General features: G+C 44.6%; 3 protein-coding genes across 5 annotated transcripts; 1 reads left to right on the forward strand and 2 right to left on the reverse strand.

Moving 5' to 3' along the window:
- Positions 1-34,076: 34,076 nt before the first annotated feature.
- slc5a2 (solute carrier family 5 member 2) lies at positions 34,077-55,432 on the reverse strand. Of its 2 annotated transcripts, XM_039764990.1 has the most exons (15): positions 55,269-55,432; positions 44,198-44,269; positions 44,020-44,124; positions 43,305-43,364; positions 43,096-43,200; positions 42,882-42,987; positions 40,148-40,228; positions 39,838-40,067; positions 39,621-39,756; positions 39,430-39,537; positions 38,815-38,965; positions 38,539-38,707; positions 38,227-38,442; positions 35,718-35,856; positions 34,077-34,540 (listed from the first exon to the last, which is right to left on the reverse strand). In XM_039764990.1, exons 1-15 carry the CDS (start codon positions 55,407-55,409, stop codon positions 34,323-34,325), a joined length of 2,037 nt encoding a protein of 678 aa, XP_039620924.1. In that variant the 5' UTR covers positions 55,410-55,432; the 3' UTR covers positions 34,077-34,322. The 2 variants fall into 2 exon arrangements, with proteins under 2 accessions (XP_039620924.1, XP_039620925.1); XM_039764991.1 differs by lacking the exon at positions 39,430-39,537.
- A 5,374-nt stretch (positions 55,433-60,806) lies between these two features.
- On the forward strand, positions 60,807-106,985 carry rnf25 (ring finger protein 25). The gene is made up of 10 exons (XM_039764992.1): positions 60,807-60,914; positions 61,160-61,231; positions 61,330-61,432; positions 61,552-61,619; positions 61,766-61,835; positions 63,696-63,767; positions 63,856-63,996; positions 87,073-87,162; positions 87,252-87,386; positions 105,989-106,985. Exons 1-10 carry the CDS (start codon positions 60,901-60,903, stop codon positions 106,922-106,924), a joined length of 1,701 nt encoding a protein of 566 aa, XP_039620926.1. The 5' UTR covers positions 60,807-60,900; the 3' UTR covers positions 106,925-106,985.
- Positions 106,986-128,566: 21,581 nt separating this feature from the next.
- On the reverse strand, positions 128,567-137,955 carry LOC120536594 (carbonic anhydrase 7-like). 2 transcript variants are annotated; one of them, XM_039764993.1, is made up of 9 exons: positions 137,870-137,955; positions 133,444-133,505; positions 132,276-132,302; positions 131,043-131,207; positions 130,666-130,811; positions 130,485-130,574; positions 130,342-130,405; positions 130,045-130,211; positions 128,567-129,181 (listed from the first exon to the last, which is right to left on the reverse strand). In XM_039764993.1, exons 1-9 carry the CDS (start codon positions 137,938-137,940, stop codon positions 128,933-128,935), a joined length of 1,041 nt encoding a protein of 346 aa, XP_039620927.1. In that variant the 5' UTR covers positions 137,941-137,955; the 3' UTR covers positions 128,567-128,932. The 2 variants fall into 2 exon arrangements, with proteins under 2 accessions (XP_039620927.1, XP_039620928.1); XM_039764994.1 differs by lacking the exon at positions 137,870-137,955 and adding an exon at positions 137,609-137,781.
- Between the last annotated feature and the right edge of the window lie 6,224 nt (positions 137,956-144,179).

The following is a 144,179-nucleotide window of genomic DNA, read 5'->3' on the forward strand; positions in this document are numbered from 1 at the left end:
CAGCGGTCACTCCTCATAATCAGGCCACTCTGGACAGCAGATGGACATCAGGTGAGACCTTAGGAGCTCACATGATAGACAGATAGAAAGATAGATGTGAAAGGCACTATATAATAGATAGATAGATAGATAGATAGATAGATAGATAGATAGATAGATAGATAGATAGATAGATAGATACCTTACAGTATATACAACATGCTCATTTTAGCGTAGTTGGCAGGATTAGATAGATTCATATATTGGCAGGTGTATATGATATATGATAGGTGAATAGACAGTAGGAGTGGCGCAGTATGACAGATAGGCAGAGTACCAATCAGATCCCAGGAAGATAAGCCGAGTCGTTGTTGTTGGCCAATAGCTGCTCAGATGGTGTGCCACAACTGTACAGTATATGGCTGACTGCTCCACAGCTCCCCCTTATGGTTTAGTTTGATCACACTGGACTGAGGCATCACATTTCCGGTGACTTCCATCAGCTGTGCTCACATTTTAAAGGCGTCTGGTTCACTCCTGACAGCCATCCTCAGAGTGTTTTAGGGTTGCCAGGGTTCAGCCACCCTAAACTGACACAGACAGGCAGGCCACACAGCACACGGTTTATTTGTATTTGTACGCCACAGCACAAGGTGAAACACGGCCCCTTCTTTCTCCAGCCAGCCCTTCCTCCTCCACTCCTTCTTCACGAGCTTCATCCACTTCCTCCCGACTCAGGCCCCTCTAAGCTCCAAACCTCTGGCCCCGCTGTGAGCCAAGAAGGTTGCCCTCTCCTATTCCGATGGAGGTACTACCCTGAATATGCCCTCTCCCTTGGGCCTTTCATCACAGGGGTGTCCTTGCCAGGCAAGGTCCTTGGCTGTGTGCCACGTGGGTCACTTCTGGCAAGGTATTCTTATATGAGGCTGACCATCTTATCAGAGAATGGTAGCCTGGCACTGGCAAACAACAAGCTGGACCATTTTTGAAGAGCAGAACTGCAGCCCGGTCGCAGTGGACAGAAAGTGGCTCCGCAGTACCATCTGAGCCGGTTTTCATCAGTCGTCCTCATACTGCAGTCTGCTGCCTACAGTGGACAGGAGCTGAGCTCAGCACCACGGTCTGGTCAGATGTCAGCAGACTGAGGGGTTTGGACATTTCTGCTTGGTTCTCAAGCTCCAGTTTGTCCAGAATGGACAGCAACACAGGTCAGATGTTGGTGAGCACCACGGCTTACAGATCTCGACGTGTCTTCCTGTGCAGCACTCCAGGGGTTAATCCGCTGCCTCCTGCCTTTTTAGTGGACAGGAAATAAAAGACCCCTTTGAGTTGCCCCATGCAGTTCGCTCTGATTGTGATCTGCTGGCTGCCTTCCTCCTTGGTCTGCGATCAGAGGCTGCCACATCAAAGTGGGGCCAACAACGAGCTGACCCACCGGACGTGGGGCCAAGTGACTCACAGCGCTTTCTGCTGGGGAAGGGGGGGCTCAAGGAGATGAGGATGGGAGGTTAGAGCTGGGGGTTATGGGGTGGAGATATGGATAATCATTAACTGGGAGTGTTGGGGGGCTTAAGCCGACAAAAGGTCCTGCACAGACTGGTGTGATGTAGTTCAAGCCTAGTGAAACAGCAGGAAATGCAGGTGTGAAAGAAAGAAAGAAAGAAAGAAAGAAAAAAAGAAAGAAAGACCATCCATTCATTAGCAGTTTACTTTAACCCAGCGATCAGAAAGTATTGAAATGGCATAAGAAGGAAAGACCAGCAGCCCTGAGCAGTTCCACCTGTCCCTTTGACGCGGACCCCCTTTAACAGTGAAGCCCCCTAAGCGCCCACCATTTCTTAGTTCCATTACAAAGCCTTTATATCTTGAAAGGCGCAGGGGCTGCCCTGCCGTCTCTTAGGTCCACAACGTGGGAATTGAACCCTGTGTGACGTTTACACTTCTTCCTTGTCTGAAAGAAAAAAAAGAAGAGAAAAGAAAAGAAAAGAAAAAGGCAGAACTGGTCACGGGACGTGGCGTCCGTTAATTTAATGGAGAAAATTGGGCTCAGGTTAGAGTTAGGGTTAGGGTTAGTTTTGTGTTCTTCCAACAGAAGCGTCCTAAGAAAATGTGAACGTCAGCATGACCGCAGCAACACCCAAAGTATACACTGTGATCAGTGCCCACCATATCAGAGAATTGGCTCGTGAGACCCCTCACACCTCAGGACAGCCAACTAAAAACGTCTGATGGGACAGAAATTCCTCCAATTGTATGACAGTCCAATTGTAAAATGCCACCTGACATCGTAACCCCACTCGTACTGAAAGGAAAATGTCAGACGATGAAAGTGAATTTGGGACTGATTTGGAAAAGCGGTCGGCGACTGTAAACTGTGCCAGCGTCACATAGGGTGTGCCTGACATTCAATGACATTTCCAGCAACTTTCACTCGTGGACTTCAGTTACATGATCTTTAGTGATGTGGAGGCAATCTGTGGAGTGTCAAGTCAAGTCAAGTTGGGGAGCTCGCACTGGTACAGCGCATTGCCGCACCCACTACACGATGAAACTACTCGGGATCCCGGTTGGCAGCCCCCCAGGCAGACACGCGGTCCAGTCCCACCCTCCGGAAATGACCCTCTGTCTGCCACAGCCAGGCGTTATGTGGGCGACCCCTTGGTCGTAGTCTTGTGTAGTCGTATAATCTGATATCTCTCACCACGACTCGCTCCAAAAAAATGAGTCATCGAGGGGGCTCTGTGTGCATGAGAGCTGACAACCAATGAATGCTCAGCGACAAGGAATGAGGAACACGGGGGACTTTGGGCCCCCAAACAGAAGAGAAGCCCGTCTGGTGGTGTCTCGTGACTCCATGTTTCACATACAATAGCAAAGATAAGAACAAAGGAGCCGAGATTGGGTGTGAAGTCTGGGTACCTGTTAACCCTTTGTTGCTCCATCCGTCACACTAAAAGCGGGCGTCTACGAATGTGCTGGACGTGACACGGCAGTTGACAAGTCTGACATACGTCACGTGACATCGGCTTCTGTCCATATCTGGTTTTATTTCGACTCGCCTCTCCTCGTCTCTCTTTCTCCGACTGTTGTGGTTCACTTTCTTCTGACCAGTTGTCTGATGCACGCCTGGTCCCATTGTTACATGCGCAGTTCTGTGTTGTCACGTCCTGTTAATGGAAGCCATCGTCAGCCGGCATTGGCCCCGTCGTAAGTCCATCCATCCATCCATTATCCAACCCGCTACATCCTAACTACAGGGTCACGGGGGTCTGGTGGAGCCAATCCCAGCCAACACAGGGTGCAAGGCAGGAAACAAACCCTGGGCAGGGCGCCAGCCCACCACAGGGCACACACACACCAAGCACACACTGGGGACAATGTAGGATCGTCAATGCACCTAACATGCATGTCTTTGGGCTGTGGGAGGAAACCCACGCGGACACGGGGAGAACATGCAAACTCCACTCAGGGAGGACCTGGGAAGTGAACCTGAGTCTCCTAACTGCGAGGCAGCAGCGCTACCCACCGTGCCACTGTGCCACCCCCCGTCATAAGTCTCTTCTGTAATTTCACATTGGTTTTTATGCTGATCTTTCTTTCTTTCTTTCTTTCTCTGTTCGTTTGTCTGATTGTATCCATTAGATTTTTGCCAATGCCTTTTGCCTTCTCAGATCAGACTGTTTCCTCCCAATGCCCATTTCTTGCCCACTGCAGCCCCTCTTTGCTCATCAGGACCCCTTGCCCCAGTTTTCTTTTTTCTTTTTTTGGTCTCAAACTTGTTTTTCTATGCGGCTTTTTGACTTTTTCATTATTTTTCTCCACACCTTCTGTTCTGGCAGGGCGTGGGCTACCTTGGTATCTCCAAACTGAGGTTAGAGCAGCCGCTTGTTTCTTATTACGACTTCCCTTGCTAGATTTTTTTTTCTTTATTTGTTTTGAAATGCATGACATGTAACAGTCAGTGGTATTCTATAATGGAGGTGAAAGGAAGGTGACAACGACATGGCGACCGCACCTGGGCTGCTCTGCTGCCAGTGATTGAGATTGCCACCAGCCACAGAGGTCTGCAGCCTGCATTCATTTGGAAGTGTTTGGCACTGCAAGGAAACCACAGAAACTGAAACATGCTGTGTCAGGGCAGTGACTCAGTGCAGGGTCTCGAGGACATATGTGGGGGCCCCTAGGGGAAGATGGAGAAGAGATCCAATAATGAGCCAAAACTGAGTCGCAGTGAGGAAATTATGACCCTCATCCAATCATAGGGCTTATGGTTTTTGTGCTTGAACCCCCAATAACTTTGACAGCATTGTGATTCTCTGTCTCGTAAATTTGTTCTTCATTCTTAGAAGTGTTCAGACCCTTTGCTGCAGAGTGTCCTCACTCAGCCGGGATACCTAACAGATGGAAGGGCTGGGGGAGAGAACGTCCACAGGGTATTATCCCCCTCAGCTCCCTAGATTCCCAAAGGGCAGCATGGGAAATGGAGGACAACTCAGCCCTGTTGGGTTCTGTGGGTGCTGCCAGGGGGTGTTGCAGGGACTGGGGAGCCCAATTTCATGGGGTTTCTGTCTCACCCAGAAGTGCTGTCAGACCACGTGTACGGAAGACCAGAACTACGCCTGGGTGGGAGATAAAAGGAGCTGCCTGCCTCACATTGACGAGTCAGGAGGAAGGTGGGGAGGAGTGGAGGAGGCAGTGATGGAGAGAGAGAAGGGAGAAAAGGGTAATCGTGTGTGACTGAGCTCATTGTACTTGAGGCTGTGGTGGGAAACGGTTGATTCAAAGAGCTTCCCACAATAAAAATAACTGTTTGTGCCATTTAACTTGAGGTCCGTGCCTGCTGAGGTTGGGTGTTTGGGGACCTGGAGCGCCCCCAGGGGTCCACAGGAGTCAGGTGTATCCTGTTTGCTGTAATCCTCCTTGAGGTGTGTCCAGATCTTGACTGGAGTCCACAGGTGGCAAACTAAACAGATTGGTGTTATGGTGTATAAAATCTGTTTCCATTATATTTTGTTCAAGACAAGACAACAGATGAACTAAGACAAATTAAAGCAGGTTTCCTTCCCTTACACCTTACTTTTAGTTCAGAGCTTAGTGCTAATTTGGTTTACAGCCTGGGAAAGAATGCTGAGCTGATACCTCAGGCTATTGATTACTTTATGGATGGACATCTGGAACAATAGTTTGGTTTACAGCCTGGGACAGGAAGAACTACTGATACCTCCGAGTACATCAAAGGTTTTGTTGTGTGGGAATGAATTCATCAATCATTTTGACAGCCAGCCAATCGAGTGCATGTGTTGTGAAACCAAGGCGTGACATTTCATAATAAATATGCCTTGGTTTGAAAAGCAATAGGGAGAAGCAAAGAAGAAGAAGAGAAGAAGAAGAGAAGAAGAAGAGGAGCGGACAAAGACGGCACTGGTCGTCAGAAAGGCATCATGAACATCGATTGCTAAATCAAACGCCTCCTGACCATCTGTAACTTTTTCGTAAGCTTTTTCTAAAGACTATATATATTTAGACTTTCCTATCAGTACCTATTTTCTAGTATTCTTTGTTCTTGTGGTATTATTATTATTCTTGTAATAAATACCATGCTGCTCTTGAGAAGACAGGTAAAGGGCAAGTAGAGGGAAATACCACGATAATACAGTTGGGCATCATTAGGAAAGGCCCACGTGTCTACCAGAAGGTCCTACAATCCAAAGTACACAGTCATAGGTTACAAAGGATGTTCTCTTTTTTTTAATTGGTTGTTAATGTTTAATAAAAGGTAAACTCAAAAAACTCTTTCTTTCTTTCTTTCTTTCTTTCTTTCTATATTTAATGCCTGGTTTTGCATATAATGCTATTTCAAGAGACTCCAGTCCTGATTAAAAGAGTTTACATGAGGATGTGTGAAAAAAATATGTGAATGATGAAAATGAAACATCTGTACATCTTTTAGGATGTGAAAGGATAAACAGCAAACCTGGAGGAACACACACACAAACACACAAACTCCACACAGACATGAATCAGATGTCAGATCCAAAGCCAACCGGCAATCCCTCCGACTACGCCACCATCACAAGAGGAGGATTGACAGGTGCTGAGCACCCTAGGATTAGGGTTGTGTTTTGGTTGCTCCATAATGTTCTCCCCTTTACTTACTTATTCAAGAAGCACACCTCAGATGTTCTAGAGTCCAAACGCTTATCCTCTAAGTCAATAAAGGTGTCCAACTCTGAAATCACCACCTGCCTGAAGGCAGTTTAAAGAAGAGGATCGACAGTCGTTGAGCATTCCAAGGTTAGGGCCGTGGTCTGGGTTACTCCATGATGTTATCGTCTTTTCTAACTTATCGAAGACACACAGCCTAGAATATTCTAGAGCTGTAACCCTTATCCTCTGAACAGATGAAGGTGTCACCCTCCTAAACTCATCACCTGGTTCATCGTTTTTACAAGAAGACCAACAGTTGGTAAATACCCTAATATTAGGGTTGTGGTTTGGTTGCTCCATGATGTTATCACATTTTCTTACTTATTCAGGAAGAATTTCTAGAACATTCCAGAGGACCATACTTAATCCTTTAAACAGATGAAGGTGTCATCACCTGCCTGAAGGCCACCAAAAGAAGAGGATCGACAGTCATTGAGTTTACTAAGGTTAAGGCCATGGTTGCAGTTACTCCATAATGTTCTGACCTTTCCTTACTATTTCCAGGACCACAGATCACCTCCCGGTGGGGTACACGCCAGCGTCTGAATTTCAGGGCTCCCCCTCCCTTTCCTGTTTGTTATCCCCGGCTAACTAGAGGGGCGGCTGGTGGTCATCTGTGTCCATGCTGATTCATAGTTTCTTAGAACTTCCTATTTGCTCCCTTCCCCCACTTACATTGTTTACACACAAGAAGGCTTTGTTTCCACATCGTGGCTATCAAAAGATGAAGTCTGAAAACCACAAATTGATGAGGCAACAAATGTTTTGCCGAAAGGCTGGTGAAAAGACGTGCTGGTAAGGAAAAGAAGAAGAAGAAGCTGAAATTAATTGAAGTCCAAGCTGGAGGCGCATGGGAGGTCGTGTGATCCACGACAGGATGTGGTTGGCCACATTTGCTTGCTTCAGATAAGGGAAAGCTGGACTTCCTCTGAAAAAATGGGGATCCGCACTCTGTTTACCGTGCCCACGTAGTACAGGATCTGTGCCAGGGAGAGAAGGGCTGGCATGTGAATTGTCCTGCTTAGTGTTTCATCTTTAGACTGGTGGTATGAAGCTCCATGTCTCCAAATGATGTATCCATAGCCATTAAACCCTTGGCTCCTTGTCCTCATCTGTGCTCTTTGCCAGTTCTCCATGCGTGTTTAGGTTGGTTTGGCCTGTGATGGTGGACGTTAATGTTCTGTTCCTTTTTGGGGGAAAATAACTGAAAGGCTGCGAGGTTTATTTCCCTCTTGTCTGTCCTTTCTTTGAGTTGCATCTTGGCTACCCATAATTGAACAAAATGGAGAACTGTGTGAGTCATCTTGTCAGCAGACAGGAGGTGGCACAACTAAATGGCCCAAGTCAGTCAGGTGATTTTGTTTCCTACACAAGAGCTCATTCAATGAAAATGAATTTTCAAGGCCTACCTTACATTAGACGAGGGCTAATGGGTAACGAGGTGCTGTAGGAGAAATGGAGGAGATGTGGAGGAGATGTAGGGAAAATATAATGAAAATGTAGAGAAGACGTGGTGGGTAATATAGGAGAAGTGTAGAGGAAATTTAGGAGGAGATGTAGGGAAGATGTCAGGGTGATATAGAAGATATGTCGTGGAGATGAATGTAGAGGGAAGATACAGGGATGATGTAAGGGAGGTGCAGAAGAGATTTAGGGGAGGTGTAGAAGAGATGTAGGGGTGATGTAGGGAAGACATAGGTGTTGTTGTGGGGTACAAAATCTGTACATTTTGGTTTAATTTTCCATTATATTTTGTTCAAGACAAGACAATAGATGAACTACATTTAGGAAAAATCAAAGCATGTCATCTTCTCTTACACCTCACTTTTAAAACAGCTGTTCCAACATTCAGTAGAAAGGAAGACATGCTGGTGGCTCAATTACTTTATAACCTGGGAAAGGAAGACTGAGCCATGCCTCAGGCTATTGATTACTTTATGGGTGGACATCTGGGACAACAATTTGGTTTACAGCCTGGGAAAGGAGGACATGAGGCAATATCAAAGAACTGTATTATCTGGGAAAAGATAGATTAAAGAGTTTGAGCAAAATCCATCAATCATATTGACAGCCAGCCAATCAGGTGCATGTGTTGTGAAACCACGGCATGACATTTCATAATAAATATGCCTCATTTTGAAAGCAACATCAGAACAAGAAAAAAGTAAAGAAGAAGAAGAAGAAAGTAACAACGTAAGGACATAAGAAAGGAGGGAGGAAGAAGGACGGACGAAGACATCACTGGTCGTCAGAAAAGCATCATGAACATGAATTGCTAAATCCAATGCCGTCCTGAGACATTAATCCTTGTCATCTTTAACTTTTCGTAAGCTTTTTCTAAAGACTATATACATTCAGACTTTTCTATCAGTCCTATTTTCTAGTATTCTTTGTTCCAGTGGTATTATTAGTATTCTTGTAATAAATACAATGCTGCTTTTAACTTTCTATGCTTTGTCTTAATGTCTAGAGTGATTGAAGTAATAAGTTAGATTTCTTTGGGCACCTAGTGCAGCCAGAGATTTGCCATTACCTCTGTGCTGCGAGGTTTATTAAGGCTGAGGGTGAGAGCTCCACTCAATAGTAGGGAACAGGACGAAAAGAAGGTAAATGGCCGATAGTCAAGAGTGCTGAGTCTTCGTATGTTTAAATGTATTCTTGTAGACCGAGAGTAATATTTAGGTCTGAGATATCATTAAAACATCATCTGTCATTCATGCTGATAATAAGTAAGTGTCTTGAAGAGCTGAGTGACAGGCTGCATTATTCCTAAAGCACTTGTGTGGTTTAAAGTGCTAAAGGTTAATCAGTATGTGTGTGTCGTTCATGGGGCTCAGTGTGTCTGCGTATAGCTATGTATGTGGGTGTTCATCTTAAAGTGCAACAGTAGACCAACCTGATAACGAACTTGACGAGTACACTTACCCTTGAGGGAAATATTGCAATAATACAGGGGTAATGATGAAGGTATGATGTAGGGGATATGTAGAAGAGATGTGGAAATGAAAGTAGAGGTGATGAAGGGAGGACATACTGTAGGTGTGATATAATGGAGATGCAGATGAGATTTAGAGGAGGTGACATGGGGTGATGTAGCAAAGATCAGCAGAGATGCATTAGAGATGTAAGGGTGATGTACGGGAGATAAAGCTATGATGTAGGGGAGGTGTAGAAGAGATGTAGTGGAGATGGATGTAGAGGTGATTATGGAAAGACCCAGGGATGATATTGCAGAGATGCTGAAGAGATGAATTGGAGATGTAGGGGTGAAGTAGAAGAGATGAGGTGAAGATGAATGTAGAGGCAATGTAAGGAAGACAAAGGGGGGGGTGTAGGGGAGATTTAAGGGAGGTAAGGGGGTGCAGGGGAGATGTAGGGGTGATGTAGAGCAGACTTAGGAGTGCAGAGGAGACATTAGAGAGATGAAGTAAAGATGAAGGGATGATGAAGGGCAGATGTAGGTGGGGCTGCAGTGGAAATGTAGGGGAGACTTAAGGAAGTCCTAATGGTGTGAAGAGGAGATTCAGTAGAGCAATGTAAGGGAGATGTAAGGGTAATGTAGGGGAGATGGAGGATTCGTATAGGGGTGTAGTGGAGATGTAGGGGGACATGGGGGAGGTAGGAGACGGGTAGAGGACATGGAGGAGCTTTGTAGTAGAAGTGCAGGGGGTGTAAAGGAGATGTAGTGATGATGTAGAGCAGACATAGCAGAGGTGGCTTATCGGGGGGAGCAGGACTGACTGACTGTCGTGGTGGAGTTCATTTTAATTTCTCTGAAACTCGTTTCTTAATCTTTGCGTGTACCTTTGCTGACTCTGGTTGTGAAACTCTTAGTTCCCATTTGACGTTCTTCTGTCCTGGCTGCTGTGGAGGAGGGGTGGTTGCTTTTGTTGTGATCAAACATGAATTGAAATACAAAGCAAACATGTCAAAGGGGAACATACGCCATTCGGAGAGGAATTACATAACTTGGCGCTCACCTCCCAACCTACAACCCCATAACCCAACCCAACCCAACCCTGCTATGTGAACAACAGAATTAAGGAGCCCGTGGGGACCTCAAGTGAGGGACCAGCACAGCAGCACTGACCCCAGTAAGAAGAAGAAGAGCTGAGGATTAGGGATGCAGCCAGGAATGGAGGACATCTGCGCTCGGACCACCTGAACCTCATCCATCCAGTTTTCTGTCTTTGGGCTCCATTGTTATGTGATCATCTCTCTGTTCATCAAGTGACCTAGGGGGTCTATGGGGGTCTTAATCTATTTACTTGGTTATCACACTGGGTAACATCAACCCTAGTGACGCCACTGATTTGTGACACAATAAGCTTCACTGAGAGCCTGAACACCACGGCGTGGTCCTCACTGCATGGCCAGGGGCCCCGAGTTTCGGCCCGCAGGTCCACTGCAGTTCCTTCTCTAAGCAGACGAGTCAAAGAGGAAAATCTACAAAACGTACACGTTGAGGTACGTCTGAATTCCTAGTTGAAGTCGTGCAGAATGTGGACACACAGACAGACGTGGCTACTGCAGTAGGTGCCCCTCATATTTGATGTGATTTGATGGGCACTGAAAGGCGACCATGAGGGCACCAATCTCAAAGGACTCCCACCAATCCCCCAACATCCATTTCATTCACAGGTCCGACCACGGATCTCAAAGATGGGCCCGGTTACTCGTGTCTCCTTTTGTACCCTTAAGCCAACCCTGCTAAGAAGTGACCCCATTAAAGTAAATTTAACGGCAACATTAGGACAAGAGAATGACAGACTCATGGGATAAGTGACCAAGGGGTGTGGTGGACAGCAGGACTTTAGGGACCCTCAGAGCACGACTTGAGGTTACTTTGGAGTGACTGAGTGGGTAGGACTGGCTGGTCTGTTCACATCTACATTTTTCTATTGTGTAAAAAAACAATCATTTTTTTTTCCAAACGTAAGACACTTAGGGTTGCCATATCAAATGAAAAGGGACCCTCACAGTGGGTTCAAATGTTAGTTAAGGTTTACCCCCATAAGAAAATACAGCACCACTTACAGGTTTTCTAATGGGAACAGAGGTGACAATTGTTTGGTTGTTTGGTGACATGAACTACAACTACTCAAGACAATACGGTGAAGAGACAAAGTTCAAATAATGTTTAAGGTCACCCCTCAATACCAAAAGGGACCCTCATGGGTGGTACAAATTCCATTCAAGGTTCACTAATAATAACAAAAGTGACCCCATCAGAGAAGCAAATGTAAGAGGATCATGAAGGTGACAATTGATTTGGTGACAATGGGTGCCATTTTAATGCAGACCCCTAATACCAAAGAGGGACCCCATAAGGGAATACAAAGGCCATTTACTGTGGACCACTAATTCCAAAAAGTGTCCCTATAAGGGTGTACAAGTGTCATTTCAGATTGTCCCATAACATTCCACAGGGGGTACACATGCTATCTAATACCAGAAATAGCCCCCTTAAGAAAATACAAACATTTCTGGCTAAAAGGGGGCTGTGGAGGTGATAACTGATTGATGACAAAAACTGCAGCTGTGCACCACAGTCACATAAAGACAAGGGGGCTGCGATGCTGAGCCCCTAATGCCAAAAATGGACCATGTCAGGGTGTACAAATGCCATTGAACAATGACCCCTAATTCCAATATTGCCCCCCCCCCATGAAGGTACAAATTGCATTTAACAATTACCCTTAATGACAAAAGAGGGTACAAATGCCATTTACCATTAACTCCAAATTCCAAAAGTGCCCCCCCACACCTCCAAAGAGGTACAAATGTCACTTAATGGTCACCCCCATACTAAAACTGACCCTCATGGGTAGTAAACATACCATTTAAAGTTCATCTCAATACGAAAGGGACCCCATAAGGGGCACAAAAGCCATTTTACAATGACCCCCACAGCCAAAAGGGACCCCCTTATGGGGAACAAATGACAATAAAAATGACAAATGTGACTCGAATGGGTTGTAAAAATGCTATGTAAGACTCGCTTCAGTACAAAAAGGACCCCATAAGGGGTACAGATACCCTCTGACAATGACCCTCATTAACAATACAGATGTCATTTAACAATGACCACTAATGCCAAAAGTGACCCTCAACGGGCAGTATAAATGCCATGTAAGGCTGACCCCCCCCCCTAATAATTGAAGAGCCCCCATAAGTGAATATCAACATTTCTGGCTAAAGGGAGTGTGGTGGTGATAACTGATTGGTGACAGAAAGTGCAACTGTGTGACAAAATAATGCAGACCCCTAATACCAAAAAAAAGGTACAAATGTCATTTAACATTAGCCCCTATTTCCAAAAGTGACCCCCTAAGTAGGGTAAAAATGCCATTAAACAGTGACCCCCAATGTAGAAAGTGACCCTTATAGGCAGTATAAACACCACTTTAGGGTCCATCCCTAGTGCCTAAAGTGCCATCATAAGGGTACAAGTGCCATTTGCGGAGGCTGGCAATTGAGTGGGCACAGAGCCTGTGGTCCCATCAGAGAATAAGATGACGGGGGGGCTAACAAATCAGCTGAAATTCACGATAATTTCAGATTTCCTTTTTATGCTCTTTTCTTGGTGACAGTTGTGAAACTTCTGGAATTTCCCAGTGGTCTCAATTCTCCTGTAAGCGGTGGGGCTTCAGCCTTTTTTTAGCTTGTTTGAGCAGAACACACACACACACACACACACACACACGGACCGCCGCTTACACATGCTTATGTTTATTGATCCTTAAAGCCGCTGGTGCCCGTGGTGTCCCCCGGGTGGCAGATCAGTTGCAGTAGCTGTTGTCGCAGCAGTGGCCCGTCATAATCGGGTTACTCAGCAAGTTGTCACACTCTGTTTCTGTGGCACAGCGCTTGATCTCGGCATCTGTGAAGAAAATCAGGTGTCATGAGAGAGGTGACACAGAGAGGGGCCCCCTGCACCCCAAATCTCAATATGATAGAAATGATAGGGAAATCTCTGGGGAGGTCTGGGTGTCTTCCAGCCCCTCGATCTAAAACCCTTAATATTAAGATACATCTGGCATGTTCAGTGTAATGAGCAAAGGCACTATATGGGGACATATTATGGCTGAAAGGCACCACACAGGAGAGGCGCCTGAGCAAAACTACCAACCCCAGAGGTGTGCACAGTTCAGAGACACACCTGGTCATTGACCACCTCCCACATATCACCAAAGGTTTGTCCTCTCAAGAAGGACCGAGTGCCGACCGTCACAGCATGAGGGTCACTTACTGGCTGGAGGCAGGAAGACTTGGTGCATGCAGCGCGTCTGCTCAGGCCGGCAAAGCTCCACCGTGTCGTTCTGACAGCTCATCTCACTGGACAGCCTCACACACTGCTTACACGTCAGCGAGCTTGACAGCGCTGGCACCATGAAGGGGGACAAAAGAAAGCTACAGTCAGTCCTGCGGGGGGCTGCAGACCATGTAACAGCAGCAAAATGCATGAGGAACTTAACGTGAATCGTATGAACACCCACCTCTGTACCTGCCGCAGATGAGGCCGAGAAGAATCAGCGACCAGGCCAGCGGGAAAGCCATCTGAAAGAAGGAGGACCTGCGGTGGGTCTGATCTGCTGGGCCTTCGAGAAATGGAATTGGGCTGGAGGGGTCGGCACACGAGCCAGCCAATGGCGTGGGAGGTCTAGAGAGGTGGACTGAGACAGAGGAGAGACGAGGTGACCACCACAGACAGCCTGGGAGAGTCTTAGTGACAGACAATCAGACAGATGGAAGGAAAGACACAACCAGTATGTACTAGGGAGACTGATGTGAAAGGCACTAGATAGATAGATAGATAGATAGATAGATAGATAGATAGATAGTGTAGTAGGCAGGATTAGATAGATAGTTAGATAGATAGATAGATAGATAGATAGATAGATAGATAGATAGATAGATAGATAGTGTAGTAGGCAGGATTAGATAGATAGTTAGATAGATAGATAGATAGATAGATAGATAGATAGATAGATAGATAGATAGATAGATAGATAGATAGTGTAGTAGGCAGGATTAGATAGATAGATAGATAGATAGATAGATAGATAGATAGATAGATAGATAGATAGTGTAGTAGGCAGGATTAGATAGATAGATAGATAGATAGATAGATAGATAGATAGATACAACAAACTAATATTACTGTAGTTGTTAGGATTAGATACTAATTTAAATTTTTATTTGATATGCTTTATTAATCCTTGAGGAGAAATTGTGCAGTCAGCCATTTTATTGCGCCCCTGGAGCAGTTTTCAGTTTAAGGGCCTTCCTCTAGGGCCCCACGGAGTAGGATCCTTTCTGGGTTATATATTAGTATGAAAAAATTACTGTAATGTGGAAACATACAAATTAAATGTTAGCATAGTTGGCAGGATAAGATGACTCTTTATATATACTGTAGATAGAAAATGTGCTATGTAATAAAATTATTGAACTTAATTTTTTTGTAGTTGGCAGGATTAGATTTATAACTCTCCATTACAGGGGTCCTCAAACACGGTCCTGGAGGGCCGCAGGGGCTGCAGGTTTTATTAAGAAGCCCTTATTGCTCAAGTAACACTTTTCCTTCACTTTAGTGGTCTCAGTCATTAAGATTTTGAACCCTTATTGCTTATTTTAGTCTTAAGCAGTCTTTAATGGTTCCTAATTAGCAATAAGATGCAAATGACAAAAGAGACCAGGATTTCTCCATTTCGCGTGTTTCCTTTGACACCCCTGTGTGTATTTATTGTGCACTGTTGGGTTTAATTAAATACTTGGAAGGAAAGTGAACAGAAAAAAGTGAAGGACTGAGAATTCCTCCTCCATTTTTGTCTTCAGATCATTCTGATGATCTCCTTAGAAAGGGGAAGTAAATCGAGGATATGAGACTGAGCTGACATGGCAGAGTTAAAGCACCAACAAGCCACAAAATTAAGTTATTGGCAAGAATTGTTTTCTAATTAAGCAACCTGCAGCCACTGCGGCCCACCAGGACTGTGACTGAGGACCCCTGCTCTATTATATTTAAAGTGTTTTCCGTCGTGTCTGCGTTGTTCAGCCTTGACCACGCCCCTACGCAGCACTCGCCCAATCATCACTCCCCGTGATTCTCTCAGTGCTGATTTACACTTCAATGCTGTCTGTTAAAATGTCAAAGCAGAGAAGCAAACGATCTGTTCAAGAACGTGGAATTTTAGATCACAATAGAGAAGGAGCTGCAAGAGCTAACAATGAAAGTTGAAAAAAAGAAAATGAACAGAAAAGAGCTGCCTATAATAAAAATCATCCAATAAACATCCATCCATTATACAACCCGCTATATCCTAGCACAGGGTCATGGGGGTCTGCCGGAGCCAATCCCAGCCAACACAGGGTGCAAGGCAGGAAACAAACCCCGGGCAGAACGCCAACCCACCGCAGGGCACACACACACACTAAGCACACAATGCACCTGACCTGCATGTCTTTGGACTGCGGGAGGAAACCCACACAGACACGGGGAGAACATGCAACCTCCACGCAGGGAGGACCCGGGAGGCGAACTCAGACGGGTGTCCTGACTGTGAGGCCTCCAATAAACAAGAAAGATAAAAATATTTCACACAATATGTGAACGGAAACGCAAAAAAATAACGTTTATAGAACGTAAGTTAAGAGCATAAAGTAATTCAAAGTTTTGTTTCTGATGAGGCATTAATGTAATTTATTTTTTTATTTGCTTTGCATGATGTTTTTACTACGTCTTATTATTCACTGGTATTTAAAACAGACGGCTGTAGTGAAATGCTCCAGTGACTGATTTTTCTCTCTATGATTACGAAGCACTAAACTGTCTCCCTCCTGCGCCCCACATGCTCTTCTCTATGCCATCTCTTTAAGTACAATCACTTTCTCTAATAGAGGAGCACCCTGATGCCCTTCGAGGTAGCGGGTGTCCAGTGCCAGCCCCAGGGGATTGGCAAGCGAAGTGAGCAGGGGGCAGAGCCCCCTCCCCCAGTATTTATGGTAAAAGTACTGCTTTGTGGAAACATGCCAATTAAATGTTAGTGTAGTTGGCAGGATTAGATAGCTCTCTATATCTACAGCAGATAGAAAATGCGCTATGTAATAGAATGAGAGAAACGAATTTTATTGGATTAGACAGATAATGTCATTCAGGCTATAAAATGTTGAAGGACAGATGGGCACTGCCCATAATTAACAGCAGATAAACTCATAACACGCACTCACTGATGGACACTGAGAGGAGGACAAAGATTCTGTGATCGTCCTGGACGTCTAGACACACGGATGCAGACAGACGACCATCAAATTCAGGTGACGCTATTCAGGCTGAACCATTTTATGCTAGCAGATCAACAGCTGGACAGAACCTTCGGTGGGCACTGCAGGTGTAGACTCACCACTGAGACGGATGGGCGCAGACTCAAACTCAGTGACAGAGAAGGACACGGAGACCCACAGCAACACTTCAGATGAGGCAGGTGGACACACAGACCCCTTGCCCTCGGCAGACTTAAATTCCTATCTAGTGGCAGACGGACAGGCAGACACACACATGCAGACAAACAGACAGACAGACCCCCAAACACCATGCCTTCTTAAAACGTTTGCCCACCTGGCCAATTTCTCTTCTCTTGTCTTCTGTCTCTCCCTCTGCTCCTTCTGCTTCTTCTCTCCACAAAGGTGCAGATTCCCTGCTTTTTGACTTGGTAATTGGAGACCCTCCTGTCCCACCCAGCCTCGCCCCCTGAACACCCCCAGGTGTTGCTCCTGCCCCTGCAGACTCCTGGATATCAGCTAACAGGAGAAGACCTGGCCAGCCATTGCATGCGTTGGGTGGAGTCGCTGAGGTTGGCTGCCACCCAGGCTGGAGTCACCTGAGTGAAGAAGGGACTGGCAGGACACAGAGGGCGAGACGTCCCAGAGGGATAAAGGATGTTCAGAATTCCCGAGGAAAGAAAAGGAAGCAGGAAGCGTAGAAAAGTAAGAGAGATATCATCTGCAATCAGAGAAGCGGGACGACAAAGGCAGCTTTGTGCCAGTGCTGACATCTGAGAGGCCGATGAATGTGGGCAAATCAGGTCATCCAATAGCCCGACGGCCATCTGCACGCTATGTGCACTTAACCAGTTACTGCCACCTTCACATTGGACGTCTCTGGGCAGATTTGATCCTCCTGACCACACCAGCCAGGCCACAGCCTACTGAAAACGGCACAAGACCAGAGCAGACACTGGGCACTAGAGAAATATTTGGTATGCTGACCATCCAGACCTTGATGACCACGCTGAGAGTTGTGTGACCCTGCTGACCACACCAGTATGGGCACAGTTTGCCAAAAACAGTCAGGGGGAGAAGCTACACTCTGCTGACCACCATGGCCATGATGACCAAACTGTGAGCTAAGTGACCTTAATGACTACAATGACCAGGGCAAGGCCTTCTGATAATGACCAGTGAACAGAAAAGAAACCACACATTCAAGCAAAAATCACCATCCAGACCTTGATGACCACACTGAGAGTTGTGTGACCCTGCTGACCACACCAGCATGGGCACAGTCCACCAAAAATAGCTGGCCATTATAGTTAGGAGGAGAAGCAACACTCTGCTGACCGCCATGGCCACGATGACCATATAGTGTGCTAAGTGACCCTCCTGACCACACTAACCAGTGCACAGTCTGATAACAATGATAGGCCATAACAGTGATGGACAGCTGGCCAAGGCAGAAGGGACACGCTAGAGCACCATTCAACCTGCTGACCATCCTGAGCAAAGAGACTCGTGTAACCATACTGACCACACAAACCAGTGCACAGCCCTGCTGACCGTACCACCCAGGACCACTGCCCAAAGCAGAAGCGTCACACTAGAGTCCTACCGAACCTGCCAGAGTAACGTGACCCTGCTGATTCTACCAAACAGGGATGGCAGCCCACCATAGTCAGGCGGTGCTGGCCGGAGCAGACACTCTGTAGCACCCAACTTGTCGACTGTCCCGACCTTAATGACCACACTGAGAGTTACGGGACTGAACTGACCGCGCCACATCTGGTCTGACCAAGTCACTAACCAGCGCCAGGCTGACCTCTTATCCTCCGGGAAAAGTAACCAGATTCCAATGATCGCTACAGACCTGGCCAGACCAGGATCTCTCCGCTTTATTTCAGTCCTTCATCCCATCCTGTCAGAGGCTTGTATTGAAGTCTACCGGACTGCTGACCTCCTCCAGTGCCACCACAACCCACTCTGTTGAGCTAACCACGCTCTGTCTTGAGTGGAAGCTGCCCGGTTCATTGAGATCTGAATACGCTGGCTACTACTGATGACCAGACAGATGAGAGTCCTAATGACCAACCTACAGAAGCGCATTAGGGCCACGGAGAAGAAAAAAATAAATAAAAAATACAAAAAAGTGTACGGCGAGAACTAAGTCAACATGTCGACTTTATTCTCGACGTTTCCGTAATCTCAAGAGCAGCAGGTGAGTTACGTCAGACTGCTCTTTGTGGACTTCAGCTCGGCATTTAACACCATCCTCCCACAACGGCTGGCATCCAAACTGGCAGATCTGGCACTTTCCATCACTCAGCTGCAGTTGGATACTGGACTTCCTGTCTGGTCGCTGTGTCCCCTCACTGCCACTGCTCTCAGCCTCAACACCGGGACCCCGCAGGGTTGTGTGCTCAGCCCGCTCCTTGACACCCTCTACACATTGGACTGTGTCCCCACCAAGGTTATTATAGCTAACGAAAACTAAAATCAAAACTAAAACTATTGTCAAAAATACATTTTCGGAAACTGAAATAAAATAATTAACAAAACTGAAATGAAAAACTAAAACTAAACGAAACTATCAAAGTAGCTGGAAAGACTAACTGAAATAAAATAATCTATATATATAAAATTCTTTTCGCGTTTTAAACGGGAATTACGGATGACCACGCGAAAAGGAAATTATGTATGACCACAGAACATGTTATAATACAGGAAGTAATGACTTCGTTTGTGGACGCCATTTTTATATCGTCTTTAGGAATTGTTATTATTTGTGTGAGAGTTATTTTATCGATATCGTAAAGAAGTAAACACAAACACGCCGATCTATCCCATAGAAGTGCGCCCCGCGTCGGCCTCTCCCAGCCCTCCTCTCTGCACTCAGGCGCGTCCTGACAGAGAAGTTTTATTTATTCGTCCACGTGACTGTCGCGGAAACTGCCACATTATAACTTTTTTTTAATTGGCAGTACTTGCTAGTAGAAGAGATGAAGAAAACAGCTTTGCGTCTTTCTACTTTTTAATGGCGCCGAGCTGTAAACAATGTGAAGACGAGACCACCTACAGCGGCGAGGGGTCGTGAGAACAAAGTGGACACTCAGAGGAGCGGAATGTCGGGCTGCTCCGCCGGGTCGAGAGCTTCGCAGTTTCGGGCGGCGTCCTCTCTTCTCGCGCTGTTTGTGAAACTTTGAGCGCCCCGTCGGCTCCTGGGAGAGTGGAAATCATTGCGAACGAGTGTAATCGGCGCCATCGAAGCAAAACTCTCTTTGTAAACTGTGCTGCACGACTACTCACTGTCCCTTAAGGTGAGTTCGGGTCACTAAAATCCCACAACATTCAAGGTTGCATTTGTGATGAATTCTTTTAGGAAGACGGAGGGTCTACATCTCAGAAGATGTACCGACCTCTTCATGTGAAGTTTTGGACTTGGGAATTGTTTGGACCTTCTGCCCGCTAAGCACGAAAGGCCAGCGTCCACATTTCTCAGAATAATTTTTCTCTTAAATCACAGGCACGTAGTGCAACATTGTCAGGCAGAAATTTTCAGGATTGCATAGAAATTGTCATTTCTATACCACAGCCGTCGTGTGGCGCCTTTCACAAGGGATCTGCTACCAAGAGATGATCCAAATACATTGAAGCTGCTGTTAGTGCTACTTACCTGTTGTGTTATAGCGCCTTTAAAATGTACTTTACCCGAAAGCACTCCAGTACTGATCAATGTATCTTTACTTCTCACATGTTAACGTTTTACTGTTTAATAATTTATATACAGTGGAACCTCGGTTTGCAAGCATAATTCGTTCTGGAAACGTGCTCGCAGTCCAAAGCACTCGTATATCAAAAGAATAAGAAATAATGGAAACTCAGATGATTCGTTCCACAACCCAAAACTATTCATATAAAAATGATTAATACAAAATCTAAAGTAAAAATACATAAAACAAATTAACCTACACTTTACCTTTGAAAAGAATCATGGCTGGTGTGAGCGAGTTTTTAAAGTCTTGTGGGATTCCACCCAACGGGACGACACGCGGAAGAGCATCCCAAAGCAATCGCAGTCTCCCAGCACTGCAGCAGAGACACACACACACACACGAGAGTGCGAGACACACACACACACACACACACGCACACAGAGAGACACACACACACACACAACAGTGCGAAGACACACACACACACACACACGAAAGCGCAAGACCCACACACACACACCTGCGCACGTGAGAGAACCATCAGCTCAGTTGTGATCACATGACGCTCAGCAGACAAAGCGTATCCATATCACTTGTATTGCAAGACCTCGCTTGTTTATCAAGTCAAAATTTATTAAAAATTTTAGCTCGTTGTTTTATGTTGGTAGACTAATATATAAATTGCTCTACTTTCCCCTATTGTATTATTAATATGTAGCCTTAGAATGCCTAATCTCACAGATTTACCACTGTATATAAATTCTCCCCATCTTCCCTTCTATATCTATAACCTCAGGCAATTAGATGTAGTAAAAAGACAAGCAGGAGTTAAGTTACACATAAAATAATGTATTACTGATAATATTCATAAATAATAACAAAATGCAAAGTACATTTGAATATTGGCAACCATACAACCTGATTAAATGGTGATGTGTAACTCAGGAGGCACACAGACTTGTAGTTACTTAAAATGTCTCTAGTTAAGGCATCGTTGGTGCTCAGCTTTCAGCCACATGTCTGTTCAATATGGCTACTGAGCTGTGCTCTTCATTGTGTTCTCTTCATCATCACAGGTTAGCAAGAGAGATGCTTCTTCATCATATGTTGGTCAGAGAGAGAGAATGTGGTTGAGCAAGCAAATGTATTGGTTTTCTGTCCAACCCCTACAGCCAATAGGACATCATGGTACTTGAAGGCCTCTGAGACAAGCCAATACCTCAAACCAATGGGTGAAATAGAACATCGTATCTCCTTGACCCAAAGACCATATATTACGCTAATCTGGCTTTGTGTGGGGGATGGGAGAAAAGAAATCCTCATCAAACTGGTTTAAGACACATCCCCCAAATCCTGTCGTAAAATTACAAAGAAAAGTCGTAAACCACGGGCAAACAAGAATGCCTCTCACCAAAGTACCACTAAATTACATTGGTTTGCCTAAATTATAAATAAAGACATACAAAACATTTATCAAGTTATATGCAAAATCTCACATCACAACACTCGTCTTGCAAAACACTCGTAAACCGAGCTTCCACTGTACTACATTTTATTTTTTTCCCTTGCACTCAGCGAAGCCACTGGGTAATCAGCTAGTAATTTACTAAAATATTTTTCGTTTTTGAATGAATATTCTTGCCATTAGTCTTTAACCCTTGTAAGTTTTAACTCTAACACAGAAGGTGGCATGTCATCCAGTGAATGGCGGCTGGTGACGGAGGGCGGCTGTTCATACGGCGTTTGCGGTGACAGAGCGAGCTGAGTGCGGGTGGGTAAAGCGTGAGAAATAGAAAGCGATTTGCGTGTCGCCTGTCTTTGTGCTTGTTGTATATCAAGTGTGGCGAGTGGCTAGGGGTGGTACCCAGCCGGGACGCCTGGAAGGATCTTGGGGATTCTTACCACTTTATTATTGTTCATAGTAAATTTTTCACCTTGAAAGTTAGTTGTACAGTAAAAACCGATGGCTATTTAAATGGTTATCTGTAAAGGTGAAACTAAAAGCCGGCCTGCAGGCCCGGCATGGATCTTTAGAATTTTAAAATAAAATCCTCGACAGGATTCTAGTCTATTATGAAATTTAAATCGTGGACAAATTTTTACCCTCAAGAGCCTAAACGGAGTCACTTTGACCAAATGTCTCTGCAAATTCATTTTTTCTTACTCTGTTTCGTAAGAGAATTGCAAAATTTTGTGTATTTCATTGTTAGGTTTTCTGCATTAAGTGCACTTTTCAGACAATGTTCCATAGTTTGAAGTTCATCTCGAGTTGTTACAATACTACGTCGTTCTTATTATTCATGTTCGATAAAGGCTGGCTGGTTGTGTCGCAAGCAATTAAGGCTCTGAGTGCGCGTGTACGGTGAGAGTTGAATGCGCCAATGCCGAGAAAAAACAGGCCTTTCATGTGCTGCAGCATCAGGCCCAATTTCGTCTTACATCCAAACCTGCATATTGCATACCAGGGGTTTTTTCTGCCTTACATCCAAACCTGCTGCAATGGGCTCCAGGCTTCCTGCAATCCTAGTCTGGATAAACAGGTTTAGATAATGTCGTACTGTGTATGTTGTTCTTAATCTCCGACGCTTATTAGCTGCTCTTTCTCTGCTCATTATGGGTTTACTGTCTTTTATGGTGGGCTATTCAAGACTCACCACCCTTAACCTTCACACTACCTGCTTGTTGTTCTTTGTTTCCCTCAGTACAGCAAGGTGGGGTCTGCACACTCATTCAAATCTAAGAGCTCTGTTCTTCCTAAGCCCCCGTGATTTTCATGAGAAAATATTTAAAAAATTATAAAATTGTGTAAAATTATTCATATTCAGTGTCTAGTTTTGATTACACTTGTTTTTATCAGACAAAAACAAAACCAGACAGTAAACCATGTGGTGTAGTAAGCGTCCACTAACATTAAACTCATATCCAAATCAGTTAAGTGTACAGTTCTGTCTGATTGTGACACAAAACTAAACTCCGTAGGCGCTCCATACCTTAATTACTACAACTAAAACTGAAACTAATATATATAAAAATAAAACAGAAATGTTTTTGTGAAATAAAAACTAAACTAAAACTAAAAATACACGATGAAGGAAAACTAAAACTAAACTGAATTTCCTAGTAAGGTCAGAAAAAATACAGAAATAAAAACTAATATAAAAAGGCAAAACTATAATCTGTACTAATAAAAGGCAAAGCCCTCACTCACTCACTCACTAATTCTCCAACTTCCCGTGTAGGTAGAAGGCTGAAATTTGTCAGGCTCATTCCTTACAGCTTACTTACAAAAGTAAGGCAGGTTTCATTTTGAAATTCTACGTGTAACGGTCATAACGGTCAAAAACGTCCGCCATGTTGAACTTTCTTCTTTATGGCCCGATCGTCACGAAATTTGGTAGGCGGCTTCCCTGCGCTAACCGAAACCGATGTACATACTTATTTCAGTGGTATGATGCCACTGTTGGCCGCCATATTGAACTTTTCAACGGTCTTTGTTACTTATGGGCCCATCTTCAAGAAATTTGGTACGCTGGTTCCCAGCGCTAACTGAATCCTACTTACGTACATATATACGTCCATAGCCTGCAGCTCGGTCACCGTGTGAGGCGGCATTGAGTCCCCCATCTTAACGCCTCCCATGTTGTTGGCTGCCTGCCTATATAAGACCGTCTGTCGCTCCAGTCTCTACATTCCCTTCCTTGCTTCGCCACAGGATTCACGTCTCCCTGCTGATAACTACAGCCTTTTTATTTAATCCACTGCGTCTCCTCTGTTTTATTGTTCATTTATTACGATTATAGTTATTGTGTAGGTATTTTAGACTTACTTTACATTGTTCAGGTACCCATTTCCTTTATCATTCCAACCGTACCCCTATTAACATGTCTATTGAGGTGATCACCATCGATCAAAGAACTGTCACTTACCGAGTGGTTTCCATGCCCGGAGATGGCGCCTGCCTTTTCCATTCTCTGTGTTACATATTGCACGGCCATATCAGGCTCACTCTTGATATCCGTTGTGTCTTATGTATTGAATGACTGGACAGGTTCAAGGTGTGGACTGATGACGGTACAGGAGATAATTAGACTACACAGGAGCACTAGAAGAGTGAAATGCTTAAGCCCTTCACCTATGGATCTGCATGTGAGTTGATGGCTGCCACTGAATTGTTCGGTTGTCTCTTTCAAGTGCACCGAAATGGCCAAATATTTTACACCTTTGGACAACCGCCAATGCCTCTTAAACATCTTAGATTGACAGGTGACGATTTGAGTAGTGGACACTTTGATGTTTATGAATGTTTAAACTCTCATAAGCTGGATGTGAAGTTATCGATGAAACCGGTTGTGTGCTTACAACGCTTGACAGATGGCGAATGTCACTTCAGCACAAGTCCTACAAATACTGTCGTAATTGACAATGTGGCATACAAATAGATCCTTAACAAATAATTATTGGTATATTTCCCTCAGTTTAAAAAGGTTTACTTTTTTTCTTAATAAACCCGCGAAGCGCGGGTATTTTGCTAGTAACCTATTAAAACCTATAATAGCCTATAATAACCACTCTCCACAGCAACAAGATCCTAAAGTTTGCGGATGACACGACGGTGGTTGGACTCGTCTCGGGCAAGGAGGGTGAGCTGGCATACAGGGCCGAGGTGAGCGGCTGTCGGAGTGGTGCAGAGTCAATAATCTGCTCCTCAACACCACAAAAAACAAAGAGGCTTGTTATTGACTTTAGAAAACGCAAAACTGACATCCAGCCACTCATCATTGGCGGGGGGTCGCGTGGAGAGGGTCCCGGTGTTCAGATTTCTGGGCATTGAGTTTAGATTTTGTTTTTACATTTTTAATAACTTAACTAAAACAGCAGCTTCACGGTCTTGATGCAGTGGCTTTGACATTCAATGCCTCGTTACCATCAACTCTGACCCCAATGGCTGACAATGAATCGTATGCTGCAGCCGATCTTCTCGTTGAACGCTATAGCGTCGACATTTCACCGACGTTTTGCACTCAGTTGTTGTCATTTTGTGTGTGTTTTCAATCGATCCTGTCAACCAAGTTGACTGTTTTTCGATGTCGATGAACCATTGCTGATAGGTCACCGTGCACCGTTGTCTACTTTCAGTGATGTTTGCACGGCTGACATGTTCCTGCCGACTACGCCAATGACCGTTGCTGCGTGTGGACGGTCCTTCTCCAAGTTAAAACCCATCGAACATGACCTCAGAAGCCTCACGTTGCAAGACAGACTCAGTGACTTGGCTGTGCGAGCGCGCCAGACAACCTGACGTGTCAAACACTGGTGAGACTTTTGTGTGATAGACGGCACTCCAGCGAGTATTTTAAGGTATTAGAAGTAATACGATTTGTGTTGTGACTTGTCAGTCAGTTCCATTTCTGTAAGCTTTAATGGTTTAACAAATCAGTAATCTGTTTTCTTGTGTACCTCAGTATGGCTGACGGTGCATTAATGTCACTACCATGAGGATTTGTGAGCGTCACCACTTTATGACGTCCATTTTCTCAGAACTCGTGTAAAATGGGTCAATGGTGTCGTAGTATCCTGTCAGCCGGTGGTGTCACTTTAATTTGTCAGTCAGTCAGTCAGTCAGTCAGTCAGTCATTATCCAACCCGCTATATGCTAACACAGGGTCACGGGGGTCTGCTGGAGCCAATCCCAGACAGCACAGGGCGCAAGGCAGGTGTTACACATTGAAATGGCTTCATCTTATAGCACAGAGCAGTTTCGACTTTCTAGCTTACGTTACATTTTAACCATCTTTTTTCACAAAGTTGTCTTGGAAAAGTAAGCTGGTCCACATTGTACATAGATATGTGTACCACCCACACCTCCCACATTCCATTCCCACAATTTATTTTATTTTTGTTAACTTACAGCGGCTGTAATAAATATTACAAATTTCATTTGGAGAGCTGGTTTGCTTGTCACCAGCGTGTGATTATGATAGTAACGCGGTCCTGGACGCAGCTGCCCAGCTGGCCCCTAGGATCTAGTTACGAATAAATTACTAAGAGTTATGTTAGACAGACGGGCCCACCTCAGGGTGCTGCACGGTGACCTTCAGCCATTCGGCTACGCCACTGGTGTCAAGTATTTATCTGAGCGTTCAAAATGTTCAGAGAGCAGGAAGATCACGAGGTGAATGTGCGGCGGTCGCTGCCTGCGGCTCCTCTCAGTCAGTTTAAGAGCGATTGACACCTGGGAGAACACTTACCACAAAGCAATTAATGTGCTATATCAGTTATGATGGGGTTGGAGAAAATCTAGTAAATTAAACGTTGATTTGCAAATGAAGTTTACGATATGACAAATTTAAACGAGAGCGAGGGAAAACAAGGGTTTAAAGCGGAAATGTCCGCTCTAATCTCGATAGAAACTGGGTCCATATTTATTTTTTCTTCTTATCTGTGGCCCTAATACGCTTCTGTACCAAACTGTGGTCCACCTGGAATGGATGTTTTTCATTTCTTAGATGTTTAACCTCACTGGTCCTCATTTTTGACACATTGGACCCCGCCGGTCTAATTAAGACCCTGATAACCAAACTAACAACTGTTCTGCTGAGCACCGAGTAGCTCTCTGAAATCAAAGGCGTTCAAATCGGAGAACTTTAACAAAGCTGGACAACTTACAGCAGTGAGATGGGAAGATGTCAGAAGGTGACCATACGTACAATTGTCTGGATGACCAAACTGAGATCCACCTGGAATGGAAGTTTAGTTTAAAGACACTAATCCTGACTGTCCCCCGGTTACTCCTCTGAGATCTGAAGATATTAAGTCATGATAATGTCATCAGTTGTCCAGTGTGTATGAAATCGGTTCACAAAATGAATTAAAGTGACTGGATACTGAGCTCTGAAGACGTCAGGTCCTGTTGGTCTCATCCAGAAGTGAATTAGTCCTCATCTTGATTAGCTGTCCAAATGACCGGAGCTAAACGAGTTATTAGCTGATCCTTCCTACTACACCATCATCTATCTAATCAGACTGGACTCTTCTCAGCTCCACAAAGTTTCTTAAACCAGGCCATGCTCTGCTGACCACACTCAGATCTCACCTCATAAGGTGGCACATGAGAGGGTGGGCATCAAACTGCAAAAAGTGGCAGTTCAGGGTGTGGCATGAAGATGGGTGCAGAATTGGCTCAGACACAGAAAGCAGAGGGCGATGGTGTGAGGAACCTCATCAGAATTGGCAGATGCTAAGAATGGTGACCAGCAGGGGGCAGTGCTGGGGCCGCGATTTTAAAATATAGAAATGATTTTGATAAGAATATAAGTAACAAGCTGGTTATGTTTGCAGATGATACCAAGATAGGTGGATTAGCAGATAATTTGGAATCCGTTATATCATCACAGAAGGACTTGGATAGCATACAGAATTGGGCAGATTTGTGGACGATGAAATTTAATGTCAGTAAATGTAAAGAATTACACATAGGAAGTGAAAATGTGAGGTTTGAATACACAATGGGGGTCTGAAAATCGAGAGTCCACCTTATGAGAAGAATGTAGGAGTCGTAGTGGACTCTAAGCTATTGACTTCCAGACAGAAGCCATTAAGAAGGCTAACAGACTGTCAGGTTATATAGCGCCTTGACGTGTGGAGTACAAGTCACAGGAGGTTCTGCTCAGGCTTTATAACACACTGGTGAGGCCTCATCTGGAGTACGGTGGGCAGTTTTGAGCCCACCAGACATAGCAGCACAAGAAAAGGTCCAGAGAAGAGCGACTAGGCTGATTCTAGGGCTACAGGGGATGAGTTAGGAGGAAAGATTAAAAGAGCTGAGCCTTTACAGTTTAAGGAAAAGAAGATTAAGAGGAGATCTGAATGAAGTGCTTGAAATGATGAAGGGAATCAGTCCAGTGGATCGAGACGGTGACTTTAAAATGAGTTCATCAAGAACACGGGGATACAGTTGGAGACTTGTTAAGGGCACATTTCACACAAACATTACAAAGTTTTCCTTCACACAAAGAGCGATAGACACTTGGAATAAGCGACCAAGTAGTGTGGTAGACAGGAGGACTTTAGGGACTTTCAAAACTTTTGGAAGAAATAAGTGGACAGGACTGGCGAGCTTTATTGGGCTGAATGGCCTGTTCTCGTCCAGAGTGTCCTAATGTTCTAATGTTCTAATCTAACCATCCCATTATAAAGGATGAAATGTCGATGACTGGCTTAGCGTTTGTCCGCACCTGAGCCTGCTGTCTGCAAAGAGATAACGAACAAGCCACGCTGACCTCATCATGATGTCACCTGGATACAATGGAGCAGAGCACACAATGGTATCTTCAATGAAAACTAAACTATCTCCCTAGGGACTCACTGGACTCCAGTGTAATGGGCACTGGTCATCATTATTAATATCATATTCTGCATTTTTCCTACTGGTCACTCCAGCTTGTCTGGATCCTCAACAGTCAACTGTTGCATTGTTATTAAGAAGAATGAAAATCACAGGAGTTGAAAACACGAAATTCTTCTTGTCATAGATTGTTGGTTTTTGGGTGACAATGACCAACAGGCAGAATGACTCTTTCCCTGGGAGCAAGTGAACGTTGACTCATACAGTTTATTTGATGGTGTACCGTAGATCCTGTTATATAAGCCGAGAATTTCGTCCCAGATTTTTGGCTTGGAGTTTGGGGGTCGGTTTATACAACGAGTATCGTTTCTGATTCAAGATTTCCAGCGCAATGCTGGTTTCGCCGATGAATACGGAAGTAAATAATGACGAAACCACAGAGCCATCTTTCAGATGAAGAAGTAACTTTGCATGTCGGTACTTAAAATTAAATCAAGAATTTATTCAAAAAAGTGTTTTAGTTGTTGATTTTATTAATAAAATTCATAATAAATTATCGGGAAGTTTAAAATGAAATTTTTTGTTTTGATTTACGACCAACATCTTGCGTTACGACCCGGATGCGATCACGTGTATCCGCTTGCGCGATTGTAAACAAACAACCGAGAGCGTTAGTAGCGTCCGTCGGAGCCCAGATACATGTGTTTGTGGATGTGATTTCCGTCATTGCAGTGATTTACCTATATATATAATTCATTAAGACCATGCAAGCAAGACACATAATTGCTAAGGAAGGAAGAGAAGGTAAAAGAAAGAGATCGAAATCGAAGCAAAGATGGACATTGTGTGGAAATACAGTGGTGTGAAAAACTATTTGCCCCCTTCCTGATTTCTTATTCTTTTGCATGTTTGTCACACAAAATGTTTCTGATCATCAAACACATTTAACCATTAGTCAAATATAACACAAGTAAACACAAAATGCAGTTTTTAAATGATGGTTTTTATTATTTAGGAGAAAAAAATCCAAACCTACATGGCCCTGTGTGAAAATGTAATTGCCCCCTTGTTCAAAAATCACCTAACTGTGGTGTATCACACCTGAGTTCAATTTCCTGATTACTGCCACACCTGTTTCAATCAAGAAATCACTTCAATAGGAGCTGCCTGACACAGAGAAGTAGACCAAAAGCACCTCAAAAGCTAGACATCATGCCAAGATCCAAAGAAATTCAGGAACAAATGAGAACAGAAGTCATTGAGATCTATCAGTCTGGTAAAGGTTATAAAGCCATTTCTAAAGCTTTGGGACTCCAGCAACCACAGTGAGAGCCATTATCTACAAATGGCAAAAACATGGAACAGTGGTGAACCTTCCCAGGAGTGGCCGGCCGACCAAAATTACCCCAACAGCGCAGAGACGACTCATCCGAGAGGTCACAAAAGACCCTAGGACAACGTCTAAAGAACTGCAGGCCTCACTTGACTCAATTAAGGTCAGTGTTCACGACTCCACCATAAGAAAGAGACTGGGCAAAAACGGCCTGCATGGCAGATTTCCAAGACGCAAACCACTGTTAAGCAAAAAGAACATTAGGGCTCGTCTCAATTTTGCTAAGAAACATCTCAATGATTGCCAAGACTTTTGGGAAAATACCTTGTGGACTGATGAGACAAAAGTTGAACTTTTGGAAGGCAAATGTCCCATTACATCTGGCGTAAAAGGAACACAGCATTTCAGAAAAAGAACATCATACCAACAGTAAAATATGGTGGTGGTAGTGTGATGGTCTGGGGTTGTTTTGCTGCTTCAGGACCTGGAAGGCTTGCTGTGATAGATGGAACCATGAATTCTACTGTCTACCAAAAAATCCTGAAGGAGAATGTCCGGCCATCTGTTCGTCAACTCAAGCTGAAGCGATCTTGGGTGCTGCAACAGGACAATGACCCAAAACACACCAGCAAATCCACCTCTGAATGGCTGAAGAAAAACAAAATGAAGACTTTGGAGTGGCCTAGTCAAAGTCCTGACCTGAATCCAATTGAGATGCTATGGCATGACCTTAAAAAGGCGCTTCATGCTAGAAAACCCTCAAATAAAGCTGAATTACAACAATTCTGCAAAGATGAGGGGGACAAAATTCCTCCAGAGCGGTAAAGACTCATTGCAAGTTATCGCAAACGCTTGATTGCAGTTATTGCTGCTAAGGGTGGCCCAACCAGTTATTAGGTTCAGGGGGTAATTACTTTTTCACACAGGGCCATGTAGGTTTGGATTTTTTTTCTCCCTAAATAATAAAAACCATCATTTAAAAACTGCATTTTGTGTTTACTTGTGTTATATTTGACTAATGGTTAAATGTGTTTGATGATCAGAAACATTTTGTGTGACAAACATGCAAAACAATAAGAAATCAGGAAGGGGGCAAATAGTTTTTCACACCACTGTATCTCCTTCCTTCCTGCAGCCCAAAGATGTCAAATTAAATGGTGAGTACAGTATGAAATTGTTTCTAGAATAGAATGCCTTTTATTGTCACTGTACGCATCTACAATGAGAGTAAAAGCAGCTCCTTCAGTGCAGAAGAAAGTTCTGTATAGGGCTTGTATGGTTGTTTTTTAGCTTTAGCATAACGCTGGATCTGCGGCCCCTGCTTTCTTTCCCTCCTCCGTCTGTGTCGTCTCTTAGACCCGACAACAATCCACGGAGAGCCTGCTGGTCTCGCTATGTTGTCTGGGATGTTGTGCGCGTGATGAAAAACACTCGAAACAGATGTCTGGCTCTGGACACCGATGTCTATAAGGTTCTGACGGGTGTAGCGGATGTTCGCCAAACCGATTTTGCACAAACAAGGACAAAAAAAAAAGTACAAAAACAACAAAAAAGTGCACTGAAAAGGAGAGCCCTGAGCCGCTGCGACCATGAGCGCCGCCATGCTCCTAGCTTAATCGAAGTGGGCTTGGCACTTTTTATAACTTTTTGGTTACTACATTAGAAAAATGATTGGTGTTTTGGTAAATTATGCACATTATATTATATATCAAAAATGCCGGCAGTCTCAAATTCTCGCCGATAAACATTATAAATTTACCCGAAGAGACACTTTTAAGGAAATTTTGAAAATTTTGCTTGGAGAAGGGGGTCGGCTTAAATACCGGTCATTGGCAAATACGTGTAATTTAGTAGGTAGAGAAGGGGGTCGGCTTGTATTGCGGGATCTACGGTAATAAGAATATAAGTTTAATGTCACTGTGCTCTGTACAAAGAAGTCCATTCACGTGTACAGGCCAGGCCAAAGTTAACACTCAGGGGCTCTCAGCATTTAGAATTGCTGGCCCAAGCACAGGACAAGATGGACAAAGACAGCTGGAGGGATGGCTAGTCAGCCTAAAGACAGGTGGACACTATTCTGTCCTCTGTTAACAGTCAGCACAACATCTTCTTTCCTTGCTTGGAAATGGACTGTTTACCTAAGTAAGGACCTGCACGTGGAGAAGACAGAATAGAAAGACAGCAGCCGAACACTTTGAAGCCGACGGACAAATGGGTGATATCGTCATCCGTCCTGAAAAGCCTTCCAGCGCAGCGGCGAAAAATGGCAGACTGTATAGATCAACATCCCACCTTGGTATTGTCTTCCTATGGCTTCCCGTCTGTGATGCTGCGTAAATCGTCAGTAAAGAAAGCTAAGCAATTTTCTCTTATGTGATTTTTACCGCCGTATCACTATGGGAGGGATATCACCTTTTAATATCATATCTCCAGTGATCCCTCGCTATATCACGCTTCGACTTTCGCGGCTTCACTCTATCGCGATTTTTTTCTCATACACGCTTACGTCACTACGCATGCGCTTTCTGAGAACTTTTATCTAAGCCCCACGATGGCTTCCTAAACGTGCTGCTTTTTCTAAGCCTTCTGACAATAAAACTAAGCGCCGGAGGAAGATGCTTACTATCCAGGAGAAGGTGAAACTCTTGGATATGATTAAAGATGGCAATACCCTACAAAAGCCTCCTCACGCATATGAAAAGACAGCGCCAGGAACTGCCTATCAAGATGTTCTTCAGCCGCACACCCAGACACCCACTGCCTACTCCTAGTACTCCTTCACTGAAGACAACGACGCACCACCTCTGAAGATACTGCACCACCTGAAGACTCTCCTACTGAGGTTAGTGGTTGTGTGTAAGAACTGTGTGTTTGTGTGCAATTAAATGTACAGTACAATAATCTACTATAGAAAAGCGTTTGGGATTGTCCTTCCGTCCCGTGAGTGCAAAGCGTAGCGGTATTCCGCTTATTACAGACTTACTACTTGTGTCTTGAGGTACGAAGTGACGCGATGTGAGCAGAGTTCTGGTGCTGTCATCATCCCCTTGCTTTTGTGTGCGATGCGCTGGAAAAATAGACAAAATGATGTCTCTGGAAATAATTAATGTTGATGGAGTACAAATGTCTCACCGCGTAGTAAATATCAGGGAGATGGCGCTTGCTTATTCTCATCTATAGCTTATTTAGTGCATGAAACTCCATCTTTAGCGGTACAGATTCGGGCTGACGTTGTACGACTTTGGACAGGCACTCAAGGGGATAAAAAAAAACGTAGGTTTTCGGGAGATGTTATGAATGGGCACTTTGATGTTCTCATTCCATACACTTACATGCCTGATGTACACATGGAGCGCACAAAAATTGAGGAATAAAAGTCGGTCGCCTTAAAAGGCGAGTGCGCCTAGTAATAATATATTTGTAACGTCTAATATGTCTTATTTTCTCTTATTTTGTCTAATATATTGGGTAATACGAGTGTAACGGTGACTAAAGGGTGTTATTTCATGTCTAGAGGACTCTAATAATGTTAAAAAAACGTATTTAGAATGTCGTAAACAGGTTTTTTATACTCTAACTGCGAAAATATTCAATTTATAAATAAAGAATCCTACTTTGCGAAAATTCATTTATCACGGTAGAGTCTGGAACGGATTAACCGTGAGAAACGAGGGTTCACTGTATATAGTTTTCGGTTACTTAAAACGCCGCAATTACAAAAGAACGTATTCCAAACAGAGAGCTATCGCCCCCTTAAAGAAAGAGATGGTCAAAGCTGCAATATCTTCAGCGGCCTCTGGTAGGCAGCATTATACTGACGGTAATGGAAACTATAAGGTAAACCCCTAAGACCAACAATGACCCTATAAAAGACCACAACCACCATTTAAGGTTGACCACCAGTATCTGAAAGTGAACATACAGTGCATTAGAGAATCAAAGCTACAGTGTCCTCCATGCTGTCTATGTGACCATATTTGAATGAGTCGTGACCTGATCCTTCCTACTACGCCAGAATCTAACCAGACTGGAATCTTCTCAGTGTGAAGATATTTGTTTAGCCCGGCTTCACTCTATGGACTGCAAACAGTTCATCTGAATGGATGACATCCTGGTGACGAGTTCAGACTCCTATAGTTCAAGGTTTGTAACAAAATATCATCATAATTACATCAATCCTCAGTGCCCCTTCTCCCAATTTAATTAGACTTCCCAAATAGACTTGACAGCAGACACGGGTTCTTTATTCAATTCAGTAGGTCCTCGATGTAACAAAACTTCAATTGCTTCACCACACACACTCTCCAACAGCTTCGCTGGAGTGGACCCCAGGACACCAGTCTCTAATCATCTGGTTTTCTAAATGTGGAGGTCGACGCTTCATTGCATTCACACCCATGATGGGCGCCCCCACATGGTGGAGCATTAAAAGGGACTCCACGCTCCAGTGGACAGGCGTACCAGCATCTTCTCAGGCATAGTGAGCCCAGAGGAAAACAGCCACAGCCATCATAACAAGCGCATTAGCATTGACGATGTTCTTCCACAGGGGGTCCTCGCTGATATCGGTCAGCTGCTTTGATGCGGCAGCCATTTCCTCCTCCGTAGGCTCGGGGGCTTGAGATGAGTCGACTCCGCAGAACCAGCTGAAACAGCGCCGCAGTGGGGATGACGATGACGACTTTGTCTCTGCGTACCAAGAAAAAGGGGGGTCACTACGGAGAGGGTGGGGGGACTAAAGTGGGAGAAAGAAAGGAGGGTGGGGCGTGAAAATGGAGAGAGGAGGAGAACAGAAAGGCAATGTGAAGAAGGAAAAAGTGTCAAAGTAGGGATACATGGGAAAAAGAGGTGGGACATAAAAATGGGCAGAGATGAAATCGGGGAACAGAATGAGGAGGAGGAGAAAATTAGGAAAAGAGGGATACATGGAAAAATGGAGAAGAGAGCAAAGGAGAAAAGAAAGAGAGAAAGAGAAAAAATTCCATCTGTCTTATTACGTTTATGGTCATGGTGAGCCAAGGAACTGAGGAGAATGAAGGGACCAACCCAGGATGGGGTACCAGTCCATCACTGGGCACCCACACTCACAGACACTCATACTGGACAAATGGGGAATGGTGAGGATTTGGTGAAAAAAACACAGGAAATGAACGGATGACCAGTCAGAAGAAGAGTCTGATGTTTCAAGGGCTAGGACTGGAACCTTATAGTCTTAAGTGGGGACAGCAGGTACAGATGATTGAGGAATGGGTAGAATAAGATGTGGGAAAGGAATAAAAGGATAATTGAAAGAGAAGGTCAGTAAATAGATAAGCAATGTTTGTGGTACCAGAAGTGGGGTAAAAGAAAAACACGAGAGCACCGAAAGGAGAGCGACTGTGCACAGAAATTCCCGATGTCTCATCCAGCATCTCCAGTCTAACTGACCACATTCAACAAGCAGCATCAGGACTAAAAGCTCACCGTGATCAAGCAAAAGCCATCCAGTCATTTCTCCTGATCATCCTGGATTCACCACTCTTTTAATCTGCTGTCTCAAAACCATAGACCTACCGTCACTAAACGGTGGGCAACTGAACTGGACCAGGGTGAGTCAACGGCAGAGGTGGATCCTTCATCAAAGGGGGCAACATGATGGAATATGCGAAACCTTACAAAACCTGAGCCAGGTATCTCTTCACCATCTCAATCTCTGTGAAGTAACACTGGCCACATTCTGTAACGTTCCCCTTTGATCTCCATATGAGTGTCTTTCAAAACTGGCTTGAGCAAGCATTGATGTACTGGGGATGAAACGAAAGTGGAAGAGGGCAAGCGCAGATCTAGGAAGGTTAAATATTAGAAGGAAAGCTGTGGAGGCAGATACCTTCCAACTCCATCTGGTTTCTCACAGTGCCATTCTCTGCTGCTTCTCTGCGAGCTTTCCTCATGTGCTCCTCTTCCTCGGCATCTAAATCATCTCGCGGCTCTTTGCTGTTCCTCAGACTGAAGACTAGGCGGTGGAGCTGAGAACCAAACGTGAAAACAACTCACACTGGTATCTACTTTCATTTCATATAGTGCCTTTCATATCTATCTATCTATCTATCTATCTATCTATCTATCTATCTATCTATCTATCTATCTATAATATAGCATCTTTCACATATGTAAATCTGTCTAACTCTGTCAAATATACTAAAATTGATTTCCATAGTTCTATTACATAGGTCCTTACCCTTTAAACCTATCTAATCTTGCCAACTACACTATAATTAATTTCTATCTTTGTATTATTTAGTGACTTATCTATTATAAATCCATTTATGATATCCTGCCAACTACACTAAAATGTATTTCTATCTATCTATCTATCTATCTATCTATCTATCTATCTATCTATCTATCTATCTATCTATCTATCTATCTATCTATCTATCTATCAACTACACTACAATTAATCTATATCCTTCCATTACAAAATGCTATATTTAGCTATACTTATCTATCTAATCCTACCAACTACGCTACAATTAATTTATACCTTTATACATTTCTATTATATATTGTCTTATCTATTATATATCAGCTTATATGATCCTGCCAACTACACTAAAATGTATTTATATTATATATCGTCCTATACATCTATATGTCTTATCCTGCCAACTACACTATAATTAATCTATATCCCTCCATTACATAGTGCCATATTTATCTGTATATAAATCTATGTAATTCTGCCAACAACACTAAAATGTCTATCTATCTATCTATCTATCTATCTATCTATCTATCTATCTATCTATCTATCTATCTATCCAATCCTGCCAACTATGCTACAATTAATTTATACCTTTCTATTATATATTGCCTTATCTATAATATATCAGTTTATATTATCCTGCCAACTACACTAAACTGTATTTATATTATATATTGTCCTATACATCTCTATATATAATCCTGCCAACTACACTAAATTAATTTCTTTCTTTCTATTATATAATTCTCTCAACTACTACAATGAATTTCTATCTTTTTGCATAGTGCCGTATATGGCAAGCCAAATTAACATTTAGAGATATCTCAAAATGGATTTTAAGATATCTGGAAATGCATTTTAGATATCTCAAATTGACTTACAGATATCTAAAAATGCATCTATTTTAAGATATCTAAAAAGCACTTTATGATATCTTAAATAGATTTCAAGATATCTTGAAATGATATGCTGTAGATTTTGAAATATCTGAAATGCATTTTAAGATATCTTTAATGCAATTCGAGATATCTTGAAATACGTTCCTGTGCATTTTGAGATATCGCAAATACATTTTGAGATATCTCAAAATCACTTCCTGTAACATTTCCTATTCTTTCAATGGGACTTCCTGTCTATTTCGAGATATCCCAAAATGAATTTGGGATATCTTAAAATGAGAAGGAAGTTATTTTGAGATATCTCGAAATATAATTTAGATATCTTAAAAAGCATTCAAGATATCTTGAAATTCATTTTTTTTCAGATATCTGAAATACATTTTTAGATATCTAAAATTAATTTCATGATATCTTAAAATGGGTCTCTGCTCCATTTCAGATATCTAACAATGTATTTCAAGATATCTAAAATGCATTTTAAGATATCTTTAAAAGGACACTCAATTATTTCAAGATATCTCAATAGCATTTTCAGATATCTACAATACAATTTAAGATATCTTATAATAAACAAGTAGTCCCATTGAAATAATAGGCAATTTTACAGGAAATGATTTTGAGATATCTTGAAATGCATTTAAGATATCTTAAAATGCATGAAAGGTCAATTTAAGATATCTGAAAATTCATTTGAGATATCTTGAAATGCAGACACAATTATTTTGAGATATCTGAAACTGTATTTGAGATATCTTGAAATACATTTGAGATATCTCAAAATGTATTGCAGATATCTTAAAATGTAAAGGAAATTGTTTTAAGATATCTCAAAGCGAGTTTCAGATATCTTAAAAAGTAAATTACATTTTAAGATATCCAAAATTCATTTTGAGATATCTCTAAATGTTAATTTGGCTTGCCATAGCCGTATCTATCTATGTATAAACCTATCTAATGCTGCCAAATACACTAAAATTAATTTCTAACTTTCTCTTATATAGTGCTTTATCTATCTACATTTTTTATGTCTGTCTAATCCTGCCAACTACACTGTAATTAATTTCTCTCTTTTTATTAGATAGCGTCTGTCTATCTATCTATCTATCTATCTATCTATCTATCTATCTATCTATCTATCTATGGTCCTCCGAACAACAGTACAATTAATTTCTGTTTCTATTATATAGTGTCCTACCTCTCTGTTTGTAAATGCTCATTTTGGACCTACTCACGTGTCTCTCTTCAATCTCCGGTGTGCAGAAACTAATGATGAGCACAAAGACAGCAGTTATAAAGAAGAGGATGATGGCAAAATACAGATAGTGGACACCACAGATAATGCTGGGGCAAGCAGATGGGAAAAGACAGCTCCCTGTCCCATAGGTGAACTCTGGAATCATCCGGGCCAGTCCAATGAGCAGCCCGCCAATCAGCCCCCAGAATGCACCCTGCATGAAAGGGGCGGAGCATCAAAGGCACTTAGAGAGTGACAGTATGTAAACTGCGGCACAGGACAAGAGAACATTCAGGATGACCCTACTCACTGGCTCATTCACCCTCTTCACAAAGACTGCCAGGAGGAAGACAGAGGCTATGGGTGGCGCGAGGTAGCTGGTGACGGACTGGATGTAGTCAAAGAGCTGCCCGCTCTGAGCTGCCTGAACCACAGGAATCCAGGCGATACTCACGGCTACAATGCACAAAACCCAGACCCTGCGGACACATAAAGGAGCTGGAGAAGATCATGAGGCAGTGGGACTCCATCACCAGACATTGGGTGTAACAGGAGACATCTGGATCACAGTGCCATCTTCACTCACCTCCCCACAATCATAAGCTCACGGTCCCGGGCCTGAGGGCGAATCTTGGTCCAAATATCCATAGTGAAGAGAGTACTGCTGCTGTTGAAGATGGAGGCCAATGAACTCATCAGGGCGGCCAGCATCACGGCCAGCATCATCCCTCGAAGGCCTGCAGTGGACCAGACAAAATGACTTTGACGGTCTTGCGGTCTGAGAAGATAAGGTTTAAACGAGTGAACAGCTCATCACTCTATCATGACTGTCTGGCCATTGGAAGCACTGCAAGGTCCGTAATACAGAAGAGAAATAGGAGGGCATAGTTTTAGGTCTTTGCTCCCTGGGCTGTATGGTGGCAGTTTCTGGCCCTTGAGATCCCATAGAGTTTGAATGTGTGCAGAGGCTCAGTGGTGGTGTCCAAACCTGAGATGGGCTAACTGGTTTGAACCCTTTTGGAGGTGGAAGGTTGGCATTGTGTTTCAAAGTGTATGGTCTAATGGCTGAGACTGTAGGTTGCCACTACAATTAGGACCCTGTAAGATGCCATGTTAGTGTTCAAGATGACCTGATTGTCAGAATGTGGACCCCCTCCCACTTCAGGCCTCTCTCCACCCAACAGGTGGACATGCATCTTACCATCTGGCATGAGGGTGACCACCAGCTTAGGGTAGGCGATGTTGGAACAGCCCACTTTTGTGCCACAGATTTCCTCGCACTTTTCGGGCACAACACAAGCCACTTCATCTGCAGAAAGAAAGCGACTGAGAGATGGTTAGTAAGCCTGTCCTTCACGAGTCTTCGGTTCTCCTCCTCTATGCTGCTCTCACCAGGATACAGGACCCGGCTGATCATTCCAGGGAACACCATCAGGAACATCGGAAGCAGTTTGAGATACCCGCACAGGATGCAGCCAGCCTTGACGTGTGTGAGGTTCTTGGCAGCCAGACAGCGTTGAACAATGACCTGCATGGAAACGCCTGGCATTAGGGAAAAGGGCACAGACTTGGGCCAATTTGTCTCGTCTATGAAGGGTCCTTGGGTTACCTGATCACTGCACCAGTACCAGCAGCCGACAACGGCAATGCCAAAGATGACGCCCGGCCAGGGCAGGTCCCCCGTGATGGGACTCCTCAGAATGTTGTAGGCGTCGGGACGGGGGGTGTAGCACTGAGTGGAGATGTTGTACTCCTCGGGCCGTGGGGACTCGATGAGGCTCGGTGTGGCTTGCATGTACATGTCGAAGAGGCCGCTGTACCCACCGACTTCATAGAATGCTGCGCAAATGTAAAGGGAAGGTGAATCAGAGCAGTGATGAGGGGGAAACAAGGTGCCCCCCGTGTTGCCCTCTACTTACAGAATCCCATAAGCACAAAAGCTCCAGCGATCATGACCAGCGTCTGGACGGTGTCGGTGTACATGAGGGCTGCAAGGCCACCTGGGTAAAGGAGCGACAGCACTGAGGTTAGGTCACTTGTGGGCATCGCAAGAACCAGCGACACAAGGATGGCATGATCCTCCTTTAGAAGGAGAATCGATTATTGGGACCACAAATGCTGGCAGCAAAGTGGTCTCTTTAAAGTAAATGTGACCCCCTTGCTGGGTAAAGAGGAGGACAGGCTGCCTGGGGGTAACTTGGCTCTTTGCATTTGTATGTGGCAGAAACCCTCAAGGTAGTGTGCCGTCTGTGACAGTCAGTGAGAGATGCAGGAGTCGGGGTCCCGTTACAGTATATGTGGGCACCTGATTGGCACTGGGATGAAGAGACCACCTGGGGGTTGTTGTTTGGTCATCTTGATGGTGGATCATTTTTAAAGGGACAGGCAACCCTCAGCATCTGTCTCCTCTTGTATCCTGAAGAAGCCACAGAGTTGGGGGCCCTTTACAGCATATGCGGACCCCTGATTGGCACTGGGATGAAGAGACCACCGGAGGGGGGGCGGGTGGGGAATTTATTTGTACCTACAGATGGGAACTCACATGTAAAAGGACAGGCAACCCTACAGCTAGTCTGTCCCCTCTTGTATCCTGAAGGAGTCACAAAGCTGGGGACCCCTGACTGGCACTGGGAAGAAGAGACCACCTAGTGGGTTGTTGTTTGGTCCTCTTGATGGTGGCTAATTTGTAAAGGGACAGGCAACCCCTCAGCTAGTCTGTCCTCTCCAACGTTCTGTAGGAGTTGCGGGACCCCTTATATTATATGTGGGCCCCTGATTGATATTGAAGAGGAGAGCAGAGACTACCAGGGGTTTACCTGCACCTATAGATGGGACCTCAGATGTAAAGTGATGGACAACCCCAGGGCAGTCTGCCCCAAAGAGTTTCAGCTTTTTGACCTCCCATGGAGGACCCTGCAGGATTTTGGGAGGGACAGACCACCTGAGGGCTGCCTGTCGTTATAAATCAGAGCTGGGGTCTTAGGGCCACATCTGCACTTGGTGCCCAGTTCCCATTCAAAGGTGTTTATCAAACTCCAAACATCACATCCACCCCAATTCCAAGCGGGGTTCATGAATCAGGACCCCCTTTACAGAATATAGGGTGCCTTGATTGATATTGTGCAGGACAGAGTGACTACCAGGGGGCTGCCCGCCCTTTCAGATTGGGGGGTCTCACATAGTCTGTCCACTCCAATATTCAGCAATGGTCACAGGGGATGGGGCCCCTTTCCAATAAACGTGGGCTCAGACAGACCACCAGGGGTTAACTACAAGTACAGACTGGAGTTGCAGCCTCTTGATCATGTAGGACCCTGCTGCTTATTGGGAAGGAAAGACTACCTTATAGATGAGAGCTGGGGGCTGGTGGGGGGGGGGCTGGCTTAGCCCCAAAGCTGTATAAAGGGGTGCAAAGGGGGGGTTAAACCCCAAATAAAATATCCTCCTCAATATCAAGCAGGGGGTTGCAGGGTTGGGGGCCTATCACAGTATATGAGGACCCTTCATTAATGCTAGTTAAGCAGGCTACCGGGGGGCTGCTTGCTCTTATAGATAGCTACGACAGGCACCCCCCACCATGTAGTCAGTCCTTCCCAAAACCCAGAAGGGGTCCCATAATGTGGGCATTGCAAAGGTGGCCCCTAATAATTAATGGGGGAGGTAGTTGACTTTAGGCTTTCTTGCACCTGTAGATGGGGGCTCAATCGTAAAGGGGCAGTGGCTTGTCCTCCTGAATCTGCAGCAGGGGTTCTGGGTAATCAAGACCCCTTTACAAGATATGTGGATCCTGGCTAGAAACTGAGAAGGGCGGACCACTATAGAAGTGAGCTGGACGGGGGACTAGGGTCCAAGACTGTAGCAACACCCCGGGTCTTGTTCTCACGTTTAGGGGCTGGCTGTCCATTGTATGGTGTAGGAGATCAGGGCCCCTTGACTGCATGGGTGGTCTTCCTCCTCGGGACAATGCAAAGGAGAGACCACTATAAATGGGAGCAGAGGGGCTCAGGGCAGGCCACCACAATAACCAGCGGGGGTTTGTGGCAGAATTAGACAGATGTGGACCCCTGTCTGAAACTGGGTTTGCAGACTACCTGGGGCTCCCTGGCATCCTAATGTAAAGGGGCAGAAAGCCAGCAGCTATCCTGTGGTTTCCAATCTCCAAAGTGCATTAGTGGTCCGTGGCAGTGCAAGCCTTTTAGTTTCGGGTCCCCCGTACTTCACTGTGCGCCGCCAATGAGATCTCGATGAGGGAGTTTGCTGATTGTGCTTGAATTTGAACAGGAAGGCCTCACCCAGGTAGCCAGGAGGGCCCACGTCTGCTGTAAAGGGTCCCGTCTCCTACCTGCACGTCTGACCCACACTTAGCCCCCTCTATACTGTAGCCCCCTCTGTACTGTCTTCATAACAAAATCTCTTTCAGAGGGAGATGGCTCTTCAGAATTTCAAGGAGGAGGGGGTCACTGATGATGATGCCAGGAATTTTCTTGCTGGGTTTGCCATAAGAGGGTCTACATATCACCAGGCTTCACCCTCCACCGGTGGTCTGTTAGACTCTTAGACTGCTAGAAGACTTTTGAATGGGATTTCCCAGCTCAGTAGAGTTTCACCAAGAAGAATTCTCCAGAACAAACCTCGTCAAAGACATCAGTGTACCTGTGACTGTGTAGAGAGCGGTGATGGACAGGAGAGCAATGACGGCCACATAGATGTTCCAGCCGAGGGCCTGCTGGATGAACACCGCGCCTGAGAACATGTCCACCTGACAGGATGAGAGACGACAAGACGATGATGTGGTTGGTGGTTAGAAAGCAAGGAGCATCCTGATCTCTAGGGTTCAAGAAGCCCCCCATCTGGGCTGAGTACTTACAGACACCTTGGTGAAAATGTAGAGGAACAAAGAGATGATGGAGAGGTACAGCCGTATCCTGCTCCCACCAAAACGCTTCCTCAGGTACTGCGGCATGGTGATCACCTAAGACAGGTGAGTGAGAGGGGAGGAAGAACACAAATGAGCCTTTGGAACGAGCCTTGTGTTAGTCTACCTGAGCCCCCAGCAGATAGGTGGGAAACACTTACCCCAGCAGTGAGGTAGACCGGCACGAACACCCAACCGAGAAGGAGCACGATGAACAAAGCCTGCAGGCAAGAAGGAAAAACCAGACATTGAAGCACAGGGGACCCAAATGACAATGAGAGTGAATCTAGAGTAGAGACGGGTAAAGTGAAGTGGAGGGGAACTCATGGAACGAAGGTCTGGTCCAAGGCGAACAAAGACATGGTGGTAACAGCATCCCTCACATTAGTATTCCATAACGGAAGAAGAGAAGGGAACACGCAGTAAACGTCAGGACAATGGGGAACTCGCAATGACAGTTTCAACATTTCCCACTCATGTAACTGGGGACATTTAAGGGCCTGTTATTGAAGCCCCCCACAGGGCTGCCTGGGCCATTTAGAAAAAGCGGGTCAAGTGAGTCAGACGTTCAACGGGTTATCTCTACAGCCCTGAGCCCCCAGCTCACGATTCACCTCCTGCGTGGTTGTGCCTAATGACGCCATCCGTCTTTCTTCATCTGGGTCTTCCCGGTTGTTTTCCGGGTTCAGGGTGCTCAGTGGCGCCCTCTACAGCTGACACATCATAATAAACAATGGATTGAGTTTAGCATTTGTACCTTTTTATAGAAATCTAAACTTTCATTTATCTCCCACTCAGGATATGGCTTACTTGAGTGAGAATTTTAAGTTGAAGGGCTCTAATGAAGTGTTCATTTAGGGTTTCAGATTCACTTACATTCCACTCGAAGCCTCCCACCGCAATGCCATTGGCCGCTCCGGTGCCAGCGAGTCCCACAAAGTGCCCACTTCCAATATTACTGGCAAACAGAGAGGCTCCCACCTGTCAAAGAGACAGCCAGTGGTTATAATCTGGTAAAGCCATGTCCGCCGGAGAGGATGGGTGGGATACTCACAGGCCACCATATCATGCTCCTTCCTGCCAGGAAGTACCCGCCCACTGTGCCACGATTGGTCCGACACATTGACTGAAAGACAAGGCAACCAATCATTGACTCAATTATTCTTATTAAGTGCACTTCCAAGCCCTGTGCTGTAATATTTAGAAAACTAACCTGGAAAATGAAATGCAGAATAAGCACAAAGTATGATATTTCAAAATAAAAATAATGAAATATATAAAAATATATACTTATATACTGTATATATATATATATATATATTCTTGACAATACACTATATACTGTACACACTCACACACACAAATATATACATACACACACATACATATTTATTTATTTATTTATTTATTTATTCTCTAGCATACACGTCTAGGGACCTCCATCTTGGTTCTGAAAAGGTGAGCAGTTCCACCTCGGGTAGAGAGGGGGCAGTGATGATGACATTATCTTCTCCTTCCTCCTATGCAAATAAGTGGAAACACCCAACAAGAACGACAGACTCCGCCCTACTGCCCCAAGAAAACTCCGCCCCACTGGTCTCAGCCCTTTAAAGCCAGCCCATTCCTGGACGCTGGCATCAGATGTCAAACTGACACAGCCAGAGGTCAGAGCTCCCACAAGTGTATATGAGTGTTAAATGCCACGTGTTGTTATTTTTGTTCAGCCGTATTTTTTTGGGGGTGGCACGGTGGCACAGTAGCACAGTGGGTAGCACTGCTGCCTTGCAGTTAGGAGACCCGTCTGGGTTCGCTTCCCGGGTCCTCCCTGCTTGCAGTTTGCATGTTCTCCCCGTGTCTGTGTGGGTTTCCTCCCACAGTCCAAAAACATGTAGATGAGGTGCATTGGTGGTCCTAAATTGTCCCTACTGTGTGCTTGGTGTGTGTGTGCCCTGCGGTGGGCTGGCACCCTGCCCGGGGTTTGTTTCCTGCCTTGCTCCTTGTGTTGGCTGGGATTGGCTCCAGCAGACCCCCGTGACCCTGTAGTTAGGATATAGCGGGTTGGATGATGGATGGATGTATTTTTTTGTTTCAATTTAAAGGGTTTCATGTAGTGATACCCCAACCTTTCTTTGACTTCTTGACTTCCTGGACCCCCATACAATGTATTTATTGCATGAGATTCGATGATGTATATGCAGAACTCTCTGTCCAGTAAAAGGCGCATTCACATGTATGTATGTATACATAAAGTGGCACTGCTTGTGCTACTGTAGGGGGCACACACTCAAGACCCCCACCTACCCCAGGTTGTCGAAGCCTAATCATACTGATGACCCGCTTTGGACAACGAGGATTGAAGTCCACCACCCACCAGCACCCTAAATGGGCTTCAGCCGGCACCGCACAGAGGGGCACAAATTCCAACTTTACAGATGGCTAATTATCTAAAGTTTTCTTTAAAAAGACAGGAAACAAAGGAGACGGAAACTGAGTAACACAAATGGGACCCAGCGCTTTGTCTCCATTAATTAATCGTTGAACTGTCAAGTCTTCCTGCATTATTATTACATTTCCTTGCCAGTGCCGGTCAACCCAGTAGACAACAAAGGTTGGAAATTAGGTATGGTAAGGTGGGCGCGCACCCCTGACACGTGGGGGTTCACCAGCTGATATACGACTGAATGGCACTGAGGGGCGCCGTTTAGGTCAGTTCACAGGCGTTCGCTCCAGTCTCCCCCACCTATGGTTCCATGTGGGCTTCGACTGTCACTTTCTCCTCTATGGAACTTCAGAGGACTTTAAAGACCACCCGGTGCCCCTTGGTGTACGGAGCGTGCGCAGTTTTGCTTTCATAAACGGTAATCAATAACAGTATCACCGACGACCTTTTAGTTTGGGCGAATGGGGGTCCCCGTTAGTGTCCGGAGCGTGGGCCCCTTAACCCCTCAGATGACGACGCCTGTGTCGCCTGACGGACTGGCCAGCTCTGCATCTGTGAAGTTGTCAGTGTGCTCGGAGCCTGCACCTGTTGAATGGCGCTATAATGCCACGAGGTAAAAATCAAGCCGTATTAAGGTTCCCTTCAGTTGTCTGAATGTGGAAGGGAAAGGCGCTATAACAGCTCGCCGTATGTCACCTCTCATGTCTGGATACTCCTGTAGCCTTTACGTTGTGCCGGTTTTAGGGTGGCTGAAGTTCATTTGCAGGGAGTTTGCGCCCCCTGCTGGCAAAGAAAAAAAAAATACGTGCACGGGATAGCAACGGTTATTATCGATTTGTTTATTTCCTTATTTAGCAGGTGTCTTTATCCAAGGCGACTTACAAACCAAGTTATAATACATAGAAGAATGATTAGAAGGTAGGCCTACAAGTATGAAAAGCAGCAGAGAACAAAGTCAAACGAACAATAGGGGGTCGTACTACCTGCAACTAGACAGACAACAATCAGCGTCCTAAACTCTTCGTGCAGCGGGAGGAGACACTAAGCATTTCCAAAATCTTTCATGAAAAGGTGAAGCGTTTTCAAAAGACCCCGACAAGGGAAGAAATTGGGTGTAGTTCGAAAAGCCAAAAGGCGATCATTCCACAGGCAAAAAAAAAAAAAAATGGAAAAGCGTCGTCCAGTCTTGGCAGGACAGGCAGGGAGACTTCTTGAAGGGACCAATGGCTGGAGATGTTGAGGGGCAGAACCATTCAGAGAATCGTACGTCAAGAGTTTTCAACTGGAAACCAGTGAAGTGACCCAAGCAGAGAAGTAGGAGAAGTGAAACGAGGAACAGAGAACGCTCATCGCGAAGCCGCATTCTGAACGAGCTGGGACCCTCGTTTGTAAAGCGTTATAAGGCTCGAAATGTGCGCGCGCAGCTTCTTATGCAAACGTCGGGATTTATAAAAATTGGACGGAGGAATGCGTGAATATTTATGGCAATCCTGACTCACGTGTACACCGAAACTGGGAAATTGCGACACCTTCGATCAAAACCCGTTAAATGACGACTCGCATCCATTATTATAACCTTATGACATAAATCGCCCAGCCATTCTTATATGTGTGTTAACGTGACAGACATATTACACCTAACAGGTGATGCACAGACTGTATTTCAGTTGACCATACGTGATGTTATACTGCATGTGATGCCATGATGAGGCTGACAAGCATCACGCCTCCGTGGCGTCGGTAAACACGCGATTCTTTTCCTTTGAGGCAAACTCGCATTAAAACCTCCGCTTTTCATATGTTCTGTACTATTAGTAATTATGTCATTACATGTGCTGCCAGGTAATAGCGGCCACCCGCTCAGACGCTGGCACCTTATGTCTTTTCCGGACCCCCAGAACACAGAGGAGAGGCGCTATAATGCCGTCCTTGATCTTGTGCACTCAGTTGTGGAGCGCAGGCATGGATGCTCTTGAATTCAGGGGGCGGGGTCTCGACGCGTCTGAAGGAAGGCTGCCCAGCCAGCCAATGAACGTCTGGAACGTCGAGATTAATTAGCATCAGGGCTTGTTCACGTATTCCTATTTACAAGCCACTTGTGATTTAAACAGGTAAACTGCGTTGAAACTTGCGTATGGCAAATTTTATTAAATGAATTGAATGTTTATTGAATTTGATTATTAATTTTTTAGGAGGTGCACACAGTTTCCCGTTTTTTTTTAATTTAATTTTTCTTTTCTTTTTTGGCATACGCATATTTTCAAATTCTAGTTTTGTAAATGAGGCCGCCAGAGAGCTCTGATAGCAGTTAGAACATTAAAATATTGGAACGATTTAGACGAAAACTGGCCACCATTCGGCCCAACAAACCTCACCAGTCCTACCCACTTCATTCTTCCAAAATGCCAGCATAGATCACAAGATTGATGTTTTCTGGGCAGCATGCAGTGTGTCATATGCCATTTGGTATGGAATTCGTAAAAGCAGTATTCATTTTTGTGATGCGCCAACTGTTGGAATGACAAATGCAATGCATTTTATTAATAAAAATGTGATGCACCATCTGTGAAAATGGGGAATGCAATGCCTTTTATTGCTAGAAATGTTTCTGATGTACCGTCTGTTGGAATGACAAATGTGATGCATTTTATTATTAGAAATGTTTGTGAAATGCCATCTGTTGGAATGACAGAGTCATAGCAACTGGACAGACACACCGACAGACTCACTGACACTTGTACATTTATTAAGGTGGATGGTATTTCCTTTTTATGCACTGCTTTCAAAGTCTTTTTATTGAAAATGTAGAGCACCTTGCACACTTTTCTGTTATAATAAATACACGCTTAGCACTTTTCGACAGCTTGAGCCCCTTTTCTTGTGTCTGCCATTCCTAGGGGGTCAAGTTAACAACTGAGTGTCGGGTACCACTTGGCATGGTGGTCCCTTGACACACAGAGATGCCACAAACAGAAAGAGCGAGGTCCACAAAGCCCCAGAACTTCAGACTCACGAATCCGACGAAAATGAAGCCAACAGGCGTCAACAAACACGAACCTCCCAAATCACAAAACCTCAAATTTTCATCCAAAGAATGAAACGCGCAGAACATCCCACAGTAACTCGCACAGAAACACGGAGGTCAGTGACAGTAATGCAGGAGCCCACACAACTTGGCGGATTCGCCAGTGGGACACAAATGAAGTCGGCAGCCACCCACCCACACGCACACTGAAGTGCCTCTGCGGTTCATAGACTTTGGTGCAGCGTTTAACACGCCCGTTCCTCAGCACCCGACTGGAAAGCTAAGCAAGGTGGGCTTGAAGATCTCCCTCGGCAATTGGACCCCAGATTTCCTGACTGAGAGACCAATGGAAGCAGCACCACACTGAGCCCGGCTGCTCCACGGGGCTGGGTGCTCAGTCCACTGCTGTTCACTTTACTGATGCACAGCTCGAACCGCATCATCCAGTTTACTGACGGCACGACTGTGGTGGGCCTCATCAGCATACCGAGGGGAGGTACAAAGCCAACCACCTGTCTCTGAACGTAGACAGAGCAAAGGAGACAGATGTTGACCTCAGAAGAACTACACGCGTCCGTTCTCTTCTGCATATCGACGGCTCAAGGGAGGAGATCATCGAGAGCACCAGATTGCAGAACCGTACTTGGTCCCTCAACACCAGCTCTGTAGCCATGAAAGCCCAGCAGCATCTCTACTTACTGTGAAAGCCGAGGAAGATTCATCTCCCACCACCAATCCTCATCATCTCCTACAGAGGGACCACTGAGAGTATCCCGAACATCCCACTGTCTGGTTTGGGAGTTGCACCGTCACGGATTGCAAGAACCTGCAGCCGACAGAGCGGAGAGCTGAGAAGATCATCGGAGTGTCTCTCTCTACCCTCCATCACCGACATGCACACCACACGCTGCATCCGCAGAGCCGCCAGCACAGCGGAGGACCCGATGGACCCTCACTACGACTATTCACCCTCCCGCCGTCTGGAAAAAGGCACCAAAGCATTCGGGCCTTCACTACAAGAATGTGGCAAAGCTTCTTCGCTCAGACTCTTAAACACTCAGGGATTGCACCGATAAAACACACACACCTTCTCACTCGGCTGAGCTCGTGTCTTTATATTTGTATTTATTTAGTACTAGCTGTGTAAGCAGCCCGGCGTCCTAGAAACTATTGAAATCATCAGAAAATAAACGGAAATGTAGAGATGTCAGGTAATTGACAGGAACTCCTCTGGGCGTCTCTCTCCAAGGAGGATTCATCTTGCCGATCTGTTTGCCTCACTTGTGTATTAGCGGCTAAGCCAGTTTCTCATTTCTAGGCAGTCTCACTTTGGCGACAGAGCCAACTGTAGCCTCGACCTTCTGGGACGGACAGACAGACAGACTTCCACACGTAGATGTTTATATATAAGACTGGGGGTTCACCCTCTGCTCGCTTTGCTCGCCAACCCCCTGGGCCTGCACCCGCGTCTCTGCCGCTCATGTTGTGAAGAAGGGGGCTGAACGCACCTCAAGGAGACGCGGTCGCTCCTCCGAAACCTCCTCTTAAATGGCGATACAATGGGAAACAAATCCAATTTTTCTATTTACCTCCTCTTTGTTTGATCAGCTGCTGCCCTGTGGTGTGATCTGCATTTCTCGTGGCGTTTCAAACATTTAAAAGCCTCTACAGCAGCTGTCCTACTCTTTGTCTTTTACTTCCGGCCCTGAGCGTGGTTAAATCTTTTGGCACAAAGTCTCATCTTGCGGGATGTGAGTTCTTGATATTTTAGTTTACAAAAATCAGAAAATCTAACAACATCACATTAAACTTCGATAAATTCTGAAAAGAAATGATACCAAACGTATATATGTAGGTTTTAAAATAAGCCCGATTTAAAGCATGAGAAAGAAACGTCACATAAAATCGTTGCACTTTTAGGCTTAGGATTTTCTATACTGTATGGACAGAGTAGTTTATACTGCTACCTTCTTTATTCTTCCATTGTCATGTTCACATCTGTTCTTTCTGCTAGGATATTGTGACATTTTGGCACAACCTGCTACCGTTTTACACTTTTAGACACCACTTGGTCGTTGCTGCGCTGTGTGCCTTTGCACCATCTTGTGATGTTTCCACATGCGCTTTATGCGTCGTATATACTCGCTTATAAGATGGGTCTTGAAACCCGAAACATCGATCATAAAACACTTAATTTTATATATATTTTATATATACAGTATATATATATTACATCTTCTTGCCTCCTCCGATATCGCGTCAGTTTCTCAGCCACATCGAATTTTGCTGCATGCAGCAGCGCAGTTACAAATTTCTTTCGCCACTTCAACGACTTTTAATTTCGCAGCTTCATATTTTCTTCTAATCGCACGCTCCATTGTAGATAAGGGATGCTCTTACGAAAAAGGTGTATAAGTGTGTGGGATACAAAACACACAAATCAGTGCAAACGTCGCTTCAGAATAGTTCGGGTATCACCATGTGGTGACGTAGGCACAATAGAGAGAGAGAGAGAGGTTAGGAGCACACGCTGATACAGCGCATGGCCACACCCACATAGAAAACAAAGGGGCGTGTGCTCCGTGGTGACTCTCTCAGGTGGGAGGGCGTTAGCGTATCGTAATCTCGTGGACCAATAGCGGGAGTTTTTCAAGGTCGACTTATACTATCGACATTATAAAATACCAGTGATTATACGATAACATCAAGTCCCGACTTATCCGTGGGAGAACTTCAACGCGAGTAGATGTTTTTTTGTAAGCTTGTGTTCTATGTAATGGCTCTGAGGCTTGGGATCTACGTTTGCCAGATTTGCAAGTTCGAATCCCGTAAAATGCCAGAAGTGACTCTACTCCGCTGGGCCCTCGAGCCAGGTCCCGAACCTGCGATTGCTCCATCCCGGGTATGACGTTAATCGTCACCCAGCCCTGCAAGCAGGTCCGAAAACTTGAGTGCCACCATAAAAAAAAAAAAAGCCTCCCATTGTTCCAGTGGGGTGCTGAGGTGTCACCCACGGCACTCGGGTCCCAATCCAGGTGGTCTGTCGTGTGGAGGTACGGCGACATGTCTCTTTTCCTCAAGAGGAGATCGAGACGGTGATTTTAAAATGAGTTCATCATGAACACGAGGACACAAAAGCTTGTTAAGGGGAAATTTCGCACAAACATTAGGAAGTTTTTCTTTACACAAAGAACGAGAGACACTTGAAATAAGCGACCGAGTAGTGTGGCAGACACGAGGACTTTAGGGACTTTCAAAACCCGACTTGATGTTTCTTTAGAAGAACTGGGTGGGCGGGACTGGCCAGCTTTGTTGGGCTGAATGGCCTGCACTCGTCCAGATTGTTCTGATGTCCTCTCTTGTGGTCCCGGGGCACCCTAACTCTAACTGCATGTGGTTGAAATGACAAGGAAATCTACTTGACTTGACTTGACAAAGACGGGTTGACAAAATCTCACCATTTCACTTCTTCATAGTCCTACACACACACAAACGCTGAGAGAGGCGCACACCCCAAAATGAAGAGTCTCCTGCAGTGACAGCGTGGTGTGATAAGGCCATCTTCAAAGACGGGACGAGAAGACCACCACCACAGATAGCCAAACACACACAAACACACCCATAAAGTCAAGTCAGAGTCATACCCGAGGGCTTAGAGGGGTAACAACACAGACGTACAATAAATGGAGACCCCCAAACAGAGATCCAGAGCCCCGCATTACACACAGTCAGACGGGCGCCAAAGTCCAGACACGTAAGATGGAGGCACACAGATAGCCAGACACCTTTGGACACCTCCAGCCATCACCCCCCTCCAGGAGCCATGCCTCACTACACACACACACACACACACACACACGCTGAGAAGCCTTTGACCCCTAAAGTGATGATTTGTGTATCTTTTACACTTCATTAAGGATCAGACAACATGTTTCTGTTCTTGTTTTCCTCTAATGATTAATTCCACCGCTGGCACCGTCTCTTTTCCTCCTCCTGAGTGTCACAATCAGTGCTGTAGGATGGAGTTGCGGCTAAGTGGTGGTCGGTGGGTTGGTGGGGGCTGGTGGCGGGCGCCTTAGAGGCCATCCTGCCAGCACATTAAAAGCCCGACAGACTGGATGGTAATGGCTTACTTGGCCCCACTGGTGAAAGTCAAAAAGAGAAGATCCAGAAATAACCTGCTTAATAATTCAAAGGGAGCGAACTGACAGTTATTAACTACAGGGGGCCACAAAGTCAGCGTTCTCTGCTTGGCCTGGACATTGCAGTTTGCTCCCACGCCAGCTTGCAATGAGGTCACCTTTTCATGGGTGTGGTCACCTGCACCTTTCAGTCCTAAGGGTTATCACTCCATTCAGTTTATCTAAATTTGAAACCTTGAAAAGTAAAGTCGCCAGGGTCTCGACAAGGAGTGACAGAGACTGGAGGGCAACCATCTGTCAGTTCTTACACCAGCTAAGGCCAGCTTCCAGTCCCTGGATCTGCAGCCTGTCCTTCCAGTTTTGGGTGCAAAGCAGGACCCAGCTGAGTATGCGATGACAGTCATAGTTCACACTGGCACACACAATGAAACAAGTGTCATGAAAAAATACGGTAGGAAAACCAGCAGACCTGGAGGAAAAAGTCATAGAGACACAATGAGAACCTGGAGATACGGACAGACTCGAAGACTCGAACCCAAGACACACCTCCACGCTACCATGGCAACCAACTCCAGGTCGGTGACATTTTAATTTCATATGTCACATTTCATTTGGGCTACTTCCTAAAGTTAATTATGATGACATTTACAGAAATACAAAATTCAATTAAATAAAGGAGGCTGGGCACACAGGACACCTAGGGGGCGCAATTTCTCTGGCTAGCACAGATAGATAGATAGATAGATAGATAGATAGATAGATAGATAGATAATGAAAGTCACTATATAATTGATAGATAGATAGATAGATCGATAGATAATGAAAGTCACTATATAATTGATAGATAGATAGATAGATAGATAGATAGATAGATAGATAGATAGATAGATAGATAGATAGATAGATAGAATTTGATATAGTAGGTAGGATTAGATAGATAGATAGATAGATAGATAGATAGATAGATAGATAGATAGATAGATAGATAGATAGATAGATAGATAGATGAAAGGCGCTATATAATAGATAGATAGATAGATAGATAGATAGATAGATAGATAGATAGAATTTGATATAGTAGGTAGGATTAGATAGATAGATAGATAGATAGATAGATAGATAGATAGATAGATAGATAGATAGATAGAATATGATATAGTAGGTAGGGATAGATAGATAGATAGATAGATAGATAGATAGATAGATAGATAGATAGATAGATAGATGATGGGAAGAGGGGTCTTGGGAAGGTGACAGAAAGTTGATCAGGAGCCCCTCCAGCTCACTACCCCACTTTAATAGCCGAGTGTCCTGGGAGTAGTTTGGCCTGGGGTTCAGCATTTCAGGGGTACCCACAGCCATTCCTCAGCCCATAGGTCATCTATAGTCATCTGCTAGAAGCCGTCCCTGGCCTGGGCAAAAAAAAAGTCCCTTTGGGCCAATGGCTGCTCTATCCAGAAGCCTGGTACGCTGCTGTTTTTAGTGAAGACTGGACTAGTGAGATGGGGAGAAGACGGACGTTCGAGAAAAAGTTGAAGTAGGTGACTAAACGAAGTAGAAAGTGGACCAGTCATACTATGATGGAAATCAAGTTTAAACCCTTGCTTAGTGAGACCCCATGAGACTGTCACTGTATTGTGCTTCCCTTTGTTTTTGTACCCAGTGTCTCAACAGAATCTAATCTGACCACAAGTCTATCAAGACCAGTAGTGTGTACGATCCAAACGGGATCTTACCCTGTTTGATGAAACATAAGCTGTGATCTCACCTTTAGGGACAAACTAGCTGTCTGATAAAAGTCCAGTTCTAATGTACTAAGACAAAAAGAACTTCCAATCCAAACTAAGTCCTGCTCTCATGTCCTGTCTGGTGAAAATCATTCCCTCGTCTCCCAAATCCAGCACAGCTTTTGATCAATAAATGATCCAAATCTACTAAATCAAAAACATCCAAGATGAGCAACCAAATTTTAGATGACTTCATAACAGATATCTACCCCCACGGTAGCCTTTGTATCACCCTGGCATAACACTATGAAGCCTTAGTGGGCCTTGCTGTTTTCCTATTCATTTCCACCTCAACAACTTTTAGACCAGAAGGATTTTACTGGACTCCGTATCTAACCATGCATTTGTATCCACTGGCCAGCTCCATGATCCACATCAGCTCTATGTTGATGACGCAGTGGCAGTTCCACCACCTTCCAGTAATGAGACTGTAGTTCAGGACATGAACCAAATCCATCCATCCATCCGTTCTCCAACCTGCTGAATCCCAACTACAGGGTCACGGGGGTCTGCTGGAGCCAATCCCAGCCAACACAGAGCACAAGGCAGGAACCAATCCTGGGCAGGGTGCCAACCCACCGCAGATGAACCAAATCCTCCTCCATAATCCTACCCTCCACTGACCGGTCCGCATTAAATGCCAACGAATGTAAATGAGGTCATAAATGAGTAATGCCCAGCAGAATTTACTAAGTCTAACAAAAAATAAAAAGACAGAGGGACATACTCACCCACAGTCCCACAGAAATGACCACGACGAAGTAACATAAAATGACGCAGATGTCAGCCGCATTATTGATCATCACTTTGGAGTCTTCTGATTCTTTGGAGATCGGGGACTCTGTGGTCCCCATGTCATGCAGACGTGACATCCCGGCTCCTTAAACTATGAAAGAGTCCCACAGATCTTGGGCGCCAACGTGCTTTACTGCACATTTTGACGTTTTTACCACGGTTTGTGCACACAGGGGGAGGGTGGTGGCTAATCGCTAATCTGTTAGAGTTAATGAATGTAATGGAGGAGATGCTGGGGACAAAAAGTTCACAACTTGAAAAATTTTCCTTTAATGAATGCTCATCCATTTTGCAAGTCAGCATTATTGTGAGTTTTGCCACCTGAGGTGAGCAGACTTGCCTACCATAATAAGAAAAAGTTGAACTGGACCCCTTTGTGAATCCTCTTGCTTTGAGAGCCATTTCATAACATTTCCCTTTGCTGAGCTCTCATCCACTTCACAAGTTAACTTTATTGTGAGTTCAGCAGCCTGAGGTGAGCTGACATGGCCACCATGTTAATGAAAAGATGAACCGGTCCCCTTTGTGGATCCTCTTGTTCTGACGGCCATTTTATAACATTTTCCTTCAGTGACCTCTCATCCACTTTGCAGGTCAACATTTCTGAGACGTCATCCACCTGACGTAAGCCTACTAGTCCAACATGGTAAGTAAAACCTACTGGGCCCCTCTGTAAATCCTCATCTTTAATAACAGGCAGATTACAAAATGTCCCTTTGCTGAACTCTCATCCACTTTACAAGTCAACATAATTGCAAGAACAACTTCCCGAGGCAAGCACACTACACCATGTTAAGAAAAACTTATGGGACCCCTCTGTTAATCCTCTTCTTTTTAAACAGCCACACCATAAAACTTCCCTTTGCTGAGCTCTCATCCCCTTCACAAGTCAACATTATTGTGAGTCCAGCAGCCAGAGGTGAGCTGACTTGGCCACCATGTTAATGTAAGGATGAACTGGACCCTTTTGTGGATCCTCTTGTCCTGATGGATATTTTATAACATTCTCTTTTAGTGAACTCTCATCCACTTTGCAGGTCAACGTTACTGAGACTTCAGCAGCTCGAGGTAAGCCTGCTAGCCTAACATGTGAAGAAAAACCGACCGGACCCCTCTGACAATCCTCTTCTTTTATAACAACCACATTCCCTTTGCTGAACTCTCATCCACTACACAAGTCAACCTTATTGTGGGTTCAGCAGCCTGAGGTGGGCTGATTTGCCCACTGGATCAGGCGAATGGGACTCTCTCTCAGTCCTCTTAATTTGCCAGCCTGCTATCAGGTGCTGGTTTGAGAAGTCAATGTGAAAATACATGCGAAAGATGTTATCAGCACACTGACCCAGTCCTTAGCCAACTTTAAAAAGCTGAATATTTGTGGAAAAAGATTTAATTCTTTGAATGTGTTGTTTTCCGATTTTGTAGAGGATATTCTCCATGGGCTCCTGAAAGTCAGCTTTAAGCCGTCCACGACAGGAGATGCAGGTGAACATGTAAGACACCTGAGATCTGATGACACCTCTGCTCTGACCAAGTGGCTGGACCCGACTTGCTGAGATCTCAGGACATACAGCCACAAGGACCCAGCCGGACTTTACCTCCACCTCACTCCATCACCACCAAAATGTCTGCTTTGAGCTCTCTGAGGTCTCACATCAGAAGATTTTCCTTTTATCAACACTCAGATAAGATTAATAAGTCTGTGCCAAATTGCACTGATGCCACTGCATCGAAATGAGCTCACACACACAGCACTGTAATTGAAAAAAATGGAGGAAATGCTAACTATCGGGTGGCACGGTGGCGCAGTGGTAGCGCTGCTGCCTCGCAGTTAGGAAACCTGGTTCGCTTCCCGGGTCCTCCCTGTGTGGAGTTTGCACGTTCTCACCGTGCCTGCGTGGGTTTCCTCCCACAGTCCAAAGACATGCTGGTTAGGTGCATTGGCGGTCCTAAATTGGCCCTAGTGTGTGCTTGGTGTGTTTGTGTGTGTCCTGCGGTGGGTTGGCACCCTGCCCGGCATTGGTTCCTGCCTTGTGCCCTGTGTTGGCTGGGATTGGCTCCCGAGACCCTGTGTTCGGATTCAGTGGGTTGGAAAATGGATGGATGCTAACTATCTGGAATGATGTTGACACGACATATGCCGCTGTCTCAGGCAAGAATTCAACAAAAAGCATTAAATTTATTTAATCCTTTGTAATCACTTTAAGGCCTCTCAAGGATGGTTTGAAAAACGCAAAAAATGTGCCAGGAGGCACGGTGGCGCAGTGGGTAGCGCTGCTGCCTTGCAGTAAGGAGACCTGGGTTCACTTCCCGGTCCTCCCTGCGTGGAGTTTCCATGTTCTCCCCGTGTCTATGTGGGTTTCCTCCCACAGGTTAGGTGGAATGGCGATCCTAAATTGTCCCTAGTGTGTTATTGGTGTGTTGGTGTGTGCACCCTGCCCTGGGATTTGTTTCCTGTCTTGCACCCTGTGCTGGCTGGGATTGGCTCCATCAGACCTCCGTGACCCTGTGTTAGGATATAGCGGGTTGAACAATGACTGACTGAAAAAATGTGCCAGAATTTAGAGAGTTAAATGAACTGGGAAACCCGCAAGGCAATGGAATTTCCAGCAAACTTACTCAAAATGAATCAATATACGCAGTTATTGAATTCAAGAAAACAAAAATCCAAACAATCAACACTCATTTTTTTGAATGAATGTTATTTTCTCCATTCAGAATACATTTGAGATTTTGCTTATTGTGTGTGGGCGGAGTGGTGGCTGTGAGTCTAGGGGTCTGCGCCGGCAATTGGAAGGTTGCCAGTTTGAATCCCATAACCGCCAGGAGTGACTCTACTCCATTGGGCCCTTAACCTCCTCGGTATGATGTTAATCTGTATCCAGCGTTGAGGGCCAGTCTGAAAACTTGCAGGGAAAACCTGTGCGTTGGTGGCAGGATTGGCACTCCACCCTCACACTGCACAGTGTGGTACTAAGGTGTCACCCGCTGCGCTCGAGTCCCAATCCAGGTGGTTCATCGTGTGGTGTATCAGCGAATGTTCCCAACCTCCTCTCTAAATGTGTACATTGAAAAGAGGACAGAGGACAAAGTTAACGAGTCGGGGAGCGCCACCCTGGGTGTACCCCGTATATTAACTGGCAGCATGCAACAGATTGTGGAGACGTCTTTTCAGACAGTCATTCAAGACAGGCCTGAAGTAGGCTGGTGGCCAACTTGATTATGCAGGTCTTGGACAGGAAGGGGAGGGTCCAGGAGGGCAAACAACGGACATGACGTCAGCACTGGAGTGGCGGTTAGAGGGAGGAAGAGAGAAGGCATCTGACCACAGCGCCACCCCCTGCATTGGCGGGTTATTACCCTCAACCTGAGCCCCTCCGCTGTTCCCCCATGCAGGCACGCGTACTCACATGACAACGTCTGTTAGTTTCATAGTGCAAGAACATTGCGTCCGTTGTAATTTTACCTCGGAAAACAAAGTTTCTCAAAAGAAAGTAGCTTCTCGGAACGTATTCACTTCAGTAAGTGCCATATCTGAGAAAAAATAAACAGGTTCAACTTGAAAAATGCCAAACTTGCCCTTTATTGAAGTCATTTCTTCACAAACATGGTACATGTGCATTTGCCACGCCAGACTGTGTTCTAAGGTTAAGCGTTTTCTACAAATTTAAAATATCTTTCCTGCGCTGGCGCTTCAAAATGGGGGAATAGCTGAGAAACTTACCAAATACGTCCACTGAGTATTGACCTGCGTCTTCTGTGTCTCTGACGCATGTTTGTGACACCAAAAGGGAGCTGGAAGCGCTCATTTGATCGTCTACACCTCATAATATTTGTCTCAAGGGTAAGGACACGTTTTCTATTCGCTTGTGAGAGTTTGCACATAAATAGAGAAGTTGATCAAAACAAAACCAGCCACAAGGCACAGCAATTTACTATGATTTGGTCTTTAGACTCCATCACGGGGAGCAAAAGGTTGTTGCAGAAGAAGACAAGCGCTGAGGTGGCGTCTACAGCTGGTTTTCTTTTAAAATGGCTGAATCTCATGATATTGGTTATTTTTTGTTCAAAATTGACAGGTATAAAGTACTTTACAATATGTGTGCAATCGCAAGACGCAGATCAATACTCAACAGCCGCCATGGCTTGAAAAATTGACAAATTTGGTTAGTTTTTAAGCTTTGTGCCCCATAGCCTCCATTATAAAGCACCAAAGCAGCCAATATAGCTTTCAGAATTTATAGAAAACTCTCACCTTTAGCACACAATTTTGTGTGGCAAATGCATACATTATGGAGAAATTGAAAAATACCAAACTTATTCTTTAATGGAAATATCGTACTGTGACAGACTCCGAGACTCAAACCTGCCCAGTCAGAGCACAGGAGACTGCGTGGGGACCTCGTGCATGTCTTCAAAATCCACAAAGGCATCGATAAAAGTCGATCAGCGGAAGTCTTTCGATGAGTCTTAAGGGTGCAGCACGTACTCGAGGACACCAGCGGAGCTTGAGGGGACGCACATCGTGGACTGAAGCCACATCTTTACGTAGAGAGCTGTGGAAATCAGAAAACACGGAATCAGAGAAGAAACCTTGACATCCTTTAGAAAAGTCGGAATGAGATAATGAAGCGGCAAGAGTTTTAATATAAGAAAACATGCCTTCCATATGCCCAACAAATGGAATCTGGAAATGCTCTTTCGATCGCATAGTCCTGGTACTGTTTTTCTCGAGGTAAGGATACCTCATTTTCTATTGGCTTGTGTGAGTTCGTACATACAGGAAATACAGAAGTACAGCAAAACAAAACCAACCACGTGGCATGAAATGTTTACTGTGATTTGGTCTTTAGAGTGGGAATGACACAGGGAAGGAGTCAAAGGCTGTTTCAGAAGACAAGTGGCGCCCCCTGCCTGTCTTCTTTTAAAATGGCCGAATCTCATAATATCAGACTGCTAGATTTGACACAACTGACTCCAGTAAGCGCTTTTGGGCTGCCGAGTTACGAATTCCATTCTAAATTCTTTCATTGGACTGCAGATTTTGTATTGGATGAACTTAATATGTAGGCATACATGCCTCCCGACGACTCTTTGAGTTCGTACTAAGCACGTAGGGCCGGTCCAAGTCCATTTACATCACTATGGGTGTCTAGGCGGCGAACCTCGAAGTCTAAAGCATGCTGGACGACGGGTTGGAGCAAACCCTCGATGTCCGGAGCGCCGCGCCCCTCCGCTCCCCCAGCTAACAAACCGTGCACTTTACAGATCGCGGGCCCTTAAGTTTATTTTATTTTTTGTTCGGGCGTCCCATGCCAAAACCCAATAAAAAAGCAAGATGGTGCTCAGGGCATCTGCCCATATCGCCCAAACCTAAATCCGCCAAGTCAGGCGGGTTAGAAAACAGATGGACAGATGGATTTCTCCGCCCTGGCGGTGTCCATTTTCTAAGTGACGCTTCTTTTCATTGCCGGAGGTGGAACTGATGAGCTGCCCGGAACTTTAGTGCCGCACCACGCGCTTCACTCACTCGGACCTGTGAGTGGGACGCACCGAAACGACTGGAGGATGGCGGAAGGCGGGTGAGTCGCAAACTTTGCCGGATTGAAAGTAAAGCGGCACGCGAGTGCCGTGACATCCCGCCGTGTGTGTTTTTTATCCGCGGAAGCCTTCTGTCTGCCCGTCCGGACTTTCATTCGCTCTTCGGCTGTGGTTTTCCTTTCAGTTCTCGCAGTTTATTCGCCCCCCAGTCTGCTCCTCTTCTCTCCGTGTCTGTCTCTCGGTCGTGTTCTTCTCTCACGACTTTGTCTCTCTTCTGTCCACACAGGACTTTCTCCGAGGTCGAGGTCCTGCAGTCCATTTATCTGGACGAGCTGCACGTAACGCAGGAGCCCCGCAGGTGAGCGTCCGGCTCGAGCCCCTCGGACAGTCCACAGGTAGACGGCCATTGTGCCCCTGCCATGTTGGCTCTGGTGACTCCTCTTCTCTCATTCTCAGCTCACACCCGTGGGAGGTCCACATCACGCTGTTTCCTTCGACCGCCCAGGACCCTGAAGCTCAGTTTGTGCGCCTGACCCTGCAGCTGTCTCTGCCCGCACAGGTACTCCGTTCCCTGCTGCCGCCTGTCACTGTGCCTTCCCTGTCCCCAACTCCCCAACCCCGTCCCACCATCATACTGAAGTGTTGTCCTGTGTTTCCTCACTCTCTGTGGCTCCGCAGTATCCAAATTCTCCACCCAAGATCTCCATCCAGAATCCCCGGGGGCTCTCCGATGAGAAGATTCAATGGTGAGTGCTCATCAGGCCTGGCCAGTCCAGTCCAACACCTCCCACCCACCACCCCTGCTGTTCTGGACCCCCCCTCTCCCACCCCCATGTCCTTGAGCTCCTGCTCATGTTTGGTGACTCTGCCTTCTCCTGTTCCCGTCTTGCAGTATTCAGTGCACGCTGGCCGACCTCGCCAAGTCTTCAGTTGGGGGTCCCATGTTGTACGAGCTCATTGAGGTGAGTGGCAGGGTGTGAAATGAAAGGCAGGGGGTCTTAGCGCACCCTGAGAACTGGAGGATGCAAAAGTCAGGAGGCTCTGAAAATACATTTTTAAAACATGTATAGTATTACTTTATGTACAGGAAAGGTTTGTGGCATACGATTCTTCACAGGTGGAATGAAAAAGGCGGCTGACCGAGAGCACCTCGCCAACTGGGTGGGGCCAGATGTTGAGCATGGGGAAGGCGCTATAAAAATCAAATGCATTATTATTATGTTTGAATAACAGCAGATTGGGTTGGGCGGTGCTAAATGTTTGCATGGCACCAGGCTGGTGGGGTTGTATGATTGAGTAGCTGTGGGCTACTAAGTTTGGCAGCAGGCTGGCACAGGGCTAGATGTCTCAATAGCAGTAGGCTGGGTGGTTAGAGTGACAGTAAGTCACTCAGAGTAAGTAGCAGTGGAGTAGGCAGGATTGGGTGTTTGAATAGCGGTAGGCAGGGTGAGTCTGTATGCTGGCATGGCACAGCTAGATATGAGTGGCAGGAGATTGTGCAGAGGCTTCATGTTTGGGTGATAGTGGGTTTAACAGGGCTAGAAGTGTGAGTGGTAGCAGGCTTGTATACCGGGCTTTGGGGTAACTGTGTGCTTGAGTGGCAGCAGATTGGGTGGAGCTATCTGAATAGTAGAAGAGTGCCACAAGCTGAGATGTTTGAGTGGCAGTAGACTGGGTGGGGCCAGTTTTATCAATGGCAGTAGTTTGAGTGGAGGGTAGATACTTGAGTGGCAGCAGATTGGGCGGAGCTATATGACTAGCAGCAGAGTACTACAGGCCTAGGTTTTTGAGTGGCAGCAGATTGGGCGGGGTGAGAGTGACAGTGGGCTGGGTGGTGCTAACTGTTTGCATGGCACCAGGCTGGTGGGGTTGTATGATTGAGTAGCTGTGGGGTAAGTGGCAGCAGGCTGGCACAGCGCTAGATGTCTCAATAGCAGTAGGCTGGGTGGTTAGAGTGACAGTAAGTCACTCAGAGTAAGTAGCAGTGGAGTAGGCAGGATTGGGTGTTTGAGTAGCGGTAGGCGGGCATGGCACCCTAGTGGCACACAGCTAGATATGAGTGGCAGGAGATTGTGCAGAGGCTTCATATTTGGGTGATACTGGGTTTAGCAGGGCTAGAAGCGTGAGTGGTAGCAGGCTTGTATACCAGGCTATGGGTGCACTGTGTGCTTGAGTGGCTCCAGGTGGGGCGGGGCTACTTGAGTAGCAGCAGAGTGCCATAGGCTTAGATGTTTGAGTGGCAGTAGACTGGGTGTGGCCATTTTTATAACTGGCAGTAATTTGAGTGGAGGGTAGATACTTGAGTGGCAGCAGATTGGGCGGGGCAGCAGTTGCATATCTGCAAGTTTAACGGAGCTGGAAGCTTGATTGACAGTGGGCTGGGTAAGGGAGGGTAGAGTGACAGCAGGCCAGGTGATGCTGCACCCTTGAGTGGAATCAGGCTGGGCAGAGGTAGGAGAAGAAAGATTCAAGAAAAGGGAAGAGACCTTAAGAGATTAAGAATTAAAAGGAGCCCTGGGCAGCCGTTAGTTTCCAACTTGGATTTAATGATGTTAAGAGATTCCTCATTTCATGGCACCGAGAGTATTAACGTCAGAGGGGAGCTCCGCTTTACTCCAGAAGTGCCCCCATTCTGAAGCACTGCACTGTCTAGAGAATTTGTGACTCTTTTTGAAGTAAAAATGGTAACCCTAGTAGAAATGTTATTCTGTCTTGTCCACCATGATCTATCCATATATCAATCTGTCTGATGTGCAGCACCGTTCATGTCTATCTACCATGGCCGTGTGTCTGTCTGTCTGTCTTTGTGCTTTTTCACACAGAAAGGGAAGGAGATCTTGACGGAGAGCAACGTGCCTTACGGCCAGTGCATCATCTGTCTGTTTGGCTTCCAGGTAGGCCCCTGTCCTAGCCCCTGTGCCCACTCTAGTGCAGAACTGGGATGCCACTTCATAGTTTTTTTTCCCCCCTCCTTCATTGCAGGAGGACGAGGCGTTCACCAAAACGGCCTGCTACCACTACTTCCATTCGCACTGCCTGGCACGGTATGTGGAGCACCGGGAGATGGAGATTGAGGCTCAAAAGGCCGAACTGGCACTGGACAAGACCAGCAGCCTCCAGCAGGTCAGTCCCTACCCATTGTCGTGGCGTTGGGGTGAGCACGCAGTTCTAAGCCGCCAGTCTTTCTGTAGCCCCTCTTTTAAGTGTGTGCCCGCTGAACTGATTCATCCTGTAGTCCTGTGAAGGAAGACATAGCATGCGGGCAGCCCTTGAGTTGTGAAGGAGTTCATAACCCAGTTTATATACTCGTATTTTATTTTGCCAAATGTGAAATATATAACTTTTTAAATTTTTTACCCGTGTTCTCAGCCTACAATATAAATATTGCTATCAGCACTGCTACACTACTGGTTGTATTTCCTTACTCTGCATGCAAGGCATAAGTGAGTAGGTTGATGTAAGCGTAAGATATTGTCAGCTTTACAAAGTCCCAAATGTTGGGTCACGTCAAACGAACAACGAAAGTTAGAAAGATGGCTACCTTCCAGGGGTCAAAGGGGAAGACCAAGGGTGAGTGAGGTGGGTGGCGTGATAGGAGATCTTACATTGACGGAAAGCAGAAAGAAGATGGACAGGTGGTAAAATGGTTGGACGGTTTATAGCACACAGATTCACAGCTCTTTAACAGTGTGTTAAAAATGCCCATAGGTGCCAGACATGGCAAAATGACCACCTGCTGTATGAGAAGACCTACATAGCTGAAGGATTCGCTTCTCCTTCAGGCTTGATATTGCTGATGTGAGTGTGCATTCTGGACTGTTTGGCTGCTTTGTTGGTGTGGACTGGCAAATTAAACTGTAGTGTTGGGTAGGGTGGTAATGTACTGGTGCCCGCTGGCGAGGACACCAACCCCTATTAGGGTATCCAGTAGTTCATGACTGAGATAGGCCAGGGCAAGTGAGCAGGCAGACCAGTCTTTCTGTGCAAAAGTGTGCAGAGGTTTATTCACACTGAGAATATAATTGTTGCCACGAGTAAGTAAAATTATCATTCAATAAATAAGTCTCTGCATTATAATAAAAAAGCATTTTGGGTCGAGACGTGATTTTCTCAGAGACACTTTAATGTCCCCGCGAGACAAAAGGACAGCTGCTGTACAGGCTTTTAAATGATCGACGCGCAACGCGACATGCAGATCACGCAGCGCGGCAGCAAGTCGGCTGATCCAGCAAAGAGGAGGTCAAAAAAATGTATTTGTTTCCCATTGTATCATCGTTTAAGAGGGGGTTTTGGAGGAGCGACCGCAACTCCTTAGTGTGCGTTCAGCCCCCCTTTTCACAATGCGAGAGGTAGAGACGCAAAGTGGCTGGCACGTAGCACGCCCCCCTGTGGGATAACTCATTCACTACAGCTTTATTACTGGCAAATATCAGGAAATAAAAAAAAAAAATGAATGAATGAAAATGAACATAACACTTTCTTTAGAAAGTATACCCGGGGGTGGGCGAGCAAAGCGAGCACGTGGCGGAGCCCACTAGTCTTAAAGGTTGTGTCTATCCACATTCGCAAAGGGTCACTAGCAGTGCAATAATAAATCTGTTTTCAATGTTTCAATTCCCCACGGCTAGGACACCGGAAGACGGGTCCCCTCCAGAAACGCCTGAACTCCGCTTCGTGTCCTGCCACTTCCATCGATACCCACTGAACTCTTCTGGAAAGACCTCGCAAGCCTCTGACTCCCCCAGGGCATCCTTTGTCACTCTGACTCCCTCAATGAAGACCTCAGCTATTTCCCTTTATTTGGCTCCCCAACAGCTCCATTGCTGTAACACCCTGAATTTGCCCCTTCTTGAGTTCCTCCTCCTGTCCAGTGACTCCCCACCGTTCTCCTCTGCTCACCTGAAGTTATCCGTCAGATTGGAATGTGGAGACATTCCGGAAATCACCACCATCCATTGGTGCTGCTCCCTCATCAAGTAATCAGTTAGTTTGGTGCTGCTCTTTCTCACAAGGTCCACAACTTCAGAGCATTCTTCTCCTTTGTTCATCTTTTTGTGTTTTTCCTTTTGTTCATTTCTTCTCTCTAGGCCTAACCCTGCCTGCTTTTAACTGTGCCAACCCCCAGCTGACGCTTGTTAATTAAGTGCTGCTCCTCCCGCTGCTCTTAACTAAAGATGAGCGACTGCATGCCATGAAGTGAGAGCCAACGGTCAGTGGCAGTTAAGTCACCGGAAAGTTCACTGGGAAACTTGTAAAATGTATTATTAAATGAACCCAATGAAAACGCCCCATAACATCACCTATCCCAGGGGCGGAGTAAAAGAAATCCTAATGGGGATATCAGTGCAATGTTCAAGTCTTAACACCAGAGGGCAGCATTTCTCCAGTGGAGCACTCCTGTCTCACTCACTGTAACAATGGTGCTGGAAAGATTGTGAATCCATTATGTTTTTCTATTTCTGCATAAATAGAAGTCCTAAAACTAGATTAAGTGAATCCAATTAAACAAATGATATTTGCTCATTTTTTTGTTAAGAGAAATGATTCAGTGTGACACATTTTTACAGGGTGTCCCAAAAGTCACTATACACTTTTAATAAATTCCTAAAAATTACACAAGAAACGTGAGTTTATGAATATTTCTAGCATCAACAAAGGAGTCATTGCGGTTCTGACGCCTTGAAGACTAGTTGTATACCTCCATTTTCGACAAACTTTCAGCCACCTTCGGATGCAAGCCTCTCCGACATTTTGCAGCATCTCTTCCCCCGACCTCGCTGCAGGCCGTGCAGATTCTTTCATCAAGCTGTGACGGGTTATGGGGCTTACTGGCATACACCTTGCTTTTGATATAGCCCCACAAAAAAAAAAAAAAAAAAGTCACAAGGTGTAATGTCAGGGGAGTGCAGACCCCTACGACCGATCCATCGGTCGGGAAACTTGACATTTAGGAAATCTCTGACTAAGCTGGTGTTTTGTCTTGGTAGAGCTGTGTATTCCTCTCCTTTCCCCTTTTGTAGCCTTTGTCAGAATGCCTCAAATCTCATAGACTTACCACTGTTTTTATAAGGTATTACACTATATAACTTATCCCCACCTTCCCTTCTGCATTTACAACTTCAGGCAATTAGGTTTAGTAAAAGACAAGCAGGAGTTAAGTTACAATTTAAACAATGTGTTATTGGTAATATTAGTAAATAACAATATGCAACGTACATTTGAATATTGACAACTATACAACCTGATAAATGCTGATGTGTAGTTTCAGGCGGCACACAGACTTGTTAGTTACTTAAAATGTGTCTAGTTAAGTCATCATTTGTAGTCTGCTTTCTTCAGAGCAGGCCGCATTTCCTTTCTCATTACGGCTGCCGAGCTGTGCTCTTCATTGTGTTGTCCTTTTCAGCTCATGGTGTGTGATGATCTTTCATCAGTTTGGTAAGAGAGAGAGAGTGAGGTAAAGCAAGCAAATTTATAGATGTTCTGTCCAACCCCTACAGCCAATAGGGCATTGTGGTACTTAAAGGCATTTGATACGAGCCAATTCCAAACGGGGGACAGAACACCTTCACACCTGCCACCCATCCAACCCCCAAACCATATGTTAAGGTAAAGCTTGGCAGTTAGGCAGCCTGGCTGTCCTGAGGGGGTTGACTGAGAGACTTCAGCAGAGAAACATTAGCCAAACTTGTTTGAGGCACTTCACCCCAACCCTGTCGTAAAATTACCCAAAAAGTGGGCAAGGGGTTCTTAAACCATTGCTGTTATTATCAATAATAAAACACTAATATTACTTTTGCTTTGTCTGAGTTACAAATCAACTTGTATGCACAATTTTAAAACACAACACCTGGCAAAGTGGGGAGTGGCGCCATGGTTAAGGGAATGATACACGTACAAAAACTGCAAAGCCTAAGGTGTCATATGCTGTTGGCTTAAGTCTCTCCGAATGATACCTGGAATGAAATAGAAAAAAGGAAGTGTATAGTGACTTTTGGGACACCCTGTGTGTGAATTCTTTGCCTTCAGTATCTGCTGTGACCCCCTCATGCAGCTATAGCTTTAACTGCCACAAGCTGTCATCTAAAGCAGATGGCCTGCTAGTAGTTTGGGGCCGACCAGGACTGAGGGGGTAATAAGAGAGGTAGATGTTAAAAAAAATAAATAAATAAATAAAAAAACAGGTAATTTTATTATTCCACGACAGAGTAGGAAAAAAAAAAACGGTTGCTGAATGTAAAAGGATACACAAAAAAACATATAAATAATCCTGTGACAAGACAAAATTTAATTATGAAGAAAAAAAGGAAAGACTAAAAATAGAAAACACAGAGGCTTTTACATGAAAAATAAAATTAAAAAAAATATATATATATATATATCTATATATATATAACACGGTGGCGCAGTGGGTAGCGCTGCTGCCTCGCAGTTTGGAGACCTGGGTTCACTTCCTGGGTCCTCCCTGCGTGGAGTGTGCTTGTTCTCCCCGTGTCTGTGTGGGTTTCCTCCGACAGTCCAAAGACATGCGGGTGAGGTGGATTGGAGATCCTAAATTGTCCGTAACGTGTCGGTGTTTTCCCTGTGGTGGGCTGACGCCCTGCCCGGGGATTATTTCCTGCCTTGCACCCTGTGTTGGCTGGGATTGGATCCAGCAGACTCATGTGACCCTGTAGTTAGGATATAGCGGGTTGGATAATGGATGGATATATATATATATATACAATGAAAATTGTTTAACACGAAACTGAGGGGACTGAAATATTTTTTCATGTTAAAAGAATTTTGTGTTAAAGGATATTACAAAAAAAAAAAACATACAGTATATTCAACAAAAGTCCTGATATGGGAGCATTCTGAGATCTTGCTTGTTTGAACCAAACAAGTAAAGCCGTCTCTAAATCCTCATGCTTGGCCGTTCTCATCCGTTTTCGCTCTGGCTCAAACTTACTCTGTTCAGACATTTCCGTAATTTGCTCTCTTTTTTTTTAATTATTGTTGATAATGTAGAGTTAGCAATATCAAAATCTTTACAGATGTCCGTTTTTGTCTTCTGTTTTTGATCAACAGCCTTAAGAAGCTTCATCTTCATTTTAAGCGAAATAGCAGTTTGCTTTCCCCCTGAGCTCTTTGCCATTGTGCTTGTAAAAAAATTCTTCTAAAATAGAAAAAAAAAAACCCGAACCAAACTCGCTGATTTTTACTCACGCTGCGATGTACTCGTCACCGAATTCTAAAGCCAACTGATGAGAGATGAGATGTTTTTGTGTGGCGTTTGTAGGGGTGGAGGGTGAAAGTTGCTTAGATAAACAAAATTGGCTCGTGTCACAGGCTATTCCGAGGGTATTTCAAGGCCAAGTTAGCCTCCTTTCTACGAAACATGTGAAACCACCTCTCTTTCATTTCACACCCCTCTTAAATCTCGCCTGCGCGGCTGGTGTTTTCCGTATTTTGTTCATTCCCAGAAGGGAAATCTTTTTGTGTTAAGCGATTTTCGTTTCGTGTTAAGAGAAAAAAATGCATGAAAATACATAGTAGTTTGTCGGGACCGTTGTATTATTTCGTCTTAAGCGTTTTCACGTTAAAAGTATTTCACTATATATATATATATATATATATATATATATATATATATATTAATATAATATAATATACAGTCAATTCCAGTCCATGTAAGGGCATTAGCAGCCTTAAAATAAATTTAAAAATCTCAGGAGCCATTTTTGGTCCTCAGGAGCCTAACCCACTCCTTTACATCAACCAGCAGCTCAGCCACCTGGCAACTCTTAAGTCTGGCATGCCTCGCACTACCTAACCCTTCTTAATTCTCTCGGAGCGATCGTTCCCACTCTTGCGGCCACAACTATACTTATAAAGCCTTTTCCATTACCAGGGTCGGCTTGCCCAGACATAGGGAGATGCCATTTCAGGCCTGCTGGGGAACTCCCACACTTCAAGTATAAATCAAAATATCTTTATATATAATACGCTGCCGATGCTGTTCGTTTGTCTGTCCGGGTTTTTAAATCATCTGTAGCTCGCTAACTGTTTGAACTATTGAGCTGAGATTTGGCACACACACACCACGTGACGTCTACTATCCCCTTTCGGGGTGATGATTGACCTCCAAGGTTATTCCTCTTTTTGTTTTTATTTTATTTTATTGTAGAATAAACTCTCGGCAGCGGCCAGCAGGGCCAGGCATCATTCTCATTCCCTATCACCTTCGCCATCACTTCCCCAACCTCTTCATATCTTAAATTATTCTTGAGGCAGATTGAAGACTTAAGTGCCAGCGTAAGTGAAAAATTAAAGAAAACATACTAAGTAATTGCAACACAAACACTGACTTAATCCGTTTTAACGCGAAAAGATGCCGAGGAAAGACAAGAAGAAGCGGGCAGCTAGGGTGGAGAAAAGAAGAGCTGCTCAGGAAGCAGCAAGCGCATCAACCTCTGAGCAAACGAATGGTAAACGTGCAGAGAAAGAGTCTGAAAACTAGGAATGGTCAAGTCAAGTGGATTCACTGCAAGTTACTGGTACATATTAAAACACTAGACAACAAAACAATTGATACCTAACCTCGAGGTTACTAAGCTACAAACGGAAACATTACGGTACACATACACTACTAATCCAACTTGGACTCCTCCTATAGCTGTGTTTTGACTTTCCCAGGCATCCGTGACTACGTTTAGCTTCTGCGTCACCTTTAAAAGCACCACAGGTTGGTAAAAGTGGCATGTTACATGCAAGGCTTGCACCCGAAAAAAAGCTAAAGAAATGACCTGAGGGTAAGTCCAAAAACCTTGTTAAAGTAAAAACATTAGGAGAGCTGAAGAGGCTGGGAAGGAGTTGTGTCCGGCTGGTGTAGCCCCAATGACTGCTGTAGGTTTAAATTCTCATGTTTTAGCCTTGTTTTAACCATTTGGATATTTCTTTTTTTTACCTTTTATAATGGGTTATTAATTTTGTAACGGCCGAACCCTTACCCGGCCGGCAGCCACACTGCCAGGTCCCGTGGCCTGGATAAATTACTGAGGAGAACCTACTAAGCCGTACCTCCGACAAATTAATATTTTCCCCCAATCGATGGTTAAACACAAGCAAACAATATCAGAATGTAAATCAAGTGCAGTAATGTATTAGATGTAACAAAATGACAAATACAATAATATAAATCTCCGGCATAATCTCGCCAATATACCACCAAAGGAGAAAGGCACCATATATACAATAATAAATCCTCCCTGGTCCCCTGCACACGAATAACAAACACTCAATACAAATAATGACAACAAATGATTACTGAAATGATAAAGAACGTGAAAATGAGTCCAGGTAAATTACTGTCCAAATTACTGACAGCTGTTCGAAATGTTGGTGTTTAATTCCCCCGAATGAATACCAGAACAATCTTGCCGCGATTCCTCGGCGATGGTGGAAAATATTGTCCATCCCCGGGGTTTCTGGCAATAAATGCGTTGTAGTAAATCCGGCCGAGTGAGAAGCAAACTGGAAGAATGTTACAATGTGAATGAAGGCAGAATAATGACGATCAGTTGCAGTTTGGTGAATCTCCTTCTCTCTCTTCTTCTTTCCCTCCTTCCCGTTTAAATAATAATGAGCCGGATGTAAATGGAAAAACCTCCGGTTGTGACGTTTCCAGGGGGTCGCTGCCTCCCCTGTTTCTTATTACGGGGACGACATTTAAACAAACGCATGCTAGTTTATGTGACGAGAGGCGGCTGGGTGCAAACGCAATAAACAGCAACGGTTACGTGACCCCGCTACAATTTAATGAACATTTGACTGCACTGCACTCTTCATTTGAGCACTTTTGCTGATTTTAATGCAAACACTTTGCACATTTTTGCACCACATCCTTGTTTCGTGATGTCCTCACTGATCAGCTCATCCGGTGACATTACTGACTGTGTCGGGTTCAAGAGCTCCCAAAATGGAGACGGGAGCCTGGAGCAGAACCCCCATCCTCACAAGCAGGAGCTAGATTCTTGTTAAACAAAATGGGATGAAGCAAAATGTTTGTGGCTGTAGTTCCTAAAATGATTTGCGAGTGATTTTTCTAAAATTATTAATTTTAGTTTTGTCTTACTGGCTTGGCTCCTTTTGGACGTGTACTTTCCTGGCTTTGCTTCTCCTTTCATCTCCTTACCCTTATTGCTGCCCTAGTGGCCTGGTAAATGGACCAAATGGCAGATGCAGAGAATGGGCGCAACACTCTGTAGGCTCTGTGAGCAGCTGGGCATGCCAGTCGTGCAGCCTGTGTGTCTAAGGATTGCTGGGAAGCAGGCCTTGTTCCTCAATTTCCAAGCGTGATTACTGGCCCGTTTCTCATTACTTTCTGCCTGTTACATCCAGTCGCATCCTGATCACATGTCCACACTCTTCTTGGTCAACTTACTTGTTTTTTAAACAAAGGACTGTGCTGACTGGCTGGCTCTGGTTTTGACGATCGGCTTCTTTAAGTGATCACTCAAAGGTGACTGAAGCGAGGTGTTCAGGCCTTAAATCCTAGAGTTACAGTTTAATCGGACAAATGGTAGGGCGTGTAATCACAAGATGATAGCCTCAAATGCCCACCCTAAGAGTTTCTGGGTGTGTTTGGAGTGCCGGACGTCGCATCTGGAACAGTCTGCATTGTGAAAGACGCTTTATAAAAGTAGCGCAGTGTCAATTGCTGGCGTAAGGAGTGGGGAGTGCTGGGCTGTCCATTTTAATTGAGTCACTTTATTGCCCTACCTAACAACCTGAGCAATGGACTTTTCATGTTGCGCTGGTGTTGGTGAAACTAACAACAACAATATTTATTTCTGTAGCACATTTTCATACAAGTGATGTAGCTCACGGTGCTTTGCAGGATGAGGAAAGAGAGAGAAAAAAGACAAAATATAAGAATAAAATTAGGCAATACTAATTAACATAGAATAAAAATAAGGTCCAATGGCCAGGGAGGAAAAAAAAAAACAAAATCTGCAGGGGTTCCAGGGCCATGAGACCCCTCCCAGCCCCTTCTAGGCATTCTACCTAACATAAATGATATTAATCAGTCCTCAGGGTTTTCAGGCATTTCATGGAAGAATTTGATGAATTTGGTGGTCATGTGGACGTCTGGCCTTCAATCTGTTAATGTAGGGACTGCAAGGTGCTTTGGTCGGGTGGTGGTGGTGGCGCAGAGAAAGTAGGGCTTAGTACGGAACAAATTTATAACCTGTGTGATGACTCCTGTTATGATCAACCTTTTACGTTCATTTTTCATATGTGCCCTGATGCGTCACCCAAGGAAGTTGAATTTGAAATTTCTCATTAAATATGCTTTGAGAAAGTTGAAAGTATTTCACCCTAAGCCGTGGCACCATTTTTGCCTTCCTATCAATTTCAGAGCATTCATGTCAGCAATTGCTATGACGGCAATACCCAGAATACCATGCGACATCACTTGAGCGACTGCATAAAGGTCGCCACATGCATTCCCGATACTACAGATAAGTGAGAAATTTTCCTGCTTAACAACTTTTTGTTGTTTTTTTTATTTATTTATTAGGAACTTGGTGATTTTTGTTTAGTGAACTGGAGTTGACGAAGGATCACTTAGACTTTCTGGTATTGGAACTTGGCCTTGTTTTTGACCTCGTCTTATCTCCTGCTCCTATTGAAATAGATCTTACTGTCTCACTCCGAGTCACTACTACAGCATGCATTTGTAGCAAAAGTACAACATAAAGGAATAGGTAGAGTTGTTAACAAAATGTCTGTTATTTAGCAGTTCTTCAGTATTTTTACTTTGATGGTACTATCAGGGAAAGGTCCAGGGATACCAAGTGGGCCCAGTAATGTGCTGAAATTGCACGAGGAAGCAGCCAAAGCAGATGACCAGAAATTTACTAAGGTGTACTAGCAAGTGGTGGAGCTTGTGGGCTGCTTTTACTGTCTCGGGCAGAAACTTTGAGGGAAAAGCGCAACAATTGTACTCGGTGGACAATCACAAAAATGTTAAAGGCTTTCCTGCATGAGCAAGAATTTTACTCGGTGGACAGTCGCAAAAATCTTATAAAAAAAAAAAAAGTTTCCCTGCACGTGGAAATGTTTTGAGCCCTGTGATAACCAGCCTGCTGATTTTTAAAAGCTTGTGGATACTTAGCCTCTAGAGCTAGAAGTGTCCAAGTAGGAGTGGACCGTAAACTGGCTGATCTCTTGTCCTGGATGGAATTCTTCTTGCAGGTTAGATTTTTAAAAAAAAAAAAAATGTATATGTTATAAATAAAAGTGTTTGCGTCAGTCCAGCCTGGACCTGCAGGGCTACGGCAGAAAGTTCAAAGAAAGCGACTCTGTCGCCAACGTGAAACCGCCACTGCTAATACACAAAAGAGGCGAGCACATCGGCGAGAGGAAACCTCCGAGGAGAGAGAAACTCGCTCAGCTGCTGATAGACTACAGAGACGAGCACATCTGCAAAACACAACTGACGACAAGCTGCTAATACACAACCGATGTGACTGATTAATTGAAGAGCCAGAATCCATAGTTTTCTAGGGCGGCTTACAGCATGTATTTACATAGCTATTATCTTCTGTACTATCTTCTAACTTACATATATATGTTTGGTATCATTCTTTTTAGAATTTATCGAACTTTAATGTGATAATGTTAGATTTTATGATTCTTATTCCATTTTTAAATTTTAAACTAAAAAAAGTCACGGTTTTTATTTTGCATTGAGTAAGCTTTCTTTCACAGGAACTGTCTATCTATCATCTATCTACCTAATCCTGCCTACTATACCAAATTCTTTATATCCATCTGCTGTATAGTGCCTTTCATATCTATCTATCTATCTCTATCTATCTATCTAATCCTGCCTACTATACCAAATTTTATCTCTCTCTCTCTCTCTCTCTCTCTCTATATATATATATATATATATATATATATATATATAGATATATATAGATATATATATATATATAGATATATATATAGATAGATAGATAGAGATATCTATATATATATATATATCTATCTATCTATCTATCATTGGGAAAATGTGTAAATACAGAGTACAAAAAATGAGTTGTTTTCTGGGGTTAGATTTATAAAACTTGCACATGCACAGAGAGACTCAAACTCTGACCCATCTGTACACAACATTTTAGAGAAAGTGGGAAATGACAACACCCTTGATTAAGTAGGGAAATGCAGCCAAACCAGCTGCACTAGTGTTTGAAGTACTTTTTTTTTTTTTTTTGTTCCCTCGTTTTCTTATGGACACAACAACATTCTGGGATAGCTTTTTTATTGGTTTGCTAGGCTTAACGACCCAGGAGTAGGTGACGCGTGACGTCATTACTGTGATTGCATGAAGGTAGGCACCTTTACAGTTACTGATCATCCAACACTCTGATTCGTGCTTATCGTCTTTTATTTGTTTCTGAGTTTACTCGTTACAGCAATTTTTTTTTCTGCCCTCTACAACTTCTGTGTCTCATTTTTTTGATTTCATATACCTTTTGGTTTACAACGTGCCACTCTGTTCTTTGATTACAATTTTGGCTATGCCACCTGTTCTTTGTTTCTGTATTTAAAAAAAAAAAATTATAAGGAGACAAGACGTGATTTTCTCGAACAGACACTTATGTCCCATGGGAAAGAGATTTAACCACGACTAGGGCCAGAAATAAAGGACAAAGAGTAGATGACATAATGTTGACGCGGTACACATGCAGAGCAGGTTAGACATAATGGAAGTACGAAAATTCAAAAGTCTCAAAAAAAAGATAGGAAAGATCGCATTAGCGCAAACAAACGGAAATTATTACTCGGTGAAATAACGGAGCAGCGAAAAGAGATTGAATATATTGTTCAGGATTTAAACTTATAAGTCGGAGACTTGTAGATCGTCTAATTCGTGTTGCCATCAGGGGAGAAAATAAAAGTAGTGTTTCTTCCCAATGAAGAGGCATATCCGCGAGAATTAAAAGATTCCGAAAACGGAAGCGCGGTACACATGCAGAGCAGGTTAGAGATACTGGAAGCACAAAAATTTGAAAGTCTCACAAAAAGGATACTAAAGATCACATTAGCGCAAACAAATGGAAATTATTACTTCGGTGAAATAATGGAACAGCGAAAAGAGATTGAATATATTGTTCAGGATTTAAACTTTAAGTCGGAGACTTGTAGATCGTCTAATTCGTGTTGCCAGCGAGAATTAAATGATTCCAAAAACGATGGCTCGGTATGAAGTCCCATGGGACGGAGACTTTTAACATGAGATTTTTTGAAGTCATGCCCTCCTTGCAACTATACTCGGCAAAAAAAGAAACGTCCTCTGACTTTCAACTGTTTTTACTTTCAGTAAACTTAATGTGTAAATATTTGTATGAACACTAAAAGAGTCAACACCATAAGACATAAACTTAAAAATGTTTCACAATGTGTCCCTGAATGAAGGGAGGCTCAAATCAAAAGTACCAGTCAGTATGTGGTGTGGCCACCAGCTGCTTGAAGTACTGCAGTGCATCTCCTCCTCGTGGACTGGACCAGATTTGTCAGTTCTTGCTGTGAGATGTTACCCCACTCTTCCACCAAGGCACCTGCAAGTTCCTGGACATTTCTGGGGGGAATGGCCCTAGCCCTCACCCTGCAATCCAACAGGTCCCAGACGTGCTCAATTCCTTCGACGATAACCACGAATCCGTCCATCACCCCTGGTGAGATAAAACCGGGACTCATCAGTGAAGAGCACTTTTTGCCACTCCTGTCTGGTCCAGCGAAGGTGGGTTTGTGCCCATAGGCAGCGTTGTTGCTGGTGATGTCTGGTAAGGACCTGCCTTACAACAGGCCTACAAGCCCTCAGTCCAGCCTCTCTCAGCCTATTGCGGACAGTCTGAGCACTGATGGAGGGATTGTGTGTTCCTGGTGTGACTCGGGCAGTTGTTGTGGCCATCCTGTACCTGTCACACAGGTGTGATATTCGGATGTACCGATCCTGTGCAGCTGTTGTTACACGTGGTCTTCCACTGCGAGGATGATCAGCTGTCCCTCCTGTCTCCCTGTAGCGCTGTCTTAGGCGTCTCACAGTGCGGACATGGCAATTTATTCAGCAGTCCTCATGCCTCCCTGCAGCAGGCCTAATGCACGTTCACGCAGATGAGCAGGGACCCTGGGCATCTTTCACAGTCGGTAGACAAGTCTCTTTAGTGTCCTGCGTTTTTACAACTGTGACCTTAAATGACTACTTTCTGTAAGCTGTTAAGGTCTTAACGACCATTCCACAGGTGCATGTTAATTAATTGATTATGGTTAATTGAACATGCATGGAAAACATTGTTTAAACCCTTTACAATGAAGATCTGTAAAGTTAGTTGGGTTTTTAAAACATTATTGTTGAAATACACAGTCCTGAAAAAGGGACGTTTCTTTTTTTGCTGAGTATATTTTCAAACAAGACCATGGTCCTCTAACCTCAGTCGTGTGAATGCTTTTGTCAGACACGCATCCTTTATCAGGACAATAAGTTTATACGATGTAGATGACATGTCAACGACAAAGCGAAAAAGAAAGAGCATGGACAAACATTTGAAAAAGTCGTTTTATTTATTAGAGAGAAAGAAACGACATTCACTCACAGGCAGTCATACGTTGTGTTGACACGATGTAAGTCCAAACACGGAATCAAAAATTCAATATGATCTTAAAGAAAAGTTCATTCTAAGTATTGTTCTTACAAAAGTTTTAAAGTAAAAGTGAAAATAATGCATATGTAACAATTCCCATGAAAATAACAATCTCTTTAAATTGCATATCCGGTAAACCAAACCCGGGGGTGGGCGAGTGAAGCAAGCAGGTGGCAGAGCCCACTTGTATATTTAAATGTGGTCTTCCAAGTTAAACCCCTCGATCTGTCCGTGTCATCTCCCGATTTCTTTCTCTCTCTCAAAACTGCTGTCACCCTTGTGGTGAAATCCTTCCACCTCTTAAGCACAGAACATGGGCCACAAAAGGCCAGACCTCCTCTTATTTCAGGTCTGGGCCAAGAGGATTGGGCCTTGGTAGCCTAGTCCCAAACTTGAAAGGCAAGGCTACAGACCTGTACCGACTCAAAAATGGAGCTGTTAAACTGCCAAAGGACAAAATGTCCACAAAAATGGAAAAGATGTGTCATTGGGGATGTCACACTACAGCGCTAACGCTCGGTGGCGCCACTGCAATTGTCCCTGATTTGGTATGATAACTTAAATGAAGGCTGTGACTAAAAATTGGGACAGTCGTGTAGCGTGCTGGGGGGCTTAACAGTTTAATTGTAATCTGTGTACGTGATTCCACTCCTGCTATTATTACTCCTCCTTGGGGTTCCATTTGTGTTCAGCTGCTCTCTAATGTGCCACTGAGCTACATTGTCACACAGGCAGCAGAGCCCCCTAGTGGATTTTGTCCCCATTGCCATCTCCTTCTCTTTATGATTCAGTCAGTTCACTTTAAAATCTGCTCAGTGCAGGGTGTGGGACTGCTTGTCATGGCAGTGTCGGTGCTGGTGATTTTACCCAGTAGATTATATTTTGGCAGTGATGATAAAATCATTTGCATCAGTGCTGTCCTCGCATTGTGGCAGCTGAGCACATTCCAGCACCCAAAGAGTCGGGGCCAACAGGACTGTGGCAATTGGCTGTGGCGGCCGCTCCCACCGTTCTGGAGCCCTGCTGCCGATAAGAACGTTTATGGTGGGTTCACTGGGAGGCTGGAATCTGCAAAGGACTCGGGTGGTTATGTCACTGCAGAGGATGCTAATCTTTGGTACTTTCCTGACACGTCCTCATGTGGGTTCCCTGGCTTGGCAAGCGCGGGAGAGCGTTTTATGTGTCTTGAGCGCAACTGTTAAGCAAAGCACAGGAGGAGGTGGCACCCTTTACTGAAGTAGGCAAAAAGGCACGAGAAGGGTGGGAGCACATGGGACGTGCCTGCGTCTAGCTTTAAATGGGGGGAAAAATTCAAAAAGAGGCAAATCTTCAGATTCATCTCCGCCCTCCGTGCTTGGCAATTACAGTGCTTGCCCAGCCTCCCTCTTCGGTGGTCTGCTGTAATTAGCCAGAACTGTCCACCTCATAGCACCTTGGGGTCACTTGAAGGCAGATTGTGCCGAGTACTTCTGGTGTTCTTGTTTAGTGGGCTGCTGCTTTATAATCTCTGTAATCTCAAATGTTTGGGCCCTTGGTGATGAAAGCAAAGTTAAATGCACAGAACGTCAAAGGTTAAAGAATTTGAGTGTGTGTGTTTGTTAAAAACGGGTTTGTTATTTTAGTACTTACACCATTCAGCCACAACTTTAAATGCACCTGACTAATTGGGTGGCGTGAGGGGGGGACCAACAGCTGTGACCCATCGAGGCATGGACTCCACTTGACTTCTGAAGGTGACCCTCACAGCAGATCCTTTAAGTCCTGTAAGTTGCAAGGTGGGCCCTCCATGGGCCAGACCTGTTTGACTTGTTGATCGGTGGAAATTCAAGGCCAAGTCGACACCTTGAACCATTTGTCATGTTCATCAGACCATTCCTGAGCAACTGTCACAGTGTGGCATGACGCATTATCCTGTTGAAAGAATACTGTTGCCATGAATGGGGTGTACGTGGTCTGCAAGTAGGTGGTACATGTCAAAGTAACGTCAACATGAATGCCAGGACTTGAGATTTACCAGCAGAACATTGTCCAGAGCATCCCACTGCCTCCGCCGGCTTGCCATTCTTCCCTAAGTGCATCCTGCTGCCATTTCTTTCTGAGGTAAACGATGCACACTCACCGGGCTGTCCTCACGATGCAAAAGAAAATGTGATTCATCAGACCAGGCCACCTTCTTCCATTCCGCACCCAATGTAGGTGCCTTCAGCAGTGGCCAGTGGGTCCGCATGGGCACTCTGACCTGTCTTCAGCAAGCTGTGATGCACTTGTGTGCTCTGACACTTTTCTCTCGCGGCCACCGTTAAGCTTTTCAGAAATTTGTGCTACAGTGGCTCTTCTGTGGGATCAGAGCAGATGGGCAAACCTTTGCTTTCCGCACACATCGGTGGGCCTTGAGTGCCCATGACCTTCTTGTCGTCCGTTCATCAGTTGTCCTGACTTGAACCCCTTTCAGTAGGTACACACCATTGCATGCTGGGAACACCCAAAAGACTTGCCTCATGAAAATGTGATTCCATTAAAGGCAGTGAGTTGCTTATAATTCACTTCTTTGAGCAAATGTTGCCTTCTCACGTGAGATCCGTGTCCTCACCAAGTGTATCGGCTAAGTAAACCGATGTCGACTGCGACCTGCATCATGTGCCTACGCTCACTTTCACAATAGTAACCTAAAAAGAGCTTTAGAGCTGACATTCTTAATGGCAGAGTGCTTGTGCTAGTGACATAACTCCTGAAATGTGTCTAAAACGGAGGGGGCTGGATGACCGAAGTGAAGAGTCCTGTTGTCAGCAATCGTAAGATCTGTGGCACTTAAGACGCTATGTTCCAGATGCCAGGAGCGCTGATGATGAGGGTGATAAACCGTGTTTAAGGTAAACCATGGCAGGCACGCTGGTGTTACGTCACTGGGAGTGGAAAATCTCGGTAGCTTTAGTGTTACAGCCAGGGTTTATTCCTGGCCTTATGTGTATTGCTATACATACATTTTTAATAAACATACCTATATATGCACACATAGATTATCTTAATCGTTATTAGATTATTGATACGTTGTTATGTGTATTTTGTTCTGGTTAAATCTGAATTATTTTTCTTATTTTTATTCAATTTCTGTAATCTTTCTTATTTATATAATATACTAGCCGTTCCCCTCACCCCCCACCTCCCGCGTAGTGGTGAAACTGCAAACTTCAAAAATCAATAAACAAAAGGGTATCGCTAGCTAAGCAGAGGCAAGTTACGCTCCAAAACACAGAGGAAGACCCCCCAACACACCTGACGTCATGCCCCCCTCGCCCCACAGCCTCTGTCTCGGATTAGCGTGAATATATCGCTTCTGCAATGAACTAAATCTGTTAAGTAGTTCTCTCGGCCGCAAGCTAAGGTAAGGTACACCCAGAGGCTAGCGAGGGGGGCCTCGGCCCGTTGCGTCTCTCTCAGATTCGAGCAGTAAATCAGTACCGCAAGCGAACTATGATGCTTGGCGCAGTCAGAGAAGTCGCAAAATCAGCCAGAATGTTCAAGTAAATTATAGAAAAATAACCCGATCTGAGTAGTTCTCTCATGAAAAGCAGACACTTGTTGGATTTTATATTTATATATACTAGGGGGCTTCACTCGCCAGCCCCCGTGTTTGTTTTTCTCGATACACACTTTGAAGATTTATTATTTTTTTTTTTGAATTGTTGCTATTTCATTAGTTTCACTTTTATTTCAGAACTTCTGTAAAAACAATATTTGGAATCCCAACATGCTGAATCTTTTAAATGAGGTCAGTGAGACGTGAGTTAAATGACTTTTTGTGCCATAATTCAGGATAAGTTTCTCTGTTTGGGATTTCAGCACAGACAAAACGATCTTCTTCATCAGCAGTTAATCTTTTTTTTTTTTTTTGCAAAGTAACCAATAAATGCGTGTGAGGTAAACCCCGTTTTTGAAATTCTCTGACTTAAACTTCAAAGTCTTACAATATTTGCATACTTCTTACCTATCACCTCTGTCTGTATATTCCATCTCAATTTGCCTTTTCGTTATTTCTCCGAGTAATAATTTCTCTTTGTTTGCGCTAATGCGATCTTTACTTTCCTTTTTTGTTTTTTTTTCGGCTTTCATATTCTGTATCTGGCTCTGCATGTGTTTCACGCCTACGTTTTTTTGAGTCTTTTGAATTTCACAGTTTTCATTTTCTCTAACCTGCTCTGCATGTGTTTGGCCTCCTTGTTTTTTAACCTCTTTATGACGTTTTACTTTTTTTTTTTTTTTTTGTACTCTGTCTTTTATTTCTGACCTCACTTTGTCCTGCTTTTTTTTTTTTTTGTTTTTTCAATGACACCTGGTCCGTGGTGATTATTTTCCCTTTTTTCGAGTAATAATTTCCATTTGTTTGCACTTCTGCGATCTTTACTTTTTTTTTTTTATACTAATTTTCTTACTTTCGTATTCTTTAACTTGTGTATCGCGCCAACTTTTTTTTTTTTGAGCCTTTCAAGTTCCACTGCTTTCATAATCTCTAACCTGAAGTTTCTCTCTCTGTAATACGTAATATCTTCGGCGGAATCCATTTCATTGGCAATAGTAAGCATTGTTCTAATTAATTCTTGTGCTATCGATTCACCAATCAGTAGCTAGAGGGCGTGTTAGAGCCCACCCTCTCAACTTTGACGCTCACCACCCACAGTCAGTTGTTTGCTGTCAGTTGCACTACCAAGCAAGGGAATGAATGGACCAGGAACAGCTTCACTAATCACACTCATTACAATTAATTCTTTGTATTTATATAGCGCTTTTCTCACTACTCAAAGCGCTCACCAATTGCAGGTTAAGGCCTTACTCAAGGGCCCAGCAGAGCAGAGTCCCTTTTTGCCATTTACGGGATTCGAACCAGCAACTTCTGATTGCCCGTGCAGATCCCTAGCCTCAGAGCCGCCACAATTGACCACAGGTGGAAGGAAGCCAGTAACCATAATGGAAATGGTGGGCACTGACACCTGATTGAGTTTAGGGGGTGGTGGGGGGGGATCCTTTATTAATCTCAGGATTTCTTGTTTTTTATTTTTTAAAATTCTTCTGAACTGTAGCTGTGACATCTTTTACTTGAATGTTAGTAAGTAAAGCTGGAAAAAATATTAGTTTGTGTGTCTTCATTTAAGGCTGTAAAGCAAACAAAAGGGGAATATTTCAAAGGGGGGGGATTCTTCTTTTATACCCACTGTGTATGTGTGTGTCTATATATGTATATATAAAATATATATGTGTGTATCATACAGATAAGAAAACAGAACCATAACAACAGTATTTGGAAAATATTTAAAATGATTCAATTAAATGACAACACACATGAGCCCGAGATGAATCCCTGATTCTGTCGCAGTGTTTAGGATCTGCTGGGCTCACCGTCACTCCATCCCACGGCTTATTCTCCAACGGAAGTGTCCACTGAGGCCTAATTACCCACAAAGCAGGCTTTCGGCCTGTGACCCCTTTCAGGGTAGGTCAGGGATGCCAAGTTAAAGCTCCACCTTGTGGCTCCCGCTCTCCCTGCAAGTCCTGTCAGTCGCCTCTGTGTGTATTTCACAGCCGAGGGCCCATGTATGTCCTGATAAAGCACCCTGCTGCCCCCTTAACTTCCCAGTGTCACGCTGCTTTTGAACTGCTTGGCCTTGTGAAACTCTACTTTATCAGTCGTGGGTGAGCCTGCTGTCTGCCTCCTAATCGTTAATCTTGAACATTCTTTTTCTGTCAACAATAATGCAGCATGAAGAGATTTTCTGCTTGGTGGTGGTGGGGGATGCTTGATTTTTTTTCCCTTTAACTGTTTAAACAGCACTACTTAACAAATGAGTCGTGGATGGATGACCCTCGCTTTGTACCTGCGCCCACATGCCTTGACGTAGTTTGTCTGCAATGGCGACACAGCTTCTGCATGTTTGTGCATGTTGGACACTTTTGTTGGACTCTTGTTTTTTTGGCACAGGGGCTGATTTCCAGGTACGGCACCCCATCACACTTCACAGTGAGCCCCCTGATTTGAACGGTGAGTGACACCCCCCCACCCCCACCTGATCACGTCTGGCACACCTGGCAGAAAGAGTTTCTGTTTGGACGCGGAAAAGCTTTTCAGTTTCCAAAACCGCAATCAGATAATGTGAGGCGAGGTCGTCGGATCAACTGCTCTCCATATCTTTGCTGGAATGTTCCCAGAGTAAGGGAACTGGATCTTCAACTCTGTTTGGCCATTAAAAAAAAAAAAAAAAAAAATCTGTTCCTGAAAAGGGTCCTCAGCCGGGGAAGCGTTTTTGTTAAACTTAAAAATCCAAAGAAGCAGCCTTGGTAAAGGGGTCTGCAAGCATTACGGTCCACGTCAAGAGCTGCCGGAGTCTTCTGATACGGTGCCAGCTTGTGATATTTAGTGACACACTGCCCTTTTCTTTATTCTGAAGTCAAGCAAAATGACTCCTTTTATTGGCTAACTAGAAAGATTACAATATGCCAGCTTTCGAGGGAACTCGGGGCCCCTTCTTCAGGTGAGATGTCATACAGAGACTGGAGTTCCCTGCGTTTATATATAAACACTAGGACAGGCACAACATTGGGACACCTTTAAGTGAGACATCTTAAATGTAAAAAATTAATAGACCTCTTCAGACTAAGATTCATTTAGCAAGAGAGGAGAACAGTGTCTGGTGAAGATCTTTAGATAAGGTGACTGCTTTTGAAGTTTCTGATGAGTTTTTCAGTACAATGTGGGTCTGTAGTCAGGTTGTCTGTGCTAAATGAATCTTAGCCTGAAGAGGTCTGTTTCATTTTTTACATTTAAGATGTCTCACTTAAAGGTTTTCCAATGTTGCGTCTGTCCTGGTGTCCATATAAACTCCAGTTTCTGTATGACATCTCGCCTGAAGAAGGGGCCTGAGTTGCCTCGAAATCTTGCATATTGTAATCAGTTCACTTGGCCAATAAAAGGGGTCATATTGCTTGTCTTCTCACTGCTTTCTTAATGGCTAACACGATACAACACCCTAGTACTAAATCGGCGTTAAGTTCTGGGTCTCAAGTTTGTGTTGGGTTAAATTTTCACGTCACTGCCCAGGCACTTTGTGTTCTGGTGTATGTGGATGGCGAGAGTCACCCGGAGGGGCACTCTAGTCGCGCCATCTGTCATCCTGCAAAGTCCACCCATTCCAAATCAAAGAATGTCCTAACCTAAAGTGCCAGGAGTAATCCTATTTGGGGCTCCAGCCACCATAGGGGGGATGGCATTGACTCTGTGTACAGTCCACCAGGCCCATGTAGAGCCCACCCACCACTATTATGACCCTCACTTGTAGTGCTTTTCTCATTAAACCAAGTATAGTGCATTTCTTTTAACTATCTACGAATCTATCGCTGTGTCTTGTCCATCAGATGGTGCCTTTCATATTAATATAACATCCTATTTTGTTGTGCTTTTCAGTTTCCTATCTGTGCATCTGTCAGTCATAAAGTGCTTCTCATTCATCTGTCCCTCTACCTGGCTATTATACAGTGCCTTTCACACGGTGCCTTTCATTCATCTGTTTATTATACAGTGCCTTTCATATCTCTCTCTCTGTTATATAGTGCCTTTCATCCATCTATCTATGATATGGTGCGTCATACCTATCTGTGACATAGTACCTTTCCCACTTCTCTCTCTACCTAAATATCAGGTTCTGCCTTTCATGGACCTATTTATTAAATAGTGCTTTTCATCTGTTTATCTATGGTATGGTGCCTTTCCTGTCTATCACGTAGGACCGTTCCCACTAATCTGTCTACCTGCAAATCACATTCTGCTGTTCATGGATCTACCTGTTATACAGTGCCGTTCATCTTTCAGTCAGTCATACGGTGCCTTTCATTCATCTATTTATCATATATTGCCTGTCATCTTTCTCTGTCTGTCATATAGTGCCTTTCATCCATTTATCTATGGTATGGTGCCTTTCCTATCTACCATGTAGTACCTTTCTCTCTAATCTGTCTACCTACATATCACGTTCTGCCTGTCATTCATCTATTTATTATATAGTGCCTTTCATCCATTTATCTATGGTATGGTGCCTTTCCTGTCTATCACGTAGTACCTTTCCCACTAATCTGTCTACCTGCATATCACATTCTGCTGTTCATGGATCTACCTGTTATACAGTGCCTTTCATCTTTCAGTCGGTCATACGGTGCCTTTCATCTTTCTCTCAATCTGTCATATAGTGCCTTTCATCCATTTATCTACGTGTCTTGCCTATCTATGACATAGTACCTTTCCCACTAATCTCTCTACCTACATATCACGTTCTGCTTTTCATTCATCTATTTATTATATAGTGCCCTTCATCCATTTATCTATGGTATGGTGCCTTTCCTGTCTATCATGTAGGACCGTTCCCACTAATCTGTCTACCTGCAAATCACATTCTGCTGTTCATGGATCTACCTGTTATACAGTGCCGTTCATCTTTCAGTCAGTCATACGGTGCCTTTCATTCATCTATTTATTATATACTGCCTGTCATCTTTCTCTCTCTGTCATATAGCGCCTTTGGTCCATCTATCTATGATATGGTGCGTCATACCTATCTATCACGTAGTACCTTTCCCACTAATCTGTCTACCTGCATATCACGTTCTGCCTTTCATGGATCTACCTGTTATATAGTGCCTTTCATCCATCTATCTGTCTGCTTACCTGTTACAGAGAGATTAACCTTTTGAATGCCAACTTGAGGTTGGGCAAATTTTCTCTTCCTTCTGCTAACTACCAGTTAACTCAAATTTTAGAAAAAAATGTTTTGTGTTTTTTTTTATTATTGTGAGATTATCTCAATAACTGAATTCATTTAATTAGTTTATTTAAATAACTCCCTGATTTTACGTTAACATCAGGAACAAGTTTACCTGTTGTCACCGTGGCAGTCATTGTGTTAAAGGCACTATATGTCAGTCTGTCTACCTTCCTTCCTGCTGTGTAGTGCCTTTCATGCGTCTATTATATAGTGCCTTTCATCTTTCTTTCTATAATCCATCTATGGCCGTGCACTGCGACTCTCCACGACTCACTAGGATTTTTTCCCCAGAGACTTCCAGTCGTGGACTTCATGTACACGTCAGGTGGGTGTGATGGTCACTCTAGGTGGTCTTCTCGCTCTGTGGTCTGTTCCTGTGAGATCGTCCCAATCAAAGCCCCCTGAGTGCTCCGCAAGACATGTTGGCTCAGCTTGTGTCCTTGTCACCCTGAAATGCCATTGAGCAGCTGTGGTGGTCGGTTTTCTTTGCCCATCACGTTGTTCTCCTCAAGCTCCCTATCGCTTTGCCGGTGAATCTCCAAGAAGCTTTCGACCTCTGCTGATCTTTGATGAGTTGAAATGTCTGTCTTTTTCTTTCCTTGATCATATCTGTCTCCATGGCTCTGGGGTCAAGTCTGAGATGCGGCCTGCTGTATCGATGCCCTCGATTATTTATTATTCCTTACCTGATCTCTTACCAGGAGCTCAAAGTCCTGTGTCCTGTGTGCCGTGAGCCCCTGACCTACGACTGGGACAGCCTGCAGGCCACCGCCCCGCCTCAGACTCCACTGGTATGTCATGTTTTTGTCTGTTTGCTTGCTGGCACATGTCCTTTCCAAGTCCCTTCATTGGAATTTTGTCTCGCTCTTTGCTTTTGTAGCTGCCATTCAGGCCAGGAAAGGAGTTTTTGAGGAAATGGGCAGAGCTGGAAGAAATTCTGACGCGTCAGAGGCTAAAAGGGGGTGTGATTGACCCCGAAGAGGAGAGCAACCGCTTTCTACTTCACATTCACGAGGTGAGTGACATTGGATGGGCAATAAAAGATAAAGAGCTGAGGCTGGGATTACACTGCACGCCGAGACGGAGCAGCACATGACATCATGGAATCTGTGAAAGTTACCATCTCGAGGAGTGCAGCCGTCACCTCACAGAGTGCTGAGCCAAACACGGTCATGAATTTCAGTACTGTTTAGTTTATTTATTACTATTTCATGGATGTGGCCATGTTGTTCTTAAGACCCCACATCTCAGAAATCAGGTCAATAACCCCAGGTAGGTCTGTCAAGCGCAAATTCAAGAAGCAAGCTTTGTGGCTTACACACCTTCAGCATGAGCACACAGCTTATAAATCTCAATGCCTCCTCCTGTTAGGATTACTGGACACCTGATAGACAAATTTCAGTCGATTTTTATGTTCTTAACTTTAGGGGCTTCCATGTTTATTGCTTTGTTCTTTGGTCCAGGGGATCGATCAGGGGTACTGGCATCTGACATTCATGCCCTTTAACACCATAACTTTCATCGGTGCAGTCGTGTTTAATTTTGTCGGTGGTGAGGATGTCAAACTACACGACCGCTGCCACGGGAGGGTACAACGCCTGCCTCGGACTCCCTTAGGTTTTCTAAATGAAAATTGCTAGAAAAAAAGTGTAGTGTGACAAAGCCTTAAGTATTGTTTGGATTTTTTTTTTCCCTTGATTTCTCGGATTCCTGCTTCTTTTTTTCTTTGTGGCTACTGGTTTGTGGATAAAGGACTGGACTTGTTAACTTGGGGTTGTCTTTTTTCATATTTTTTTACCTTGTCTTTCTATTTTATGCTTTTTTTTTTAATTGTTTAGTAAACAATGTTTTAAAATACCTTCTTGTGCGTTTGTCCTTCTGCCACAGGTTTATAGTTATTCTCGCCCTTGAAGGGCAGAGCAATGATGGATCTGTGACTGTAACCACAGCTGCAGTTCTCCTCCATTGTTGTTTTGCTGGTGCTGGCTGAAGAGCGTGTAGGCAAAAAAAAAAAATCACATGAATTACAATCTCATTCATGTTACATGACCACAAATTGGATACGAATCTGATCTAGGACTGCATATGAAAGTGACTCGAATCTGATTTGAAAAGATGGGATTTCTGAGTCCACGCAGCCCTGAAAACAACAGATTTGTGTCACGTTAAGGCAAAAAAAATCAGAATTTGAAGGTCACATCAATCTGGCAATGTGCAAATAGCCTCCATGATTCCAAGCTTCCTGTCATCGAGAAATTGTACTGCTGTGGTACACTTAAATATTTCAGGTTGGCACTGTGGTTAGCACTGCTGCCTCACAGCTCAGGTCACTTTTTTGGTCACAATGATCAGTCCATCATAGTTGGCACACGCGTTCCCTAGCCCTCGGGGACACTTTGAAGACCACTACATCATTACAATCCACCCAAAACTGGTTCAGTTTCTCCTTCCCAGTGGTCATCGGTGCATTTTGTCGAGTTCTGTAAAGTCCTTGAACATTTCCACAATTTCTTTGAACTCGAGGCCAAGCAAATTCGGCACACTTCGCTCATCACAAACACGAGAGCCATCCTGTGTACGATTAGTGACAAAGTCAGACCTGCTGTCCCCGAGTCCCTAGGGGTGTCCTGGACGTGCGCCTCCACTTGCTGATTATGTAAATGAAGGCTGGAGCTGAGTGTCGCAAGAAAAGTCGTGTAGTGTGACGCCGGACTTGGGAGGCCCTCACCTATCAGGGAGCAGCACCACTCCAAAATGGCACTGTTGTGTTGTCATTTACACCAACCTCTCGTGCTGTGTAGTTGTGCTTGAAAGTTTGTGAACCCTTAGAATTTTCTGTATTTCTGCATAAATATGACCTAAAACATCATCAGATTTTCACTCAGGTCCTAAAAGTAGATAAAGAGAAACCAGTTAAACAAATGAGACAAAAATATTAGACTTGGTCATTTATTTATTGAGAAAAATGATTGAATATTCCATATTTGTGAGTGGCAAAAGTATGTGAACCTCACGGATGAGCAGTCAGTTTAAAGGTGAAATTCAAGTCAATGGGATGCCAATCAGGTGTGAGTGGGCACCCTGTGTTATTAAAGAACAGGATCTATCAAAGTCTGCTCTTCATAACACATGTTTGTGGAAGTGTATCATGTCACGAACAGAGGAGATTTCTGAGGACCTCACAAAAAGAGTTGTTGATGCTCATCAGGCTGGAAAAGGTTACCAAACCATCTCTAAAGAGTTTGGACTCCACCAATCCACAGTCAGACAGATTGTGTACAAATGGAGGAAATTCAAGACCATTGTTACCCTCCCCAGGAGTGGTCGACCAACAAAGATCACTCCAAGAGCAAGGCACACGTGTAATAGTCAGCGAGGTCACAAAGGACTCCAGGGGAACTTCTAAGCAACTGAAGGCCTTTCTCACATTGGCTAATGTTCATGTTCATGAGTCCACCATCAGAAGAACACTGAACAACAATGGTGTGCATGGCAGGGTTGCAAGGAGAAAGCCACTGCTCTCCAAAAAACATTGCTGCTCATCTGCAGTTTGCTAAAGATCACGTGGACAAACCAGAAGGCTATTGGAAGAATGTTTTGTGGACGGATGAGACCAAAATAGAACTTTTTGGTTTAAATGAAAAGCGTTATGTTTGGAGAAAGGAAAACACTGCATTCCAGCATAAGAACCTCATCCCATCTGTGAAACATGGTGGTGGTAGTATCAGGGTTTGGGTCTGTTGTGCTGCATCTGGGCCAGGACGGCTTGTCTTCAGTGATGGAACAATGAATTGTGAATTATATCAGAGAATTGTAAAGGAAAATGTCAGGACATCTGTCCATGAACTGAATCTCAAGAGAAGGTGGGTCATGCAGCAAGACAACGACCCTAAGCACACAAGTCGTTCTACCAAAGAATGGTTAAAGAAGAATAAAGTGAATGTTCTGGAATGGCCAAGTCAAAGTCCTGACCTTAATCCAATCGAAATGTTGTGGAAGGACCTGAAGAGAGCAGTTCATGTGAGGAAACCCACCAACATCCCAGAGTTGAAACTGTTCTGTACAGAGGAATGGATGAAAATTCCTCCAAGCCAGTGTGCAGGAATGAGCAAAAGTTACTGAAAACATTTAGGGGGTCACAGTAGAAACTGAAAGCAAAGGTTCACATACTTTTGCCGCTCACAAATATGTAATATTCAATCATTTTCCTTAATAAATATAAATGACCAAGTATAATATTTGTGCCTCATTTGTTTAACTGGTTTCTCTTGATCTACTTTTAGGACTTGAGTGAAAATCTGATGATGTTTTAGGTCATTTTTATGCAGAAATATAGAAAATTCTAAAGGGCTCACAAACTTTCAAGCACAACTATATGTGGATGTAGCAGGAGGTGTGCTGTTAATCGGTCATTTGAAACTCTTTACTAGTTGAGATGGGCAGACAGATTACAGCTTTTAAGAGCAACTGTGGACGGGGAAAACTTGCCTAGCAAGGCTGTGCTCTTGTGTGGGTGTACGCCTCCCAGCTGTGTTTGTATATCTTTGTCAACATGTCCGCCACGTTCTACCAGTTTGATTGTGCATTCAGTGTCAGCTGTGTTTATGAATACACACACACTGTGTGTGTGTGTTAGTGAATAACCCAAAACGTGGAAGGAAACCATGGAAAAGCCCTGGTCACATGATGCAGCTTTCAGTGTTTTAAGTGGATTCAAGTAAAATAAAATAAAAAAAACAAATGTATCCAATCGGGGAGAAACTCAAAGCAACAAAATGCAAAGCTCAAAAAAAAAATTTTTTTAAATGCAAAGAGCAAAGAAATGAAAAATGGTGGGTACTGCAAAGACAAAACTAATACAAAGAAAAACAAAAGCGAGGCCACAGGTGAACTCCAGTCAAAGTCTGGACACATCCCATTGAGATGCAAACCGGGTGGGCCCGAACACAACTTTGGGGGGGTTCTCAATAGTCTGAGAATGAGAGAGATTTCATTGTTGGATTTGTAGTAAATGTGAAAACCTTTCTGTTTTCACTTGGCCATTACGGGTTATTGAGTGTAGATTAATGGCACATTTTATAATTAAATCTACAACGCGGTAAGTAGTGAAGGGGTCTGAAAAATCTCTGAATGCACTGTAAACTTGAAGACCACAAAACTGCACTCTGCATGACAAGCACCCTCCAAATGATCCAGCCTCGAGTGTATGAGCTTTTGTGGCCCCACAAAACACAAGGAGCATAGGAGAACAACACAAAAAACCTAAAAATTAAATCGTAAACCCGCATAATATTAGCAAAATTGACATAATTATATGAACACATGCAACATAATCACAAAAGGGGCAAAAACTGAAAATGACCTAACAGAGATCTGTAATTTAATACTGCATGTTCTTGTTAGTCACTGCACTGGCGAGTGCCGATATGTTGTATGTTAGTCCGACATGCAGGTGAGAATTCCACTGTACACCTAACAACACCGTGCAGAACCGTACTGTCTAGGCACTGGCAACAAGTGGGCCGTGTAGCTCTCGGGTGATGCCGTAAAAACCGAATGGCAGCACCCGAGTGCAGTGTACTAATCAGGTGTTGCTGCCCTGACTTTGTTTGTTGTTTATGTAGTCTTTGTCATGTTACCTAACTACCAGAGAAACACGCGGACCTCCAACCGCATGCATTTCTCTGTCTTCGTCGTTCTTGGATTCTTTATCCCAGCACTTGACACCCAGCAGATGGCGCTGTTCTTGTTCCTGTTACGTTGTTCTTCATCATATATTCAGCCTCTGTGTTTTTCTTGACGCTTGGCAGATGTCACTGCCGTTTTATTATTCTTTCCACCAGGTCACATCATTTCACCTGTCACTTCGACGTAAGAAACCCACCCTCGGTTTTGTTGAGACCTTACATTTTTATTTATTTGTTTATTTATTTTTTATTTTTTTGCAATACCACCACGTATCAGGTCATAAGCTTCCAATCAAGACCAAGATCAAGGTTCTACCCCCAGTAATTCACAAGTAATCACGTGACAGATGGACAGACCTTAGCATTTTATGTATCTGTACTGGTCACGGCACCCGTAATAGCAAATATTTTTTGATTGTTCTTGCCCTACGTGTACCTTCAGCTCCTTTCCTATCTAGTTGTATGTGTGAACTTCTCTTAACTGGCACCCCTGCTCTTGAGCGCGTTCCCATAAGGCCTGCTTCTCAAACTCTAGTTATTACTTTCGAAACTCCTTTCTCACCTCCTGTCCGGTTTCATACTCGGCATCTTTGAAGGCGATTTTCTCACCATGGCTCGTATGTCTTTGATCTTGCGTGTCACACTCGCACGTCCTCCTTTCTTCATGTCACCAAAGCCAAGCTAATTAATCAAATCAAAGCTGAACTGACCAATCAGATTTCTGAGAGGGACTGGACACCACAGACCTTAGTGCTTTATTATATTGTAGATAGTGCAGTCAGCGTGTGGCTAATTGTGCTTGTGCCCCCTTTCCTTGATACAGTGGTGCCTTGGTTTGCGAGCGTAATTCGTTCCAGAAAACGTGCTCGTAATCTAAAACACTCGTATATCAAAGTGAAATTCCCCATAAGAAATAATGGAAACTCAGATGATTTGTTCTACAACCCAAAAATATTCATATAATATGATTAGTACAAAGTATAAAGTAAAAATACATAAAACAAATTAACCTGCACATTGCCTTTTGAAAAGAGGGTTATTGTGTAGGACCACTTTCACTATAATGGAATCCCTCCTGTCTGTTGGCTCACTGGAATCTTTTTCTTTTACTGCAAGTTTAACAAGGAGCCTCTCCAATGACAGTTGCTTTTGCCTGCAGAGTCACTACACTTGAACACAAAATTTAAAACATGCATTACGCACTGTAAGGTTTCTATACTCTTTTGGGATGACACGCAGAAGAGCATCCCGAAGCAACCGCAGGCTCCCAGCACTATAGCAGTTCACCGCAAAAGCGAATCTGAAAATATTGCGGTCATGCTATAAGCACCTACTGTCGATGGGTGATGCAAGGAACATTATGAATGCAAGGGCACAGAATTACTTAGCCACTAACCTGGCCCCAACCCTGCCTGATTAGTGTGTCTGTGCATAGAAGGGGGGAAGATCCCACTACAGTAAATAACCATGCTGTTCCTGTTTCAAGCTGAATAAAAGATGGTTTTGTTCAAGTACTGAGACTCAACTTTGTGTTTTGGGGTGAAAGACAGGGACTCGCACCTTACAGCACACACACACACACACGCGGTCACAATGCTAAACAGTATACAGTGGAACCTCGGGTCACGAACGTCTCTGAACACGTACAGATTGGGTTACGACCAAAAAAGCTTTTGCATCTGTTCACGACCACACACTCGGGAGACGAACAAGCCAGTTTCCCTTCCGGTTCGTACGTGCCAATGATTTCCGGACGTGTTCAGTCTCTCTCTGTGCAGCGCGAGAGAGACAGCTGGTCGCGTAAGGCCGAGAAGGCAGTTAAAGAATTCACCGGGCTTGTTTTTAAAGAGACAGATTCGAGCATTGTTTTAACCTCGTTGTGTTTAATGAAGACTTTTTTCTATTGGATTTTAACCTCCACTTCACTTCTGTTTACAGCGATCGGTTCGTAACATGCATTGTTACATTGTTACCTGGTTGTTTATTAAATGGCGGATTTTTCAAATGTTCATGTTTTTCCCTGTGCTTACAGCGAGTGGGGTCCGTAAGGCTGTAGCGTGAACTCTTGCAATGTTACTTTTCTCTGTTCAAGGTTTTCTCAGTGTTATTTAATGTTTTTACATTTAGTTTACTATTACACTGTGCATTCTGTGGTATAATTAACTATTTTTGTGCTTAAAAATCATTAAAAAAATATATTTACATACGGTTTGGACGGTCCGGAACGGATTAATTGTATTTGCATACAATCCTATGGGGGAAATCACTTCAGATCACAACCAAATCGGGTTTTGGAACAAATTACGGTCGTGACCCGAGGTTCCACTGTATGCTCATACGAATGTTAACTTTACAAGTGAGGCATGCTGATTGAGACCGAGCATGGGAGACGATTACCCACAATCCCGCGGAGAGAGAAGAACCATCGACTCGGTTGTGATCACGTGACGCTCGGCAGACAAAGCATTTACGTACTAGTCATATTGCAAGACCTCGCATGTTTATCAAGTTAAAATTTATTAAAAATTTTAGCTCGTCTTGCAAAACACTCGCAGACTAAGTTACTCACAATCCATGTTTTTACTGGGCCATGGCCATTTGCTGCCAGAACTTGGAAGATCGGTTTGCATTGCTCTGTAATGGCCCTTTCGTGTTTGAGCTTCGTAACACTGGCAGTTAATATACGCAAGGGGATTAGTGTGTTGTATCTTGGCGGGTTGTCCCCCTCACTACCCGATATGTGCTACATAGTGAGGAGCGCAGCATGCTCAGTCCTGCAGTGAACAGACAACTTATCACGAATATATCAGCAAATACACCCCTGAAATGAAAATACCTCCAGTCGTTCTTGTTTTGTTTTAAATGAACGTCAGGTGCAAATCCAGCTGGACGTCTGATCGAGTAGCGACATCATACATGTGCAAAGCAGCCTGGGCAGTGCCGCCAAGTGTGAGGTGGACTGCACGTACGGTTACACGTGTGTGAACGTTCTGCACATGCTCAGTCAGTTTGTGTCGTCCCCATCCAACATGGCTGCTATATCCCTGTGATATGGGTTGCTCGGAAAAAGTTGGCCTAAGATGGCTGCACAGTGCCATATTTCATGAATAAGGTGACCAGCAAATTCGCTGTTAAGAATGCTTTCACGGATCAACACTAGCGGGCAAGCCAGTGGACACCAGACTTGAAAATTGGGCAGATCTGCTCTTTTGTGTGGGTTTGGCCTACTGCCATATTTGTGCTTTGCTTTGGCAGGATTTCCTAACCTCAGGAGTGTCACTGCACAAACTAACAAGAAATACAATAACAACTACCTATTTCCAACAGAGCTAATAAAAGGAGTTCAGTTTAACAGCACAATACACAATAATTAACAGAACCACCGTCTCATAATAGGAATCTGCTTATTATTATTACCAGCTGAACACTCCTGGCCAGCCAGCCTTTAGATTACATCTGGAAGTACAATAGAAGGAGACTCCCCTCGCCCAGTGTGCTTCTGTGTGTGCCTTCAGGCTGCGCTCTCTTCGAGCCCCCTGCCCCCATGCATGGCTGGACTACTACAACATCATAGATAATGTGAAGCTGAATGTTTGTTTGTGCGTCTGTCTGGTGTTCAGATCCACACCATTGAACATGCAGCATCTCCACCATATTTTGTACAGTTTCCCCATTTGTACAGGTGGAACACAATAGGCTGTGTGTTTTGTTCTGTATTAAAACCACATTTCCTCTTTATTAGGACGTGCCCCTAAGAGGCATATTTGGGTGGTGGCACAGGTAATGCAGAGTTGCTTCCCAACAGTGGATTTAGTCTGTGAAATTTTGGTTTGGAGCCAACAATTTGCCCTCCCTGCTGGGCAACTTATTTAGTGACCACACCTGCACCCCAGGCAGTGCCACATATTCGAGTTAGTCATACCCTAAGTAGGATACAAAACAAGCAAATAAAAAAAAAATAAAAAAACAGTTCTCCAGGGCAAGACCCTCAACAAACCATAACACTCTGTGTGTGTGTGTGTGTGTGTGTGTGTGTGTGTGTGTGTGTGTGTGTGAGAGAGAGAGAGAGAGAGAGTGTGAGTGCAGCCTTGTGAATGTCAGTTCTCTGTGTGGCCATGTGCTTTTCTAGCTGTTGGGCGTTAATGGGAGCTTGTAGAATGCTGGCACGGTATGTACCAACTGAGAAAAGAGGCCATATTTAGATCGGGAACTGAATCGTAGTCAGGAAAATGAAAAGGATCTTTCATCAGAGCCCAAAATTAAACCTAAACCAATAGTCAAAAGAGAGGGCAGAAATCTATGGCAAAGAGAACTAAGAAGAAACACAATCCTAGTAATTCATGATCATGGACAACAAAGGTCGTGTATGGCCACTTACCATGTGATGTCAAAGTAAGCTGGACAGACCTGGAATTTGAGTTCTGGGTACCTTTCAGTTTTCCTGGCAAACAGCAACTGCTGCAGTGCCGTTGGTGTCCGGATGTGCTACATGGCCGAAAAAAAACTGAGAGAACTGGCGATGGGCAATGGACAAGGGTCCCTCTAAGCTACATGGCCGCGTCCTTTTTCCCATGCAGCACCTTTAAATTTCTACACAGCAGTTATCGTACTGCAAGAAAATATAAAGGACTAAGCTTACTGATTGAGAAGGTTGAAAACTCCAAGGGGAGCCAGCCACCACCTACGTGGCCCTTCTATTGGGTGTTAATGTATTATGGCGCTCAAATCTCCAAGGCGGACAATTGAATCAATTGGTCTTAAGTGGAAAGTTAGAGCACATTTGCAAAAAAACAAAAAAACAATTCCAGGGAACATTGCCGATGATATCTTAGATAAGTTTCAGTGCATTGCAGGAGATGCTTTGAGAGTTCCTCAGAAATCCTACCAATAAAGCTGGAGTAGCTGGTGTGGGCATCTCAGGTGGACTGACTTGTATCTTTGGTTCAAGGTCTTCGAGCCAAAGAGTAGGATTAGTCTTGATGCTGGTCTTCATGTTCTGCTGGTGACGGAGATTTTAACCACTTCATGGTGGAATTAGCAGTGCTGATTCCTTGTATGAAGTCCGAAAAGCACCTGCTGTCTGTAATAAGTATATAAGTTTAATAAGTCACTGTGATCCATACAAAAAAAATTGTATAAATCCACTCGCATGTACAGCTAACACAAGGCCAGATGTAGCACACAGGGGGGCTCATCAATTAGAACTGCTAGGCAAGCATTAGTAGACAACTACAAAATGGGCCTTGTACTATTTCTGTGTGTCAGAGTCAGCATGACATTGGATCTTCTTTTCCTTGTTTGGAATGGCATGATTCACCTAAGTGAGAGAAAAGAGTATAAAGCCTTGGAACATTGCCTGGCACACCTTTGAAGCCGACAGATGGATGGGCGATACCATCATCCAATCCAGAAAATCCTTCCAACACAGAGACAAAAATGGCAGACTGTATACATCGAGCTCCCGCTTCGGTGATAGTCTTGTCATGGCTTCCTCGTCTGTTATGCTGCGTAAACCGTCATTAAAGAAAACTAAGTTATTTCTCCTATGTGATTTCTTAGTGCCGTATCACTAAGGGAGGGATATCGCTTTTTTATATCAAATCTATATAGTTTAGGTTATGTAACATGCCGTAATTACAAAAGAACTTATACCAACCAGGGAGCTAGCGCCCCCTGCTGGATAGACTGTTAGAACTCTTTACCATAGTAATTGGAAAGGATTTGTCAGCTAATAAAAAGGAAACCTCAGCTTTGACCGTTTATCCCGTGACATACCGCTTCATCACTGGCAAATAACCATGACACCCATGAGAACCAAAGATTTGTTTCTAATCGATGCAAAATATTTTTAATAACGTTAATTACATTTCCTAAACCAAAACTGTTGATATAATAAGTTTTGGCATAAGCAACACCCCCTGAAGCGACAGAAAATACAAAGAGAAAAACGTGTAATCGAGTAAAAAATAAATAAATAAAAATGGAGGAAAACTGCACAACAGAAGACAAGTTAGAGAGGATGTTTGGTGGTCAGCATTAATGGTGAGTTATTGCCTATAAACAAGACTCTGTCCTTCACCCTAGTCAACCTAATGAGGAAAATCTCCAAGCCACAAGTCATGGAGGTGGAGGACTGGTAGATGAGAATCAATCAAATGTGAGACTAGCCAAGGAGATCAAAGAGATGCATGCCAGAACGTGATCCTTAGAAGGCTATGTCACCTTAGGCGACTTCTCCAGCTGTTTTTCAGTCATAGCCTTGGTTTAAATCATCATAACGAGTGGGACGCAGTCGATCTCATGATCCCAGTTGCCTCACGTGACATACACAGAGACTCCATCCGACAAGTCTGTGACTCGTTTGTTTTTGCCTTTAGTCGTAGGGGCGGGCTGTGTGTGCATGAGAGCTGACATCCAGTACAAGCTCACTGGGAAGGACAAGGTATAGGATCCAGTGGTGGGGAATAAGGAACACAGGGGTTTCAGACCTCAGGAACTGGTGCCGTGGATCCTTTCACCTCGCAAGCTTGCCTGTCATTCCCTCCTCTCTCTTTTTCTTCATCTCTTGTCGGTCATCTTAGCTTATTGCTTCCCAGCTTGTGAGCTGGAGGATGTTGTTGTGGGAAATGCATTTAATGTTTTCCTGGCTGCCCGTGTAGGCCATCTTTTACAAACATGATGTCACATATCATTGTTTTGCCGATGATATGCAGCTCCACCTCAAAGTTAATCCTGACATCACTTCATCTATAAAAAAAACAAGAAAAAGCTGTTGAGGGATATGAAATATTTGATGGCACAAAATTTCTTACAATTAAACGAAAATGAAGCAGAGGTTATTATTTTTGGTTCTACCACATCTGCAGTTGAAATCAGCACTCGGGCTCTTTGGCAGCAACGATTCATAATGATGTCAGAAACCGAGGTATCATCTTCGAGTCATCGCTTGAAAAACAAATCTCCGCGGTAGTAAAATCCAGTTTTTACCAACTGAGGCAAATTTCTAAACTAAAATCCTTTCTATCACAGAAGGACTTAGAAAGTCATTCATGCCTTTATTACATCTCAGCTGGATTATTGTAATTCCTTATATGTGGATCTGCCCAAATCTGCTCTGTCGCGCTATCAGCTGCTTCAAAACGCTGCAATGAGATTCTTAATTGGGTCAAAACAAAAACGATCACATCTCCGCCATTTTGGCATTTCTCTCTCCACTGGCTACCACTGGTGAGGCGTCGCATTGATTTTAAAATCTTGTCTGTTATTAAAGCCTCGCATGGTCTCCCTCCAAAATACATCTGTGACCTCCTTCACCCTTACGTGGCACAGAGAGCATTCAGGTCTTCTGGACGACGACTCCTAGTAGTTCCGAGGTCTTGGCGGAAGTCGGGGGAGACGGAGCTTTCTCAGTTGTTGCTCCATGGCTTTGAAATGACTTGCCTTTCCACATCAGGTCTTCATCGTCTATCGAGGTTTTTAAAAGTCTGCTTAAGACTTACTTGGTTCCTTCCACCTTCCACTCTGTATAATGGGATTGTGGTGGATGTTAAAATTGGTTGGTTTATTAATCTGCTTCTTCATAATTGGTTGCGTTGTGTTTATTTTAATGCTTCTTTGTACAGCACTTTGGCGCAACCTCTGTTGCTGTAAATGTGCTTTTATAAATAAAATAATCTAATCTTAATATTTTAGTGCCATAAAAGTGAAGATGAAAGAACAGTGCTGCTTCACATAGTACCGTAATAAATAGCTGCACTCAAGAGTGGACGGCTTATCACTTGGATGAACTTGACTAACGTCACTACGCAATTGTGATGACCCATCATACACGTAGTGGTGACCCAACCCTATAGTTTAAGAAATGCTGAACGTGTTTACATGTGCTTTAATAACCCTCTTATTCATGGAAACCTGGTTTCCGGTTAGAGAAACGGGGTTAACACATGTAGATTGCGCTACTAGTAACCTGATTATGTGGCTGTGTAAACCCTTAAACGGGTTACAGTTAAGGATTTTGTAGTCTATGCATGTTCACAGTACTCTGTTCACCTTTGCATATGTTGGCTTTTGAAATGCTTTCAGCAGCCACAGGTCAAAGGTCTCCTCTGAGGCAGATACTTGGGCGCTCGCATTATTCCTTCTCCTCGCTGAGCGTGTTTACATGTGCTTGATTAACCTGGTTATTCATGGAAACCTGGTTTCTAAAATACCATGCGAACAATTATTCCAGTTAGAGAAACAGGGTTAACACATGTAGATTACTCTGTCAGTAACCAGATTATATGGCTGTGTAAACCCTTAACCAGGCTACAGTTGATGATTTTGTAGTCTACACGTGTCCACCGCACTCTGTTCACCTGCACTTGTGTTGGCTTTCGAAATGCTTTCAGTAACCACAGGTAAAAGGTCTACTCCGAGGCAGATACTTGGGCGCTCACATTATCTCTTCTTCTGGCTGAAGTAATCAGTCTCAGTATTTCATAAATAACAGTATTTATGTTGATGAGCTGAATGTACATTGTTCTGGATCTCTCTGTCTCTTTCTCTCTCTCTCTGATTCTTAGCTGGTGGCTGGTGGAGGCAGTTGGGGAGACAACCTCTATGTTGCTGTGGGTTGATGTTTTTCAATGGTTTACAGTCCATGGTGACGGTCCTGGCCTGGTTCAGACCGAGTTGTCGGATCTTCAGATCTTCCTCCACTTGTTTGGTCCTCATTTTCTTGGGCGCAGTCAGTTGTTTCCTCTACTACGTCAGTAGCTGTCTCTAGAGAAGTCTGCACACGTGACCAATCCTCTTCAGCCTTCTCTGCTGGATAATGCCTTAAAATTAATGTAAGCTGCATAGTCCAATTACTTTTTAAAGTACCGAGTACCTTAAGGCTATACTTATTTTGTTAAGTAAAAAAACACATCCGTCGTTCTTAACCCAGCAGCACTTGGCTGTAAAGCAAGAAGAGCACGTATTGGTATGCCAGCCCTTTGCAGGGCTCAATCATACAAGTGAGCCAAAAAGAGTGTGCCGTGTGCTATCTGGTAACAGAAACCTATAAATAAAGTATCGGTTAGTTTTCATCCAGCTCTTTGTTTATAGACCTGTTCATTCAGTGTAATCGGGTGATGCAGCGGGCAACGTCCATCCGTTGAACTGTCGGTAGCTCGGGTCGAGGATGTAATTTATTTCAAACCACGTGGAAGAATGAATATATTTATAAAGGACAACAAAATTATCACAGACTTCATGTTTGTTTTCAGATTCATGGCGACTGATGACTGCATTTAACAAATGGAGGTTTTTTAAAAAAACAGGTTTCTGCCTTAAACTGGTTACTCGCCTTATCCTAGGCAGGAGGGCATGAACTAGTATAGCACAAGCTACCTGTTCAATAATTTGTTGGACGTTATTTTGTTTTGGTCTTAGCCAGCGCCTGACTTTAGCCCAAAGTGCAAAGGCCTGTGGTTTTAAGGGGATTCTGGGATTGTATTCCCAATTCATGATCTCCCTCGCCTGCCAACCCGAGGCTCCTCCACCTTTCTCAAAGACTGTTGCCTTTGTGGAGCCCTTAAGAGCGGTCCCTTGACTTGAGAGACCATAATAAGTCCCCAGTGTGTTCCAGTCTGGACCTGACCCTCATCTATAGGTCACCTGTCTGCGGTCCCAGGTACCTTTCACAGGCTTCCGGGTCGGAGCAGGATCCCGTTTCCCCAGGCTCGGTAACGCAGGAATGGTACCCCCCCCACCCAACCCTTTTTTGGTTGAAAGACATATTGGTGTGCTGAGGTATGTCCTGGGTTCGCCTTCCGATTCCTGTAGGATGCCATCCTGCCGGCTACGCCACTGTGAAAGAAGTCACTCTCGGACACGGAAAAAGATTTGGGGCAGCCACCCATATATATTGTACCTGGGCTAATTGAAATTGCTCAAAAGAGCTCAGGACGAGTTCTCAACATGAACTGATGAGTAGTGGCAAAGATGGCAGTTTTAAAGGCCATCAAAGGAACCGGAAGTGACATCTTACTGGGAGTTGGAGCCAGTAGTGACGCCTCTCTTGGCGCCGGAAACAAAAGTGATGTTTTGTATGAGAAATCGGGCAAGTTTTCCCATGTCTGGTCTGCAGAGAAAATAGAGAAAGGTTTAGGGTGCCCCGCCGCACCCTGGCCTGGCGTGGAATTACCTTCTTTCGCTCTACTTGGCTTCCTCCTACTCGCACGTGTGTAACAGTGTGTACATGTAAATGCACTCACTGAATTAGGGAAATAAGACAAAGTACACAAGATAGCATGACAAATACAGTAAATTATGTAATTGTGTCACACCCCTGTGTGCTTAATGCCTTTCTTGGAAGGAAGGACATTTTTGTGACAAGTTGAGTTTCGACTTGTGCTTCTTTTTTTAAATGTAAATTCTTTAATTAACTCTTACAACGTCTTTTAAGTGCAGACTCCGTGCTGTGCCTTCTGGGTCTTTTTTGGCTCAATTCTGGTATCCCATTTTTAGGTATCCTTGACATCAAGTTTTTCACCACAAAACTTGTCATGCGGTCATTAGTCATCTTAAGCTGTAGCCCTGATGATCCTCACTTTTAGAACAGACAACATTTAGGTTATTTTTATGGGCTGTGAGCTAACAAACTACTGCAAACGCTGCTAAAAGTTTGAAAATTCAATGACTGGTGACAACTGACCCGAAAGTCATGGCAAGGGAACCATTTCTTAGAAGCTGTGTAAATTACAGGATGTTTAACTTTATTTTTTTATTCCGTTAATTTAGGGGAAGTGTAGGAAAAGTCACGAGGCTTCCTTCTGGTGAAATGTAGGGTGCTTTTACTGATTTACAAAGACAAAAATTGGTCAAATCTGATATTACGACGTTGCGTAGACATATTGAAAATGGGTTGACTCCAGGCCGCCTTGACAGGCAAGTTTGTTGCACATTGTGGATGTTGAAGAACCTGAGAAGAGAAGAATTTGGTAAGAGTTACTACGGCTGGTGTGCTTGTGTTAAAAGGGGAATTAGACAGTAGGGTCAGTGCAGTTGACGTATTGTTGTAATGACCCCCCGAGTTTTCTTTTTTTAGCTACCATTGAGGTGCTTTTTATTGGTCAACGTCAAAACTGAATGATTGTGGATCCATTAAAATGAGAGTTTGCACAGAAGTTTGTTTTATGTTGTCTCCGCTGAAAGGAAATTCTGCCATCAGTTTCTGTTTTTAACGTGCAAGTGTTTTACATAAAGCTTCAAACCTCCCACCCATCAGCCTTGCCAATAAAAATAAAACAAAGCAAATGATGTCTCTAGGCTGTTTTGTTTTTTAAATTTGAATGTCACTCTGTCTCTTTTTCACTCTGTCACTATTCCTCCCCTCTCACATTCTCCATTAATTTCCTTACTCTTTTTTTTCCCCTTCTTCTAAATAGATCACATTGCAAGTACAGTGCGCCTTTAGCAGTCTATGAGTCAGTTACAGGCTCTCCATTCATCCCAAATAGGAAACGATGGTACTGCTAGAGTCCTCTTAGACTACTGAAGTCGAGATCGAGTTCTCTGCTGTCCTCCGATTTTTTTTTTTTATTCCTGACAAGAACTTCAGTCAGTCAGTCTTTGTATAGTGCCTTTTATACAGTAGAGCTCTTTACAAACATTACACATGGGGGGAAAAGTATGTGAACACCCTAACAGTCCTTATTGAACATCACATTTCAAAACTATAGGTGCTTTCCCACTGTAGGGACTCGGCCATTTCTAGTTCTTAGTCGGTACTTCTTGGTACTTTTTGTTTTTTTAGTTCCTACTCCAGAGTGTGAAGTTTTGTCATTCTTGGCTTTTAAATGTTGCTTGATGCGACTATTAAAGGAATAGCAACGATATTAGCATTAGGCTGCAACCTAACATGATGTAATAACAGTAGAGGGGTCCGAATACTTTCTGAAACCCCAATATTTCAAAAATAACATCTCCTGAAATGTTGTAGAAACTAAATTTCTTTGACCTCTGATATCTCCAAAGCAAACAACTTGGAGTCAAGGAAAAACCCAAAAAATTATATATAACTAGCTGTGTAAGCGTGTGCTGTTAAAAGCCCGGAATCCTAGAAGCTAGTGGCCGGGGAGAGGAAAGTCTGGGTAGCTCTGCTCAAGCTGCCGGCCCCGCGACCTGATCTCGGATAAGCGGAAGAGGATGGATGGATGGGTCCTAGAAACTATTGAAATTCTCAGAATAAATATAGAAATGTAGAGATGTCAGGTAATTGAAAGGAACTCCTCTGGGCGTCTCTCTCCTAGGAGGATTCGTTTTGCTGACGTGCTCGCCTCGCCTAAAGGAGAGAGGACTAAACACTAAGGAAAAAGAACGGTAAGACCACGTCAGGTGCGGTGCTCAGCTCGGAGTGAAATGACGTGAATGGGAAGGGAGATGATGACGTGATTCCCCCACCCGCCTTAACTGTCAATCCCCCGACAAACACGGTCTCTCGGAATTTGCATAAGCACAGTCCTTCACCAGTAATTTTAACTTAGTTACAAAGTGATCAAAACCCTCGTTTATACCCTGCGTCCTCTCATTAAACTTGTATCTCGCAAATATCGTATTAGTCGTGGGCATGACAAACGCTAGCGGCAGCCTGTCTATGAACTTAATTTAAACTTTAGGATTACACCGTGCTTTGTTTCCAAAGTAGCTGCACTTATGAATATGGTTGTATGCGTCACTCGCTTCATATTCTTTTCCTATGCTTCTCAATTGTGTATTGTGTTTTTTGAACAGGTTTGATTCATTAAAGTGATCACTCGTACTGCGTTCAGTCAGTTCACGTGAGCCGCTCTCTTGTGTGATCTTGCGATGTCCACGGCTTTATTTAATGTTAGCTAAGACCCAGCACTTAAAAGTTTCTCGCTACAGCAATTTTAACTCCGTTACAAAGTGATCCAAAGTCGTTTATACCTCATGTCTTCTCGTTAAACTTGTATCTCGCGAATATGGTATTCGTCGTAGGCATGACAAACGGCAGCGGTAGCGTGTCTATAAACTTAATTTAAACTTACGGTTTACACCGTGCTTTGTTTCCGCAGTAGCTGCACTTATGAATATGCTTGTATGCGTCACTCGCTTCATATTCTTTCGCTGCCTTCTCAGTTGTGTAATGTGTTTTTTTTTCAGCGCTCTTTGGAGCTCTTCCTTGTTTTCTACGTACTGCATTCACAGTCAGTTCACGTGATTACGTGGGAGGCGTGATGATGCGAGACGCAACTCCACCTCCCACGGCCATTGAGCTGCAATCTATTACAGTATATGGAGAAAAATAGGTTCCAGTTATGACCATTACGTGTAGAATTTCGAAATGAAACCTGCCCAACTTTTGTAAGTAAGCTGTAAGGAATGAGTCTGCCAAATTTCAGCCTTCTACCTACACGGGAAGTTGGAGAATTAGTGATGAGTCAGTCAGTGAGGGCTTTGCCTTTTATTAGTATAGATGCATATTTTATTATACCAATTTAACTTTTCTCAACATTTATCTGACTCTATATTTTTCTAGTATTAGAATGTAGTTTAAGTTAATTTGTTTTGCTTTCAAGAGATGTATTTTTCATATTTTCGATTCTTGTTTTCTTTTTTTCACATCTTCACGCCCCCCTTAGGGAGGCCCGCCCCACAGATTGAGAACCCCTGGGTTATGCTTATGGACTTTGATTCATCTAGTCGTATGATTTTTAAGTATGTACTCATGTTATGTGAAAGCACCTACTGTTGTTGTTGTTTGTTCCTTTTACAACACACATCCATATTCCTTGTAAGTTAAATCTACCTCTGGTGGTAAAGATTTTTATAAAAAGCCTGAATCCTGAAACACACGTAGTTCATTAGCCGAGTTTTTCCTGTAGATCGACTCGACAACCCTTATTAAATTTGTTTTTTTTTTTTTCATTTATCTTTCTAGACACCTTCAGAAGAAAGTGGTAACAAGACCATTTTGAACCCAGAAGAGTCTGCTGCGGCTACCTCTCCAGCTGAAAACTTGGCCGTCCCTGTGGTAGAAACGTCCGTAGAAGCTGCCCCCATTGAAGAAGATGGAAGTCGGTCGGAAACCTCCGGGAAAAAGTGTGACCAGTCTGATCTAAAGGAACCCAGTGTTCAAGCAGAAATAAGAACTCCAGAGACACCTGGTCATGCATACCAGGATTTGGGGAAGAACAGGAGAAGGAAAGACGAAAGGCCTCACTGGAGAGGCCGAGGCCAACACAGACGTCCGCAGTTCCCGAGAGTTCAAGAGAAGAGGGAGATGCATTTGGAAAGGACCTTTCACCGGATGGGCTTGCAACCAGAAACTGTGTCACCCAGCCTGCCATCGGAGGAGATGGAGAAGATAGGCCCTGAATCAGTGCTGCCTGTACAAGTCGGGGTCCGCCAGACAGAAAGGTGGCGTCCTGCCAGACCCGTCCACCAGTCGAAAAGTCATGTGATGTGCGCAAGGCGACTCGATGACAGGAACTGTGATGCAATCAGTCCCTTGTCTCAGGACGCTCGTACCGAAACTCAGGATAACATTCGGGACTGTAGCACCGGTCAGTCAGAACATGTGATAGCGGGCGACGGAAAGAAGCTCGAACCAATGGTCAACACCTGTGACAATCCGGTAGAGGAGAAAATCATCAGGAACGACAACTTCTCTTCAGGCTGCGAGCCCCCGGGCAGCTCACAGCGGCACAGCAGCAGACCTCATGGAGGATGGAGTCGGACAAGTGGCCCGAACCCGACAAGAGGGGGATATTGGAAGCCACATTTCCAGGGAGGAAGAAGGGACTTCACACCAAGGGGAAGAGGAAGGGGCAGGGGGCAAACTGGCTCAAAAAGGGAACTGAAGGAGGATGTGTGATGGGGGGCTTTCAACCTGGAAAGAGGGTGCAACTTTCCACAAAATAAAGCTGAGCACGTGAGGGCCTGATGTCACGTGTTTATTCGTCCTCGTGCTACCGCTGGAGATCTCCAAGGTCGATGATGTGGCTAGCTGAGATGTCTGAGGTGGTCTTAAACTGGAATTAGAGGTACTGGCCCAGGTGACTAAGGGGGAGTGGAGGTCTGAAGTCACCATCTTGATTTTTTTTTCTGTTGTGGCTGTGTTTGCAAGGAAAACCTAGCGAGAACATTCTGGAACACTCCATTCACAAATGATCTTTTTTTTTTTTTTTTTTTTATTTATATAAACTATTCCTTATTCTGTGTGTTTTTTGTGCTGGTGAAGGAAAACTTTCTTGGAAACTGGAGATCATAAAATTTCCAGATACAGTGGGCTTCAATGTGGTCCAACATATGAACCACATGCAAAACTGTCTAAGGGGGAAAAAAAAAAAAATCTCAATGCATCACATAATCAACATGGCAGGTCTTATCAAGCATGTGTAATGTGTACAAGAATATTGTTAAATAAAACCACTTCCGGAAAATTCTCTTGTGTATAGTAGTGAGCGGCACTCCAATGAGATTGAGCTTTTGACCTGAGGCCCTGCCTCTTCCTTCAGTCATTGGTCAGTCTTGCCCGCTAAGAGTGCATTCATTGACTGCCATGACACTTGACGTGATGTCAGCATTGCAGAGCTGTGGCCTGAGAGAGGAGATTAACAGTTAAAGACAGACAAGTGAAGCTCTGAGCAGTTGGACATCAGGATCTGAGGCGCCACAACAAGCAGAAGGTCACTTCATCAGACTGCCATTGAGAAACCCCAAAGTCCTGTGCTGCTGGGCTCGTGGAGTGTCATGGTGGCCTGTAAGTGAGGACACGGGGAGGGCGGGTGACTTCAGTTCAAATGCTCAATTCTATCTAAATGTACCTCACCACCACGCACAAGAGCGTTTTTCAGAAGTCCTGTTATTTGGTCTCGTTTTAGTAAAAATCCACGTTTGGGACGATATGAACGTAGGACTGGATGGTTGACAGCTGGATTTGCAATGCGAGTGCTTTGAGATTTATTTATTTATTTTTTTTGTTCATTGATGTTTTGGTATCATTTACCGCTGCTCAACGTGGGCCATACTCAGGTGCATAGTATCAGGGACTTTGTGATCTCCACGAAAATTCTGAGATTTAAACTGGTTTGTGGCCATCACTTAAAACCGTGTGGGGTGAGCAGCTAATGGAAAATGTCGTCTGTGACAGGAGTATTCCAGTAAACGGCTGAAAGAAGCAGACGAACTATGGCGGACGCGAGTGCCGTGCGCTGAGTATTCGAGTGCCATTGAAGAACGTGTTGAAGGGTGAAGTCCGCACACGTGGAACGAGTATTGGTATCATGAGAAAGATGGACTTCCGGTTTTCAGTGCAAAAGCACTTTCGATCGCCCTAAAACATTCCTTGTGCGTTGTGAAAAAGTGTGTTTGTGTGTCTCCTGATAATCTCGCAGACTCTGTAACTCGAGAACGAGTGGCCTGAAATGATGTTGACACCTGGCACACATTACTTTAGTGTGCATCCCAGCCATTCAGTGGTGGGCCTTTAAAATGGGACATCAGAAACTGCCAGACCTCCGCCAAGAGGTTCACGTAGTTAGGAAAACACATTTAGGACTTCGAAAGAACACTTGGGGAATTTGGAGCTTTGAGTTTTTAAAAGTTCAAAATGTTTAAATACAGTGTAGCTACATATGAAAAAAATGGGGGTCTGCGATGAAACATCACATCTTTAAAGACCACCTTATTTATCACAGCGCCGGGGAGTGGCGACATACTGGGTGTCGGTCAGGCGTGCAAGTAACAATTTCACTCTACTCCGTACACAGGACTATACTTTACTATGGAAAACTAGAAAATACCCCATACAATAGTATATTATACTACACTTTACAGTGCTGTACTGTACTATTGTGTGTTATGCTGCAGTACACCGTAAAACATACCACACAATATTACTCTATAGTGTATAATAATATACTAAATTACGCTGTATGATACTATACAATATTGTACAACACAACACTGTACTATGAAGTACTATGCAATATTAGGGTTAGGGTTATATTATTGTATATATTACAATATTATATAAAATGATATATATTAAATACTGTTGTAATAAACAATTATATACTATACTTCATTATATCAAAAAATATTCACTATTATGCTGTAGTATATCGTAAAATTTACTATAGAGTGCCTCGCCATCTTATATTGTTCAATGGTGTACTTACTATATCATGCTGTACAATATCATACCATATTACACAATCCTGTGCATTATCTATACTATATAAAGTATAATGCTATTGTATACTGTAAACATATATTATACATTATTATGTACTGTATAACAGTATTCAGCATTATGCTGTAAAATATACAGGGTGGCCCACGAAAAAGTAGCCCGCCTTCCTGCCAGAGTTGCGCGCCGATTGACTGCCCTCATCATGAAAGCTGTGTAGACGTAGTGCAAACGCGCGAGTACGAGCTGAGTGACGTATCCCATTCCACAAAGAATCATTTTCAGCACTTTCTGTAAAGAGTGAGTAAAGATTTTTGCATTTCAAGTTCTTTCTTTCTTTATAGAAGGGCGCCTTTTTTCGCCAGGGTGGCGGGCTACTTTTTCGTGGGCCACCCTGTACAATACTATTCTAAACAATATTCTACCATACTGTACTATAGAATACCATTCAATATTACACAATACAAAACAATATTATATTACGGCTTAAAAAAATTAAAGGAACACTTTTTAATCAGAGTATAGCATAAAGTCAATGAAACTTCTGGGATATTAATCTGGTCAGTTAAGTAGCAGAGGGGGTTGTTAATCAGTTTCAGCTGCTGTGGTGTTAATGAAATTAACAACAGATGCACTAGAGGGGCAACAATGAGATGACCCCAAAACAGGAATGAAGGGTTTAACAGGTGGAGGCCACTGACATTTTTCCCTCCTCATCTTTTCTGACTGTTTCTTCACTAGTTTTGCATTTGGCTACAGTCAGTGTCACTACTGGTAGCATGAGGCCATACCTGGACCCTACAGAGGTTGCACAGGTAGTCCAACTTCTCCAGGATGGCACATCAATATGTGTCATTGCCAGAAGGTTTGCTGTGTCTCCCTGCACAGTCTCAAGGGCATGGAGGAGATTCTAGGAGACAAGCAGTTACTCTAGGAGAGCTGGAGAGGGCCATAGAAGGTCCATAACTCATCAGCAGGACCAGTATCTGCTCCTTTGGGCAAGGAGGAACAGGATGAGCACTGCCAGAGCCCTACAAAATGACCTCCAGCAGGCCACTGGTGTGAATGTCTCTGAGAAAACAATCAGAAACAGACTTCATGAGGGTGACCCAAGGGCCTGATGTCCTCTAGTTAGCCCTGTGCTCACTGCCTGGCACTGTGGAGCTCAAATTGTCATTTGCCATAGAATACCAGAATTGGCAGGTCCACCACTGGCACCCTGTGCTTTTCACAGTTAAGAGAAGGTTCACCCTGAGCACATGTGACAGACGTGAAAGGATCTGGAGGAGCCGTGGAGAACGTTATACTGCCTGTAACATCAATCAGCATGAGCAGTTTGGTGGTGGGTCAGTGATGGTCTGGGCTGTCATATCCATGGAGGGATGCACAGACCTCTACAGGCTAAACAACCGCACCTTGACTGCCATTAGGTATCGGGATGAAATCCTTGGACCCATTGTCAGACCCTGTGCTGGTACAATGGGTCTTGGGTTCCTCCTGGTGCACGACAATGCCCAGCCTCATGTGGTGAGAGTATGCAGGCAGTTCCTGGAGGATGAAGGAATTGATACCATTGACTGGCCTCCACGCTCACCTGACTTAAATCCAACAGAACACCTCTGGGACTTTATGTTTCGGTCCATATGACACCACCAGGTTACACCTCAGACTGTCCAGTAGCTCAATGATGCCCTGGTCCAGATCTGGGAGAAGATCCCCCGGGACACCATCCATCGTCTCATTAGGAGCATGCCCTGATGTTGTCAGGAATGCATACAAGCACGTGGGGGGCCATACAAACTACTGAGTACAATTTTGAGTTGTTGCAATGAAGTTTCGGCAAAATGGACTAGCCTGCCGCATCACTTTTTCACTCTGATTTTTGGGTGTCTTTGAATTCAGCCCTCTGTAGGTTGATCATTTTCATTTCCATCAAACGATGTGGCATCCTTTCATTCCTAGCACATTACCAGTCTATATCAGTATGGATATCCAGCAAGATTTTTTTCCCATTGAGATCTGATGTGTTTTCAAAGTGTTACTTTAATTTTTTTGAGCAGTTTACAGGTATATTATACTGTTTAACAATATACTATAGTATACTGTAAAATATACTTTATGTTGCTATTGGTTATTACACCATAATTTCTGTACTGTTTTATACAGTACAATATTATGCCATGCTATACTATGCCTTATTATACTTTTTAAAACATTCAATGTTATGCTATAATTTCCTGTACAATACACTATACTGTGTCATACAATATTTAACTATACTATACTATATTAAAATATTCAATATTATACCGAAGTATACTGTACTGTACTAAACAATCCAGGGTTTTCCAGATCTAATTGTGCAACTTTTAATGCATAATTAAACATGAAAACAGTACAAGACAAAAGAAATGTTTGAAATATCTTGTAATAAATGAAAATGGACTTGCATTGAATTACTTCACTGATTTTTTTTCCATGTAATTCCACTTACTGTCCAATTTTTTGTGAATTCTCTATGTAATAAACTTACGTTGTAGCGTAATGAAAATTGCATAATTAGATCTGGGCCACCCTGTATAATACTGCACATTATTTTACTATATTATACAATATTTTGCTATACTATGATGTACTATACTCTGCTATTCTAGACTGTACAATATTATGCCATACCACACTGTACTATAGAATACCGTACATTATTCCACTACACTATACAGTACAATTCTATACAATATCATACTAATCAGTGTTATCCTACATGTCGTTATACTACATTGTCCTTTACAATATTATACCGAGCTATGCTATAAAATATTTCAATATTCTATACTGTACTAACCAAGGAGTCGAACTGAATCGAATTTATGCCTTTAATTAATTTACCCGAATGTCTCTCTGTCTGGCCTGCTTATTTGTTTCAAAACCTCCTCCTACTTGGAGGTTTGAAGTCGGCTCCTTTAATTCTTGACTTGGGGGTCTTCACACCCAGATTGTCCCAGCAGTGTGACGGAGGGTCTGATGTTTCTGCTTCTCCTTGAGTCATTTTTAACATCTTTTATGACACAAACCACAAGTGAAGGATTTTAAACCAAAGCTCACATACTGTTGCTCGAGGTGGATCTCGTCAATGAATTCATTTTTCTAATTTAGGCCTAATTCATATTTTTAGCTACTTTAAAAGCAATCGGAATTAAGCATAAATATTTACCTATAAAGTTGGCTAATGTGGTATTTTCTCTTGTGTTTATTTTATAAATTCACCCAGTCGGCCGTTGTAGATATGGAGGCAGTCGTGCGCAGGCCTCAACAGGTTTTTATTTTACTTTTTTTATTATTTTTGCGGCTGTTCCAGCCACCATATAGCAAATCTCCCACTGGTTCCATTCCATCTGAACTAGTGTGGTGCTGAGGTGTCACCCATTGCATGGCTGCCCTCGGGTCCTAATGTGGGACTCTGAGTTGGTTTGTCGTGTGGTGGGTGCAGCAGTGCCCACTAATCTCTCTCTCTCTCTCTTTTCTAGCGCCTTTCACTCACAACTATGAGGCCCTGTGTGGGTCGTCTCCATGTAAGACCACTCAGACGCTACACGTTGAGAGCTGTGGCCCCCCCCCGTCACTCCTCTGCTAATGTTCCCTTCACACGTTAGTCAAGACGTTGTTCATGGTTTTGACCAGGGGGGTCCTCCGGTCCCGTCATGGAGGGTCACACTGGCTGATGGATTTTGTGTTCCAGCCCAGTTGCTTGATTACAAGCCCCACCCTGATGATGGCTGAGCGTGTTGAAATGTATGGCTGCTTCGTGCTTTGCCTCGCCAGGCCGTCTTTTCGGAGAGCAGCTTTCAGGTGATTTGTAGACGGAGCAGGGCTAGCAATCGTCGGGCCTCTTTCTTTAAAAGTATTTTATTCGCACAGATTCCTCGTCGTGAACACACCCAAGCGTAGATGGTGAGCTGCCAGCTCTTTTGACATTTGGATCTCATCGTGAATTGGCAGCTGGTCAAGAAAACAAGAAGCAATGAAAACTGAAATTGATGTGAATTAAGGCTAAAAGGAAACATTAAAGGGTTGGGAAATCTTAACAAGCGAGTTCACAGATTGGCATCTAATCAAAGATATCGGGCGGGAACTAAAACCCCCAGCAAGCGTGGCCCGCGGCTCTGACCTCGAACTGTCAAGAGTCGGAGCGTCTTTGTGTGCCAGTGTCGGGCTCCTCAGACACTCGTCTCCATGACTGTCCTCGGTTTCAGTCCCGTGTAAGAGATTTGTGAACTTTTTATTACTCGTGGGCCTCGACTCTCCTGGTAAATGGTTTGGGTTCGCCTCAAAGGCGCGCCTTTATTTGTTTCTTCTCGGTCGAGGCCCATTCACACACACACACACCTCAGTCACTTGTTTGAAGGACCTGCCCTGTTACGCTGGCCTCTGGCTTCCAGGCACTCCTCGGTCGGTGACTTGGCCTCTCTGTCACTTCTCTTTGTAATTCTTCTCAGCCCCCCCCCAATCCCCAGTGAGATTCTTTACCTGTCATCACTTGCCAACCATTCTGGTCTTCCATTACGACGTTAGCCGACATGGAGAGAGCCCGCTGTGAAAACAAGACGCCCTTGCAGTCAGCAGCCCGCTGATCACTAGTGGTTGGGTAACATGGCAGCACTTCGCACTCTGAACCTACGAGAGGGGCGACGACTGTGGACACTTTTTCTATAATGTCGTTTCTTATGACTGAAGACAGAGAGATATAATTAAAGTTAGTCAAAATCTTGAATTGATACACACCAGGCAAAGGTAAAATGACAGAGAAGCACTTTGGGCACGCAGGGTCTTCATGACCCTTGTCACGTACACCAGATTGATCGAGCTGTTTTGTATTTTTCCACACGACCGAGCAGACTTCTCAGTGGCCTTGTGGTTTAGAGCCCCTGTGACACTCGTATGTGAAAGGCTGTTTGACTTGGAGCCTCCCCTGTTTGTTTGTTTGTCAAGCTCCCTTCAGTGCCGAGACCCTCTGACGCTCCTCTTCATTACTCTTCCAGTTCAGAACCTCTCGCTTGCCACCCAGTGAGCTTTAGAGCAACCAGGGGTGTCCAGCTCAGTCCCGGGGGGCCACAGTGTGGCTGCAGGTGCTCATTCCAGCCTTTTTCTTACTGCTGCTAGTGAAACGTCCTTTTACGTTATTTTTGTAAGCTTTGCTTCTCTTTCCTTGACCAACAATAACAAGATGCAAAGGAGCCAAAAGATGATCGGGCGACTCGGTGGTCTCGGATGTCTTCTGGAGGGGGCCACCTTTTTCGCTCCAACCAGTTTCTCAGTTAAAATTCCGTTCTTACTGTTCATGAAGTTCTCATTCTGCTTCTCCAGCTCTTTCTAAAACTGTGGATTTTCTTTTCTTCTTTTTTCCCCCCCATCAGTGACATGTTCTGTTCTTGGCCAGTTAGCGGTTTCTCGGAACTTCTCTTTCTTCCTTTTCAGACATTTTATGGAAGTAGATACCGTATCAGGTGTCGATGTGTTAGCAGGCCATCGGTGGGCTCGCTCCACTTTGAAGTTGTTGTCTGAGCCGGTGGCCCCTCTGTCGCTCCTCTTTGTGGTGGTTGTTGGGAGTCCCTGAGTCGTTAGCCAAGGTTTTGAAGTTTTTCGTGGTTTTTGACTGGTGGGTCCTCAGGTCCACTCATGGAAGGATGCAGTGGCTGCAGGCTTTTTGTTCCATCCCATTGGTTTAATTAGAAGCCAACTTCTATTGGCTGGCCACCATTTTCACTCCAACCAATTAGGCGGAGTGGTGGGTCTGAGGCCAGGGATCTGCACTGGCAATCAGAAGGTTGCCAGTTCAAACCCCATAAATGCCAATAGGGACTCTGCTCTGTTGGGCCCTTGAGCAAGGTGGCCCTTAACCTGCAATTGTTTGCACTTTGAGTAGTTAGAGAAGCGCTGTATAAAAGCAAAGAATTTTTATTATTACTCAGAAGTCAATTCCTACTGTTAAGGAAGTTCTTGTTCAGCTTCTCCAGCTCTTTCTAAAACTGTTGGTTTATGGCCAGGAGCAGACGGATATATCCCAGAATTTCCCTTTTTTCCTTTCAGTTTTTTAATGGAAGCTGCTATTGAGTGTGCTAAATGGTCATCTGTTGGCTCGCTTCTCAAGGCTACTGAAAACAACTAAGGGCCAATGAGCAGCAGTTACCGATGTCTAGTTAAGGAAGTGGCTTGAATGAAAACCTGCGGCCTCCACGGCCCTCTGGGATTTGACGTTGGCACCAGCGGTTTGGAGTTTCTCTGCTAGAACTTCATGGGCAGGTCTCGGGGCTCCCCTCTCACTCCTCTTTGTTTTGTCCTCTCATACAGGAGCCTGTTGCACTTCGGTGTTTGATGAGCCTCGCTGTGTTTAGACTGCTGGGGGGTCCCAAATCTGCATCTTCAGGCCTGCAGGTGGGTGTAGGGTTTTGTCCCAACCCACTCCTGGTTTTGTTTGGGTTCTCCTCTCCAGGGTTAAGCAAGCTGCTCGTTTCTAATTTCCCTACCTTACTCTGTCAAACCAGTAATACAAAGATTGTGACTCATTCTTCATGACCCCACTTGTTCAAACATTTCTCTTTTATTAGTTTTTAACTGTTTGACTTTTTTAACCCGTTTTGGGCCTTACGGTCGGTGGAATGATTGCTTTTCAGTGTTTGTTCCCATTTATACCGACGCCTGCTTCTTATTTGTTCCCACTAATTGGGCACAATCAGTCGGTTCTGTTGTGATCCGTGTTGAACGAAACTGTTTTCTCCTCTTCTCCCATTAAACACAGTCACATGAAAAAGTAACAAATCCCCCACTCGACCCCCCACTCCCAAATGGACGTGGTTGACTATTTCATCAAACTTAACAGGCAATCCGCAGATCTTTGTGCAGGCAGCGGTGACGTATGTAAAATGAAAACGCAAGGAACGCTCGTCTTATCTAGTGAAATTACCAGTAGATGGAAAGGTCTGCTGGGCAAGACGTAAGCCCACCCTTGGCCACAGAAGCTTCCATTGCCCCCCCTTTAGCAGAAGTAACTTCTTGTAGGCGTTTTGCAGAGCGGCCCATCGACTTGGTGACATTTTTGACCGCTCAATCCTCTGTGCAAAACTCCTTCAGTTGTAAAATGTTTTGAGAGCTTTTGTTGCATGTCCTGCCCGTTTCAACCCTCCTGCCATATTTCAGTTGAGGTTCTGGCAGGGGGAGTACAGCTACCCATAAACCCTTGGAACCAACGACTGATACTCTTCTACCGGGGAGGTTCATCCTCTTCGACCGAGCGCAGGGCTTTGTTAGGGATGAAAATGTGAGTAGCTTAGCCAGCCAGATCAGGCGAATCAACCCATGCAGTCAATGGGGTGACAAATGTGGTAGCCAATGTGAGTGAGTGAGTGCGTGTTTGTCTTGCAGTAGACCAGCTCCCTGTCCAGGGTTTCTTCCCTACTTTGTTTCCTATGCTAACTAGGATAGGCTCAGCAAACCCCCCTCTTCAAGACAAAGTGGGTTAGAAAATGACTGGCGTGACACATCAGTCCATAATCCTCCATTTCTTCTTTCTGAGCCCTTCCTTGCTGATGTTCTTCAGATCTTTTATTGTGTTAAGAGGTCCATTTCGAGTTCAACTTACAGACAGATGGCCTCACATGCTCCTCAAGTGTTCTGTGACGTGGTGCAGAATGCATGATTACAAGCTACCCAGCAACTCCAAGCCGTGACATTCCCACCGCCATGCTTGACAGTTGCCGTGAGGTTCTTCTCCCGAATGCTGCCTTTGGTTTGCACCAAACATGTCTACCCTTCCTGTGGCCAAACAACTCTTGCCTTTGATTCACCTGTCCAGAAGGACTGGTCTTAGATGTTTAACAGCAAACCGTTGTCCTGCTATATGGTTGCTTTTGGACTTTTCCTGGCACACCTCGTATGCATTAGAACATTAGAACACTCTAGACTAGAACTGGCCATTCAGCCCAACATGCAGGTCACCTTTTTGCAGTCTCTTTCTGAGTGGAGATGATTCACTTTGATGCCAACTGTTGTAAGAGTTACCTGAAGATCCTGTGACGAAATCTGGAGATTCCTCTTTGTATCAAATGGTCCGCGCTTGAGCTGAATTCGCTGGGCCAGCCAGTCCTGGACAACTTAGCAGTCGTGTGAAATCTGTGCCACTTTGAGATGATTTTCCTTACGGCGGAACAATTGATTTCTAGTACGTTGGAGATCTTTTTTCAATCACTGGGCATCCACAATCCCAATCTTCTTTCTGAGGGCTTTGGAGAGCACTTCTCATGTTGGCACGTCAATACCAAAGAGAACGCCGGACCCTGGAAAAGCCGCGTTTTGAAGAAGACACTGAGGTCCACCTGCAAGATCTCCCTGAGGATGGATGTTTCTAATCGTAATGGCAACCTCATGTGGATCACCTGATTCTGATTGGATGGGCATACTTGCTTTGTTCATATGACCAATCTGATTCATTTCGGTTATTCGAATGAGAAGGTGAGAGGAGAGATGCTGGGTATACTGGGAGAAGGGTGCTAAGGATAGAGCAGCCAGGCAAGAGGAGAAGTGGAAGACACAAGAGAAGGTTTATGGATGTGGTGAGAGAGGACATGCAGGTGATGGGGGGGTGACAGAGCAAGATGTGGAGGACAGGAAGAGATGGAAGAAGATGATCAGCTGTGGCAACACCTAACGGGAGCAGCCAAACAAAGAAGAAGGTTATTTGAATGAATTTTCCATGCCGACTGTAGGTGTCATTTGTTTGAGGAGATCACAATTCGTATGAACGTCTACTGTTTGCCTGTTCAAATAGCGTATGTTCTCCACGGGGTGTACTTCTCCTTCACATCGACTGCAGCTAGTATATTTTTCGGTATGTCACATGCTTTAGTGCCTGCCAGTCTTGTATTTTTCATTTTCTTCCCTTCCATCCACTCTTCTGTAATTACACCCAAATATTGACACTTCCTCAAAACCCGGACGATGGCGCAAAAAACCACAACAACGGGAGAAGTGACCTGAGAGTCCTGTCTGCTTGTGTGACGATTAGCGAGCTACATCTCGCCCAACCAGAATCTCGGCAAGCGGGATCTGGAAACGACAGTCGCTCGAGTATACACCTGACACAAGTGTTTTGTTACATCGATGTGCACACGGCAGTAAGTCTGGAGTAAAAGTGGCGATGCGGGACAAGCTAGCGACATGACTGCATGCTTAACTTCGGCCCAAAGGTCGGGCGCCTATGATGAGACGTCTCGATTTTCAGGTGGCATTCACGAAAAGTTAATGATCCTTCTAAAAGGGAGGGGTGCGGTGTGAAACGGGCTTCGAGGGACTGGAAGCAAAAGGTGATGGTGACCGGGACCTTCTCAGGAGCAGTAGTTTTGCACTTTTTACGGTCGCCATTTTGTTCACAATTGAAATGACCCAAAATAGAATGGCGTAACAGCTCCTCACAAGTCCCAAGCCCTGTCCGAGACTGACGGATTAGCACTCTGAGTGTGGGACTCCAATGATGGTTCCTAGGGTTAGAGAGAACTTTTTGCCTTGGGTGCAGTCAAAGGTGTGTGCGGTGCATTTTGGGTTTGGCAACAGTTAACCACTAACGTCTCTGCTCTGTTCCAGCGTTGAGTCATTGAGTACTTTCTAAGATCAAACCTCCACCTTTGTTGCTTCATCTTCTTGTTCGTCTTCTTATATTCCAGGTTTTTGTTTTTTCTTTTTCCCATTCTGCTGTAAACCAGCGTGGGATGCCAATTTGTCAGGAATAATTTAGCTGTGTCTTCACACTGGATTTACTCACACGGACACACCGAACCCTGCAATTGGACTCCTCGGCTCTTTAACTTTAAGGGCGGTGAAGTCCAAATTCTGGACCTCCGATGGCTCCTCAGATGTCCTTGCGGGCATACGAGCGTTGTGTGTTCCTCTGAAACGTTAACTTCTTAGTTGTATTAAAATAATGGTTTGACTTCTAAAGCTTTTTGTTTTAAAGCTATTCAGGGTGAAGCTCAAACGCTACCCACTAACAGTCATTTGATGCCGTCGTGAACTTGAAGCTGCTTGCTTCTGCACAGATGGTGACTATCACACGTAATGCCGGATGTTGCAACAACTTATTGCACGCTTTTACAACTCCTACACGCTTTTACTAATTGCATTTGCTGCGAGACCTTCACACATTTCAAACCGGGGCCTCAACGTGACGCCATGCCCAGTAGGTTTACAAAGCAATCCCAAGCCGCCTGTAGAAACGTACAGTTGTGCTTGAAAGTTTGTGAACCCTTTAGAATTTTCTATATTTCTGCACAAATAAGACCTAAAACATCATCAGATTTTCACTCAAGTCCTAAAAGTAGATAAAGAGAAACCAGTTAAACATCCATCTATCTATTATCCAACCCGCTATATCCTAACTACAGGGTCATGGGGGTCTGCTGGAGCCAATCCCAGCCAACACAGGGCACAAGGCAGGAAACAAACCCTGGGCAGGGCGCCAGCCCACTGCAGGGCACACACACACACACCAGGGACAATTTTTAGAATCAAAATGAGACAAAAATATTCTTACTTGGTCATTTATATTTATTGAGGAAAATGATTGAATATTACATATTTGTGAGTGGCAGAAGTATGTGAACCTTTGCTTTCAGTATCTGCTGTGACCCCCCTTACTAAACGTTTCTGGTAACTTCTGATCATTTCTGCACACCGGCTTGGAGGAATTTTCGCCCATTCCTCCGTACAGAACAACTTCAACTCTGGAATGTTGGTGGGTTTCCTCACATGAACTGCTCACTTCAGGTCCTTCCACAACATTTCGATTGGATTAAGGTCAGGACTTTGACTTGGCCATTCCAGAACATTAACATTATTCTTCTTTAACATTCTTTGGTAGAACGACTTGTGTGCTTAGGGTCGTTGTCTTGCTGCATGACCCACCTTCTCTTGAGATTCACTTCATGGACAGATGGCCTGATATTTTCATTTAGAATTCTCTGATATAATTCACAATTCATTGTTCCATCACTGAAGGCAAGCCGTCCTGGCCCAGATGCAGCAAAACAGGCCCAAACCATGATACTACCACCACCATGTTTCACAGATGAGATGAGGTTCTTATGCTGGAATGCAGTGTTTTCCTTTCTCCAAACATAACGCTTTTCATTTAAACCAAAAAGTTCTCTTTTGGTCTCATCCGTCCACAAAACATTCTTCCAATAGCCTTCTGGTTTGTCCACGTGATCTTTAGCAAACTGCAGACGAGCAGCAATGTTTTTTTGGAGAGCAGTGGCTTTCTCCTTGCAACCCTGCCATGCACACCATTGTTGTTGAGTGTTCTCCTGATGGTGGACTCATGAACATGAACATTAGCCGATGTGAGAGAGGCCTTCAGTTGGGGGTCCTTTGTGACCTCGCCGACTATTACACGCGTGCCTTGCTCTTGGAGTGATCTTTGTTGGTCGACCACTCCTGAGGAGGGTAACAATGGTCTTGAATTTCCTCCATTTGTACACAATCTGTCTGACTGTGGATTGGTGGAGTCCAAACTCTTTACAGATGGTTTAGTAACCTTTTCAGGCCTGATGAGCATCAACAACTCTTTTTGTGAGGTCCTCAAATCTCCTCTGTTCGTGTCATGATACACTTCCACAAACATGTGTTGTGAAGAGCAGACTTTGATAGATCCTGTTCTTTAAATAACACAGGGTGCCCACTAACACCTGATTGGCATCCCATTGACTCGAATTTCACCTTCAGACTGACTGATCATCCTAGAGGGTCACATACTTCAGCCACTCACAGATATGTAATATTCGATCATTTTCCTTAATAAATAAATGACCAAGTATAATATTTGTGTCTCATTTGTTTAACTGGTTTCTCTTTATCTACTTTTAGGACTTGAGTGAAAATCTGATGATGTTTTAGGTCTTATTTATGCAGAAATGTAGAAAATTCTAAAGGGTTCACAAACTTTCAAGCACCACTGTATTTTGAATTTGCCCAGGACTTCAGTTACTTTCTGCTGCAAAACATTTGCCACATTATCTATCAATCAATCAATCAATCAACATTTATTTATATAGCACATATTCATACAAAAAATTGTAGCTCAAAGTGCTTTACAAAATGAATAGAAGAATAGAAGACACAATAAAAAATAAACATAAGTCAACATTAATTAACATAGAATAAGTAAGGTTCGATGGCCAGGGTGGACAGAAAAAACAAAAAAAAAAAACTCCAAGAGCTGGAGAAAAAAATAATAAAAAAAAAAAAATATAAAATCTGTAGCAGCAAAAGGGGCGCAACAAGAGTGAAATGTTTGTCACGTGACCCTCGGAGTCCTGAAAACAAAATTCCAGTTCATGCCGGAGGTATAATCCGTTTCTACAGATCTGCTTTTAACCTGTGCACATTTACCCTTGTAAAACGGCGCCCCTTCTCTGCTGATTTACGCACCGTGACGCCCAAAATTCTCCTTTCAGGGTGCTGCTACCGGTTGAAATCGATCATTGATAAAAGTCGCCCTGTGCAGACTCGTACTCTTTATAAGTGAGCGCTCAAGGCAACGACAAGCATCCAGCTAGAAACATCAGCATGTATCCCTCAGCAGGCGATCCCTGTCCCTGTGGTAAACGCTTGCTGTCTTTCATTTTTTTACTCTACCCACCACCCCCCACCCGTGAGGTGTACGGAATATTAAAATACGCGGGCTCGTTTACACACCCGATTGTGCGAGGCGCTGCTTTCGTTCTTACTGTCAGGAGTGGGTGACGCGGTGGATGGCGGGGCCGCTGGGTGTTTAACCCTCTGACGGTGGCAGCGTCTTATCCAGTCGCTTTCTTTTTCTCTTTGCATTTCTGGTAACATTTTGAAAAGGACTTCTAATAAAAAAAATCTAAAATATCAAGCTGCAGGTTATTTCAAGAAAGAAGACATTTATCATTGTGAGTTTTGCAACTTTTTTTTTTTTTGCTTTCTTTATTTTTGAGGGTCTGGACTTGCAAGGGTCCTGATAACAAAAACCGGGCCTTTAACTCTTTCAGGGCTGAGGAGGCGTTGACAATGGTAATCCGCTGTAAACTGTGACAAAACCAACCGTTATGTTTTAGTTGGACTCTCGTTGCTAGAAGGAAAGTTAGCTTCATTGGTTTGACCGAGATTTCCTGCACTTGTGTGAGTAGTAAGGCGCAAACAACGGCAGAAATGGCACGGACATAATGGCGAGAGATCAAAGCGAATCCCTAAATCTGTGGACGAAGTTTTTCCCTATTGTCTCAGAACTGGGCTATGACTTGTCAGACTCCGATTTTGATACAAGTGATCGAAAATGAATGTGAGGTTCCATCTTCAGCTGACTGGTCCCCAGCTCGTTGTGGTGCTGAACAGGTTCATGTAGCCGACACGCCTGCGGCAGTGTTTGCCAGGAGGACTGCCACTTCACAACGATAAGAGGTAGAAACCAGATTGCAGTGCACAGCGACCGGTGAAGACAGCCTGGCAGCAAGCCTGCCGCACATTCTTGGCAAACTGGCAGCCACAGCATGCAGCAACAGACGTTTAATGTTGATTTCTGTGTGAAACCATTGCTTTTCAGAAAACTGTTTTTTGAAAAAAATATTCAGCCCTCAAAGAGTTAACCTCGTGGGCACGGCCATCAGCAGCGGGTCTGTGTGTGTAGAGAGTGGCGACCTCGTCATTGAGAGGTTTACTTACCTCAGCGGTGCCATTCATGACTGGTGACTCTTCCTATGAAGTCAGTAGACAGATTGGGAGAGCATGGGGGGGGTCATGTGGTCACTGGAAAGGAGTGTGTGGCGGTCCCGATATCTGCACAAGGACGAAGGTCCAAGTTTTTACTGTCCTGGTGCTTCCTGTTTGCGAGACATGGACGCTCTCCAGTGACCTGAGATGAAGACTGGACTCCTTCATGTGTGTCTCTTTAGAGAATCCTTGGGGTCCCACTGGTTTGACTTTGTGTTGCTCATGGGGTCCCAAATGAGTCACATGACCTGCATGGTGAGGGTATGTCAGTTCCGGCACAGCAGCCATGTGGTGTGATTACCCGAGGGTGATCCGGCTCGTTGTTTGAGACGCAAGTGGCTGGACCAGCCCAAGGGGATGCCCATGTAACCCCTCGTTTCAGGAGGGTGGGACCTGCCCACGTGTCTGCCTTGGGTGGTTGCCAACCGGGATCTTGAACCGTTATGTCGTATGGTGGGTGCGGCAACACGCTGTACCAGTGCAGACCCCCTGACCTGACCTGACCTTTTCTTTCTTTTGATTTTTCTGCTCCACTTGGGTACCTTTTTGTTTCATTTTCTGGGTGGTACGTGACTGACCCACCTACACTACACGCTGCTTTTCTCCACCATGTTGTGCAAGTTTGCTCTTTCAGGTTCGTTTCCAACTGTGCCACAGTGTGGCAGTAACATGGAATAGTCCGTTGTAGTCTGGGCTGAACTGGGGGGGCCCCACGTTGACAAATAAATGACAGCGCGTTTAATAGGTTTGAAATTTAAAAAGAAAAAAAATGTCATAACTGCACAGGGCCCCTGAGCCACTTTAGGACCCCAGGCACCTGCCTACCCTTCCCTAATGGTTTATGTCCTGCCCTGGTGACAGGTGGCACCTTTCAGCAGCAGGTGAGCTGGAAGTAAATGTCAGCCTGGGGTTTCAGCCAAGCAGCACTTCCCTGTCTGCAGTCGTCCATCTCCTGCCAGAAAGGCATTTGAGTCTCTCCGAGAGGCGGATGAAGATGTGAAGGAGTCCGAGAACAAGATAGATCAGGAGCAGGCCGGCCGGCCGGTCGCAGTTTGTATTTATGATTTTGATGAATGCTTTCTCTTTCTATAAAAGACTGACGGGCAGTTTGGTTCAGACAGAACTGGTTTCATCACATTCCACCCTGCACTTGTGGTGTCTCCTTGACTCGAGTCCCTAACCATCGGCACCCCACCCCATCCCGTCACCACAGCCCACCTTGTGAATCTCCGTCATCTACCTCGGCTGCTTTACGTCCCCTCAGTTCCTTTGGCGTGGACCCCGACATGTCTCTCAGCCAGGACTTGACCTCGACTGTCCTTGTGATTCACGGCACAACACGTTAAAAAAAGGTGGAGACAGACCTCCGAAAATCCGCAGGGAAAACCGGACCTTACAGGCCTGGGCCTACACTCAGACAGCCCAAAAAAAAAAAGAGATTAAAGTGTTTCGATGATAAAGAAAATATGTCAAATATTGAAAAAGAGGAAAACACAATAAACCTCCTAAACCAAACCAGGTAACAAAAAGACTGCGAGATAAGCGGGACTCAAAATAAATAATCTGACATACAGGGGGTATAGAAAAGAATCCCCCTTTTTGAAATATTCCCCTTTTGTTTGCTTTACAGCCTTAAATGAAAACACGCAAACCAGTATTTCTTCCCAGCTTTACTTACTCAATGCCACCTCTAACATCCAAGTGAAAGAAATCACAGCTACAGTTCATGAGAATTATAAAAAATAAAAAACTAGAAATACTGAGATTAATAAAAGATCACCCCAATGTCATTGTCACCTTTGCTTTAATGACAGCCTTGAGTCTGGTGATTCTTCTCTCTCAGCTTTGCCCCCCACTCTTCTTTACAGTTGAACTCTTCAAGTTCGGTCACATTGGCTGGTGAGCGTTGGTGGTCTGCTATCTTCAGATCTTTCCACAGATTTTCACTGTGATTTTAAGTCTCAGCTCTGACTGGCCACACCAGGACATTCACGTTTTTCTCCTTCAGCCACCGTGTGGTCAGTTTTGCTCTGTGCTTCGTGTCGTCGTCGTGTCGAGAGGTGAACATTCTGCTCATCTTCAACTTTCTGCCAGAGGTTAGCAGGTTTTCCTCCAGAATTTCACGGTATTTTGCCCCGTCCTATTTTTCCTTCTACCCTAACGAGAGCCCCCACAACAGGATGCTGCCCCCTCCATGCTTTACTGTAGGTATGGTGTGTTGTGGATGGGGAGCTGCGTTGGTGTACCGTTTGGCATTGAGGCCAAATAGTAGTTTGTCTGACCATAAGCCCTTTTTTCCACTTGGCATCAGAAACTTCCAAGGTGCATTCTGGGAAAGCTCAAATGAGCCTTCATGTGGCCTTTCTTTAGAAGTGCGACCCTCCTGAAGAAGCCACAATGGTGGAGCACTTGTGAAATTGTCACCTGCACACCATTAATGACCACTCTGTGCCATCAAATCCTGGAACTCCTTCAAAGTGGCCATTGCCCTCTCGGTAGCCTCTCTTACCAGTTTCCTCCTTGCTCTTCTATCCAGCTTGTAGGGTCCTAGTAGCACCAAACACTTCTTTGTGATGGACTTTACTGTGCTCCTTGGGATTGATAAAGCCTTTGAGATGTTTTGGTCTCCATCTCCTGCCTTCTGTCTGTCCACAATTCTATCCCTGAGATCTTCTGAAAGTGGCTCACCACGCACAGTCAGTTGTTTGCTGTCAGTTGTTCTACCAAGCAGGGGAATGAATGGTCCAGGAACAGCTTCACTAATCACACTCATTACAACTGAGCATAGCCAGTAACCATAATGGGAATGGTGGGCAGTGACACCCGAGTGAATTGGGGGTCCTTTATTAATTTCAGTATTTCTTGATTTTTATTTTTTATAATTCTTCTGAACTGTAGCTGTGATGTCTTTCACTTGGATGTTAGAGGTTGCATTGAGTAAGTAAAGCTGGGAAGAAATATTTTGTCTTTGTGTTTTCATTTTAGGCTGTCAAGCAAAAATAATGAGAATGTTTTGTTTTTTCATTTCTATACCTACTGCATAAATATAGGGTATATAGTGTCACACATGCTCAAGGATGGTAATTCCTCACCCAACCAGGGGATGGCAGAGTGCACTAAACTTTGCTCTTTTTCATTGACATACCAATCATGGGAAATTCCACTTGGGTCTGATGACATCACTTCCGGTTCCCGGCCAATAACGTCACTTAAGGCCCCGGGCCTGAGTATGCCACTTTCCGGTCCCCGCCCCCCAAGGATGTCACTTCTGGTCCCTGTCTGATGACATCATTTCCCACTATTAAGCCACCCTGTTTGCCTGTTTACTTTGTTCTTGTTCTGGACTGAAGCCTGTATCACTGAACCACAACGTTTTGCTTTATTTGGCAGCCAAATTCAAGTATACGGGCGGCTGCCCCCAAACCCCTTTCCGTGCTGCATGCAATTTATTACAATAGTTACGTATGTTAATAAATGGTATACTATAGAATGTATGATCTAACATGCCTACCAGAAAAGCCTAACCCTAAACCAAACTCCAAGCCACAAAAGTCAGAAAAAGAATTACAGATGAACTTTGGTTTATTCTTTTGAGAAATCCATAAACTCGGAAAACAACGTGAACCTAGGGAATTGACCTTTCTTACCCTAGGACTCCCAGCGTTGCCGTTAGTAACCGCCAAACAGAACCTCTCAAAATGGCGTCGCTCGTGGAAAATAAAATGGCGGAGTGCATTCAGTGACCCCCAAAAACGTGTAAAAAGGTGACATTTCTGAAGAATTGTGGCAGACTCTCTATGAATCGTAACACGATTTGTATTTAAAGAGTTACTGAAAAAAGGGTAACAAAAAGAGACGGGAGCAGATAATAGGATTTGCCGAAAAAGTAAAAACGTCAAGTATTTATGCCATAGAAGGATTGATAGACAATTTTTTTGATATAAGGTGAAGAGAAGTGAGCCCCCCCCCACCCAAAAAATGGGACGTCAAAAGCACGTTTATCGTCCAGCCAAAACTCAACACGCTAAATCGTTGGCGAAAGCGCATTGAGCAGAGGTCGTTGTATCAGGGCCACTAACTTATTAAACACACGCTAATTCTTTGTGGTTTTGCGTCGCAAACTCCGATGACTACGATGTGTTTATGGTGACCTTTATACCCTTAAGACCCCCTGATGGCACCTGCCACACACTTCTGGGTCGATGGCCTAGCAACACCAGCTGCAGACCCCCAGAGCTCCACCCCATTTGGTAGCCAATCAAACTGCACACATCAGACGACGTTTGGTGGTCTTTACACCACCACAATTCCAGTCGTGTTGTACGACACACCCAGTGTTTTATCCACTTGAAATCCTCCAAATTAGAAGCAGGTGTTCCAGATGAGGTGACACGGGTTAGAACCTCCGTAGGAAGTCTGCAGGTCGACTGATGATGAGTGATGCCCGCACGGCCCGTCAGTCCTCCGAACTCTACGTTCTCCACTCCTGTGGTTTTAGTGTTAACACTCGTGCATTGCCTTTGGCAAACTTACCCCTACCCAATCCAGACCTAATGCCACTGTGGTCCCCGTGAGTATTAAAGCCCCATTAAAGCGAACCCACCTTCACCACTTCTCCAGATATAACCAAGACCAATGGGTGTCACACTTACCAGCCTGCCACTATGAAACCCACCCCATTATGGTGACTCCCCTCAACCTTCTGAACCCTGTGAGAAAGAGCGGCAGTCTGCCCACACTAGGTGTCCTTTGTTGAGTTTATTACTTCAATCACTCAAGACATAAAGACAAGCCATAAAATATAAAATCAGATTTGTATTTGCTAAAGTAGGAGAAGACCACATGAGTGGAACCCACCACTGAGGAGTCGCCAGTGAGAAATTCACTTGGCCTTTCTTCCTTTCTTGAACTCGGGCCTCTGGATTTGGGGTGCAGATTCCAGCCGTCTTAACCTGTTGACCTAAAGGGAGCCACACCCCCCCCACCTCCCGGTGACCAATCAGATTCCGACTCTGAGGGAGTATTTTATTTATCGCCAGCTCTCTCCATTTCAGTCTTGCTACGTTCACCCCTCACCACCTGAATTGACTCCAGAGACCCCAACATGTCACCAATAAGCAATTCGCTGTTCTGGTGCCCCTCACTTGAAGCTGCTGGGTTCACAGTGCAGAGTCCAGCCTTCTTAACCAATTAACAGAAAGGAGGCCACACCCCCCAAACCTTTGTGACCAATCAGATTCTGACTTACCTCCTCTTTTCTCATTGGGTTCTCCCCATTTCACACTCATTCCCCTTCCCACCTTTATGGACCCCAGAGGTGTCAGCAATGAGAAATTCATTTGAGCTTGAACCCGGACCTCCAGATCTGGAGTGCCTTAGCCAGTTGATTTAAAGGGGTACCTTCCCATAATCCCATCCCCAGTGACCAATCAGGCTTTAAACTGCGAGACCACCTTCTCATCTTTTCTTGGTGGGTTCACTCCACACCCGATATCTCAGTGGGACTCATTCCTCACACTCAGAGTTCAAGAACCAGCCGAGGTCTCACTTTTTAGCATTTATTGAGAATTTAAATTGATTGAAAGATAAGTATACAGTTTTATAACATTTCATTTCAACATCAGTAATCGCACGCGAGCAGCAGGCTTTGTGCATTCGAGTCTTCAAAGCAGCAGCAGAATGAAGGTCTCCCCCCGGCCTCGGCCACAGGGTCCATTTGGCTTCAGCTTCTCACAAGGGGAGGTGCTGATGGATTTCGAGGGTGGGATGTTGTCTTAGAATGCAAATCTGACAGGCCCCCACATACCCCCATTAGTTAGTGCCCCCTCTTTGTTTGTGGTCATCAACATCACGTCCAGCCGTAAATCGCAGTGGCCTGTTTCATCCCCCCCCCCACATCTCCCCACTCTCTTAGTTTCTGAAGAGGAGGCTCACCAGGACCGGCAGACTCAGCGCGGTCAGTCCCGAGAGAGACGGGAGCCGTGTGGCGTCTTGTCCAGAGGTGCTTTTGGTGGTGGTGGAGGTGGGGACTGTCGTCGTGGTGGAGGCCATCTTCACCGAGGTCATTACCTGCCTGGAGTTGAGTGGCTGCGGGGGGCGGAAGACGTTCACCAGTGGGTCGTTTTTGGCATTAAGCAGGGTGGCGGGAAAGGCGTTGATCTGTGCAGGGAAAGAACAGAGCTGGTGACACCGGTGGGTAACCATAGACAGAGAACCTGAAGATGACGTCCCGCCATCACCTTCCTACATTTTGTGGCTTGTGCTGCGGCCGTACCTCCTGCCCTGTTGGATCCCACTAATCTTTAACTTGGTACCTTTGACTTTGCCACCCTCGATCCAGACCTGGGTTCAAGTCCCGGCCTGTTCACATGTTTTGGAGATCTTAAAACCCTGACCCTCTCTGATCTCTAACCCCTTCCATGTGTCTTCTCTCTGGTCCGATGCTGTTAGATTGTGGTTTCTCATAGCTGTTGTACCCCTTTTGGGCCACGTGACCCACCACCCTGCAGTCTGAATGTTAACATCTTACTCTTCTTTACCCCAGCCATCCCTGGTCTTAAGGCTTCTTATTCTTGGGCTTCACTTCTCAGTACCCTGATCATGACAGGTCTCATTTTTTCTCTGATCTTCATATCCCACCTCCTCACATCTGTATAGCCCGAGTATCACTTTTTGGGACACGTGACCTCCTCACCCCCTCCATTCCTTACCCTGATCCTGTCTGATCTTCATATCCCTCCTCCTCACTTCTGTACAGTCTGACCCTGTAAGACTGTTTTTGGGACACTTGGCGCCCCTCCCCAAGCCCCCGCCCCCCCCGATCCTCTTTGATCTTCTCATTCAGTCTCCTCCCATCCCTCCACTGCCTGGTCCTAGTGATTCTTGTTTGTCCTCTTCCTTCCTGCTCCGACCCTCTCACTTTCCCCGTCACAATCCCCGAGTTCCAACCCCTCAGGTTAGCCGTCACTCCTGGGTTCGGTCAAGGCAGCCAAAATGCCCTTCGGCCGGTCACTCGTACTCACCAAGGACGGAGGAAGCAGAATTGGATTCTTGAAAACAGTCCAGATGACGGACTCTGAGCAGTTTGGGGTGGTCAGTGACCCCGAGTAGCGGAAGTACTGTGTCAGATCGACCCCGGTCAGCAAGGTATTAATAGAAATGCTCAGAGAAAGGTTGGATATTTTGCTATCTGGAGAGAAAAGAGAAACCAGAAAAGATGAGACCATTACATGTATGGAGTTGGTGCAAGATCTGGGACCACAAGGGTACCCCAATGTGGCAGATGGGGGCAGTGGGACCACAGCGTCAGTCAAACTCACTTGTCATGCTGATGTTCTTTAGGATGTTGCTCAGCCCTGTAGGGTCCACATCGATGGATGTAACCTAAAAGTAAGAAAGAGGTGAGATTAACAGACTGAGGGGGACGTGGTCCTCACACATGTGGACAGGTGTCTTCACTCACGTTGATAAAGAAGCCAAGCACAGCGATGCCCTGGGGGTCACTCATGGCTGTAGTGAGGTTGTCTTCACCCCTGGTGTGGACGATGTGGAGCTGTGGTGGAAGGAGCAGAGCGAGTGAGAACATAAGGGACAGATGACCCTCAGTAGACCCCACACATACACACACGGTGACCTGCGCTCACCTCCATGGGGTACTGCTTCCCGTCGAGGCGGTGCTCCGATCCGGGGTTGGTCACGTTGCCCCAGTGAAAGTGAAATTGCTTTGCCATGTACTTCTCGGGCAGACCACCGCCGCTGATTGACACGCCGTCTCCCAGCTCTACTTCCACTAGGGGGCAGACAAGAGGCATGTTTCATTAAAACACTTAGTGCTCTAGCGCCCGTGTCTGGTGGGCAGCACTGGGTCAATGAGCAGACAGCGCATGCCGAAGTGGGATCTTAGATGGCTGTCAAGTCCCACCTCACCACATGGGAATGCACCTTCCCATTTTGGATACCAGACTGGCCATTGGCTAGTCATGCCCCCAAAGTGAAGCAACACCCCCTGCCATGCTGTTACCTGAGTGGCCATTGTTCGTTATGCCAACCGTACTGTTGAGGCTGTCATAGCCGGTAAAGTTGAAGGCCCCCAGGCTGGCATTATAGACAGCTGCCGATGAGTTGATGTTGATGGGCGACTGTTTGGTCCCGTTGCACATTCCTAAGGTAACCCAAGTGCTGGGACCTGCGACGAAGAAGAAGAAGAGGGAGAACAGTCAACCTTCAGAAGAACTGGAAATAAAAGTGCCCGGCGGGACAGGGCGGCATCTCTCTTCACTAGCGCCAGTCATGTTTCTAATTTTAAATGACAAGGACTTGACTTTGCCATGAAACCAATCATCGGTCACGACTTCCGACCAAGCGTGGAATCGATCCGCTTTGACTTGTAGGTGGGTGGCACAGCAGAGGAGGATGAGCTTCACTGCTCAGGGCACCCGGGTTCAACTCTCGGCCGGGTCCTGAGTGGGAGCTCAGTGTGTTCAGATTTGAGGACATGAAGTGGAGAGTACCGGGTGTGAGGATGGGGGTCCGGTGCGATTTCTCACAGGTGATAGAGGTCTTTGAGCATTGTCACCATGTCCAGGTAGGTTTTTTTTCTGCCACCAACCGCACTCAGGTCACAATCCAGGTGATCCGGCATGCGGTGAGTGCAGCAACGTGCTGTAATTGGCGCATGTTACCAACCTCCTCCTAAACACATGAAGGTTAAATGTGGAACCCCCAGATTGGGGGTTTGCAGATGACTGTGTGAGCACAGCTCCCTGAACTGGGTGGGTGTGTCGTCTTCAGGTGGAGCTGCCTGGGTGGGCTCCACCTCCCTTTAAACTTAAAAGCGGGTTCACAATTTGAATGGAGCTGTGCCAGCCAGAATTCTGTAAGCTACTGCCACCTAGTGCAAGTACTGGGAAATGCACTAAGCAATTCCTTTTTATTTTTATTGCCCTGCAGACTTATCCCAGCAGAGGGTGACAAAGGTAACAATAAAAACCAAGTGTTAATTTTAATAGATTCATTTTAAATAATATGGTTTTGTTTAGCGTCATGCAAATATTTTCAGTCACACTTTTTAAGGAGTTACGTCTACACATCAGAGAGACGCCCCAAACACGGGTATTATGGTCTATTGATAAGCATAAAATCAGAGGATGTGCAAAAGAGTAACAAGTCAGGACCCCTCGCCACCTCCCATGGTGGCTCACTGGGTCACAAAGCCATTAGGAATTTGCTGAATGGGACAAAACTGGGAACTCACCACAGTCTGCGTTGTTGTAGCACCACTCTGAAAAAGAGAGAGAAAGAGACATGAGGGGGCTGAGGTTAACAAGGGGCGCCCCCTTGTGGTCGGCATCTTCAAGAGCAGCCCCAGGGTGTTGTTCAGTGATGTGGAAAGACATTTTACTAATCTTTGTGGTATATAGCGCCTTTCACTAACATTCTGTCACTGTGTTTTAATCTTTTTCCACATTTTATACGTCACAAGTGAATTAAATGGGTCACATGAGGAATTAGGGTGGGGTGTCCAAAGCCTTACTGCTACACCACAATACTGATGGGTGGGAGGCACCCCAAGAAACAAAACTCCACTTACTGTAAGCCTGACCTGGAATGACATTTTATCACACAAAAGTACACATTTTTTATATGTTATATAGCGCCTTGCACTGATAAGCATCATACTATTACCGTTTACATTTTTTGAACCACGAGAATTAGGATGGTAGTCCAAACCCTAAACCGCTCAGCCACCTTACTGATGGGCACAAGTGGGGTCTTAACCTGACGGGCAAATGGGAGGTGGATGTGGGCGAATGGTGCCCCCCGTGTGGTCGGCATCAACATGAGCCACTTCAGGGCTCAAAGTGCCACCCGGGGTCAGGGTGCTCGGTGAGTCTGATCTGGAGTGACGTTGTACATGTTATATAGCGCCTTTCACTAGTAAGCGCCATCCTATTATTGTGTTTCAATTTTTCTATTCCCACATTTTATACTTTACAAGTGGATCACGTGGTGAATTAGGAGGGCAGTCCAAAGCCTTAATGGCTTGGCTACAGTACTGTTGGGTAAATAGGGGGTCTTGTCGTGTGTGGATATCCCCCATTCATTGTCTAATCCCCCCACAGTCTGGGCTTCTCTCAGCTCATTTTAAAACTGACCTGTCTAGTGGTCACCTCCTCAGTTCTGGGGGCTCTTGGTTCACTTCTTCTCTATTTTACTGTCTGTTCTCCTCCTATGTCTGGGGGGCTCCTAAGCAACATTTAGGGACTTTTAAAAACTTGACTTGATGAGAAATTAAACAGATAGGACTGGTGAGCTTGGTTGGCCTGAATAGCCTGCCCTCGTTCTAATGTTCTAAAGGGAGAAAGCTGGCACATCGGAAAACACCCAGGGCTGGCAAACCATCACCCAAGTTGGACACTCACCAGCAGACACCAGCAGAGCGGGCAGCCAACAGAGGAGGAGGAGGGGCACCGACATCTTCAATCTGCAAAGTAAGGAATTAGCAGACTCAGTGGCTAGAAGATGGACATTGGCATCTCACCTGGCATGGTGCTCAGCTGGGCTGCCATGCTCAATGACTCTCCCCACCACCCCCTTTGAACCCTTGTTCCATATCTCAATCACATCCAGTAAGTTCCTCTTTTGTACTCCCAAGACGGACTCTGAAGTCACTTGTGGGTTGTGTGGCACAGCAGGCGTTTGGGCTGCAAGACCTTTGAGGAGCTCTGATTTAGGACAGGAGGTCTCTCAGAGGTCAGCTGTCCTGGCCGCATGGAGGAGAGACACCACTGATGAGTGTCCATGGAGGTTCTTGGGGCTCTGCTGGTAGCCTGAACCTTCTGTGGTCTGAGGTAACGGCTCGTGTCGATCCTAAAGAGGTCTGCCGATGGCCAGATACTCCGGTCGGATGAGGCTCAATGGGGTCCCTCCATCTCCCCTGGTAGCTGAGTGGTTTGTGTGGCCTCAGGTGCACTCGTTTGTGGAGCCATTGCAGTCCTGTGGGGGTGACCCCCAGTGTGTACCCCAAAGAGTCCTTTTGTTTCAATACCCTTGACTCTCAGTCATTAGAGTTGAATGGTTCGCTTTGCCCCAATCAACTCAAGTGTATGTCCACTGGTGGTCTGTCACTCTGGTCAAGCAAAGGAAACCCTCAGTGGGCTTTAACTTCAAGATTGTTGGCTGGTCATCCAGGTTCAAAATGCATTGGGGACTCCCAGTGAGTTCACGTGTCGGTTCACCAAAGGGTCAGCCAGGTGAGTGTGGTAAAGGAGACCCCCAAAGGAGCTCCTGCTGATGGTCATCCACTCTGGTGCCACAGTCAGTTCTCCCCTAGTGATTTCAGTGAAATTGCTTCGGTGGCCCCAGACGTACTCATCTTCATGTCCACTGGCAGTCAGCCATTGGGGTCCCATAGAGGTCATTCCTGAGGAGTGCCCATGGAGACTCACTGGGGGTCAGTCGGTCTCTTCTGGTAGCCATGAACCTCAGTGATTTGAGCTGAAAGGCTACTGTCGCTGCACATGAGTTCATTTGCAAGCCCACTTGTGGTCACTCCAGTAAACTTCCACAGAGGCTCAGAGGTGGTCCAAGTGGTCTTTACTCCAGGATCGCTGGCTGGTCACCCAGAGTTCAAAAGCATTGGGGACCCCCATTGTGGTCCAGTGCAGTTCCAGCCAGGGGTCACTGCCACTCCCATCTGCCAGAAGTGATTCCCAACAGAGGGGCAGTCAGTCCACCCTGGCTGATCATCTGTATTTTAGTAGCAGGACTGACCACAAGTGAGTGACCACAGGCCCACCTTTATCAGGGACAGACTTCTGTTACATTTTCAAGAGGACACTCCTTGTGGGCTGTGCTGCAAATGTAAGGAAGGTCAGCCAGCCTCAAGTGGGAGCAGTGAGTCTGCGGAAAGTGACTACTGGAGAGGGTCAGTCAGTGGCCATTACTGCTGGTGACCTTCACTTCAGGAGGACTGGCAGGTCCACCACTCCGTAACAGTCTGGGTCACTCACACGGAGCTTCTTGCAAGTCCACTAGAAAGCCAATTAGGTTAATGTGGTGAAGGTGCCCCCTCAGGTCCATTAGGTGATCTGTCCATCCCAGTTGGCACAAATGATTCTCATTTGCCATTTTGGGGGACTTTGAGCCTGAAAGTGTCAATTCCTGGCAGATTTAAAGAACTCGACTGGACTGCCAGTCCAATGAAGGGTCAGCCGGCTCCACTTGTCCAGTGAAAGGTCGGTCAATCCGTTTTGATTTTGTGCTGTCATTTTGTTCCTGCCGTCGCCTTTAGGAATGGAGCGCCCAGATATCATTAAGCAAAATATATGAGAGAAACGGGGAGAGCTGTGTGTGCGCGTGCGCAAATCCTCACTGGCGTGGCGTCCCGTCCGGGAATGGCTGCCGCCCAATGCGCCCAGTGCATATCGCAGTGTGCTCTCTGAGCAGGATAAACGGGATAGAACAGAAATAAATGGATGGGGATGGATAATGCGTCAAAATGGGTAACTTGGTGAGATTCCCACCTGGAAATCCAGCAGCCGACCCGAAAGGAGCGGCGACACTGCGCGGTCCTGCCTTAGCGCGTCTTTGACTTTGACTAGCGCGTACCAGCGGCTCTCATTAAAAGCAGCTTCAGTTTCATTCAACTGGACCGCCTTCGACATTTTTCCTAGAAAATACGGTCACCCGAAGAGCGCCGGGAACAGTCTGAGTGAGGATCGGTGGCCGTACTGGTTAATGTGTTTGAACAGAAAGACAACCAGCACCTCGGACAATGGCCACCGCCGCCTCCATCTGCTGGCTGCCTTTTTAAAACGCGGACCATTTGACACCCGGGGAGGGGATCGAAGTCATCCATCTGATGTATTACCGTAAACACACATGCAAATGGGGAGCCGGCCGAGCGGCTTCAGAGGCGTAAACGTGAGCACGAAAGAGCAGCAAACACCGCCGTCCCTCGAGTCGCTGTGCGCTGACCTCGGAACGAACGAGCCTAGAGCGTCTACGGGCTGCTCGGGCACTGGCACTCCGTCCGTTTACCGACACCGACAGACAGACAGACGGATAGATAGATAGATAGATAGATAGATAGATAGATAGATAGATAGATAGATAGATAGATAGAGTGAAAGGCGCTATATAATAGATAGATAGATAGAGTGAAAGGCACTATAACATAGAGTGAAAGGCGCTATATAATAGATAGATAGATAGATAGATAGAGTGAAAGGCACGATAGATAGATAGATAGAGTGAAAGGCGCTATATAATAGATAGATAGATAGATAGATAGATAGATAGATAGATAGATAGATATGAAAGGCGCTATATAGTATAGATAGATAGATAGATGTTGATAGCAAAAGGCACATAGCGAAAGGCACTACTGTATATAAGTATATAAGTGATAGACATGATAACACTATAAAGAAATATATTTGCTTTTTAACAAGAAATGTGGAATAAGTCTACCTGATTGAAGTAATAATAAAAACCTTAGGTGGGTAGATATATTGAATATGTAATAGAAGATATATAGAGTAAAGTGAAAGACACTATATAATGCATAGGTAGATAGAAAAGGCCACTATATAGTCAACAAATAATTATAAAAGACAATCTATAACAGACAGATAGATGTGAAAGGCACTAGATCATAGCTGATATAAAGCACTGTGTAGTAAACAGAAAATGAGGTAGACAGTGAAAGGCAGTATATAATTAGTAGATAAAAGGCAGTAATAGATGCAAAATATACCAAACAGAGGTATATAATTGAGAAAGTGAAAGACAATTTAGTATAAAAAATTATGTAATAAATAATATGAAAGGTACTATTTTAGAAATGAAAGGCACTGCAAAATAGATAGATAGATAGATAGATAGATAGATAGATAGATAGATAGATAGATAGATAGATAGATAGATAGAGATTGAAAGGCACTATATAATTATTAGATATAAAAGACACTATTTACTTGAAAGTGTAACAGAGTAATGCTTAAGGACGCCTTGCCCGATTTGGGGTGATGGAGCCTATCCTGGCAGCTCTTGAGATGACGCCAGTCCATCGTATGGCCCAGTCACGCAGACACTCACGCACGGCTAAACTGGAATAGCCCGTTTATTTCACACGCGAGTTTTAGGGGTGTCTGAGGAGAATCAACGCAACGCCCTGGTCGTGAAGGCAGCAGCGCTGATCAGAATCGCCGCCAGTCCTTTTTTTTTTTTTTTTTTTCCATTTTTAGATCTCCGTTTCTGCTCCGCTTTTTTCATTCCGACTCTTCCAATGCGCTGCTTCTTACCTTCCTAGCAATGGCGCATATAAATAAAATGCAATGACCTCTGCAAGTTCGTTCAAAACGATGAAGATAAACTGTTGTTATAACATTTGCAATTCAAGTAAACTATAAACGTTCTTTTTTATCGATCGTTTCCCGGGTCTTTCTGTTGTCTCACTGATGCGTCTGCTTTCTCTTTCAATATTCTCCGACTACAGGTTGACTCACTCTACTCTTTCTATTAATCCGTCAGATTAGGAATTAATGGCCATTTCTTGTTTCATATGGCGCCTTTCACGCTGACCTGCTCATTTTTAGGACTGTTCACATGGCTGACCCATCTGGCCAGGCGCTGTTGAGTCGGGCGGGCTGCGCTCCGTGTTGTCCTCCCGGAGCGAAATTTTAAAGATCACAGTGTTACTGATGAGGAGTTGCATCAATTCACATATTAGTCTTCTATAGGGCCCCTAAAATGGCAGAATCTGTGTGTTTTAATTACAGTACCTTAAAAAAAACAGACACTATAAAAAAGAAAGAAAGCCCACCCTTCGGCTGTCGTCCATACCTTATAGTGTGCACTTTGGGTCCCGGCGGCTCGGCGAGTGGCTGCTTGCCCGGCGGACCCGATGTTTTCATACCTGCGCCAGGAGGATGTGGGTGTGGGAGTCCTGATGTCATGAGCCTCTACGTACTGTTTTGACATTTTGGAATCCATCAGTCATTTTCCCGAGGCTGATCCTCCATCAGCTGCAGATGTGTGCGTGTGTGTTTGTGTATGTGTGTGTGTGTTTAGCGGATGGCATCTTCCTGTTCCTCCTCTTCCTCGTGTTTTTATTTATTTATTTATTTTTTATTTTTTTGCAAGTGGCAAGAAGTTATGCAGGTCAAAAGTCACTCGTGCCAGGATTTGTACCCGCTGGGCCAGTTGGGGTCTGTTAGCTCTTCTTCGAGGCAGAGTGCTAGTCAGACCATAAACCGAATGACCCCGCCTGGGGCTGACCACCCATGCATGCCTTCTGGACACGACTGGCGTTTACAGACCCGCAATTTAAGTAAGTGCGCGGAGAGAAGGGCGAAGCAAACCGACGAAAGGCGCTTCACCAAGTCAGGGTCGGCTGGTGCTCGGCCGCTCTCGGTCAGCTGTGATGGCCATGTCCACAACCTCACGAGTCCAGCACAAGTGTGCTTACACCAAAGCCAAATAGCGGGTGAAATGGACATCTCGTGCCTTGCAATCCAGCTGGTGTACCATGTGCTGCACACTTTTAAGGGGGAGACAGTGCACCCCACTCGTGGGTCAGGTCATCAACCGTTTGTGTTTTGCGTGTTGTCAAAGTTTCCATATGGAGTTTTATTTAACTGGGGCCTTTAAATGATTCCAGTTTTGTGTGTCGACCGCTGCTTTGCCCCCGCTGCAGCTAGGATGGGCTCCAGACCACGTGACCATGAACGTGATTGAACTGCATTGATGAATAAGTACCCCGGAAATTGGCGCTGGTTTGTAAAAAAAAAAATAAATAAATAATAAATAAGAAAATAAAAATAAATACACCGCGATGGTGTTTGTGTGAAAAGGAGACGCGCAATTAAGAAGAGTTATGGCACAAATCGCGTAAAACGAGCACAGCAAACTGAACGGGTTAGGACAAGGAGGCCATGGGGCGGGGCTTGAAAAGAAACGAAGGCGCCTATTGGCTGGCGGCGACTGAAGCAAGGCGTTATCTATCTATCTATCTATCTATCTATCTATCATGTAGCACTTAAAACGTCTATTATATAGTGTCTTTATCATCTATTTCTCTATTATACACTGCTTCTATCCAACTTTTACATCTTTTTATCTGCTCGATAGCGTCTTTTACGCCCATCTGAATGCTTCCGTCTACCTGTCTGCCTATCTGTATATCCATTATATGTATATTTCCTTTCACATCTACCTATTAGATAACGCCTTTCACATCTGTCTGTCTAATATGCAGTGAATTTTGCATCTCTGTTTTATGTAGTACTTCTATCTATATATCAGTCTATCTGTCTAAAAAAGGGTATCGTTAATATCTGTCAATTATTTAGTGCCTTTCACAATTGTCTAGTGTCTTTCATATCTATTACATCAGGGGTGCACAATGCGTCGATCGCGATCGACCGGTAGATCGCAATGGTAGTGCAGGTAGATCGCGTTGCATTAAAAAAAATAAAAATTAAACGTTAGTCTATCATATATCCTCTCTATGGCATTTGCCTCTTGATCGACATACCGGGCGGCCAGTCTGAGATCTCGTTTCTTCTAACACACTGGTCATCTCGCACAAACGATCAGATCCACGAGCTACCGCAAAACTCCGGCTGTGATCGAGTTAGCCTTCCAATTTATATCGACTAAAGAAGGGATTTAAAAAAAATGTTGTTTATGGGCTGGATGTGGAATTGGAAGGGGATTTTTTTTCTCACAATGTCACAATCGAAGTGCGTTTGTCTGATCTGTCGATCTATCATTGCTATTCCAAAGAAGGAAAATGTGGGAAGGCACTTTGGAACTGTTCATAAAAACTACGAAACTGACGTCCTTCTGAAAAGCGATCTGAGAAAGAGAATGGAGAGGGAACTAAACTCGCAGTTAATCGGACAGCCGTCATTTTTCACTAGGCTGAATTCAAAAGCAAAGGCAGACACACGAAGCATCGCTCCGGGTGAGTCACTCGATCATTAAGCATAAGAAGTCCTTCCAAGAAGAGGAATTCCTGTGGAGATTTCGAGATCCCTGGCCGGAGAAAAAGGAGTTTCTCCTTGTCATTAAACATGAATACAAGCAACTTAATAACGATCAATGGCCGCTAGACTTGGCATTTTTTTTCCGATCTGACCAACATGTTGAATGAGCTTAAATTACAGCTGCAAGAGAAAAGAGAAAACCAATCTGGTCAATATGATTAGCTCAGTTAATGTTTTCAAACGAAAAATGCAACATCTGTCCTCAAAGCTGCAGCGCCTTCATTTGGGGAACATCCAAAAAACTCGCGTCAGAGCTGGAGACGCAATGGAAGGCGTGAGCGCAACTTGACAGCGTGAGCCACGAGGAGCAGATTGAAAATTGACTGTCAGACTTTGACAGGCGGTTTCAAGACTCAGCTTTACTTGAGCCTTTCGCTACATTTAAGAGCAATGCATTTAGGGAAGATGTTGAGGGCGATTCACACGCTTCAAAAATTGCAACGCTGTTTCACCTAAAACTCGTCTACAGTGGAGGATAAGATTTTGACACTACAGGGCGACATTCAGCTGAAGTCTGGGGCTCTTGGACAGTTTTGGAACTCACAGAGGAAAAGGACCCAAACATGAGGAAATGTGCCACCTCACTGACTGCATTATTCGGCTCTACTTACTTATGCCAGTCAGCCTTTTCCTACATTAAGATTTTTAAATCCAAATACTGTAGTGACCATAAATGTGTTGAATTGTTATTGTGCCATAAAGGTTATTCAGTTATGCAAGGTACGACATCATATATTTTATGTATAAAGTATACTCAGTATATATATCATTTTTAATGTAGGTACTGTAGATCATTTTGACCTGGTCATTTTAAACGTAGCTCGCAAGCCAGAAAAGTGTGGGCACCCCGGTATTACATAATGCTGCTATTTCTTTATCTGTATATCCATTCCATTTTACCTTCACATCTGTCTATATAGGGCCTTTCACATTGTCTGTCTATTATACAATGAATTTCACATAAATGTATGATATACTGCTTATAACCATCTATTATATAGCACTTTTCATGTGTGTCTGTTTATTATATATCTTGTATATATCTATCAATCATATAGTGCATTCACACCTATCTTTTCTATTGTGGATGTTAGTGGGCGCTGTTACCCCGTGAAACCCAGATGTTCAGGACACAAGTTTAAAAGCACTAAGCAGAATTTTAATTATTTTCTTCAATATAGTTCCTCTAAAGCACCACACCCACCAAACACAATCAATAAACACAATAATTCCCTCCTCCCAGCAGCTCTGTCACACTCCCTCCCAACTCCGGCTCTCTTGCTGGGTCTCCACCAGTCCTTTATATATTCCTTGACCCAGAAATGCTCCTGCTCTTCTTCAAGGTCAAATGGCGAATCATCAGTCGTTAGTCAGCCCGGAAGTGCTGTGGGCTTCCGTCCTCCTGACTCCAAACCTCTTCTGGGCTTCATGGGAAGTAGGAGTCTCCAGGTCCTTTATCAGCTCCCCCTGGCAGCATCCACGGCACCCAACAGGGCTGAGAAAGTGGACTCCACGTCCTAGGATGCCCTGAGGGAATCCAGGACACAGCTACCAGGGGAGCTGCCATCTAGTGTTCTGGGGGAGGCAGTGTCCTGGAAAAGCTGCCTTCCTATATTCTTCCAGCTCAGGGATGTCCCGGCCGGATTGAGTTGCTGCACGTCTATCTATCTATCTATCTATCTATCTATCTATCTATCTATCTATCTATCTATCTATCTATCTATCTATCTATCTATCTTATATAGTGCCTTTCTTTCTATCTATCTATCTATCTATCTATCTACCTTTTTTCAGGCTCCACACTTTACAGAGATTACTGTACGGCTCAGAGGGTCTGCCCCGGAGATCTCGCTCTTGCCTTTTTCTGAAGTCAATGATTTAATCTTGACAAACATCTTCTCCTGTTTCATCCTTTCAAACTGACATTATCCAGGTTGCCCAGGTTTTATCAGTCTGTGTTAGTTACCTGGCACAGTAAGTTTGTTAGAACCAGTTTCAGTGATTAAAGCTTTTTTTTTTTTGGTCTCTACAATAACCTTTAATTTGGAACAGTCTGCTGAAATGCTCTTCCTTCTTTTCCAGCTACTTTGTTTCCATTCTAGTGAGTTAAGAATTATTTTTTATTACTAATTTTTAAAGGCATCATCAGCTTTCGCCACTTAATTGATGAGGACCCTGGCACTTGGTACGCTGTGGCTCGTCTGAGCAATTCTGAATTCCGAAGGTCTGAATGACTGGCAGAGCTGTTCCTTGGTTGATGTAAACACGCTCGACATCATTCAGGTGCGCACACACACACACACACACACACACACACACTCACACACACACACGGCTGGACAGGATTTCAAACCAACAAAGCCCAGATTCTGATCCTGAGGTCCTTATTTTATACAGTATATCAAGTCTAAAGTGACAGGCTGTGATGGACATCCTGAATTTATTCTTAGGTTTGATACCATGGAAAAGAGGGCCCTGTGTCAGGTGTGTGTTAAAAGTTACATTTTTCAATTTCCTTAAGGAGGTAGCAATCAGCCAGTGGAGGAATGAACTTAACATTAGTGTGGGCACAAGCCCAGTGTGGAGATCTTTTAATAAATTACCCATACAAAAACATCTTGGTGACCTCCAATGGAGAAGAATTGTTCGTGCAGCCCGTGTCACCAACGCTCTTATGGCACTTTTGTGCCCAGGATCACCAGACTCCTGTCCTCTGTTCCTGGACAGTCTGCCTTCCATGATTCTCAACTGTGAAAGGCTAAAGCCACTGTTTCATTTCTTGGTGTGCTTTTTGATGGTCCTGGACTGCTTTATTCAAATGTCACCTTTATTTGTGGAGCTTTTTATGATCCTAAACAAATCTATCTATCTATCTATCTATCTATCTATCTATCTATCTATCTATCTATCTATCTATCTATCTATCTATCGTACCTTTCACATCTATCCATTCATTTCTGTACTACATAGAGAATGTCACCACAAGGGAGTGCCATTGAGCCCCAAACCACAGACACAGTGTCACCCAACATGGTCTTCTTCTTCTTCTTTACAGCTGCTCCTGTTAGGGGTTGCCACAGTGGATCATCTTCTTCCATATCTTTCTGTCCTTGTCACCTTGCTCTGTGACACTCGTCACCTGCCTGTCCTCTCTCCTCACATCCATAAACCTCTTCTTAGGCCTTCCTCTTCTCCTCTTTCCTGACAGCTCTATCCTTAGCATCCTTCTCCCAGTATACCCAGCATCTCTCCTCTGCATTTGTCCAAACCAATGCCATCTCACCTCTCTGACTTTGTCTCAAAACCGTCCCACCTGAGCTGACCCTCTGATGTCCTCATTTCTAATCCTGTCCATCCTCGTCACCCCCAATGAAAATCTTAGCATCTTTAACTCTGCCACCTCCAGCTCTGTCTCCTGTGCCACCGTCTCCAGCCCATATAACATTGCTGGTCTCACTACTGTCCTGTAGACCTTTCCTGTCACTCTTGCTGATACCCGTCTGTCACAAATCACTCCTGATAGTCTTCTCCACTCACTCTCTTCTTCACTTCTCTTCCACACTTCCCATTACTCCATACTGTTGATCCCAAGTATTTAAACTCATCCACCTTCACCAACTCTACTCCCTCATCCTCACCATTCCTCTGACCTTCCTCTCATTCACACACATGTCTTCTGTCGTGGTGGTCCTACTGACCTTCATTCCTCTCCTCTCCTCATATCTCCATCTCTCCAAGGTCTCCTCAACCTGCTCCCTACTCTCACTACAGATCACAATGTCATCAGCAAACATCACAGTCCACGGGGACTCCTGTCTAATCTTGCCTGTCAACCTGTCCATCATCACTGCCAATAAGAAGGGGCTCAGAGCCGATCCCTGATGTAATCCCACCTCCGTCACTCCCACCGCAGACCTCACCACGGTCACACTTCCCTCGTTCATATCCTGTACAACTCTTATGTACTTCTCTGCCACTCCCGACTTCCTCATACAATACCACAACTCCTCTCAGTCACCCTGTCATTTGCTTTCTCCAGGTCCACAAAGACACAATGCAACTCCTTCTGTTCTTCTTTAAACTTCTCCATCAACATCCTCAGA

Source organism: Polypterus senegalus, chromosome 10, assembly GCF_016835505.1.
Source record: "Polypterus senegalus isolate Bchr_013 chromosome 10, ASM1683550v1, whole genome shotgun sequence".
Classification (NCBI taxonomy): domain Eukaryota; kingdom Metazoa; phylum Chordata; class Cladistia; order Polypteriformes; family Polypteridae; genus Polypterus; species Polypterus senegalus.

What these genes read in the sequence shown, in the direction of transcription:
- slc5a2 (XM_039764990.1), bottom strand. Translation starts at nt 55,409, where the DNA reads ATGTCACGTCTGCATGACATGGGGACCACAGAGTCCCCGATCTCCAAA. An exon ending in ACATTTTCACCAAGGTGTCT is followed by an intron (nt 42,988 to 43,095) that starts GTAAGTACTCAG and finishes TCATCCTGTCAG; the next exon opens with GTGGACATGTTCTCAGGCGC. An exon ending in GGTCACCCTCATGCCAGATG is followed by an intron (nt 38,966 to 39,429) that starts GTAAGATGCATG and finishes GGTCCACTGCAG; the next exon opens with GCCTTCGAGGGATGATGCTG.
- rnf25 (XM_039764992.1), top strand. An exon ending in TCTGTCTGTTTGGCTTCCAG is followed by an intron (nt 63,768 to 63,855) that starts GTAGGCCCCTGT and finishes CCTTCATTGCAG; the next exon opens with GAGGACGAGGCGTTCACCAA. An exon ending in TTCTACTTCACATTCACGAG is followed by an intron (nt 87,387 to 105,988) that starts GTGAGTGACATT and finishes TTATCTTTCTAG; the next exon opens with ACACCTTCAGAAGAAAGTGG.
- LOC120536594 (XM_039764993.1), bottom strand. Translation starts at nt 137,940, where the DNA reads ATGAAAACATCGGGTCCGCCGGGCAAGCAGCCACTCGCCGAGCCGCCG. An exon ending in CTACAACAACGCAGACTGTG is followed by an intron (nt 131,208 to 132,275) that starts GTGAGTTCCCAG and finishes TCTTCGTCGCAG; the next exon opens with GTCCCAGCACTTGGGTTACC. An exon ending in AACGAACAATGGCCACTCAG is followed by an intron (nt 130,812 to 131,042) that starts GTAACAGCATGG and finishes TCTGCCCCCTAG; the next exon opens with TGGAAGTAGAGCTGGGAGAC.